The following is a 143,633-nucleotide window of genomic DNA, read 5'->3' as shown; positions in this document are numbered from 1 at the left end:
CTAAAATATTCAGGAGAGCATTTGCAACCCTTTGGCACCATTTTTGAGTGAATTGCAGAAAGTAGATTTTTGATGAAATTGTGACCCCAGGGCTTAGGGATTTTTTTAAAAAAATCTTTTTCTGCCAGTTAAGTTGTCGATGGCTTGTTTCTTGTCCTGTGATAAAAAGCCTTCTGTTTCAACCGCCAAACTTTTCAGGGGATCATTTGCAACCCTTTGGCACCATTTTTGAGTGAATTGCAGAAAGTCAGATTTTTGATGAAATTGTGACCCCGGGGCTTAGGGATTTTTTCAAAAAAATCTTTTTCTGCCAGTTAAGTTGTCGAGGGCTTGTTTCTTGTCCTGTGATAAAAAGCCTTCTGTTTCAACCGCCAAACTTTTCAGGGGATCATTTGCAACCCTTTGGCACCATTTTTGAGTGAATTGCAGAAAGTCAGATTTTTGATGAAATTGTGACCCCGGGGCTTAGGGATTTTTTCAAAAAATCTTTTTCTGCCGGTCAAGTTGTCGAGGGTTGATTTCTTGTCCTGTGATAAAAAGCCTTCTGTTTCGACCGCCAAAGCTTTGAAGGCAGCATTTGCAACCCTTTGGCACCATTTTTGAGTGAATTGCAGAAAGTCAGATTTTTGATTAAATTGTGACCCCGGGGCTTAGGGATTTTTTCAAAAAATCTTTTTCTGCCGGTTAAGTTGTCGAGGGCTTATTTCTTGTCCTGTGATAAAAAGCCTTCTGTTTCGACCGCTAAAGCATTCAGGGGAGCATTTGCAACCCTTTGGCACCATTTTTGAGTGAATTGCAGAAAGTCAGATTTTTGATGAAATTGTGACCCCGGGGCTTAGGGATTTTTTCAAAAAATCTTTTTCTGCCGGTTAAGTTGTCGAGGGCTTATTTCTTGTCCTGTGATAAAAAGCTTTTTGTTTCAACCGCTAAAGCATTCAGGGGAGCATTTGCAACCCTTTAGCACCATTTTTGAGTGAATTGCAGAAAGTCAGATTTTTGATGAAATTGTGACCCCGGGACTTGGGGATTTTTTCAAAATATCTTTTTCTGCCAGTTAAGTTCTCGAGAGCTGATTTCTTGTCCTGTGATAAAAAGCCTTCTGTTTCAACCGCCAAAGCTTTGAAGGCAGCATTTGCAACCGTTTGGCACCATTTTTGAGTGAATTGCAGAAAGTCAGATTTTTGATGAAATTGTGACCCCGGGGCTTAGGGATTTTTTCAAAAAATCTTTTTCTGCCGGTTAAATTGTCGAGGGCTTATTTCTTGTCCCATGATAAAAAGCCTTCTGTTTCGACCGCTAAAGCATTCAGGGGAGCATTTGCAACCCTTTGGCACCATTTTTGAGTGAATTGGAGAACGTCAGACATTTGATGAAATTGTGACCCCGGGGCTTAGGGATTTTTTTGAAAAAATCTTTTTCTGCCCGTTAAGTTGTCGAGGGCTTATTTCTTGTCCTGTGATAAAAAGCCTTCTGTTTCAACCGCCAAACTTTTCAGGGGATCATTTGCAACCCTTTGGCACCATTTTTGAGTGAATTGCAGAAAGTCAGATTTTTGATGAAATTGTGATCCCGGGGCTTAGGGATTTTTTCAAAAAATGTTTTTCTGCCGTTCAAGTTGTCGAGGGTTGATTTCTTGTCCTGTGATAAAAAGCCTTCTGTTTTGAACGCCAAACCTCTCACGGGAATATTTGGAACCGATTGGCACCATTTTTGAGTGAATTGGAGAACGTCAGACTTTTGATGAAATTGTGACCCCGGGGCTTAGGGATTTTTTTAAAAAAATCTTTTTCTGCCCGTTAAGTTGTCGAGGGCTTATTTCTTGTCCTGTGATAAAAAGCCTTCTGTTTTGAACGCCAAACCTCTCACGGGAATATTTGGAACAGTTTGGCACCATTTTTGAGTGAATTGGAGAACGTCAGACTTTTGATGAAATTGTGACCCCGGGGCTTAGGGATTTTTTCAAAAAAATCTTTTTCTGCCGGTTAAGTTGTCGAGGGCTTATTTCTTGTCCTGTGATAAAAAGCCTTCTGTTTCGACCGCTAAAATATTCAGGGGAGCATTTGCAACCCTTTGGCACCATTTTTGAGTGAATTGCAGAAAGTAGATTTTTGATGAAATTGTGACCCCGGGGCTTAGGGATTTTTTCAAAAAAATCTTTTTCTGCCAGTTAAGTTGTCGAGGGCTTGTTTCTTGTCCTGTGATAAAAAGCCTTCTGTTTCGACCGCTAAAATATTCAGGGGAGCATTTGCAACCGTTTGGCACCATTTTTGAGTGAATTGCAGAAAGTCAGATTTTTGATGAAATTGTGACCCCGGGGCTTAGGGATTTTTTCATAAAATCTTTTTCTGCCGGTTAAGTTGTCGAGGGCTGATTTCTTTTCCTGTGATAAAAAGCCTTCTGTTTCGACCGCCAAAGCTTTGAAGGCAGCATTTGCAACCGTTTGGCACCATTTTTGAGTGAATTGCAGAAAGTCAGATTTTTGATGAAATTGTGACCCCGGGGCTTAGGGATTTTTTCAAAAAATGTTTTTCTGCCGTTTAAGTTGTCGAGGGTTGATTTCTTGTCCTGTGATAAAAAGCCTTCTGTTTCGACCGCTAAACCATTCAGGGGAGCATTTGCAACCGTTTGGCATCATTTTTGAGTGAATTGCAGAAAGTCAGATTTTTGATGAAATTGTGACCCCGGGGCTTAGGGATTTTTTCAAAAAAATCTTTTTTTGCCAGTTAAGTTGTTGCGGGCATGTTTCTTGTCCTGTGATAAAAAGCCTTCTGTTTCGACCGCTAAAATATTCAGGGGAGCATTTGCAACCCTTTGGCACCATTTTTGAGTGAATTGCAGAAAGTCAGATTTTTGATGAAATTGTGATCCCTGGGCGTATGGATTTTTTCAAAAAATATTTTTCTGCCGTTTAAGTTGTCGAGGGCTTATTTCTTGTCCTGTGATAAAAAGCCTTCTGTTTCGACCGCTAAAATATTCAGGGGAGCATTTGCAACCCTTTGGCACCATTTTTGAGTGAATTGCAGAAAGTCAGATTTTTGATGAAATTGTGATCCCTGGGCGTATGGATTTTTTCAAAAAATATTTTTCTGCCGTTTAAGTTGTCGAGGGCTTATTTCTTGTCCTGTGATAAAAAGCCTTCTGTTTCGACCGCTAAAATATTCAGGGGAGCATTTGCAACCCTTTGGCACCATTTTTGAGTGAATAGCAGAAAGTCAGATTTTTGATGAAATTGTGACCCCGGGGCTTAGGGATTTTTTCAAAAAAAAAATTTTCTGCCCGTTAAGTTGTCGAGGGCTTATTTCTTGTCCTGTGATAAAAAGCCTTCTGTTTCGACCGCTAAAATATTCAGGGGAGCATTTGCAACCCTTTGGCACCATTTTTGAGTGAATTGCAGAAAGTCAGATTTTTGATGAAATTGTGACCCCGGGGCGTATGGATTTTTTCAAAAAATATTTTTCTGCCGTTTAAGTTGTCGAGGGTTGATTTCTTGTCCTGTGATAAAAAGCCTTCTGTTTTGAACGCCAAACCTCTCACGGGAATATTTGGAACCGTTTGGCACCATTTTTGAGTGAATTGGAGAACGTCAGACTTTTGATGAAATTGTGACCCCGGGGCTTAGGGATTTTTTCAAAAAAATCTTTTTCTGCCGGTTAAGTTGTCGAGGGCTTATTTCTTGTCCTGTGATAAAAAGCCTTCTGTTTCGCCCGCTAAAATATTCAGGGGAGCATTTGCAACCCTTTGGCACCATTTTTGAGTGAATTGCAGAAAGTAGATTTTTGATGAAATTGTGACCCCGGGGCTTAGGGATTTTTTCAAAAAAATCTTTTTCTGCCAGTTAAGTTGTCGAGGGCTTGTTTCTTGTCCTGTGATAAAAAGCCTTCTGTTTTGACCGCTAAAATATTCAGGGGAGCATTTGCAACCGTTTGGCACCATTTTTGAGTGAATTGCAGAAAGTCAGATTTTTGATGAAATTGTGACCCCGGGGCTTAGGGATTTTTTCATAAAATCTTTTTCTGCCGGTTAAGTTGTCGAGGGCTGATTTCTTTTCCTGTGATAAAAAGCCTTCTGTTTCGACCGCCAAAGCTTTGAAGGCAGCATTTGCAACCGTTTGGCACCATTTTTGAGTGAATTGCAGAAAGTCAGATTTTTGATGAAATTGTGACCCCGGGGCTTAGGGATTTTTTCAAAAAATGTTTTTCTGCCGTTTAAGTTGTCGAGGGTTGATTTCTTGTCCTGTGATAAAAAGCCTTCTGTTTCGACCGCTAAACCATTCAGGGGAGCATTTCCAACCGTTTGGCATCATTTTTGAGTGAATTGCAGAAAGTCAGATTTTTGATGAAATTGTGACCCCGGGGCTTAGGGATTTTTTCAAAAAAATCTTTTTTTGCCAGTTAAGTTGTTGCGGGCTTGTTTCTTGTCCTGTGATAAAAAGCCTTCTGTTTCGACCGCTAAAATATTCAGGGGAGCATTTGCAACCCTTTGGCACCATTTTTGAGTGAATTGCAGAAAGTCAGATTTTTGATGAAATTGTGATCCCTGGGCGTATGGATTTTTTCAAAAAATATTTTTCTGCCGTTTAAGTTGTCGAGGGCTTATTTCTTGTCCTGTGATAAAAAGCCTTCTGTTTCGACCGCTAAAATATTCAGGGGAGCATTTGCAACCCTTTGGCACCATTTTTGAGTGAATTGCAGAAAGTCAGATTTTTGATGAAATTGTGATCCCTGGGCGTATGGATTTTTTCAAAAAATATTTTTCTGCCGTTTAAGTTGTCGAGGGCTTATTTCTTGTCCTGTGATAAAAAGCCTTCTGTTTCGACCGCTAAAATATTCAGGGGAGCATTTGCAACCCTTTGGCACCATTTTTGAGTGAATTGCAGAAAGTCAGATTTTTGATGAAATTGTGACCCCGGGGCTTAGGGATTTTTTCAAAAAAAAAATTTTCTGCCCGTTAAGTTGTCGAGGGCTTATTTCTTGTCCTGTGATAAAAAGCCTTCTGTTTCGACCGCTAAAATATTCAGGGGAGCATTTGCAACCCTTTGGCACCATTTTTGAGTGAATTGCAGAAAGTCAGATTTTTGATGAAATTGTGACCCCGGGGCGTATGGATTTTTTCAAAAAATATTTTTCTGCCGTTTAAGTTGTCGAGGGTTGATTTCTTGTCCTGTGATAAAAAGCCTTCTGTTTTGAACGCCAAACCTCTCACGGGAATATTTGGAACCGTTTGGCACCATTTTTGAGTGAATTGGAGAACGTCAGACTTTTGATGAAATTGTGACCCCGGGGCTTAGGGATTTTTTCAAAAAAATCTTTTTCTGCCGGTTAAGTTGTCGAGGGCTTATTTCTTGTCCTGTGATAAAAAGCCTTCTGTTTCGACCGCTAAAATATTCAGGGGAGCATTTGCAACCCTTTGGCACCATTTTTGAGTGAATTGCAGAAAGTAGATTTTTGATGAAATTGTGACCCCGGGGCTTAGGGATTTTTTCAAAAAAATCTTTTTCTGCCAGTTAAGTTGTCGAGGGCTTGTTTCTTGTCCTGTGATAAAAAGCCTTCTGTTTCGACCGCTAAAATATTCAGGGGAGCATTTGCAACCGTTTGGCACCATTTTTGAGTGAATTGCAGAAAGTCAGATTTTTGATGAAATTGTGACCCCGGGGCTTAGGGATTTTTTCATAAAATCTTTTTCTGCCGGTTAAGTTGTCGAGGGCTGATTTCTTTTCCTGTGATAAAAAGCCTTCTGTTTCGACCGCCAAAGCTTTGAAGGCAGCATTTGCAACCGTTTGGCACCATTTTTGAGTGAATTGCAGAAAGTCAGATTTTTGATGAAATTGTGACCCCGGGGCTTAGGGATTTTTTCAAAAAATGTTTTTCTGCCGTTTAAGTTGTCGAGGGTTGATTTCTTGTCCTGTGATAAAAAGCCTTCTGTTTCGACCGCTAAACCATTCAGGGGAGCATTTGCAACCGTTTGGCATCATTTTTGAGTGAATTGCAGAAAGTCAGATTTTTGATGAAATTGTGACCCCGGGGCTTAGGGATTTTTTCAAAAAAATCTTTTTTTGCCAGTTAAGTTGTTGCGGGCTTGTTTCTTGTCCTGTGATAAAAAGCCTTCTGTTTCGACCGCTAAAATATTCAGGGGAGCATTTGCAACCCTTTGGCACCATTTTTGAGTGAATTGCAGAAAGTCAGATTTTTGATGAAATTGTGATCCCTGGGCGTATGGATTTTTTCAAAAAATATTTTTCTGCCGTTTAAGTTGTCGAGGGCTTATTTCTTGTCCTGTGATAAAAAGCCTTCTGTTTCGACCGCTAAAATATTCAGGGGAGCATTTGCAACCCTTTGGCACCATTTTTGAGTGAATTGCAGAAAGTCAGATTTTTGATGAAATTGTGACCCCGGGTCTTAGGGATTTTTTCAAAAAAAAAATTTTCTGCCCGTTAAGTTGTCGAGGGCTTATTTCTTGTCCTGTGATAAAAAGCCTTCTGTTTCGACCGCTAAAATATTCAGGGGAGCATTTGCAACCCTTTGGCACCATTTTTGAGTGAATTGCAGAAAGTCAGATTTTTGATGAAATTGTGACCCCGGGGCGTATGGATTTTTTCAAAAAATATTTTTCTGCCGTTTAAGTTGTCGAGGGTTGATTTCTTGTCCTGTGATAAAAAGCCTTCTGTTTTGAACGCCAAACCTCTCACGGGAATATTTGGAACCGTTTGGCACCATTTTTGAGTGAATTGGAGAACGTCAGACTTTTGATGAAATTGTGACCCCGGGGCTTAGGGATTTTTTCAAAAAAATCTTTTTCTGCCGGTTAAGTTGTCGAGGGCTTATTTCTTGTCCTGTGATAAAAAGCCTTCTGTTTCGACCGCTAAAATATTCAGGGGAGCATTTGCAACCCTTTGGCACCATTTTTGAGTGAAATGCAGAAAGTAGATTTTTGATGAAATTGTGACCCCGGGGCTTAGGGATTTTTTTAAAAAAATCTTTTTCTGCCAGTTAAGTTGTCGATGGCTTGTTTCTTGTCCTGTGATAAAAAGCCTTCTGTTTCAACCGCCAAACTTTTCAGGGGATCATTTGCAACCGTTTGGTACCATTTTTGAGTGAATTGCAGAAAGTCAGATTTTTGATGAAATTGTGACCCCGGGGCTTAGGGATTTTTTCAAAAAATGTTTTTCTGCCGGTTAAGTTGTCGAGGGCTTATTTCTTGTCCTGTGATAAAAAGCCTTCTGTTTCGACCGCCAAAGCTTTGAAGGCAGCATTTGCAACCCTTTGGCACCATTTTTGAGTGAATTGCAGAAAGTCAGATTTTTGAAAAAATTGTGACCCCAGGGCTTAGGGATTTTTTCACAAAATCTTTTTCTGCCGTTTAAGTTGTTGAGGGCTTATTTCTTGTCCTGTGATAAAAAGCCTTCTGTTTCGACCGCTAAAGCATTCAGGGGAGCATTTGGAACCGTTTGGCACCATTTTTGAGTGAATTGGAGAACGTCAGACATTTGATGAAATTGTGACCCCGGGGCTTAGGGATTTTTTTGAAAAAATCTTTTTCTGCCGGTTAAGTTATCAAGGGCTTATTTCTTGTCCTGTGATAAAAAGCCTTCTGTTTCGACCGCTAAAATATTCAGGGGAGCATTTGCAACCCTTTGGCACCATTTTTGAGTGAATTGCAGAAAGTAGATTTTTGATGAAATTGTGACCCCGGGGCTTAGGGATTTTTTTAAAAAAATCTTTTTCTGCCAGTTAAGTTGTCGAGGGCTTGTTTCTTGTCCTGTGATAAAAAGCCTTCTGCTTCAACCGCCAAACTTTTCAGGGGATCATTTGCAACCCTTTGGCACCATTTTTGAGTGAATTGCAGAAAGTCAGATTTTTGATGAAATTGTGACCCCGGGGCTTAGGGATTTTTTCAAAAAATCTTTTTCTGCCGGTTAAGTTGTCGAGGGCTTATTTCTTGTCCTGTGATAAAAAGCCTTCTGTTTCGACCGCTAAAGCATTCAGGGGAGCATTTGCAACCCTTTGGCTCCATTTTTGAGTGAATTGCAGAAAGTCAGGTTTTTGATGAAATTGTGACCCCGGGGCTTAGGGATTTTTTCACAAAATCTTTTTCTGCCGGTTAAGTTGTCGAGGGCTTATTTCTTGTCCTACGATAAAAAGCTTTTTGTTTCAACCGCTAAAGCATTCAGGGGAGCATTTGCAACCCTTTAGCACCATTTTTGAGTGAATTGCAGAAAGTCAGATTTTTGATGAAATTGTGACCCCGGGGCTTGGGGATTTTTTCAAAATATCTTTTTCTGCCGGTTAAGTTCTCGAGAGCTGATTTCTTGTCCTGTGATAAAAAGCCTTCTGTTTCGACCGCCAAAGCTTTGAAGGCAGCATTTGCAACCGTTTGGCACCATTTTTGAGTGAATTGCAGAAAGTCAGATTTTTGATGAAATTGTGACCCCGGGGCTTAGGGATTTTTTCAAAAAATCTTTTTCTGCCGGTTAAGTTGTCGAGGGCTGATTTCTTTTCCTGTGATAAAAAGCCTTCTGTTTCGACCGCCAAAGCTTTGAAGGCAGCATTTGCCACCGTTTGGCACCATTTTTGAGTGAATTGCAGAAAGTCAGACTTTTGATGAAATTGTGACCCCGGGGCTTAGGGATATTTTCAAAAAAAAAATTTTCTGCCCGTTAACTTGTCGAGGGCTTATTTCTTGTCCTGTGATAAAAAGCCTTCTGTTTCGACCGCTAAAATATTCAGGGGAGCATTTGCAACCCTTTGGCACCATTTTTGAGTGAATTGTTGAAAGTCAGATTTATGATGAAATTGTGACACCGGGGCTTGGGGATTTTTTCAAAATATCTTTCTCTGCCGGTTAAGTTCTCGAGAGCTGATTTCTTGTCCTGTGATAAAAAGCCTTCTGTTTCGACCACCAAAGCTTTGAAGGCAGCATTTGAAACCGTTTGGCACCATTTTTGAGTGAATTGCAGAAAGTAGATTTTTGATGAAATTGTGACCCCCCGGGGCTTAGGGATTTTTTCAAAAAAATCTTTTTCTGCCAGTTAAGTTGTCGAGGGCAGATTTCTTTTCCTGTGATAAAAAGCCTTCTGTTTTGAACGCCAAACCTCTCACGGGAATATTTGGAACCGTTTGGCACCATTTTTGAGTGAATTGAAGAACGTCAGACTTTTGATGAAATTGTGACCCCGGGGCTTAGGGATTTTTTCAAAAAAATCTTTTTCTGCCCGTTAAGTTGTCGAGGGCTTATTTCTTGTCCTGTGATAAAAAGCCTTCTGTTTCGACCGCTAAAATATTCAGGGGAGCATTTGCAACCCTTTGGCACCATGTTTGAGTGAATTGCAGAAAGTCAGATGTTTGATGAAATTGTGACCCCGGGGCGTTTGGATTTTTTCAAAAAATATTTTTCTGCCGTTTAAGTTGTCGAGGGTTGATTTCTTGTCCTGTGATAAAAAGCCTTCTGTTTTGAACGCCAAACCTCTCACGGGAATATTTGGAACCGTTTGGCTCCATTTTTGAGTGAATTGCAGAAAGTCAGGTTTTTGATGAAATTGTGACCCCGGGGCTTAGGGATTTTTTCGAAAAAATCTTTTTCTGCCGGTTAAGTTGTCGAGGGCTTATTTCTTGTCCTGTGATAAAAAGCCTTCTGTTTCGACCGCTAAAATATTCAGGGGAGCATTTGCAACCCTTTGGCACCATTTTTGAGTGAATTGCAGAAAGTAGATTTTTGATGAAATTGTGACCCCGGGGCTTAGGGATTTTTTTAAAAAAATCTTTTTCTGCCAGTTAAGTTGTCGATGGCTTGTTTCTTGTCCTGTGATAAAAAGCCTTCTGTTTCAACCGCCAAACTTTTCAGGGGATCATTTGCAACCGTGTGGCACCATTTTTGAGTGAATTGCAGAAAGTCAGATTTTTGATGAAATTGTGACCCCGGGGCTTAGGGATTTTTTCAAAAAATGTTTTTCTGCCGGTTAAGTTATCGAGGGCTTATTTCTTGTCCTGTGATAAAAAGCCTTCTGTTTCGACCGCCAAAGCTTTGAAGGCAGCATTTGCAACCCTTTGGCACCATTTTTGAGTGAATTGCAGAAAGTCAGATTTTTGAAAAAATTGTGACCCCGGGGCTTAGGGATTTTTTCAAAAAATCTTTTTCTGCCGTTTAAGTTGTTGAGGGCTTATTTCTTGTCCTGTGATAAAAAGCCTTCTGTTTCGACCGCTAAAGCATTCAGGGGAGCATTTGGAACCGTTTGGCACCATTTTTGAGTGAATTGGAGAACGTCAGACATTTGATGAAATTGTGACCCCGGGGCTTAGGGATTTTTTTGAAAAAATCTTTTTCTGCCCGTTAAGTTGTCGAGGGCTTATTTCTTGTCCTGTGATAAAAAGCCTTCTGTTTCGACCGCTAAAATATTCAGGGGAGCATTTGCAACCCTTTGGCACCATTTTTGAGTGAATTGGAGAACGTCAGATTTTTGATGAAATTGTGACCCCGGGGCGTATGGATTTTTTCAAAAAATATTTTTCTGCCGTTTAAGTTGTCGAGGGCTGATTTCTTTTCCTGTGATAAAAAGCCTTCTGTTTCGACCGCCAAAGCTTTGAAGGCAGCATTTGAAACCGTTTGGCACCATTTTTGAGTGAATTGCAGAAAGTAGATTTTTGATGAAATTGTGACCCCCCGGGGCTTAGGGATTTTTTCAAAAAATGTTTTTCTGCCGTTTAAGTTGTCGAGGGTTGATTTCTTGTCCTGTGATAAAAAGCCTTCTGTTTTGAACGCCAAACCTCTCACGGGAATATTTGGAACCGTTTGGCACCATTTTTGAGTGAATTGAAGAACGTCAGACTTTTGATGAAATTGTGACCCCGGGGCTTAGGGATTTTTTCAAAAAAATCTTTTTCTGCCCGTTAAGTTGTTGAGGGCTTATTTCTTGTCCTGTGATAAAAAGCCTTCTGTTTCGACCGATAAATATTCAGGGGAGCATTTGCAACCCTTTGGCACCATTTTTGAGTGAATTGCAGAAAGTCAGATTTTTGATGAAATTGTGACCCCGGGGCTTAGGGATTTTTTCATAAAATCTTTTTCTGCCGGTTAAGTTGTCGAGGGTTGATTTCTTGTCCTGTGATAAAAAGCCTTCTGTTTTGAACGCCAAACCTCTCACGGGAATATTTGGAACCCTTTGGCACCATTTTTGAGTGAATTGGAGAACGTCAGACTTTTGATGAAATTGTGACCCCGGGGCTTAGGGATTTTTTCAAAAAAATCTTTTTCTGCCGGTTAAGTTGTCGAGGGCTTATTTCTTGTCCTGTGATAAAAAGCCTTCTGTTTCGACCGCTAAAATCTTCAGGGGAGCATTTGCAACCCTTTGGCACCATTTTTGAGTGAATTGCAGAAAGTAGATTTTTGATGAAATTGTGACCCCGGGGCTTAGGGATTTTTTCATAAAATCTTTTTCTGCCGGTTAAGTTGTCGAGGTCTGATTTCTTTTCCTGTGATAAAAAGCCTTCTGTTTCGACCGACAAAGCTTTGAAGGCAGCATTTGCAACCGTTTGGCACCATTTTTGAGTGAATTGCAGAAAGTCAGATTTTTTATGAAATTGTGACCCCGGGGCTTAGGGATTTTTTCAAAAAATGTTTTTCTGCCGTTCAAGTTGTCGAGGGTTGATTTCTTGTCCTGTGATAAAAAGCCTTCTGTTTTGAACGCCAAACCTCTCACGGGAATATTTGGAACCGATTGGCACCATTTTTGAGTGAATTGGAGAACGTCAGACTTTTGATGAAATTGTGACCCCGGGGCTTAGGGATTTTTTCAAAAAAATCTTTTTTTGCCAGTTAAGTTGTCGCTGGCTTGTTTCTTGTCCTGTGATAAAAAGCCTTCTGTTTCGACCGCTAAAATATTCAGGGGAGCATTTGCAACCATTTGGCACCGTTTTTGAGTGAATTGTTGAAAGTCAGATTTTTGATGAAATTGTGACACCGGGGCTTGGGGATTTTTTCAAAATATCTTTCTCTGCCGGTTAAGTTCTCGAGAGCTGATTTCTTGTCCTGTGATAAAAAGCCTTCTGTTTCGACCACCAAAGCTTTGAAGGCAGCATTTGAAACCGGTTGGCACCATTTTTGAGTGAATTGCAGAAAGTAGATTTTTGATGAAATTGTGACCCCCCGGGGCTTAGGGATTTTTTCAAAAAATGTTTTTCTGCCGTTTAAGTTGTCGAGGGTTGATTTCTTGTCCTGTGATAAAAAGCCTTCTGTTTTGAACGCCAAACCTCTCACGGGAATATTTGGAACCGTTTGGCACCATTTTTGAGTGAATTGAAGAACGTCAGACTTTTGATGAAATTGTGACCCCGGGGCTTAGGGATTTTTTCAAAAAAATCTTTTTCTGCCCGTTAAGTTGTCGAGGGCTTATTTCTTGTCCTGTGATAAAAAGCCTTCTGTTTCGACCGCTAAAATATTCAGGGGAGCATTTGCAACCCTTTGGCACCATTTTTGAGTGAATTGCAGAAAGTCAGATTTTTGATGAAATTGTGACCCCGGGGCGTATGGATTTTTTCAAAAAATATTTTTCTGCCATTTAAGTTGTCGAGGGTTGATTTCTTGTCCTGTGATAAAAAGCCTTCTGTTTTGAACGCCAAACCTCTCACGGGAATATTTGGAACCGATTGGCACCATTTTTGAGTGAATTGGAGAACGTCAGACTTTTGATGAAATTGTGACCCCGGGGCTTAGGGATTTTTTCAAAAAAATCTTTTTCTGCCGGTTAAGTTGTCGAGGGCTTATTTCTTGTCCTGTGATAAAAAGCCTTCTGTTTCGACCGCTAAAATATTCAGGGGAGCATTTGCAACCCTTTGGCACCATTTTTGAGTGAATTGCAGAAAGTCAGATTTTTGATGAAATTGTGACCCCGGGGCTTAGGGATTTTTTCAAAAAAAAAAATTTCTGCCCGTTAAGTTGTCGAGGGCTTATTTCTTGTCCTGTGATAAAAAGCCTTCTGTTTCGACCGCTAAAATATTCAGGGGAGCATTTGCAACCCTTTGGCACCATTTTTGAGTGAATTGCAGAAAGTCAGATTTTTGATGAAATTGTGACCCCGGGGCGTATGGATTTTTTCAAAAAATATTTTTCTGCCATTTAAGTTGTCGAGGGTTGATTTCTTGTCCTGTGATAAAAAGCCTTCTGTTTTGAACGCCAAACCTCTCACGGGAATATTTGGAACCGTTTGGCACCATTTTTGAGTGAATTGGAGAACGTCAGACTTTTGATGAAATTGTGACCCCGGGGCTTAGGGATTTTTTCAAAAAAATCTTTTTCTGCCGGTTAAGTTGTCGAAGGCTTATTTCTTGTCCTGTGATAAAAAGCCTTCTGTTTCGACCGCTAAAATATTCAGGGGAGCATTTGCAACCCTTTGGCACCATTTTTGAGTGAATTTCAGAAAGTAGATTTTTGATGAAATTGTGACCCCGGGGCTTAGGGATTTTTTTAAAAAAATCTTTTTCTGCCAGTTAAGTTGTCGATGGCTTGTTTCTTGTCCTGTGATAAAAAGCCTTCTGTTTCAACCGCCAAACTTTTCAGGGGATCATTTGCAACCGTTTGGCACCATTTTTGAGTGAATTGCAGAAAGTCAGATTTTAGATGAAATTGTGACCCCGGGGCTTAGGGATTTTTTCAAAAAATGTTTTTCTGCCGGTTAAGTTGTCGAGGGCTTATTTCTTGTCCTGTGATAAAAAGCCTTCTGTTTCGACCGCCAAAGCTTTGAAGGCAGCATTTGCAACCCTTTGGCACCATTTTTGAGTGAATTGCAGAAAGTCAGATTTTTGTAAAAAATGTGACCCCGGGGCTTAGGGATTTTTTCAAAAAATCTTTTTCTGCCGTTTAAGTTGTTGAGGGCTTATTTCTTGTCCTGTGATAAAAAGCCTTCTGTTTCGACCGCTAAAGCATTCAGGGGAGCATTTGGAACCGTTTGGCACCATTTTTGAGTGAATTGGAGAACGTCAGACATTTGATGAAATTGTGACCCCGGGGCTTAGGGATTTTTTTGAAAAAATCTTTTTCTGCCAGTTAAGTTGTCGAGGGCTTGTTTCTTGTCCTGTGATAAAAAGCCTTCTGTTTCAACCACCAAACTTTTCAGGGGATCATTTGCAACCCTTTGGCACCATTTTTGAGTGAATTGCAGAAAGTCAGATTTTTGATGAAATTGTGACCCCGGGGCTTAGGGATTTTTTCAAAAAATCTTTTTCTGCCGGTTAAGTTGTCGAGGGCTTATTTCTTGTCCTGTGATAAAAAGCCTTCTGTTTCGACCGCTAAAGCATTCAGGGGAGCATTTGCAACCCTTTGGCTCCATTTTTGAGTGAATTGCAGAAAGTCAGATTTTTGATGAAATTGTGACCCCGGGGCTTAGGGATTTTTTCAAAAAATCTTTTTCTGCCGGTTAAGTTCTCGAGAGCTGATTTCTTGTCCTGTGATAAAAAGCTTTTTGTTTCCACCGCTAAAGCATTCAGGGGAGCATTTGCAACCCTTTAGCACCATTTTTGAGTGAATTGCAGAAAGTCAGATTTTTGATGAAATTGTGACCCCGGGGCTTGGGGATTTTTTCAAAATATCTTTTTCTGCCGGTTAAGTTCTCGAGAGCTGATTTCTTGTCCTGTGATAAAAAGCCTTCTGTTTCGACCGCCAAAGCTTTGAAGGCAGCATTTGCAACCGTTTGGCACCATTTTTGAGTGAATTGCAGAAAGTCAGACTTTTGATGAAATTGTGACCCCGGGGCTTAGGGATTTTTTCAAAAAATCTTTTTCTGCCGGTTAAATTGTCAAGGGCTTATTTCTTGTCCTGTGATAAAAAGCCTTCTGTTTCGATCGCTAAAGCATTCAGGGGAGCATTTGTAACCGTTTGGCACCATTTTTGAGTGAAATGCCGAAAGTCAAATATTTGATGAAATTGTGACCCCGGGGCTTTGGGAATTTTTCAAAAAAATATTTGCTTGTGGGTTAAGTTGTCGAGGGCTTATTTCTTGTCCTGTGATAAAAAGCCTTCTGTTTCGACCGCCAAACCTTTCAGGGGAGCCTTTGCAACCGTTTGGCACCATTTTTGAGTGAATTGCAGAAAGTCAGATTTTTGATGAAATTGTGACCCCGGGGCTTAGGGATTTTTTCAAAAAATCTTTTTCTGCCCGTTAAGTTGTCGAGGGCTTATTTCTTGTCCTGTGATAAAAAGCCTTCTGTTTCGACCGCTAAAGCATTCAGGGGAGCATTTGCAACCCTTTGGCACCATTTTTGAATGAATTGGAGAACGTCAGACTTTTGATGAAATTGTGACCCCGGGGCTTTTTTCAAAAAAATCTTTTTCTGCCAGTTAAGTTGTCGAGGGATTGTTTCTTGTCCTGTGATAAAAAGCCTTCTGTTTCGAACGCTAAAATATTCAGGGGCTATTTGCAACCCTTTGGCACCATTTTTGAGTGAAATGCCGAAAGTCAGATTTTTGATGAAATTGTGACCCCGGGGCTTAGGGATTTTTTCAAAAAATCTTTTTCTGCCCGTTAAGTTGTCAAGGGCTTATTTCTTGTCCTGTGATAAAAAGCCTTCTGTTTCGACCGCTAAAGCATTCAGGGGAGCATTTGCAACCCTTTGGCACCATTTTTGAGTGAATTGGAGAACGTCAGACTTTTGATGAAATTGTGACCCCGGGGCTTTTTTCAAAAAAATCTTTTTCTGCCAGTTAAGTTGTCGAGGGATTGTTTCTTGTCCTTTGAAAAAAAAGCCTTCTGTTCCGACCGCTAAAGCATTCAGGGGAGCATTTGCAACCCTTTGGCACCATTTTTGAGTGAATTGCAGAAAGTCATATTTTTGATGAAATTGTGACCCCGGGGCTTAGGGATTTTTTCAAAAAATCTTTTTCTGCCGGTTAAGTTGTCGAGGGCTGATTTCTGGTCCTGTGATAAAAAGCCTTCTGTTTCGACCGCTAAAGCATACAGGGGAGCATTTGCAACCGTTTGGCATCATTTTTGAGTGAATTGGAGAACGTCAGACTTTTGATGAAATTGTGACCCCGGGGCTTAGGGATTTTTTTGAAAAAATCTTTTTCTGCCCGTTAAGTTGTCGAGGGCTTATTTCTTGTCCTGTGATAAAAAGCCTTCTGTTTCGACCGCTAAAATATTCAGGAGAGCATTTGCAACCCTTTGGCACCATTTTTGAGTGAATTGCAGAAAGTAGATTTTTGATGAAATTGTGACCCCAGGGCTTAGGGATTTTTTTAAAAAAATCTTTTTCTGCCAGTTAAGTTGTCGATGGCTTGTTTCTTGTCCTGTGATAAAAAGCCTTCTGTTTCAACCGCCAAACTTTTCAGGGGATCATTTGCGACCGTTTGGCACCATTTTTGAGTGAATTGCAGAAAGTCAGATTTTTGATGAAATTGTGACCCCGGGGCTTAGGGATTTTTTCAAAAAAATCTTTTTCTGCCAGTTAAGTTGTCGAGGGCTTGTTTCTTGTCCTGTGATAAAAAGCCTTCTGTTTCAACCGCCAAACTTTTCAGGGGATCATTTGCAACCCTTTGGCACCATTTTTGAGTGAATTGCAGAAAGTCAGATTTTTGATGAAATTGTGACCCCGGGGCTTAGGGATTTTTTCAAAAAATCTTTTTCTGCCGGTTAAGTTGTCGAGGGCTGATTTCTTGTCCTGTGATAAAAAGCCTTCTGTTTCGACCGCCAAAGCTTTGAAGGCAGCATTTGCAACCCTTTGGCACCATTTTTGAGTGAATTGCAGAAAGTCAGATTTTTGATGAAATTGTGACCCCGGGGCTTAGGGATTTTTTCAAAAAATCTTTTTCTGCCGGTTAAGTTGTCGAGGGCTTATTTCTTGTCCTGTGATAAAAAGCCTTCTGTTTCGACCGCTAAAGCATTCAGGGGAGCATTTGCAACCCTTTGGCACCATTTTTGAGTGAATTGCAGAAAGTCAGATTTTTGATGAAATTGTGACCCCGGGGCTTAGGGATTTTTTCAAAAAATCTTTTTCTGCCGGTTAAGTTGTCGAGGGCTTATTTCTTGTCCTGTGATAAAAAGCTTTTTGTTTCAACCGCTAAAGCATTCAGGGGAGCATTTGCAACCCTTTAGCACCATTTTTGAGTGAATTGCAGAAAGTCAGATTTTTGATGAAATTGTGACCCCGGGGCTTAGGGATTTTTTCAAAAAATCTTTTTCTGCCGGTTAAGTTGTCGAGGGCTTATTTCTTGTCCTGTGATAAAAAGCCTTCTGTTTCAACCGCCAAAGCTTTGAAGGCAGCATTTGCAACCGTTTGGCACCATTTTTGAGTGAATTGCAGAAAGTCAGATTTTTGATGAAATTGTGACCCCGGGGCTTAGGGATTTTTTCAAAAAATCTTTTTCTGCCGGTTAAATTGTCGAGGGCTTATTTCTTGTCCCATGATAAAAAGCCTTCTGTTTCGACCGCTAAAGCATTCAGGGGAGCATTTGCAACCCTTTGGCACCATTTTTGAGTGAATTGGAGAACGTCAGACATTTGATGAAATTGTGACCCCGGGGCTTAGGGATTTTTTAAAAAAAATCTTTTTCTGCCAGTTAAGTTGTCGAGGGCTTGTTTCTTGTCCTGTGATAAAAAGCCTTCTGTTTCGACCGCTAAAATATTCAGGGGAGCATTTGCAACCGTTTGGCACCATTTTTGAGTGAATTGCAGAAAGTCAGATTTTTGATGAAATTGTGACCCCGGGGCTTAGGGATTTTTTCAAAAAAATCTTTTTCTGCCAGTTAAGTTGTCGAGGGCTTGTTTCTTGTCCTGTGATAAAAAGCCTTCTGTTTCGACCGCTAAAATATTCAGGGGAGCATTTGCAACCGTTTGGCACCATTTTTGAGTGAATTGCAGAAAGTCAGATTTTTGATGAAATTGTGACCCCGGGGCTTAGGGATTTTTTCATAAAATCTTTTTCTGCCGGTTAAGTTGTCGAGGGCTGATTTCTTGTCCTGTGATAAAAAGCCTTCTGTTTCGACCGCCAAAGCTTTGAAGGCAGCATTTGCAACCCTTTGGCACCATTTTTGAGTGAATTGCAGAAAGTCAGATTTTTGATGAAATTGTGACCCCGGGGCTTAGGGATTTTTTCAAAAAATCTTTTTCTGCCGTTTAAGTTGTCGAGGGTTGATTTCTTGTCCTGTGATAAAAAGCCTTCTGTTTCGACCGCTAAACCATTCAGGGGAGCATTTGCAACCGTTTGGCATCATTTTTGAGTGAATTGCAGAAAGTCAGATTTTTGATGAAATTGTGACCCCGGGGCTTAGGGATTTTTTCAAAAAAATCTTTTTTTGCCAGTTAAGTTGTTGCGGGCTTGTTTCTTGTCCTGTGATAAAAAGCCTTCTGTTTCGACCGCTAAAATATTCAGGGGAGCATTTGCAACCCTTTGGCACCATTTTTGAGTGAATTGCAGAAAGTCAGATTTTTGATGAAATTGTGATCCCTGGGCGTATGGATTTTTTCAAAAAATATTTTTCTGCCGTTTAAGTTGTCGAGGGTTGATTTCTTGTCCTGTGATAAAAAGCCTTCTGTTTCGACCGCCAAAGCTTTGAAGGCAGCATTTGCAACCCTTTGGCACCATTTTTGAGTGAATTGCAGAAAGTCAGATTTTTGATTAAATTGTGACCCCGGGGCTTAGGGATTTTTTCAAAAAATCTTTTTCTGCCGGTTAAGTTGTCGAGGGCTTATTTCTTGTCCTGTGATAAAAAGCCTTCTGTTTCGACCGCTAAAGCATTCAGGGGAGCATTTGCAACCCTTTGGCACCATTTTTGAGTGAATTGCAGAAAGTCAGATTTTTGATGAAATTGTGACCCCGGGGCTTAGGGATTTTTTCAAAAAATCTTTTTCTGCCGGTTAAGTTGTCGAGGGCTTATTTCTTGTCCTGTGATAAAAAGCTTTTTGTTTCAACCGCTAAAGCATTCAGGGGAGCATTTGCAACCCTTTAGCACCATTTTTGAGTGAATTGCAGAAAGTCAGATTTTTGATGAAATTGTGACCCCGGGACTTGGGGATTTTTTCAAAATATCTTTTTCTGCCAGTTAAGTTCTCGAGAGCTGATTTCTTGTCCTGTGATAAAAAGCCTTCTGTTTCAACCGCCAAAGCTTTGAAGGCAGCATTTGCAACCGTTTGGCACCATTTTTGAGTGAATTGCAGAAAGTCAGATTTTTGATGAAATTGTGACCCCGGGGCTTAGGGATTTTTTCAAAAAATCTTTTTCTGCCGGTTAAATTGTCGAGGGCTTATTTCTTGTCCCATGATAAAAAGCCTTCTGTTTCGACCGCTAAAGCATTCAGGGGAGCATTTGCAACCCTTTGGCACCATTTTTGAGTGAATTGGAGAACGTCAGACATTTGATGAAATTGTGACCCCGGGGCTTAGGGATTTTTTTGAAAAAATCTTTTTCTGCCCGTTAAGTTGTCGAGGGCTTATTTCTTGTCCTGTGATAAAAAGCCTTCTGTTTCAACCGCCAAACTTTTCAGGGGATCATTTGCAACCCTTTGGCACCATTTTTGAGTGAATTGCAGAAAGTCAGATTTTTGATGAAATTGTGATCCCGGGGCTTAGGGATTTTTTCAAAAAATGTTTTTCTGCCGTTCAAGTTGTCGAGGGTTGATTTCTTGTCCTGTGATAAAAAGCCTTCTGTTTTGAACGCCAAACCTCTCACCGGAATATTTGGAACCGATTGGCACCATTTTTGAGTGAATTGGAGAACGTCAGACTTTTGATGAAATTGTGACCCCGGGGCTTAGGGATTTTTTTAAAAAAATCTTTTTCTGCCCGTTAAGTTGTCGAGGGCTTATTTCTTGTCCTGTGATAAAAAGCCTTCTGTTTCGAACGCTAAAATATTCAAGGGAGGATTTGCAACCCTTTGGCACCATTTTTGAGTGAATTGCAGAAAGTAGATTTTTGATGAAATTGTGACCCCGGGGCTTAGGGATTTTTTCAAAAAAATCTTTTTCTGCCGGTTAAGTTGTCGAGGGCTTATTTCTTGTCCTGTGATAAAAAGCCTTCTGTTTCGACCGCTAAAATATTCAGGGGAGCATTTGCAACCCTTTGGCACCATTTTTGAGTGAATTGCAGAAAGTAGATTTTAGATGAAATTGTGAACCCCGGGGCTTAGGGATTTTTTCAAAAAAATCTTTTTCTGCCAGTTAAGTTGTCGAGGGCTTGTTTCTTGTCCTGTGATAAAAAGCCTTCTGTTTCGACCGCTAAAATATTCAGGGGAGCATTTGCAACCGTTTGGCACCATTTTTGAGTGAATTGCAGAAAGTCAGATTTTTGATGAAATTGTGACCCCGGGGCTTAGGGAATTTTTCATAAAATCTTTTTCTGCCGGTTAAGTTGTCGAGGGCTGATTTCTTTTCCTGTGATAAAAAGCCTTCTGTTTCGACCGCCAAAGCTTTGAAGGCAGCATTTGCAACCGTTTGGCACCATTTTTGAGTGAATTGCAGAAAGTCAGATTTTTGATGAAATTGTGACCCCGGGGCTTAGGGATTTTTTCAAAAAATGTTTTTCTGCCGTTTAAGTTGTCGAGGGTTGATTTCTTGTCCTGTGATAAAAAGCCTTCTGTTTCGACCGCTAAAATATTCAGGGGAGCATTTGCAACCATTCGGCACCATTTTTGAGTGAATTGTTGAAAGTCAGATTTTTGATGAAATTGTGACACCGGGGCTTGGGGATTTTTTCAAAATATCTTTCTCTGCCGGTTAAGTTCTCGAGAGCTGATTTCTTGTCCTGTGATAAAAAGCCTTCTGTTTCGACCTCCAAAGCTTTGAAGGCAGCATTTGAAACCGTTTGGCACCATTTTTGAGTGAATTACAGAAAGTAGATTTTTGATGAAATTGTGACCCCCCGGGGCTTAGGGATTTTTTCAAAAAATGTTTTTCTGCCGTTTAAGTTGTCGAGGGCTTATTTCTTGTCCTGTGATAAAAAGCCTTCTGTTTCGACCGCTAAAATATTCAGGGGAGCATTTGCAACCCTTTGGCACCATTTTTGAGTGAATTGCAGAAAGTCAGATTTTTGATGAAATTGTGACCCCGGGGCTTAGGGATTTTTTCAAAAAAAAAATTTTCTGCCCGTTAAGTTGTCGAGGGCTTATTTCTTGTCCTGTGATAAAAAGCCTTCTGTTTCGACCGCTAAAATATTCAGGGGAGCATTTGCAACCCTTTGGCACCATTTTTGAGTGAATTGCAGAAAGTCAGATTTTTGATGAAATTGTGACCCCGGGGCGTATGGATTTTTTCAAAAAATATTTTTCTGCCGTTTAAGTTGTCGAGGGTTGATTTCTTGTCCTGTGATAAAAAGCCTTCTGTTTCAACCGCCAAAGCTTTGAAGGCAGCATTTGCAACCGTTTGGCACCATTTTTGAGTGAATTGCAGAAAGTCAGATTTTTGATGAAATTGTGACCCCGGGGCTTAGGGATTTTTTCAAAAAATCTTTTTCTGCTGGTTAAATTGTCGAGGGCTTATTTCTTGTCCCATGATAAAAAGCCTTCTGTTTCGACCGCTAAAGCATTCAGGGGAGCATTTGCAACCCTTTGGCACCATTTTTGAGTGAATTGGAGAACGTCAGACATTTGATGAAATTGTGACCCCGGGGCTTAGGGATTTTTTTGAAAAAATCTTTTTCTGCCCGTTAAGTTGTTGAGGGCTTATTTCTTGTCCTGTGATAAAAAGCCTTCTGTTTCAACCGCCAAACTTTTCAGGGGATCATTTGCAACCCTTTGGCACCATTTTTGAGTGAATTGCAGAAAGTCAGATTTTTGATGAAATTGTGATCCCGGGGCTTAGGGATTTTTTCAAAAAATGTTTTTCTGCCGTTCAAGTTGTCGAGGGTTGATTTCTTGTCCTGTGATAAAAAGCCTTCTGTTTTGAACGCCAAACCTCTCACGGGAATATTTGGAACCGATTGGCACCATTTTTGAGTGAATTGGAGAACGTCAGACTTTTGATGAAATTGTGACCCCGGGGCTTAGGGATTTTTTTAAAAAAATCTTTTTCTGCCCGTTAAGTTGTCGAGGGCTTATTTCTTGTCCTGTGATAAAAAGCCTTCTGTTTCGAACGCTAAAATATTCAGGGGAGCATTTGCAACCCTTTGGCACCATTTTTGAGTGAATTGCAGAAAGTAGATTTTTGATGAAATTGTGACCCCGGGGCTTAGGGATTTTTTCAAAAAAATCTTTTTCTGCCGGTTAAGTTGTCGAGGGCTTATTTCTTGTCCTGTGATAAAAAGCCTTCTGTTTCGACCGCTAAAATATTCAGGGGAGCATTTGCAACCCTTTGGCACCATTTTTGAGTGAATTGCAGAAAGTAGATTTTTGATGAAATTGTGACCCCGGGGCTTAGGGATTTTTTCAAAAAAATCTTTTTCTGCCAGTTAAGTTGTCGAGGGCTTGTTTCTTGTCCTGTGATAAAAAGCCTTCTGTTTCGACCGCTAAAATATTCAGGGGAGCATTTGCAACCGTTTGGCACCATTTTTGAGTGAATTGCAGAAAGTCAGATTTTTGATGAAATTGTGACCCCGGGGCTTAGGGATTTTTTCATAAAATCTTTTTCTGCCGGTTAAGTTGTCGAGGGCTGATTTCTTTTCCTGTGATAAAAAGCCTTCTGTTTCGACCGCCAAAGCTTTGAAGGCAGCATTTGCAACCGTTTGGCACCATTTTTGAGTGAATTGCAGAAAGTCAGATTTTTGATGAAATTGTGACCCCGGGGCTTTGGGATTTTTTCAAAAAATGTTTTTCTGCCGTTTAAGTTGTCGAGGGTTGATTTCTTGTCCTGTGATAAAAAGCCTTCTGTTTCGACCGCTAAACCATTCAGGGGAGCATTTGCAACCGTTTGGCATCATTTTTGAGTGAATTGCAGAAAGTCAGATTTTTGATGAAATTGTGACCCCGGGGCTTAGGGATTTTTTCAAAAAAATCTTTTTTTGCCAGTTAAGTTGTTGCGGGATTGTTTCTTGTCCTGTGATAAAAAGCCTTCTGTTTCGACCGCTAAAATATTCAGGGGAGCATTTGCAACCATTCGGCACCATTTTTGAGTGAATTGTTGAAAGTCAGATTTTTGATGAAATTGTGACACCGGGGCTTGGGGATTTTTTCAAAATATCTTTCTCTGCCGGTTAAGTTCTCGAGAGCTGATTTCTTGTCCTGTGATAAAAAGCCTTCTGTTTCGACCGCCAAAGCTTTGAAGGCAGCATTTGCAACCGTTTGGCACCATTTTTGAGTGAATTGCAGAAAGTCAGACTTTTGATGAAATTGTGACCCCGGGGCTTAGGGATTTTTTCAAAAAATGTTTTTCTGCCGTTTAAGTTGTCGAGGGCTTATTTCTTGTCCTGTGATAAAAAGCCTTCTGTTTCGACCGCTAAAATATTCAGGGGAGCATTTGCAACCCTTTGGCACCATTTTTGAGTGAATTGCAGAAAGTCAGATTTTTGATGAAATTGTGACCCCGGGGCTTAGGGATTTTTTCAAAAAAAAAATTTTCTGCCCGTTAAGTTGTCGAGGGCTTATTTCTTGTCCTGTGATAAAAAGCCTTCTGTTTCGACCGCCAAAGCTTTGAAGGCAGCATTTGCAACCCTTTGGCACCATTTTTGAGTGAATTGCAGAAAGTCAGATTTTTGAAAAAATTGTGACCCCGGGGCTTAGGGATTTTTTCAAAAAATCTTTTTCTGCCGTTTAAGTTGTTGAGGGCTTATTTCTTGTCCTGTGATAAAAAGCCTTCTGTTTCGACCGCTAAAGCATTCAGGGGAGCATTTGGAACCGTTTGGCACCATTTTTGAGTGAATTGGAGAACGTCAGACATTTGATGAAATTGTGACCCCGGGGCTTAGGGATTTTTTTGAAAAAATCTTTTTCTGCCGGTTAAGTTATCAAGAGCTTATTTCTTGTCCTGTGATAAAAAGCCTTCTGTTTCGACCGCTAAAATATTCAGGGGAGCATTTGCAACCCTTTGGCACCATTTTTGAGTGAATTGCAGAAAGTAGATTTTTGATGAAATTGTGACCCCGGGGCTTAGGGATTTTTTTAAAAAAATCTTTTTCTGCCAGTTAAGTTGTCGAGGGCTTGTTTCTTGTCCTGTGATAAAAAGCCTTCTGTTTCAACCGCCAAACTTTTCAGGGGATCATTTGCAACCCTTTGGCACCATTTTTGAGTGAATTGCAGAAAGTCAGATTTTTGATGAAATTGTGACCCCGGGGCTTAGGGATTTTTTCAAAAAATCTTTTTCTGCCGGTTAAGTTGTCGAGGGCTTATTTCTTGTCCTGTGATAAAAAGCCTTCTGTTTCGACCGCTAAAGCATTCAGGGGAGCATTTGCAACCCTTTGGCTCCATTTTTGAGTGAATTGCAGAAAGTCAGATTTTTGATGAAATTGTGACCCCGGGGCTTGGGGATTTTTTCAAAATATCTTTGTCTGCCGGTTAAGTTCTCGAGAGCTGATTTCTTGTCCTGTGATAAAAAGCCTTCTGTTTCGACCGCCAAAGCTTTGAAGGCAGCATTTGCAACCGTTTGGCACCATTTTTGAGTGAATTGCAGAAAGTCAGATTTTTGATGAAATTGTGACCCCGGGGCTTAGGGATTTTTTCAAAAAATCTTTTTCTGCCGGTTAAGTTGTCGAGGGCTGATTTCTTTTCCTGTGATAAAAAGCCTTCTGTTTCGACCGCCAAAGCTTTGAAGGCAGCATTTGCAACCGTTTGGCACCATTTTTGAGTGAATTGCAGAAAGTCAGATTTTTTATGAAATTGTGACCCCGGGGCTTAGGGATTTTTTCAAAAAATGTTTTTCTGCCGTTTAAGTTGTCGAGGGTTGATTTCTTGTCCTGTGATAAAAAGCCTTCTGTTTTGAACGCCAAACCTCTCACGGGAATATTTGGAACCGATTGGCACCATTTTTGAGTGAATTGGAGAACGTCAGACTTTTGATGAAATTGTGACCCCGGGGCTTAGGGATTTTTTTAAAAAAATCTTTTTCTGCCCGTTAAGTTGTCGAGGGCTTATTTCTTGTCCTGTGATAAAAAGCCTTCTGTTTCGACCGCTAAAATATTCAGGGGAGCATTTGCAACCCTTTGGCACCATTTTTGAGTGAATTGCAGAAAGTCAGATTTTTGATGAAATTGTGACCCCGGGGCGTTTGGATTTTTTCAAAAAATATTTTTCTGCCGTTTAAGTTGTCGAGGGTTGATTTCTTGTCCTGTGATAAAAAGCCTTCTGTTTTGAACGCCAAACCTCTCACGGGAATATTTGGAACCGTTTGGCACCATTTTTGAGTGAATTGGAGAACGTCAGACTTTTGATGAAATTGTGACCCCGGGGCTTAGGGATTTTTTCAAAAAAATCTTTTTCTGCCGGTTAAGTTGTCGAGGGCTTATTTCTTGTCCTGTGATAAAAAGCCTTCTGTTTCGACCGCTAAAATATTCAGGGGAGCATTTGCAACCCTTTGGCACCATTTTTGAGTGAATTGCAGAAAGTAGATTTTTGATGAAATTGTGACCCCGGGGCTTAGGGATTTTTTTAAAAAAATCTTTTTCTGCCAGTTAAGTTGTCGATGGCTTGTTTCTTGTCCTGTGATAAAAAGCCTTCTGTTTCAACCGCCAAACTTTTCAGGGGATCATTTGCAACCGTGTGGCACCATTTTTGAGTGAATTGCAGAAAGTCAGATTTTTGATGAAATTGTGACCCCGGGGCTTAGGGATTTTTTCAAAAAATGTTTTTCTGCCGGTTAAGTTGTCGAGGGCTTATTTCTTGTCCTGTGATAAAAAGCCTTCTGTTTCGACCGCCAAAGCTTTGAAGGCAGCATTTGCAACCCTTTGGCACCATTTTTGAGTGAATTGCAGAAAGTCAGATTTTTGAAAAAATTGTGACCCCGGGGCTTAGGGATTTTTTCAAAAAATCTTTTTCTGCCGTTTAAGTTGTTGAGGGCTTATTTCTTGTCCTGTGATAAAAAGCCTTCTGTTTCGACCGCTAAAGCATTCAGGGGAGCATTTGGAACCGTTTGGCACCATTTTTGAGTGAATTGGAGAACGTCAGACATTTGATGAAATTGTGACCCCGGGGCTTAGGGATTTTTTTGAAAAAATCTTTTTCTGCCCGTTAAGTTGTCGAGGGCTTATTTCTTGTCCTGTGATAAAAAGCCTTCTGTTTCGACCGCTAAAATATTCAGGGGAGCATTTGCAACCCTTTGGCACCATTTTTGAGTGAATTGCAGAAAGTAGATTTTTGATGAAATTGTGACCCCGGGGCTTAGGGATTTTTTTAAAAAAATCTTTTTCTGCCAGTTAAGTTGTCGAGGGCTTGTTTCTTGTCCTGTGATAAAAAGCCTTCTGTTTCAACCGCCAAACATTTCAGGGGATCATTTGCAACCCTTTGGCACCATTTTTGAGTGAATTGCAGAAAGTCAGATTTTTGATGAAATTGTGACCCCGGGGCTTAGGGATTTTTTCAAAAAATCTTTTTCTGCCGGTTAAGTTGTCGAGGGCTTATTTCTTGTGCTGTGATAAAAAGCCTTCTGTTTCGACCGCTAAAGCATTCAGGGGAGCATTTGCAACCCTTTGGCTCCATTTTTGAGTGAATTGCAGAAAGTCAGGTTTTTGATGAAATTGTGACCCCGGGGCTTAGGGATTTTTTCAAAAAATCTTTTTCTGCCGGTTAAGTTGTCGAGGGCTTATTTCTTGTCCTGTGATAAAAAGCTTTTTGTTTCAACCGCTAAAGCATTCAGGGGAGCATTTGCAACCCTTTAGCACCATTTTTGAGTGACTTGCAGAAAGTCAGATTTTTGATGAAATTGTGACCCCGGGGATTGGGGATTTTTTCAAAATATCTTTTTCTGCCGGTTAAGTTCTCGAGAGCTGATTTCTTGTCCTGTGATAAAAAGCCTTCTGTTTCGACCGCCAAAGCTTTGAAGGCAGCATTTGCAACCGTTTGGCACCATTTTTGAGTGAATTGCAGAAAGTCAGACTTTTGAAGAAATTGTGACCCCGGGGCTTAGGGATTTTTTCAAAAAATCTTTTTCTGCCGGTTAAATTGTCAAGGGCTTATTTCTTGTCCTGTGATAAAAAGCCTTCTGTTTCGACCGCCAAAGCTTTGAAGGCAGCATTTGCAACCGTTTGGCACCATTTTTGAGTGAATTGCAGAAAGTCAGACTTTTGATGAAATTGTGACCCCGGGGCTTAGGGATTTTTTCAAAAAATGTTTTTCTGCCGTTCAAGTTGTCGAGGGTTGATTTCTTGTCCTGTGATAAAAAGCCTTCTGTTTTGAACGCCAAACCTCTCACGGGAATATTTGGAACCGATTGGCACCATTTTTGAGTGAATTGGAGAACGTCAGACTTTTGATGAAATTGTGACCCCGGGGCTTAGGGATTTTTTTAAAAAAATCTTTTTCTGCCCGTTAAGTTGTCGAGGGCTTATTTCTTGTCCTGTGATAAAAAGCCTTCTGTTTCGAACGCTAAAATATTCAGGGGAGCATTTGCAACCCTTTGGCACCATTTTTGAGTGAATTGCAGAAAGTAGATTTTTGATGAAATTGTGACCCCGGGGCTTAGGGATTTTTTCAAAAAAATCTTTTTCTGCCGGTTAAGTTGTCGAGGGCTTATTTCTTGTCCTGTGATAAAAAGCCTTCTGTTTCGACCGCTAAAATATTCAGGGGAGCATTTGCAACCCTTTGGCACCATTTTTGAGTGAATTGCAGAAAGTAGATTTTTGATGAAATTGTGACCCCGGGGCTTAGGGATTTTTTCAAAAAAATCTTTTTCTGCCAGTTAAGTTGTCGAGGGCTTGTTTCTTGTCCTGTGATAAAAAGCCTTCTGTTTCGACCGCTAAAATATTCAGGGGAGCATTTGCAACCGTTTGGCACCATTTTTGAGTGAATTGCAGAAAGTCAGATTTTTGATGAAATTGTGACCCCGGGGCTTAGGGATTTTTTCAAAAAATCTTTTTCTGCCGGTTAAGTTGTCGAGGGCTGATTTCTTTTCCTGTGATAAAAAGCCTTCTGTTTCGACCGCCAAAGCTTTGAAGGCAGCATTTGCAACCGTTTGGCACCATTTTTGAGTGAATTGCAGAAAGTCAGATTTTTGATGAAATTGTGACCCCGGGGCTTTGGGATTTTTTCAAAAAATGTTTTTCTGCCGTTTAAGTTGTCGAGGGTTGATTTCTTGTCCTGTGATAAAAAGCCTTCTGTTTCGACCGCTAAACCATTCAGGGGAGCATTTGCAACCGTTTGGCATCATTTTTGAGTGAATTGCAGAAAGTCAGATTTTTGATGAAATTGTGACCCCGGGGCTTAGGGATTTTTTCAAAAAAATCTTTTTTTGCCAGTTAAGTTGTTGCGGGATTGTTTCTTGTCCTGTGATAAAAAGCCTTCTGTTTCGACCGCTAAAATATTCAGGGGAGCATTTGCAACCATTCGGCACCATTTTTGAGTGAATTGTTGAAAGTCAGATTTTTGATGAAATTGTGACACCGGGGCTTGGGGATTTTTTCAAAATATCTTTCTCTGCCGGTTAAGTTCTCGAGAGCTGATTTCTTGTCCTGTGATAAAAAGCCTTCTGTTTCGACCGCCAAAGCTTTGAAGGCAGCATTTGCAACCGTTTGGCACCATTTTTGAGTGAATTGCAGAAAGTCAGACTTTTGATGAAATTGTGACCCCGGGGCTTAGGGATTTTTTCAAAAAATGTTTTTCTGCCGTTTAAGTTGTCGAGGGCTTATTTCTTGTCCTGTGATAAAAAGCCTTCTGTTTCGACCGCTAAAATATTCAGGGGAGCATTTGCAACCCTTTGGCACCATTTTTGAGTGAATTGCAGAAAGTCAGATTTTTGATGAAATTGTGACCCCGGGGCTTAGGGATTTTTTCAAAAAATCTTTTTCTGCCGTTTAAGTTGTTGAGGGCTTATTTCTTGTCCTGTGATAAAAAGCCTTCTGTTTCGACCGCCAAAGCTTTGAAGGCAGCATTTGCAACCCTTTGGCACCATTTTTGAGTGAATTGCAGAAAGTCAGATTTTTGAAAAAATTGTGACCCCGGGGCTTAGGGATTTTTTCAAAAAATCTTTTTCTGCCGTTTAAGTTGTTGAGGGCTTATTTCTTGTCCTGTGATAAAAAGCCTTCTGTTTCGACCGCTAAAGCATTCAGGGGAGCATTTGGAACCGTTTGGCACCATTTTTGAGTGAATTGGAGAACGTCAGACATTTGATGAAATTGTGACCCCGGGGCTTAGGGATTTTTTTGAAAAAATCTTTTTCTGCCGGTTAAGTTATCAAGAGCTTATTTCTTGTCCTGTGATAAAAAGCCTTCTGTTTCGACCGCTAAAATATTCAGGGGAGCATTTGCAACCCTTTGGCACCATTTTTGAGTGAATTGCAGAAAGTAGATTTTTGATGAAATTGTGACCCCGGGGCTTAGGGATTTTTTTAAAAAAATCTTTTTCTGCCAGTTAAGTTGTCGAGGGCTTGTTTCTTGTCCTGTGATAAAAAGCCTTCTGTTTCAACCGCCAAACTTTTCAGGGGATCATTTGCAACCGTTTGGCACCATTTTTGAGTGAATTGCAGAAAGTCAGATTTTTGATGAAATTGTGACCCCGGGGCTTAGGGATTTTTTCAAAAAATCTTTTTCTGCCGGTTAAGTTGTCGAGGGCTGATTTCTTTTCCTGTGATAAAAAGCCTTCTGTTTCGACCGCCAAAGCTTTGAAGGCAGCATTTGCAACCGTTTGGCACCATTTTTGAGTGAATTGCAGAAAGTCAGATTTTTTATGAAATTGTGACCCCGGGGCTTAGGGATTTTTTCAAAAAATGTTTTTCTGCCGTTTAAGTTGTCGAGGGTTGATTTCTTGTCCTGTGATAAAAAGCCTTCTGTTTTGAACGCCAAACCTCTCACGGGAATATTTGGAACCGATTGGCACCATTTTTGAGTGAATTGGAGAACGTCAGACTTTTGATGAAATTGTGACCCCGGGGCTTAGGGATTTTTTTAAAAAAATCTTTTTCTGCCCGTTAAGTTGTCGAGGGCTTATTTCTTGTCCTGTGATAAAAAGCCTTCTGTTTCGACCGCTAAAATATTCAGGGGAGCATTTGCAACCCTTTGGCACCATTTTTGAGTGAATTGCAGAAAGTCAGATTTTTGATGAAATTGTGACCCCGGGGCGTTTGGATTTTTTCAAAAAATATTTTTCTGCCGTTTAAGTTGTCGAGGGTTGATTTCTTGTCCTGTGATAAAAAGCCTTCTGTTTTGAACGCCAAACCTCTCACGGGAATATTTGGAACCGTTTGGCACCATTTTTGAGTGAATTGGAGAACGTCAGACTTTTGATGAAATTGTGACCCCGGGGCTTAGGGATTTTTTCAAAAAAATCTTTTTCTGCCGGTTAAGTTGTCGAGGGCTTATTTCTTGTCCTGTGATAAAAAGCCTTCTGTTTCGACCGCTAAAATATTCAGGGGAGCATTTGCAACCCTTTGGCACCATTTTTGAGTGAATTGCAGAAAGTAGATTTTTGATGAAATTGTGACCCCGGGGCTTAGGGATTTTTTAAAAAAAATCTTTTTCTGCCAGTTAAGTTGTCGATGGCTTGTTTCTTGTCCTGTGATAAAAAGCCTTCTGTTTCAACCGCCAAACTTTTCAGGGGATCATTTGCAACCGTGTGGCACCATTTTTGAGTGAATTGCAGAAAGTCAGATTTTTGATGAAATTGTGACCCCGGGGCTTAGGGATTTTTTCAAAAAATGTTTTTCTGCCGGTTAAGTTGTCGAGGGCTTATTTCTTGTCCTGTGATAAAAAGCCTTCTGTTTCGACCGCCAAAGCTTTGAAGGCAGCATTTGCAACCCTTTGGCACCATTTTTGAGTGAATTGCAGAAAGTCAGATTTTTGAAAAAATTGTGACCCCGGGGCTTAGGGATTTTTTCAAAAAATCTTTTTCTGCCGTTTAAGTTGTTGAGGGCTTATTTCTTGTCCTGTGATAAAAAGCCTTCTGTTTCGACCGCTAAAGCATTCAGGGGAGCATTTGGAACCGTTTGGCACCATTTTTGAGTGAATTGGAGAACGTCAGACATTTGATGAAATTGTGACCCCGGGGCTTAGGGATTTTTTTGAAAAAATCTTTTTCTGCCCGTTAAGTTGTCGAGGGCTTATTTCTTGTCCTGTGATAAAAAGCCTTCTGTTTCGACCGCTAAAATATTCAGGGGAGCATTTGCAACCCTTTGGCACCATTTTTGAGTGAATTGCAGAAAGTAGATTTTTGATGAAATTGTGACCCCGGGGCTTAGGGATTTTTTTAAAAAAATCTTTTTCTGCCAGTTAAGTTGTCGAGGGCTTGTTTCTTGTCCTGTGATAAAAAGCCTTCTGTTTCAACCGCCAAACATTTCAGGGGATCATTTGCAACCCTTTGGCACCATTTTTGAGTGAATTGCAGAAAGTCAGATTTTTGATGAAATTGTGACCCCGGGGCTTAGGGATTTTTTCAAAAAATCTTTTTCTGCCGGTTAAGTTGTCGAGGGCTTATTTCTTGTGCTGTGATAAAAAGCCTTCTGTTTCGACCGCTAAAGCATTCAGGGGAGCATTTGCAACCCTTTGGCTCCATTTTTGAGTGAATTGCAGAAAGTCAGGTTTTTGATGAAATTGTGACCCCGGGGCTTAGGGATTTTTTCAAAAAATCTTTTTCTGCCGGTTAAGTTGTCGAGGGCTTATTTCTTGTCCTGTGATAAAAAGCTTTTTGTTTCAACCGCTAAAGCATTCAGGGGAGCATTTGCAACCCTTTAGCACCATTTTTGAGTGACTTGCAGAAAGTCAGATTTTTGATGAAATTGTGACCCCGGGGATTGGGGATTTTTTCAAAATATCTTTTTCTGCCGGTTAAGTTCTCGAGAGCTGATTTCTTGTCCTGTGATAAAAAGCCTTCTGTTTCGACCGCCAAAGCTTTGAAGGCAGCATTTGCAACCGTTTGGCACCATTTTTGAGTGAATTGCAGAAAGTCAGACTTTTGAAGAAATTGTGACCCCGGGGCTTAGGGATTTTTTCAAAAAATCTTTTTCTGCCGGTTAAATTGTCAAGGGCTTATTTCTTGTCCTGTGATAAAAAGCCTTCTGTTTCGACCGCCAAAGCTTTGAAGGCAGCATTTGCAACCGTTTGGCACCATTTTTGAGTGAATTGCAGAAAGTCAGACTTTTGATGAAATTGTGACCCCGGGGCTTAGGGATTTTTTCAAAAAATGTTTTTCTGCCGTTCAAGTTGTCGAGGGTTGATTTCTTGTCCTGTGATAAAAAGCCTTCTGTTTTGAACGCCAAACCTCTCACGGGAATATTTGGAACCGATTGGCACCATTTTTGAGTGAATTGGAGAACGTCAGACTTTTGATGAAATTGTGACCCCGGGGCTTAGGGATTTTTTTAAAAAAATCTTTTTCTGCCCGTTAAGTTGTCGAGGGCTTATTTCTTGTCCTGTGATAAAAAGCCTTCTGTTTCGAACGCTAAAATATTCAGGGGAGCATTTGCAACCCTTTGGCACCATTTTTGAGTGAATTGCAGAAAGTAGATTTTTGATGAAATTGTGACCCCGGGGCTTAGGGATTTTTTCAAAAAAATCTTTTTCTGCCGGTTAAGTTGTCGAGGGCTTATTTCTTGTCCTGTGATAAAAAGCCTTCTGTTTCGACCGCTAAAATATTCAGGGGAGCATTTGCAACCCTTTGGCACCATTTTTGAGTGAATTGCAGAAAGTAGATTTTTGATGAAATTGTGACCCCGGGGCTTAGGGATTTTTTCAAAAAAATCTTTTTCTGCCAGTTAAGTTGTCGAGGGCTTGTTTCTTGTCCTGTGATAAAAAGCCTTCTGTTTCGACCGCTAAAATATTCAGGGGAGCATTTGCAACCGTTTGGCACCATTTTTGAGTGAATTGCAGAAAGTCAGATTTTTGATGAAATTGTGACCCCGGGGCTTAGGGATTTTTTCATAAAATCTTTTTCTGCCGGTTAAGTTGTCGAGGGCTGATTTCTTTTCCTGTGATAAAAAGCCTTCTGTTTCGACCGCCAAAGCTTTGAAGGCAGCATTTGCAACCGTTTGGCACCATTTTTGAGTGAATTGCAGAAAGTCAGATTTTTGATGAAATTGTGACCCCGGGGCTTTGGGATTTTTTCAAAAAATGTTTTTCTGCCGTTTAAGTTGTCGAGGGTTGATTTCTTGTCCTGTGATAAAAAGCCTTCTGTTTCGACCGCTAAACCATTCAGGGGAGCATTTGCAACCGTTTGGCATCATTTTTGAGTGAATTGCAGAAAGTCAGATTTTTGATGAAATTGTGACCCCGGGGCTTAGGGATTTTTTCAAAAAAATCTTTTTTTGCCAGTTAAGTTGTTGCGGGATTGTTTCTTGTCCTGTGATAAAAAGCCTTCTGTTTCGACCGCTAAAATATTCAGGGGAGCATTTGCAACCATTCGGCACCATTTTTGAGTGAATTGTTGAAAGTCAGATTTTTGATGAAATTGTGACACCGGGGCTTGGGGATTTTTTCAAAATATCTTTCTCTGCCGGTTAAGTTCTCGAGAGCTGATTTCTTGTCCTGTGATAAAAAGCCTTCTGTTTCGACCGCCAAAGCTTTGAAGGCAGCATTTGCAACCGTTTGGCACCATTTTTGAGTGAATTGCAGAAAGTCAGACTTTTGATGAAATTGTGACCCCGGGGCTTAGGGATTTTTTCAAAAAATGTTTTTCTGCCGTTTAAGTTGTCGAGGGCTTATTTCTTGTCCTGTGATAAAAAGCCTTCTGTTTCGACCGCTAAAATATTCAGGGGAGCATTTGCAACCCTTTGGCACCATTTTTGAGTGAATTGCAGAAAGTCAGATTTTTGATGAAATTGTGACCCCGGGGCTTAGGGATTTTTTCAAAAAAAAAATTTTCTGCCCGTTAAGTTGTCGAGGGCTTATTTCTTGTCCTGTGATAAAAAGCCTTCTGTTTCGACCGCCAAAGCTTTGAAGGCAGCATTTGCAACCCTTTGGCACCATTTTTGAGTGAATTGCAGAAAGTCAGATTTTTGAAAAAATTGTGACCCCGGGGCTTAGGGATTTTTTCAAAAAATCTTTTTGTGCCGTTTAAGTTGTTGAGGGCTTATTTCTTGTCCTGTGATAAAAAGCCTTCTGTTTCGACCGCTAAAGCATTCAGGGGAGCATTTGGAACCGTTTGGCACCATTTTTGAGTGAATTGGAGAACGTCAGACATTTGATGAAATTGTGACCCCGGGGCTTAGGGATTTTTTTGAAAAAATCTTTTTCTGCCGGTTAAGTTATCAAGAGCTTATTTCTTGTCCTGTGATAAAAAGCCTTCTGTTTCGACCGCTAAAATATTCAGGGGAGCATTTGCAACCCTTTGGCACCATTTTTGAGTGAATTGCAGAAAGTAGATTTTTGATGAAATTGTGACCCCGGGGCTTAGGGATTTTTTTAAAAAAATCTTTTTCTGCCAGTTAAGTTGTCGAGGGCTTGTTTCTTGTCCTGTGATAAAAAGCCTTCTGTTTCAACCGCCAAACTTTTCAGGGGATCATTTGCAACCCTTTGGCACCATTTTTGAGTGAATTGCAGAAAGTCAGATTTTTGATGAAATTGTGACCCCGGGGCTTAGGGATTTTTTCAAAAAATCTTTTTCTGCCGGTTAAGTTGTCGAGGGCTTATTTCTTGTCCTGTGATAAAAAGCCTTCTGTTTCGACCGCTAAAGCATTCAGGGGAGCATTTGCAACCCTTTGGCTCCATTTTTGAGTGAATTGCAGAAAGTCAGATTTTTGATGAAATTGTGACCCCGGGGCTTGGGGATTTTTTCAAAATATCTTTGTCTGCCGGTTAAGTTCTCGAGAGCTGATTTCTTGTCCTGTGATAAAAAGCCTTCTGTTTCGACCGCCAAAGCTTTGAAGGCAGCATTTGCAACCGTTTGGCACCATTTTTGAGTGAATTGCAGAAAGTCAGATTTTTGATGAAATTGTGACCCCGGGGCTTAGGGATTTTTTCAAAAAATCTTTTTCTGCCGGTTAAGTTGTCGAGGGCTGATTTCTTTTCCTGTGATAAAAAGCCTTCTGTTTCGACCGCCAAAGCTTTGAAGGCAGCATTTGCAACCGTTTGGCACCATTTTTGAGTGAATTGCAGAAAGTCAGATTTTTTATGAAATTGTGACCCCGGGGCTTAGGGATTTTTTCAAAAAATGTTTTTCTGCCGTTTAAGTTGTCGAGGGTTGATTTCTTGTCCTGTGATAAAAAGCCTTCTGTTTTGAACGCCAAACCTCTCACGGGAATATTTGGAACCGATTGGCACCATTTTTGAGTGAATTGGAGAACGTCAGACTTTTGATGAAATTGTGACCCCGGGGCTTAGGGATTTTTTTAAAAAAATCTTTTTCTGCCCGTTAAGTTGTCGAGGGCTTATTTCTTGTCCTGTGATAAAAAGCCTTCTGTTTCGACCGCTAAAATATTCAGGGGAGCATTTGCAACCCTTTGGCACCATTTTTGAGTGAATTGCAGAAAGTCAGATTTTTGATGAAATTGTGACCCCGGGGCGTTTGGATTTTTTCAAAAAATATTTTTCTGCCGTTTAAGTTGTCGAGGGTTGATTTCTTGTCCTGTGATAAAAAGCCTTCTGTTTTGAACGCCAAACCTCTCACGGGAATATTTGGAACCGTTTGGCACCATTTTTGAGTGAATTGGAGAACGTCAGACTTTTGATGAAATTGTGACCCCGGGGCTTAGGGATTTTTTCAAAAAAATCTTTTTCTGCCGGTTAAGTTGTCGAGGGCTTATTTCTTGTCCTGTGATAAAAAGCCTTCTGTTTCGACCGCTAAAATATTCAGGGGAGCATTTGCAACCCTTTGGCACCATTTTTGAGTGAATTGCAGAAAGTAGATTTTTGATGAAATTGTGACCCCGGGGCTTAGGGATTTTTTTAAAAAAATCTTTTTCTGCCAGTTAAGTTGTCGATGGCTTGTTTCTTGTCCTGTGATAAAAAGCCTTCTGTTTCAACCGCCAAACTTTTCAGGGGATCATTTGCAACCGTGTGGCACCATTTTTGAGTGAATTGCAGAAAGTCAGATTTTTGATGAAATTGTGACCCCGGGGCTTAGGGATTTTTTCAAAAAATGTTTTTCTGCCGGTTAAGTTGTCGAGGGCTTATTTCTTGTCCTGTGATAAAAAGCCTTCTGTTTCGACCGCCAAAGCTTTGAAGGCAGCATTTGCAACCCTTTGGCACCATTTTTGAGTGAATTGCAGAAAGTCAGATTTTTGAAAAAATTGTGACCCCGGGGCTTAGGGATTTTTTCAAAAAATCTTTTTCTGCCGTTTAAGTTGTTGAGGGCTTATTTCTTGTCCTGTGATAAAAAGCCTTCTGTTTCGACCGCTAAAGCATTCAGGGGAGCATTTGGAACCGTTTGGCACCATTTTTGAGTGAATTGGAGAACGTCAGACATTTGATGAAATTGTGACCCCGGGGCTTAGGGATTTTTTTGAAAAAATCTTTTTCTGCCCGTTAAGTTGTCGAGGGCTTATTTCTTGTCCTGTGATAAAAAGCCTTCTGTTTCGACCGCTAAAATATTCAGGGGAGCATTTGCAACCCTTTGGCACCATTTTTGAGTGAATTGCAGAAAGTAGATTTTTGATGAAATTGTGACCCCGGGGCTTAGGGATTTTTTTAAAAAAATCTTTTTCTGCCAGTTAAGTTGTCGAGGGCTTGTTTCTTGTCCTGTGATAAAAAGCCTTCTGTTTCAACCGCCAAACATTTCAGGGGATCATTTGCAACCCTTTGGCACCATTTTTGAGTGAATTGCAGAAAGTCAGATTTTTGATGAAATTGTGACCCCGGGGCTTAGGGATTTTTTCAAAAAATCTTTTTCTGCCGGTTAAGTTGTCGAGGGCTTATTTCTTGTGCTGTGATAAAAAGCCTTCTGTTTCGACCGCTAAAGCATTCAGGGGAGCATTTGCAACCCTTTGGCTCCATTTTTGAGTGAATTGCAGAAAGTCAGGTTTTTGATGAAATTGTGACCCCGGGGCTTAGGGATTTTTTCAAAAAATCTTTTTCTGCCGGTTAAGTTGTCGAGGGCTTATTTCTTGTCCTGTGATAAAAAGCTTTTTGTTTCAACCGCTAAAGCATTCAGGGGAGCATTTGCAACCCTTTAGCACCATTTTTGAGTGACTTGCAGAAAGTCAGATTTTTGATGAAATTGTGACCCCGGGGATTGGGGATTTTTTCAAAATATCTTTTTCTGCCGGTTAAGTTCTCGAGAGCTGATTTCTTGTCCTGTGATAAAAAGCCTTCTGTTTCGACCGCCAAAGCTTTGAAGGCAGCATTTGCAACCGTTTGGCACCATTTTTGAGTGAATTGCAGAAAGTCAGACTTTTGAAGAAATTGTGACCCCGGGGCTTAGGGATTTTTTCAAAAAATCTTTTTCTGCCGGTTAAATTGTCAAGGGCTTATTTCTTGTCCTGTGATAAAAAGCCTTCTGTTTCGACCGCCAAAGCTTTGAAGGCAGCATTTGCAACCGTTTGGCACCATTTTTGAGTGAATTGCAGAAAGTCAGACTTTTGATGAAATTGTGACCCCGGGGCTTAGGGATATTTTCAAAAAATCTTTTTCTGCCGGTTAAATTGTCAAGGGCTTATTTCTTGTCCTGTGATAAAAAGCCTTCTGTTTCGATCGCTAAAGCATTCAGGGGAGCATTTGTAACCGTTTGGCACCATTTTTGAGTGAAATGCCGAAAGTCAAATATTTGATGAAATTGTGACCCCGGGGCTTAGGGAATTTTTCAAAAAAATATTTTCTTGTGGGTTAAGTTGTCGAGGGCTTATTTCTTGTCCTGTGATAAAAAGCCTTCTGTTTCGACCGCCAAACCTTTCAGGGGAGCCTTTGCAACCGTTTGGCACCATTTTTGAGTGAATTGCAGAAAGTCAGATTTTTGATGAAATTGTGACCCCGGGGCTTAGGGATTTTTTCAAAAAATCTTTTTCTGCCCGTTAAGTTGTCGAGGGCTTATTTCTTGTCCTGTGATAAAAAGCCTTCTGTTTCGACCGCTAAAGCATTCAGGGGAGCATTTGCAACCCTTTGGCACCATTTTTGAATGAATTGGAGAACGTCAGACTTTTGATGAAATTGTGACCCCGGGGCTTTTTTCAAAAAAATCTTTTTCTGCCAGTTAAGTTGTCGAGGGATTGTTTCTTGTCCTGTGATAAAAAGCCTTCTGTTTCGAACGCTAAAATATTCAGGGGCTATTTGCAACCCTTTGGCACCATTTTTGAGTGAAATGCCGAAAGTCAGATTTTTGATGAAATTGTGACCCCGGGGCTTAGGGATTTTTTCAAAAAATCTTTTTCTGCCTGTTAAGTTGTCGAGGGCTTATTTCTTGTCCTGTGATAAAAAGCCTTCTGTTTCGACCGCCAAACCTCTCGTGGGAACATTTGGAACCGTTTGGCACCATTTTTGAGTGAATTGGAGAACGTCAGACTTTTGATGAAATTGTGACCCCGGGGCTTTTTTCAAAAAAATCTTTTTCTGCCAGTTAAGTTGTCGAGGGATTGTTTCTTGTCCTTTGAAAAAAAAGCCTTCTGTTCCGACCGCTAAAGCATTCAGGGGAGCATTTGCAACCCTTTGGCACCATTTTTGAGTGAATTGCAGAAAGTCAGATTTTTGATGAAATTGTGACCCCGGGGCTTAGGGATTTTTTCAAAAAATCTTTTTCTGCCGGTTAAGTTGTCGAGGGCTGATTTCTTGTCCTGTGATAAAAAGCCTTCTGTTTCGACCGCTAAAGCATTCAGGGGAGCATTTGCAACCGTTTAGCACCATTTTTGAGTGAATTGCAGAAAGTCAGATTTTTGATGAAATTGTGACCCCGGGACTTGGGGATTTTTTCAAAATATCTTTTTCTGCCAGTTAAGTTCTCGAGAGCTGATTTCTTGTCCTGTGATAAAAAGCCTTCTGTTTCGACCGCCAAAGCTTTGAAGGCAGCATTTGCAACCGTTTGGCACCATTTTTGAGTGAATTGCAGAAAGTCAGATTTTTGATGAAATTGTGACCCCGGGGCTTAGGGATTTTTTCAAAAAATCTTTTTCTGCCGGTTAAATTGTCGAGGGCTTATTTCTTGTCCCATGATAAAAAGCCTTCTGTTTCAACCGCTAAAGCATTCAGGGGAGCATTTGCAACCGTTTGGCACCATTTTTGAGTGAAATGCCGAAAGTCAGATTTTTGATGAAATTGTGACCCCGGGGCTTAGGGAATTTTTCAAAAAAATCTTTTTTTGTGGGTTAAGTTGTCGAGGGCTTATTTCTTGTCCTGTGATAAAAAGCCTTCTGTTTTGACCGCCAAACCTTTCAGGGGAGCCTTTGCAACCGTTTGGCACCATTTTTGAGTGAATTGCAGAAAGTCAGATTTTTGATGAAATTGTGACCCCAGATCTTAGGGATATTTTCAAAAAAATCTTTTTCTGCCCGTTAAGTTGTCGAGGGCTTATTTCTTGTCCTGTGATAAAAAGCCTTCTGTTTTGATCGCCAAAGCATTCAGGGGAGCATTTGCAACCGTTTGGCACCATTTTTGAGTGAATTGCGGAAAGTAGATTTTTGATGAAATTGTGACCCCGGGGCTTAGGGATTTTTTCAAAAAATGTTTTTCTGCCGTTTAAGTTATTGAGGGTTGATTTCTTGTCCTGTGATAAAAAGCCTTCTGTTTTGAACGCCAAACCTCTCACGGGAATATTTGGAATGGTTTGGCACCATTTTTGAGTGAATTGGAGAACGTCAGACTTTTGATGAAATTGTGACTCCCGGGGCTTAGGGATTTTTTTTAAAAAAAAAATTTCTGCCCGTTAAGTTGTCGAGCGCTTATTTCTTGTACTGTGATAAAAAGCCTTCTGTTTCGAACGCTAAAATATTCAGGGGAGCATTTGCAACCCTTTGGCACCATTTTTGAGTGAATTGCAGAAAGTAGATTTTTGATGAAATTGTGACCCCGGGGCTTAGGGATTTTTTTGAAAAAATCTTTTTCTGCCCGTTAAGTTGTCGAGGGCTTATTTCTTGTCCTGTGATAAAAAGCCTTCTGTTTCGACCGCTGTAATATTCAGGGGAGCATTTGCAACCCTTTGGCACCATTTTTGAGTGAATTGCAGAAAGTAGATTTTTGATGAAATTGTGACCCCGGGGCTCAGGGATTTTTTCAAAAAAATCTTTTTCTGCCAGTTAAGTTGTCGAGGGCTTGTTTCTTGTCCTGTGATAAAAAGCCTTCTGTTTCGACCGCTAAAATATTCAGGGGAGCATTTGCAACCGTTTGGCACCATTTTTGAGTGAATTGCAGAAAGTCAGATTTTTGATGAAATTGTGACCCCGGGGCTTAGGGATTTTTTCATAAAATCTTTTTCTGCCGGTTAAGTTGTCGAGGGCTGATTTCTTTTCCTGTGATAAAAAGCCTTCTGTTTCGACCGCCAAAGCTTTGAAGGCAGCATTTGCATCCGTTTGGCACCATTTTTGAGTGAATTGCAGAAAGTCAGATGTTTTATGAAATTGTGACCCCGGGGCTTAGGGATTTTTTTAAAAAATGTTTTTCTGCCGTTTAAGTTGTCGAGGGTTGATTTCTTGTCCTGTAATAAAAAGCCTTCTGTTTTGAACGCCAAACCTCTCACGGGAATATTTGGAACCGATTGGCACCATTTTTGAGTGAATCGGAGAACGTCAGACTTTTGATGAAATTGTGACCCCGGGGCTTAGGGATTTTTTTAAAAAAATCTTTTTCTGCCCGTTAAGTTGTCGAGGGCTTATTTCTTGTCCTGTGATAAAAAGCCTTCTGTTTCGACCGCTAAAATATTCAGGGGAGCATTTGCAACCCTTTGGCACCATTTTTGAGTGAATTGCAGAAAGTCAGATTTTTGATGAAATTGTGACCCCGGGGCTTAGGGATTTTTTCAAAAAAATCTTTTTTTGCCAGTTAAGTTGTCGCGGGCTTGTTTCTTGTCCTGTGATAAAAAGCCTTCTGTTTCGACCGCTAAAATATTCAGGGGAGCATTTGCAACCATTTGGCACCGTTTTTGAGTGAATTGTTGAAAGTCAGATTTTTGATGAAATTGTGACCCCCCGGGGCTTAGGGATTTTTTCAAAAAATGTTTTTCTGCCGTTTAAGTTGTCGAGGGTTGATTTCTTGTCCTGTGATAAAAAGCCTTCTGTTTTGAACGCCAAACCTCTCACGGGAATATTTGGAACCGATTGGCACCATTTTTGAGTGAATTGGAGAACGTCAGACTTTTGATGAAATTGTGACCCCGGGGCTTAGGGATTTTTTCAAAAAAATCTTTTTCTGCCCGTTAAGTTGTCGAGGGCTTATTTCTTGTCCTGTGATAAAAAGCCTTCTGTTTCGACCGCTAAAATATTCAGGGGAGCATTTGCAACCCTTTGGCACCATTTTTGAGTGAATTGCAGAAAGTCAGATTTTTGATGAAATTGTGACCCCGGGGCTTAGGGATTTTTTCAAAAAAATCTTTTTCTGCCAGTTAAGTTGTCGAGGGCTTGTTTCTTGTCCTGTGATAAAAAGCCTTCTGTTTTGACCGCCAAACCTTTCAGGGGAGCCTTTGCAACCGTTTGGCACCATTTTTGAGTGAATTGCAGAAAGTCAGATTTTTGATGAAATTGTGACCCCAGATCTTAGGGATATTTTCAAAAAAATCTTTTTCTGCCCGTTAAGTTGTCGAGGGCTTATTTCTTGTCCTGTGATAAAAAGCCTTCTGTTTTGATCGCCAAAGCATTCAGGGGAGCATTTGCAACCCTTTGGCACCATTTTTGAGTGAATTGCAGAAAGTAGATTTTTGATGAAATTGTGACCCCGGGGCTTAGGGATTTTTTCAAAAAATGTTTTTCTGCCGTTTAAGTTATTGAGGGTTGATTTCTTGTCCTGTGATAAAAAGCCTTCTGTTTTGAACGCCAAACCTCTCACGGGAATATTTGGAACGGTTTGGCACCATTTTTGAGTGAATTGGAGAACGTCAGACTTTTGATGAAATTGTGACCCCCGGGGCTTAGGGATTTTTTTAAAAAAAAAATTTTCTGCCCGTTAAGTTGTCGAGCGCTTATTTCTTGTACTGTGATAAAAAGCCTTCTGTTTCGAACGCTAAAATATTCAGGGGAGCATTTGCAACCCTTTGGCACCATTTTTGAGTGAATTGCAGAAAGTAGATTTTTGATGAAATTGTGACCCCGGGGCTTAGGGATTTTTTTGAAAAAATCTTTTTCTGCCCGTTAAGTTGTCGAGGGCTTATTTCTTGTCCTGTGATAAAAAGCCTTCTGTTTCGACCGCAAAAATATTCAGGGGATCATTTGCAACCCTTTGGCTCCATTTTTGAGTGAATTACAGAAAGTCAGATTTTTGATGAAACTGTGACCCCGGGGCTTAGGGATTTTTTCCGAAAAATCTTTTTCTGCCGGTTAAGTGGTCGAGGGCTTATTTCTTATCCTGTGATAAAAAGCCTTCTGTTCCGACCGCTAAAGCATTCAGGGGAGCATTTGCAACCCTTTGGCACCATTTTTGAGTGAATTGCAGAAAGTCAGATTTTTGATGAAATTGTGACCCCGGGGCTTAGGGATTTTTTCAAAAAAAAAATTTTCTGCCCGTTAAGTTGTCGAGGGCTTATTTCTTGTCCTGTGATAAAAAGCCTTCTGTTTCGACCGCTAAAATATTCAGGGGAGCATTTGCAACCCTTTGGCACCATTTTTGAGTGAATTGCAGAAAGTAGATTTTTGATGAAATTGTGACCCCGGGGCTTAGGGATTTTTTCAAAAAAATCTTTTTCTGCCAGTTAAGTTGTCGAGGGCTTGTTTCTTGTCCTGTGATAAAAAGCCTTCTGTTTCGACCGCTAAAATATTCAGGGGAGCATTTGCAACCGTTTGGCACCATTTTTGAGTGAATTGCAGAAAGTCAGATTTTTGATGAAATTGTGACCCCGGGGCTTAGGGATTTTTTCATAAAATCTTTTTCTGCCGGTTAAGTTGTCGAGGGCTGATTTCTTTTCCTGTGATAAAAAGCCTTCTGTTTCGACCGCCAAAGCTTTGAAGGCAGCATTTGCATCCGTTTGGCACCATTTTTGAGTGAATTGCAGAAAGTCAGATTTTTGATGAAATTGTGACCCCGGGGCGTATGGATTTTTTCAAAAAATGTTTTTCTGCCGTTTAAGTTGTCGAGGGTTGATTTCTTGTCCTGTGATAAAAAGCCTTCTGTTTTGAACGCCAAACCTCTCACGGGAATATTTGGAACCGTTTGGCACCATTTTTGAGTGAATTGGAGAACGTCAGACTTTTGATGAAATTGTGACCCCGGGGCTTAGGGATTTTTTCAAAAAAATCTTTTTCTGCCCGTTAAGTTGTCGAGGGCTTATTTCTTGTCCTGTGATAAAAAGCCTTCTGTTTTGACCGCTAAAATATTCAGGGGAGCATTTGCAACCCTTTGGCACCATTTTTGAGTGAATTGCAGAAAGTCAGATTTTTGATGAAATTGTGACCCCGGGGCTTAGGGATTTTTTCAAAAAAAAAATTTTCTGCCCGTTAAGTTGTCGAGGGCTTATTTCTTGTCCTGTGATAAAAAGCCTTCTGTTTCGACCGCTAAAATATTCAGGGGAGCATTTGCAACCCTTTGGCACCGTTTTTGTGTGAATTGCAGAAAGTCAGATTTTTGATGAAATTGTGACCCCGGGGCTTAGGGATTTTTTCAAAAAATGTTTTTCTGCCGGTTAAGTTGTCGAGGGCTTATTTCTTGTCCTGTGATAAAAAGCCTTCTGTTTCGACCGCCAAAGCTTTGAAGGCAGCATTTGCAACCCTTTGGCACCATTTTTGAGTGAATTGCAGAAAGTCAGATTTTTCAAAAAATTGTGACCCCGGGGCTTAGGGATTTTTTCAAAAAATCTTTTTCTGCCGTTTAAGTTGTTGAGGGCTTATTTCTTGTCCTGTGATAAAAAGCCTTCTGTTTCGACCGCCAAAGCTTTGAAGGCAGCATTTGCAACCCTTTGGCACCATTTTTGAGTGAATTGCAGAAAGTCAGATTTTTGATGAAATTGTGACCCCGGGGCTTAGGGATTTTTTCAAAAAATCTTTTTCTGCCGTTTAAGTTGTTGAGGGCTTATTTCTTGTCCTGTGATAAAAAGCCTTCTGTTTCGACCGCTAAAGCATTCAGGGGAGCCTTTGCAACCGTTTGGCACCATTTTTGAGTGAATTGGAGAACGTCAGACATTTGATGAAATTGTGACCCCGGGGCTTAGGGATTTTTTTGAAAAAATCTTTTTCTGCCCGTTAAGTTGTCGAGGGCTTATTTCTTGTCCTGTGATAAAAAGCCGTCTGTTTCTACCGCTAAAATATTCAGGGGAGCATTTGCAACCCTTTGGCACCATTTTTGAGTGAATTGCAGAAAGTAGATTTTTGATGAAATTGTGACCCCTGGGCTTAGGGATTTTTTAAAAAAAATCTTTTTCTGCCAGTTAAGTTGTCGAGGGCTTGTTTCTTGTCCTGTGATAAAAAGCCTTCTGTTTCAACCGCCAAACTTTTCAGGGGATCATTTGCAACCCTTTGGCACCATTTTTGAGTGAATTGCAGAAAGTCAGATTTTTGATGAAATTGTGACCCCGGGGCTTAGGGATTTTTTCAAAATATCTTTTTCTGCCGGTTAAGTTCTCGAGAGCTGATTTCTTGTCCTGTGATAAAAAGCCTTCTGTTTCGACCGCCAAAGCTTTGAAGGCAGCATTTGCAACCGTTTGGCACCATTTTTGAGTGAATTGCAGAAAGTCAGACTTTTGATGAAATTGTGACCCCGGGGCTTAGGGATATTTTCAAAAAATCTTTTTCTGCCGGTTAAATTGTCAAGGGCTTATTTCTTGTCCTGTGATAAAAAGCCTTCTGTTTCGATCGCTAAAGCATTCAGGGGAGCATTTGTAACCGTTTGGCACCATTTTTGAGTGAAATGCCGAAAGTCAAATATTTGATGAAATTGTGACCCCGGGGCTTAGGGAATTTTTCAAAAAAATATTTTCTTGTGGGTTAAGTTGTCGAGGGCTTATTTCTTGTCCTGTGATAAAAAGCCTTCTGTTTCGACCGCCAAACCTTTCAGGGGAGCCTTTGCAACCGTTTGGCACCATTTTTGAGTGAATTGCAGAAAGTCAGATTTTTGATGAAATTGTGACCCCGGGGCTTAGGGATTTTTTCAAAAAATCTTTTTCTGCCCGTTAAGTTGTCGAGGACTTATTTCTTGTCCTGTGATAAAAAGCCTTCTGTTTCGACCGCTAAAGCATTCAGGGGAGCATTTGCAACCCTTTGGCACCATTTTTGAATGAATTGGAGAACGTCAGACTTTTGATGAAATTGTGACCCCGGGGCTTTTTTCAAAAAAATCTTTTTCTGCCATTTAAGTTGTCGAGGGATTGTTTCTTGTCCTGTGATAAAAAGCCTTCTGTTTCGAACGCTAAAATATTCAGGGGCTATTTGCAACCGTTTGGCACCATTTTTGAATGAATTGCAGAAAGTCAGATTTTTGATGAAATTGTGACCCCGGGGCTTAGGGATTTTTTCAAAAAATCTTTTTCTGCCCGTTAAGTTGTCGAGGGCTTATTTCTTGTCCTGTGATAAAAAGCCTTCTGTTTCGACCGCCAAACCTCTCGTGGGAACATTTGGAACCGTTTGGCACCATTTTTGAGTGAATTGGAGAACGTCAGACTTTTGATGAAATTGTGACCCCGGGGCTTTTTTCAAAAAAATCTTTTTCTGCCGTTTAAGTTGTCGAGGGTTGATTTCTTGTCCTGTGATAAAAAGCCTTCTGTTTTGAACGCCAAACCTCTCACGGGAATATTTGGAACCGTTTGGCACCATTTTTGAGTGAATTGGAGAACGTCAGACTTTTGATGAAATTGTGACCCCGGGGCTTAGGGATTTTTTCAAAAAAATCTTTTTCTGCCGGTTAAGTTGTCGAGGGCTTATTTCTTGTCCTGTGATAAAAAGCCTTCTGTTTCGACCGCTAAAATATTCAGGGGAGCATTTGCAACCCTTTGGCACCATTTTTGAGTGAATTGCAGAAAGTAGATTTTTGATGAAATTGTGACCCCGGGGCTTAGGGATTTTTTTAAAAAAATCTTTTTCTGCCAGTTAAGTTGTCGATGGCTTGTTTCTTGTCCTGTGATAAAAAGCCTTCTGTTTCAACCGCCAAACTTTTCAGGGGATCATTTGCAACCGTTTGGCACCATTTTTGAGTGAAATGCAGAAAGTCAGATTTTTGATGAAATTGTGACCCCGGGGCTTAGGGATTTTTTCAAAAAATGTTTTTCTGCCGGTTAAGTTGTCGAGGGCTTATTTCTTGTCCTGTGATAAAAAGCCTTCTGTTTCGACCGCCAAAGCTTTGAAGGCAGCATTTGCAACCCTTTGGCACCATTTTTGAGTGAATTGCAGAAAGTCAGATTTTTGAAAAAATTGTGACCCCGGGGCTTAGGGATTTTTTCAAAAAATCTTTTTCTGCCGTTTAAGTTGTTGAGGGCTTATTTCTTGTCCTGTGATAAAAAGCCTTCTGTTTCGACCGCTAAAGCATTCAGGGGAGCCTTTGCAACCGTTTGGCACCATTTTTGAGTGAATTGGAGAACGTCAGACATTTGATGAAATTGTGACCCCGGGGCTTAGGGATTTTTTTGAAAAAATCTTTTTCTGCCCGTTAAGTTGTCGAGGGCTTATTTCTTGTCCTGTGATAAAAAGCCGTCTGTTTCTACCGCTAAAATATTCAGGGGAGCATTTGCAACCCTTTGGCACCATTTTTGAGTGAATTGCAGAAAGTAGATTTTTGATGAAATTGTGACCCCGGGGCTTAGGGATTTTTTTAAAAAAATCTTTTTCTGCCAGTTAAGTTGTCGAGGGCTTGTTTCTTGTCCTGTGATAAAAAGCCTTCTGTTTCAACCGCCAAACTTTTCAGGGGATCATTTGCAACCCTTTGGCACCATTTTTGAGTGAATTGCAGAAAGTCAGATTTTTGATGAAATTGTGACCCCGGGGCTTAGGTATTTTTTCAAAATATCTTTTTCTGCCGGTTAAGTTCTCGAGAGCTGATTTCTTGTCCTGTGATAAAAAGCCTTCTGTTTCGACCGCCAAAGCTTTGAAGGCAGCATTTGCAACCGTTTGGCACCATTTTTGAGTGAATTGCAGAAAGTCAGACTTTTGATGAAATTGTGACCCCGGGGCTTAGGGATATTTTCAAAAAATCTTTTTCTGCCGGTTAAATTGTCAAGGGCTTATTTCTTGTCCTGTGATAAAAAGCCTTCTGTTTCGATCGCTAAAGCATTCAGGGGAGCATTTGTAACCGTTTGGCACCATTTTTGAGTGAAATGCCGAAAGTCAAATATTTGATGAAATTGTGACCCCGGGGCTTAGGGAATTTTTCAAAAAAATATTTTCTTGTGGGTTAAGTTGTCGAGGGCTTATTTCTTGTCCTGTGATAAAAAGCCTTCTGTTTCGACCGCCAAACCTTTCAGGGGAGCCTTTGCAACCGTTTGGCACCATTTTTGAGTGAATTGCAGAAAGTCAGATTTTTGATGAAATTGTGACCCCGGGGCTTAGGGATTTTTTCAAAAAATCTTTTTCTGCCCGTTAAGTTGTCGAGGGCTTATTTCTTGTCCTGGAATAAAAAGCCTTCTGTTTCCACCGCCAAACCTCTCGTGGGAACATTTGGAACCGTTTGGCACCATTTTTGAGTGAATTGGAGAACGTCAGACTTTTGATGAAATTGTGACCCCGGGGCTTTTTTCAAAAAAATCTTTTTCTGCCAGTTAAGTTGTCGAGGGATTGTTTCTTGTCCTTTGAAAAAAAAGCCTTCTGTTCCGACCGCTAAAGCATTCAGGGGAGCATTTGCAACCCTTTGGCACCATTTTTGAGTGAATTGCAGAAAGTCAGATTTTTGATGAAATTGTGACCCTGGGGCTTAGGGATTTTTTCAAAAAATCTTTTTCTGCCCGTTAAGTTGTCGAGGGCTGATTTCTTGTCCTGTGATAAAAAGCCTTCTGTTTCGACCGCTAAAGCATTCAGGGGAGCATTTACAACCGTTTAGCACCATTTTTGAGTGAATTGCAGAAAGTCAGATTTTTGATGAAATTGTGACCCCGGGACTTGGGGATTTTTTCAAAATATCTTTTTCTGCCAGTTAAGTTCTCGAGAGCTGATTTCTTGTCCTGTGATAAAAAGCCTTCTGTTTCGACCGCCAAAGCTTTGAAGGCAGCATTTGCAACCGTTTGGCACCATTTTTGAGTGAATTGCAGAAAGTCAGATTTTTGATGAAATTGTGACCCCAGATCTTAGGGATATATTCAATAAAATCTTTTTCTGCCCGTTATGTTGTCGAGGGCTTATTTCTTGTCCTGTGATAAAAAGCCTTCTGTTTTGATCGCCAAAGCATTCAGGGGAGCATTTGCAACCCTTTGGCACCATTTTTGAGTGAATTGCAGAAAGTAGATTTTTGATGAAATTGTGACCCCGGGGCTTAGGGATTTTTTCAAAAAATGTTTTTCTGCCGTTTAAGTTATCGAGGGTTGATCCTTGTCCTGTGATAAAAAGCCTTCTGTTTTGAACGCCAAACCTCTCACGGGAATATTTGGAACGGTTTGGCACCATTTTTGAGTGAATTGGAGAACGTCAGACTTTTGATGAAATTGTGACCCCCGGGGCTTAGGGATTTTTTTTAAAAAAAATTTTTCTGCCCGTTAAGTTGTCGAGGGCTTATTTCTTGTACTGTGATAAAAAGCCTTCTGTTTCGAACGCTAAAATATTCAGGGGAGCATTTGCAACCCTTTGGCACCATTTTTGAGTGAATTGCAGAAAGTAGATTTTTGATGAAATTGTGACCCCGGGGCTTAGGGATTTTTTTGAAAAAATCTTTTTCTGCCCGTTAAGTTGTCGAGGGCTTATTTCTTGTCCTGTGATAAAAAGCCTTCTGTTTCGACCGCTAAAATATTCAGGGGAGCATTTGCAACCCTTTGGCTCCATTTTTGAGTGAATTGCAGAAAGTCAGATTTTTGATGAAACTGTGACCCCGGGGCTTAGGGATTTTTTCCGAAAAATCTTTTTCTGCCGGTTAAGTGGTCGAGGGCTTATTTCTTATCCTGTGATAAAAAGCCTTCTGTTCCGACCGCTAAAGCATTCAGGGGAGCATTTGCAACCCTTTGGCACCATTTTTGAGTGAATTGCAGAAAGTCAGATTTTTGATGAAATTGTGACCCCGGGGCTTAGGGATTTTTTGAAAAAATCTTTTTCTGCCCGTTAAGTTGTCGAGGGCTGATTTCTTGTCCTGTGATAAAAAGCCTTCTGTTTCGACCGCTAAAATATTCAGGGGAGCATTTGCAACCCTTTGGAACCATTTTTGAGTGAATTGCAGAAAGTAGATTTTTGATGAAATTGTGACCCCGGGGCTTAGGGATTTTTTAAAAAATATCTTTTTCTGCCAGTTAAGTTGTCGAGGGCTTGTTTCTTGTCCTGTGATAAAAAGCCTTCTGTTTCAACCGCCAAACTTTTCAGGGGATCATTTGCAACCCTTTGGCACCATTTTTGGGTGAATTGCAGAAAGTCAGATTTTTGATGAAATTGTGACCCCGGGGGGATTTTTTCAAAATATCTTTTTCTGCCGGTTAAGTTCTCGAGAGCTGATTTCTTGTCCTGTGATAAAAAGCCTTCTGTTTCGACCGCCAAAGCTTTGAAGGCAGCATTTGCAACCCTTTGGCACCATTTTTGAGTGAATTGCAGAAAGTCAGATTTTTGATGAAATTGTGACCCCGGGGCTTAGGGATTTTTTCAAAAAAATCTTTTTTTGCCGGTTAAGTTGTCGAGGGCTTATTTCTTGTCCTGTGATAAAAAGCCTTCTGTTTCGACCGCTAAAGCATTCAGGGGAGCATTTGCAACCCTTTGGCACCATTTTTGAGTGAATTGGAGAACGTCAGACTTTTGATGAAATTGTGACCCCGGGGATTTTTTCAAAAAAATATTTTTCTGCCGGTTAAGTTGTCGAGGGCTTGTTTCTTGTCCTGTGATAAAAAGCCTTCTGTTTCGACCGCTAAAATATTCAGGGGAGCATTTGCAACCCTTTGGCACCATTTTTGAGTGAATTGCAGAAAGTCAGATTTTTGATGAAATTGTGACCCCGGGGCTTAGGGATTTTTTCAAAAAATGTTTTTCCGCCGTTTAAGTTGTCGAGGGTTGATTTCTTGTCCTGTGATAAAAAGCCTTCTGTTTTGAACGCCAAACCTCTCACGGGAATATTTGGAACGGTTTGGCACCATTTTTTAGTGAATTGGAGAACGTCAGACTTTTGATGAAATTGTGACCCTGGGGCTTTTTTCAAAAAAATCTTTTTCTGCCCGTTAAGTTGTCGAGGGCTTATTTCTTGTCCTGTGATAAAAAGCCTTCTGTTCTGACCGCCAAACCTTTCAGGGGAGCATTTGCAACCCTTTGGCACCATTTTTTAGTGAATTGGAGAACGTGAGAATTTTGATGAAATTGTGACCCTGGGGCTTTTTTCAAAAAAATCTTTTTCTGCCGGTTAAGTTGTCGAGGGCTTATTTCTTGTCCTGTGATAAAAAGCCTTCTGTTTTGACAGCCAAACCTCTCATGGGAACATTTGGCAACATTTGGCATCATTTTTGAGTGAATTGGAGAACGTCAGATTTTGGATGACATTGTGAACCCGGGGCTTAGGGATTTTTTCAAAAAATCTTTTTCTGCCGGTTAAGTTGTCGAGGGTTGATTCCTTTTCCTGTGATAAAAAGCCTTTTATTTTGACCGCCAAACCTCTCATGGGAATATTTGGAACTGTTTGGTACCATTTTTGAGTGAATTGCAGAAAGTCAGATTTTTCATGAAATTGTGACCCCGGGGCTTAGGAATTTTTTCAAAAAATCTTTTTCTGCCCGTTAAGTTGTCAAGGGCTTATTTCTTGTCCTGTGATAAAAAGCCTTCTGTTTCGACCGCTAAAATATTCAGGGGAGCATTTGCAACCCTTTGGAACCATTTTTGAGTGAATTGCAGAAAGTCAGATTTTTGATGAAATTGTGACCCCGGGGCTTAGGGATTTTTTCAAAAAAATCTTTTTCTGCCCGTTAAGTTTCGAGGGCTTATTTCTTTCCCTGTGATAAAAAGCCTTCTGTTTCGATCGCCAAAGCATTCAGGGGAGCATTTGCAACCCTTTGGCACCATTTTTGAGTGAATTGCAGAAAGTAGATTTTTGATGAAACTGTGACCCCGGGGCTTAGGGATTTTTTCCGAAAAATCTTTTTCTGCCGGTTAAGTGTTCGAGGGCTTATTTCTTGTCCTGTGATAAAAAGCCTTCTGTTCCGACCGCTAAAGCATTCAGGGGAGCATTTGCAACCCTTTGGCACCATTTTTGAGTGAATTGCAGAAAGTCAGACTTTTGATGAAATTGTGACCCCGGGGCTTAGGGATTTTTTCAAAAAATCTTTTTCTGCCGGTTAAGTTGTCGAGGGCTTATTTCTTGTCCTGTGATAAAAAGCCTTCTGTTTCGACCGCCAAACCTTTCAGGGGAGCATTTGCAACCGTTTGGCACCATTTTTGAGTGAATTGCAGAAAGTAGATTTTTGATAAAATTGTGACCCCGGGGCTTAGGGATTTTTCAAAAAAAGCTTTTTCTGCCGGTTAAGTTGTCGAGGGCTGATTTATTGTACTGTGATAAAAAGCCTTCTGTTTCGATCGCTAAGGCATTCAGGGGAGCATTTGGAACCGTTTGGCACCATTTTTGAGTGAATTGCCGAAAGTCAGCTTTTTGATGAAATTGTGTAGCCGGGGCTTAGGGATTTTTCAAAAAAAGCTTTTTCTGCCGGTTAAGTTGTCGAGGGCTGATTTATTTTCCTTTGTTAAAAAGCCTTCTGTTTTGACCGCCAAACCTCTCAGGGGAACATTTGCAACCGTTTGGCACCACGTTTGAGTGACTTGGAGAACGTCAGACTTTTGATGAAACTGTGACCCTTAGGGATTTTTTCAAAAAAATCTTTTTCTGCCTGTAAAGTTGTCAAGGGCTGATTTCTTGTCCTATGATGAAAAGCATTCTGTTTCGACCGCCAAACCTCTCATGGGAACATTTGCAACCGTTTGGCACCATTTTTGAGTGAATTGCCATAAGTCAGATTTTTTATGAAATTGTGACCCCGGGTCTTAGGGATTTTTTTCAAAAAAATCTTTTTCTGCCGGTTAAGTTATCAAGGGCTGATTTCTTGTGCTGTGATGAAAAGTATTCTGTTTCGACCGCCAAACATTTCAGGGGAGCATTTGCAACCGTTTGGCACCATTTTTGAGTGAATTGCCGAAAGTCAGATTTTTGATGAAATTGTGACCCCGGGGCTTAGGGATTTTTTCAAAAAATCTTTTTCTGCCGGTTAAGTTGTCGAGGGGTGATTTCTTGTCCTGTGATAAAAAGCCTTCTGTTTCGATCGCTAAAGCATTCAGGGGAGCATTTGCAAATGTTTGGCACCATTTTTGAGTGAAATGCCGAAAGTCAGATTTTTAATGAAATTGTGACCCCGGGGCTTAGGGATTTTTTCAAAAAATCTTTTTCTGCCGGTTAAGTGTCGAGGGCTTATTTCTTGTCCTGTGATAAAAAGCCTTCTGTTTCGACCGCTAAAGCATTCAGGGGAGCATTTGCAACCGTTTGGCACCATTTTTGAGTGAATTGGAGAACGTCAGACTTTTGATGAAATTGTGACCCCGGGGCTTAGGGATTTTTTCAAAAAAATATTTTTCTGCCCGGTAAGTTGTCGAGGGCTTATTTCTTGTCCTGTGATAAAAAGCCTTCTGTTTCGACCGCCAAACCTTTCAGGGGAGCATTTGCAACCGTTTGGCACCATTTTTGAGTGAATTGCAGAAAGTCAGATTTCTGATGAAATTGTGACCCCGGGGCTTAGGGATTTTTTCAAAAAATCTTTTTCTGCCCGGTAAGTTGTCGAGGGCTTATTTCTTGTCCTGTGATAAAAAGCCTTCTGTTTCGACCGCTATAGCATTCAGGGGAGCATTTGCAACCGTTTGGCATCGTTTCTGAGTGAATTGCTGAAAGTCAGACTTTTAATGAAATTGTGACCCCGGGGCTTAGGGATTTTTTCAAAAAAATCTTTTTCTGCACGTTAAGTTGTCGAGGGCTTATTTCTTTCCCTGTGATAAAAAGCCTTCTGTTTCGATCGCTAAAGCATTCAGGAGAGCATTTGCAACCGTTTGGCATCATTTTTGAGTGAATTGCTGAAAGTCAGATTTTTGATGAAATTGTGACCCCGGGGCTTAGGGAATTTTTCAAAAAATCTTTTTCTGCCGGTTAAGTTGTCGAGGGCTGATATCTTTTCCTGTGATAAAAAGCCTTCTGTTTTGACCGCCAAACCTCTCCTGGGAACATTTGGAACCGTTTGGCACCATTTTTGAGTGAATTGGAGAACGTCAGACTTTTGATGAAATTGTGACCCCGGGGCTTAGGGATTTTTTCAAAAAAATCTTTTTCTGCCCGGTAAGTTGTCGAGGGCTTATTTCTTGTCCTGTGCTAAAAAGCCTTCTGTTTCGATCGCTAAATCATTCAGCGGAGCATTTGCAACCGTTCAGCACCATTTATGAGTGAATTGCAGAAAGTCAGATTTTTGATGAAATTGTGACCCTGGGGCTTAGGGATTTTTTCAAAAAAAATCTTTTTCTGCCGGTTAAGTTGTCGAGGGCTGATTTCTTTTCCTGTGATAAAAAGCCTTCTGTTTCGATCGCTAAAGCATTCAGGGGAGCATTTTCAAACGTTTGGCACCATTTTTGAGTGAATTGCAGAAAGTCAGATTTTTAATGAAATTGTGTAGCCGGGGCTTAGGGATTTTTCAAAAAAAGCTTTTTCTGCCGGTTAAGTTGTCGAGGGCTGATTTATTGTACTGTGATAAAAAGCCTTCTGTTTCTATCGCTAAAGCATTCAGGGGAGCATTTAGAACCGTTTGGCACCATTTTTGAGTGAATTGCCGAAAGTCAACTTTTTGATGAAATTGTGTAGCCGGGGCTTAGGGATTTTTCAAAAAAAGCTTTTTCTGCCGGTTAAGTTGTCGAGACTGATTTATTTTCCTTTGTTAAAAAGCCTTCTGTTTTGACCGCCAAACCTCTCAGGGGAACATTTGCAACCGTTTGGCACCACGTTTGAGTGACTTGGAGAACGTCAGACTTTTGATGAAACTGTGACCCTTAGGGATTTTTTCAAAAAAATCTTTTTCTGCCTGTAAAGTTGTCAAGGGCTGATTTCTTGTCCTATGATGAAAAGCATTCTGTTTCGACCGCCAAACCTCTCATGGGAACATTTGCAACCGTTTGGCACCATTTTTGAGTGAATTGCCATAAGTAAGATTTTTTATGAAATTGTGACCCCGGGTCTTAGGGATTTTTTTCAAAAAAATCTTTTTCTGCCGGTTAAGTTATCAAGGGCTGATTTCTTGTCCTGTGATGAAAAGTATTCTGTTTCGACCGCCAAACATTTCAGGGGAGCATTTGCAACCGTTTGGCACCATTTTTGAGTGAATTGCCGAAAGTCAGATTTTTAATGAAATTGTGACCCCGGGGCTAAGGGATTTTTTCAAAAAATCTTTTTCTGCCGGTTAAGTGTCGAGGGCTTATTTCTTGTCCTGTGATAAAAAGCCTTCTGTTTCGACCGCTATAGCATTCAGGGGAGCATTTGCAACCGTTTGGCACCATTTTTGAGTGAATTGGAGAACGTCAGACTTTTGATGAAATTGTGACCCCGGGGCTTAGGGATTTTTTCAAAAAAATATTTTTCTGCCCGGTAAGTTGTCGAGGGCTTATTTCTTGTCCTGTGATAAAAAGCCTTCTGTTTCGACCGCCAAACCTTTCAGGGGAGCATTTGCAACCGTTTGGCACCATTTTTGAGTGAATTGCAGAAAGTCAGATTTCTGATGAAATTGTGACCCCGGGGCTTAGGGATTTTTTCAAAAAATCTTTTTCTGCCCGGTAAGTTGTCGAGGGCTTATTTCTTGTCCTGTGATAAAAAGCCTTCTGTTTCGACCGCTATAGCATTCAGGGGAGCATTTGCAACCGTTTGGCATCGTTTGTGAGTGAATTGCTGAAAGTCAGACTTTTAATGAAATTGTGACCCCGGGGCTTAGGGATTTTTTCAAAAAAATCTTTTTCTGCCGGTTAAGTTGTCGAGGGCTTATTTCTTGTACTGTGATAAAAAGCCTTCTGTTTCGACCGCCAAAGCTTTCAAGGGAGCATTTGCAACCGTTTGGCACCATTTTTGAGTGAATTGCCGAAAGTCAGATTTTTGATGAAATTGTGACCCTGGGGCTTCGGGAATTTTTCAAAAAATCTTTTTCTGCCGGTTAAGTTGTCGAGGGCTGATTTCTTTTCCTGTGATAAAAAGCCTTCTGTTTTGACCACCAAACCTCTCCTGGGAACATTTGGAACCGTTTGGCACCATTTTTGAGTGAATTGGAGAACGTCAGACTTTTGATGAAATTGTGACCCCGGGGCTTAGGGATTTTTTCAAAAAAATATTTTTTTGCCGGTTAAGTTGTCGAGGGCTTATTTCTTGTACTGTGATAAAAAGCCTTCTGTTTCGAACGCCAAACCTTTCAGGGGAGCCTTTGCAACCGTTTGGCACCATTTTTGAGTGAATTGCAGAAAGTCAGATTTTTGATGAAATTGTGACCCCGGGGCTTAGGGATTTTTTCAAAAAATCTTTTTCTGCACGTTAAGTTGTCGAAGGCTTATTTCTTTCCCTGTGATAAAAAGCCTTCTGTTTCGATCGCTAAAGCATTCAGGAGAGCATTTGCAACCCTTTGGCACCATTTTTGAGTGAATTGCAGAAAGTAGATTTTTGATGAAACTGTGACCCCGGGGCTTAGGGATTTTTTCCGAAAAATCTTTTTCTGCCGGTTAAGTGGTCGAGGGCTTATTTCTTATCCTGTGATAAAAAGCCTTCTGTTCCGACCGCTAAAGCATTCAGGGGAGCATTTGCAACCCTTTGGCACCATTTTTGAGTGAATTGCAGAAAGTCAGATTTTTGATGAAATTGTGACCCCGGGGCTTAGGGATTTTTTGAAAAAATCTTTTTCTGCCCGTTAAGTTGTCGAGGGCTGATTTCTTGTCCTGTGATAAAAAGCCTTCTGTTTCGACCGCTAAAATATTCAGGGGAGCATTTGCAACCCTTTGGAACCATTTTTGAGTGAATTGCAGAAAGTAGATTTTTGATGAAATTGTGACCCCGGGGCTTAGGGATTTTTTAAAAAATATCTTTTTCTGCCAGTTAAGTTGTCGAGGGCTTGTTTCTTGTCCTGTGATAAAAAGCCTTCTGTTTCAACCGCCAAACTTTTCAGGGGATCATTTGCAACCCTTTGGCACCATTTTTGGGTGAATTGCAGAAAGTCAGATTTTTGATGAAATTGTGACCCCGGGGGGATTTTTTCAAAATATCTTTTTCTGCCGGTTAAGTTCTCGAGAGCTGATTTCTTGTCCTGTGATAAAAAGCCTTCTGTTTCGACCGCCAAAGCTTTGAAGGCAGCATTTGCAACCCTTTGGCACCATTTTTGAGTGAATTGCAGAAAGTCAGATTTTTGATGAAATTGTGACCCCGGGGCTTAGGGATTTTTTCAAAAAAATCTTTTTTTGCCGGTTAAGTTGTCGAGGGCTTATTTCTTGTCCTGTGATAAAAAGCCTTCTGTTTCGACCGCTAAAGCATTCAGGGGAGCATTTGCAACCCTTTGGCACCATTTTTGAGTGAATTGGAGAACGTCAGACTTTTGATGAAATTGTGACCCCGGGGATTTTTTCAAAAAAATATTTTTCTGCCGGTTAAGTTGTCGAGGGCTTGTTTCTTGTCCTGTGATAAAAAGCCTTCTGTTTCGACCGCTAAAATATTCAGGGGAGCATTTGCAACCCTTTGGCACCATTTTTGAGTGAATTGCAGAAAGTCAGATTTTTGATGAAATTGTGACCCCGGGGCTTAGGGATTTTTTCAAAAAATGTTTTTCCGCCGTTTAAGTTGTCGAGGGTTGATTTCTTGTCCTGTGATAAAAAGCCTTCTGTTTTGAACGCCAAACCTCTCACGGGAATATTTGGAACGGTTTGGCACCATTTTTTAGTGAATTGGAGAACGTCAGACTTTTGATGAAATTGTGACCCTGGGGCTTTTTTCAAAAAAATCTTTTTCTGCCCGTTAAGTTGTCGAGGGCTTATTTCTTGTCCTGTGATAAAAAGCCTTCTGTTCTGACCGCCAAACCTTTCAGGGGAGCATTTGCAACCCTTTGGCACCATTTTTTAGTGAATTGGAGAACGTGAGAATTTTGATGAAATTGTGACCCTGGGGCTTTTTTCAAAAAAATCTTTTTCTGCCGGTTAAGTTGTCGAGGGCTTATTTCTTGTCCTGTGATAAAAAGCCTTCTGTTTTGACAGCCAAACCTCTCATGGGAACATTTGGCAACATTTGGCATCATTTTTGAGTGAATTGGAGAACGTCAGATTTTGGATGACATTGTGAACCCGGGGCTTAGGGATTTTTTCAAAAAATCTTTTTCTGCCGGTTAAGTTGTCGAGGGTTGATTCCTTTTCCTGTGATAAAAAGCCTTTTATTTTGACCGCCAAACCTCTCATGGGAATATTTGGAACTGTTTGGTACCATTTTTGAGTGAATTGCAGAAAGTCAGATTTTTCATGAAATTGTGACCCCGGGGCTTAGGAATTTTTTCAAAAAATCTTTTTCTGCCCGTTAAGTTGTCAAGGGCTTATTTCTTGTCCTGTGATAAAAAGCCTTCTGTTTCGACCGCTAAAATATTCAGGGGAGCATTTGCAACCCTTTGGAACCATTTTTGAGTGAATTGCAGAAAGTCAGATTTTTGATGAAATTGTGACCCCGGGGCTTAGGGATTTTTTCAAAAAAATCTTTTTCTGCCCGTTAAGTTTCGAGGGCTTATTTCTTTCCCTGTGATAAAAAGCCTTCTGTTTCGATCGCCAAAGCATTCAGGGGAGCATTTGCAACCCTTTGGCACCATTTTTGAGTGAATTGCAGAAAGTAGATTTTTGATGAAACTGTGACCCCGGGGCTTAGGGATTTTTTCCGAAAAATCTTTTTCTGCCGGTTAAGTGTTCGAGGGCTTATTTCTTGTCCTGTGATAAAAAGCCTTCTGTTCCGACCGCTAAAGCATTCAGGGGAGCATTTGCAACCCTTTGGCACCATTTTTGAGTGAATTGCAGAAAGTCAGACTTTTGATGAAATTGTGACCCCGGGGCTTAGGGATTTTTTCAAAAAATCTTTTTCTGCCGGTTAAGTTGTCGAGGGCTTATTTCTTGTCCTGTGATAAAAAGCCTTCTGTTTCGATCGCTAAGGCATTCAGGGGAGCATTTGCAACCGTTTGGCACCATTTTTGAGTGAATTGCAGAAAGTAGATTTTTGATAAAATTGTGACCCCGGGGATTTTTTCAAAAAAATATTTTTCTGCCGGTTAAGTTGTCGAGGGCTTGTTTCTTGTCCTGTGATAAAAAGCCTTCTGTTTCGACCGCTAAAATATTCAGGGGAGCATTTGCAACCCTTTGGCACCATTTTTGAGTGAATTGCAGAAAGTCAGATTTTTGATGAAATTGTGACCCCGGGGCTTAGGGATTTTTTCAAAAAATGTTTTTCCGCCGTTTAAGTTGTCGAGGGTTGATTTCTTGTCCTGTGATAAAAAGCCTTCTGTTTTGAACGCCAAACCTCTCACGGGAATATTTGGAACGGTTTGGCACCATTTTTTAGTGAATTGGAGAACGTCAGACTTTTGATGAAATTGTGACCCTGGGGCTTTTTTCAAAAAAATCTTTTTCTGCCCGTTAAGTTGTCGAGGGCTTATTTCTTGTCCTGTGATAAAAAGCCTTCTGTTCTGACCGCCAAACCTTTCAGGGGAGCATTTGCAACCCTTTGGCACCATTTTTTAGTGAATTGGAGAACGTGAGAATTTTGATGAAATTGTGACCCTGGGGCTTTTTTCAAAAAAATCTTTTTCTGCCGGTTAAGTTGTCGAGGGCTTATTTCTTGTCCTGTGATAAAAAGCCTTCTGTTTTGACAGCCAAACCTCTCATGGGAACATTTGGCAACATTTGGCATCATTTTTGAGTGAATTGGAGAACGTCAGATTTTGGATGACATTGTGAACCCGGGGCTTAGGGATTTTTTCAAAAAATCTTTTTCTGCCGGTTAAGTTGTCGAGGGTTGATTCCTTTTCCTGTGATAAAAAGCCTTTTATTTTGACCGCCAAACCTCTCATGGGAATATTTGGAACTGTTTGGTACCATTTTTGAGTGAATTGCAGAAAGTCAGATTTTTCATGAAATTGTGACCCCGGGGCTTAGGAATTTTTTCAAAAAATCTTTTTCTGCCCGTTAAGTTGTCAAGGGCTTATTTCTTGTCCTGTGATAAAAAGCCTTCTGTTTCGACCGCTAAAATATTCAGGGGAGCATTTGCAACCCTTTGGAACCATTTTTGAGTGAATTGCAGAAAGTCAGATTTTTGATGAAATTGTGACCCCGGGGCTTAGGGATTTTTTCAAAAAAATCTTTTTCTGCCCGTTAAGTTTCGAGGGCTTATTTCTTTCCCTGTGATAAAAAGCCTTCTGTTTCGATCGCCAAAGCATTCAGGGGAGCATTTGCAACCCTTTGGCACCATTTTTGAGTGAATTGCAGAAAGTAGATTTTTGATGAAACTGTGACCCCGGGGCTTAGGGATTTTTTCCGAAAAATCTTTTTCTGCCGGTTAAGTGTTCGAGGGCTTATTTCTTGTCCTGTGATAAAAAGCCTTCTGTTCCGACCGCTAAAGCATTCAGGGGAGCATTTGCAACCCTTTGGCACCATTTTTGAGTGAATTGCAGAAAGTCAGACTTTTGATGAAATTGTGACCCCGGGGCTTAGGGATTTTTTCAAAAAATCTTTTTCTGCCGGTTAAGTTGTCGAGGGCTTATTTCTTGTCCTGTGATAAAAAGCCTTCTGTTTCGACCGCCAAACCTTTCAGGGGAGCATTTGCAACCGTTTGGCACCATTTTTGAGTGAATTGCAGAAAGTAGATTTTTGATAAAATTGTGACCCCGGGGCTTAGGGATTTTTCAAAAAAAGCTTTTTCTGCCGGTTAAGTTGTCGAGGGCTGATTTATTGTACTGTGATAAAAAGCCTTCTGTTTCGATCGCTAAGGCATTCAGGGGAGCATTTGGAACCGTTTGGCACCATTTTTGAGTGAATTGCCGAAAGTCAGCTTTTTGATGAAATTGTGTAGCCGGGGCTTAGGGATTTTTCAAAAAAAGCTTTTTCTGCCGGTTAAGTTGTCGAGGGCTGATTTATTTTCCTTTGTTAAAAAGCCTTCTGTTTTGACCGCCAAACCTCTCAGGGGAACATTTGCAACCGTTTGGCACCACGTTTGAGTGACTTGGAGAACGTCAGACTTTTGATGAAACTGTGACCCTTAGGGATTTTTTCAAAAAAATCTTTTTCTGCCTGTAAAGTTGTCAAGGGCTGATTTCTTGTCCTATGATGAAAAGCATTCTGTTTCGACCGCCAAACCTCTCATGGGAACATTTGCAACCGTTTGGCACCATTTTTGAGTGAATTGCCATAAGTCAGATTTTTTATGAAATTGTGACCCCGGGTCTTAGGGATTTTTTTCAAAAAAATCTTTTTCTGCCGGTTAAGTTATCAAGGGCTGATTTCTTGTGCTGTGATGAAAAGTATTCTGTTTCGACCGCCAAACATTTCAGGGGAGCATTTGCAACCGTTTGGCACCATTTTTGAGTGAATTGCCGAAAGTCAGATTTTTAATGAAATTGTGACCCCGGGGCTTAGGGATTTTTTCAAAAAATCTTTTTCTGCCGGTTAAGTGTCGAGGGCTTATTTCTTGTCCTGTGATAAAAAGCCTTCTGTTTCGACCGCTAAAGCATTCAGGGGAGCATTTGCAACCGTTTGGCACCATTTTTGAGTGAATTGGAGAACGTCAGACTTTTGATGAAATTGTGACCCCGGGGCTTAGGGATTTTTTCAAAAAAATATTTTTCTGCCCGGTAAGTTGTCGAGGGCTTATTTCTTGTCCTGTGATAAAAAGCCTTCTGTTTCGACCGCCAAACCTTTCAGGGGAGCATTTGCAACCGTTTGGCACCATTTTTGAGTGAATTGCAGAAAGTCAGATTTCTGATGAAATTGTGACCCCGGGGCTTAGGGATTTTTTCAAAAAATCTTTTTCTGCCCGGTAAGTTGTCGAGGGCTTATTTCTTGTCCTGTGATAAAAAGCCTTCTGTTTCGACCGCTATAGCATTCAGGGGAGCATTTGCAACCGTTTGGCATCGTTTCTGAGTGAATTGCTGAAAGTCAGACTTTTAATGAAATTGTGACCCCGGGGCTTAGGGATTTTTTCAAAAAAATCTTTTTCTGCACGTTAAGTTGTCGAGGGCTTATTTCTTTCCCTGTGATAAAAAGCCTTCTGTTTCGATCGCTAAAGCATTCAGGAGAGCATTTGCAACCGTTTGGCATCATTTTTGAGTGAATTGCTGAAAGTCAGATTTTTGATGAAATTGTGACCCCGGGGCTTAGGGAATTTTTCAAAAAATCTTTTTCTGCCGGTTAAGTTGTCGAGGGCTGATATCTTTTCCTGTGATAAAAAGCCTTCTGTTTTGACCGCCAAACCTCTCCTGGGAACATTTGGAACCGTTTGGCACCATTTTTGAGTGAATTGGAGAACGTCAGACTTTTGATGAAATTGTGACCCCGGGGCTTAGGGATTTTTTCAAAAAAATCTTTTTCTGCCCGGTAAGTTGTCGAGGGCTTATTTCTTGTCCTGTGCTAAAAAGCCTTCTGTTTCGATCGCTAAATCATTCAGCGGAGCATTTGCAACCGTTCAGCACCATTTATGAGTGAATTGCAGAAAGTCAGATTTTTGATGAAATTGTGACCCTGGGGCTTAGGGATTTTTTCAAAAAAAATCTTTTTCTGCCGGTTAAGTTGTCGAGGGCTGATTTCTTTTCCTGTGATAAAAAGCCTTCTGTTTCGATCGCTAAAGCATTCAGGGGAGCATTTTCAAACGTTTGGCACCATTTTTGAGTGAATTGCAGAAAGTCAGATTTTTAATGAAATTGTGTAGCCGGGGCTTAGGGATTTTTCAAAAAAAGCTTTTTCTGCCGGTTAAGTTGTCGAGGGCTGATTTATTGTGCTGTGATAAAAAGCCTTCTGTTTTGACCGCCAAACCTCTCCTGGGAACATTTGGAACCGTTTGGCACCATTTTTGAGTGAATTGGAGAACGTCAGACTTTTGATGAAATTGTGACCCCGGGGCTTAGGGATTTTTTCAAAAAAAAATTTTCTGCCCGGTAAGTTGTCGAGGGCTGATTTATTGTACTGTGCTAAAAAGCCTTCTGTTTCGATCGCTAAATCATTCAGCGGAGCATTTGCAACCGTTCAGCACCATTTATGAGTGAATTGCAGAAAGTCAGATTTTTGATGAAATTGTGACCCTGGGGCTTAGGGATTTTTTCAAAAAAAATCTTTTCCTGCCGGTTAAGTTGTCGAGGGCTGATTTCTTTTCCTGTGATAAAAAGCCTTCTGTTTCGATCGCTAAAGCATTCAGGGGAGCATTTTCAAACGTTTGGCACCATTTTTGAGTGAATTGCAGAAAGTCAGATTTTTAATGAAATTGTGTAGCCGGGGCTTAGGGATTTTTCAAAAAAAGCTTTTTCTGCCGGTTAAGTTGTCGAGGGCTGATTTATTGTACTGTGATAAAAAGCCTTCTGTTTCGATCGCTAAAGCATTCAGGGGAGCATTTGGAACCGTTTGGCACCATTTTTGAGTGAATTGCCGAAAGTCAGCTTTTTGATGAAATTGTGTAGCCGGGGCTTAGGGATTTTTCAAAAAAAGCTTTTTCTGCCGGTTAAGTTGTCGAGGGCTGATTTATTTTCCTTTGTTAAAAAGCCTTCTGTTTTGACCGCCAAACCTCTCAGGGGAACATTTGCAACCGTTTGGCACCACGTTTGAGTGACTTGGAGAACGTCAGACTTTTGATGAAACTGTGACCCTTAGGGATTTTTTCAAAAAAATCTTTTTCTGCCTGTAAAGTTGTAAAGGGCTATTTTCTTGTCCTATGATGAAAAGCATTCTGTTTCGACCGCCAAACCTCTCATGGGAACATTTGCAACCGTTTGGCACCATTTTTGAGTGAATTGCCATAAGTCAGATTTTTTATGAAATTGTGACCCCGGGTCTTAGGGATTTTTTTCAAAAAAATCTTTTTCTGCCGGTTAAGTTATCAAGGGCTGATTTCTTGTCCTGTGATGAAAAGTATTCTGTTTCGACCGCCAAACATTTCAGGGGAGCATTTGCAACCGTTTGGCACCATTTTTGAGTGAATTGCCGAAAGTCAGATTTTTGATGAAATTGTGACCCCGGGGCTTAGGGATTTTTTCAAAAAATCTTTTTCTGCCGGTTAAGTTGTCGAGGGGTGATTTCTTGTCCTGTGATAAAAAGCCTTCTGTTTCGACCGCCAAACCTCTCAGGGGAGCATTTTCAACCGTTTGGCACCATTTTTGAGTGAATTGCCGAAAGTCAGATTTTTTATGAAATTGTGTAGCCGGGGCTTAGGGATTTTTTCAAAAAAATCTTTTTCTACCGGTTAAGTTGTCGAGGGCTTATTTCTTGTCCTGTGATAAAAAGCCTTCTGTTTCGACCGCCAAACCTTTCAGGGGAGCATTTGCAACCGTTTGGCACCATTTTTGAGTGAATTGCCGAAAGTCGGATTTTTGATGAAATTGTGACCCCGGGGCTTAGGGATTTTTTCAAAAAATCTTTTTCTGCCGGTTAAGTTGTCGAGGGCTTATTTCTTGTCCTGTGATAAAAAGCCTTCTGTTTCGACCGCCAAACCTTTCAGGGGAGCATTTGCAACCGTTTGGCACCATTTTTGAGTGAATTGCCGAAAGTCAGATTTTTGATGAAATTTTGACCCCGGGGCTTAAGAATTTTTTCAAAAAAATCTTTTTCTGCTGGTTAAGTTGTCAAGGGCTGATTTCTTTTCCTGTGATAAAAAGCCTTCTGTTTTGACCACCAAACCTCTCATGGGAACATTTGCAACCGTTTGGCAGCATTTTTGAGTGAATTGGAGAACGTCAGACTTTTGATGAGATTGTGACCCCGGGGCTTAGGGATTTTTTCAAAAAAATCTTTTTCTGCCGGTTAAGTTGTCGAGGGCTTATTTCTTGTCCTGTGATAAAAAGCCTTCTGTTCCACCGCCAAACCTTTTAGGGGAGCTGTAATGGGAATTGGGGTTGCTCGGGCGTAAGTGGCCGCTGCTCTAGGCAATGTTGTCTGGGTAAACCTTTCCCTGGCTGGACAGCCCTTACTCCTTGGCTGTCAGTCGCTGGCAGAATCCTTCAGTGGCCGTTTCCTTAACTTCTTCCAGCATAAAACTCTTTGACACCAAGTCTCCGCCTAGCCTCCCTGCGCGGAAGTTTTCTGCGCAGAGTGGGCGTGGCCAGCAGAGGTCCTGTGCTCTCCCCACTGGTCTCTGTGGAAGAGTCTTGGAGCCCTCTCTCCGAAGTCCTTCCAGGCTCCCCTTTCTTCCTGGTGTCACACTGATTTCCTTCCTCAGAGGAAGTGTTCCCTCTCTCCCTGCTGGGCCCTTCTCCTGCATCGCTGGGGCGCCTTACCTCCACTCCTGGCTCCGATGGCAGTTCCCTGACATCCACCTCCCCCCCCAGGACCCCCCTCACCCCCGGCCCGTTCCCTTGGCCCAAGTTCCTCCCTTTCCTTTGACGGTGATGCGGGGAATCCCCGGAAAGAGCTATCCCCATCCTTTGATGATTCAAACATTGCTCTCCACCTGCTGCTATCTCTTCCCCCTGGGTAATCTTCCCAGTCCAATTCCTCTCCCTCTGATACCTCTCATCCCTCCTCTTCGGAGGCCGGATACCCCATAAAATCTTCTTCATCATCTGTGGTCCCAAATTGCTCCTCCCTGAACCTCGCTAGTGGTTTGGGCTTCCTTGGGAACTTGCTGTGAAACTCCTCCCGGAGATACTCATCCCTGATTGTTTCCGCAGGAACCCACGTGTTTTCCGACTCGGGCTCCCTCTCCCAAGCCACCAAATACTCCACCTGTCTCCCTCGCCATCTTGAATCGAGTATTTCCGTGGCTTGACTGCTAAGTTCCCTCTCCTCCACCTGTGGGTGTGTGGGGACCTCTCTCTCTCGCCCTGGAAATTCCTGTCCCTCCTGGTATGGTGAGAGTAAAGACCTATGGAACACCAGGTGTAGTTTCATGCTGGTCGGCAACTTAAGCCTAAAGGCCACGGGGTTCACCTGCTGTGTTACCTCAAAAGGTCCCAGTCGCCTTGGCCGCAACTTCTTGCAACCTCCCTTGAACGGTAACCCTTGGGTTGACAACCACACCCGGTCCCCAACCCTTATGGTTTCCCCTTCCCTATGGTGCTTGTCTGCCTGCCTCTTGTACACTTCCTTGGCCCGTTCCAAGTTCATCTTAAGTTGTTGGTGTAAGGCCTCCATTTCTTCCACAAACTGCTCTGCCGCCGGTACACTCCACCTCTCCTCCCCTTCCCCCGGGAAGGCCCTGGGGTGACACCCATAACTGGCCATGAACGGGCTCATTCCCATGGACACATGTTCAGCGTTATTGTAAGCAAATTCGGCCAGCGCTAGTTTCTCCACCCAATCGTTCTCCCTCTCGCTGACATAGCAGCGTAGGTATTGTTGGAGTATACTGTTCGCTCTTTCCGCTTGCCCGTTGGTCTCCGGGTGTCTGGCCGTCAAGAAGCTCACCTCGACTTGCAGCAAGCTCATGAGCTTCCTCCAGAACCTGGAAGTAAATTGCTTTCCTCTGTTGGACAAAACCCTCAAGGGGGTGCCATGCAACCTGAAGATGTGATCCACAAACAGCCTGGCTGTTTCCTCTGCCGTCACCGCATGCGAGCAAGCGATGAAATGGCACATTTTTGTTAACAGGTCGACTACCACCATTACAGCCGTTTTGCCCCTTGACTTGGGCAAATCGGTCATAAAATGTATGGATACCACCTCCCATGGTCTTTCTGGTGTGGGTAAGGGTTCCAGTAACCCCGCGGGTGCTGCCCTCTCCCCCTTTGCTCGCTGGCAGCGGTCGCACCCCTGTACGTATTCGCGTACATCTTCCCCTCACTCTTGGCCACCAAAACTGCCTGGTGACAAGCAACATGGTTTTGTGTTGACCGAAATGCCCTGCTGTCGGGTTGTCATGGAGTTGTTTGAGTACCCTTCTCCTCAAGGCATCCCCTGGTACATACAGTGCTCCCCGGTAATACAGTACCCCTTCCTTCTCCTCAAAACCCCCATGGTTTTCCCCTGCGTCCCTGAGTTCCCTGATTTTGGTTTGGGCGAACTCGTCGTCCCTCGTCAACCCGGCTAGTTCTCGCCTCCCTACCAACACTCCCCCCCACCCATCGGTTCTCGGGGATCACATGTCGAGCTTCTGGCGGTCCCTCTCCTTCCATGTACTCCGGCTTCCGGGAGAGGGCATCTGCTCTGACGTTTTCCTCTCCCGGCACGTACCGAATCTCGAAGAAAAACTTGGAGAACTCCTGAGCCCATCGCACCTGTCTCTGGTTGAGTACCCGTGCAGTCCTCCAGTATTCCAGGTTCTTATGGTCCGTGCACACCTGGATCTTGTGCTGTGCACCTATTAACAAATGTCTCCAGCGTCGAAACGCTTCATAAATTGCAAGCAGTTCCCGGTCATACACCGTGTAGTTTTGCTCCGACTTGCTCAGCTTCCTCGAGAAAAAGGCACACGGCCTCCAGCTGGACTGGTCTCCAAGCTGTAGCAGTACCGCCCCTACGGCTCGGTCTGACGCGTCTGTCTCTAGCCTCATTGGCTTCTGCAGATCCACGTGCAAGAGCTGCTCTTCCAAAGCGAACGCCCTCTTTAGCCTTTCAAAAGATTGCTGTGCCTCTTCTGTCCAGACGAACTTCTTTTTGCTACTGAGACAATCTGTGATGGGTGCGGTTAAGTGGGCGAAGTTCTTGATGAACTTCCGATAGAAGTTCCCAAACCCCAGGAACCTTTGCATGTCCTTCCGGGTCTTGGGGGTCTTCCATTCCAGCACCGCCTGCACCTTGCCTGGGTCCATAGCTAGGCCCTTGTCCGACAACCTGTATCCCAGGAACTCGACCTCTCAAGTGTGGAATTGGCACTTCTCCAGTTTGACCCACAATTGGTACTCCTGTAGCCTCTTTAGCACTTCCTGGACGTCTCTGACATGCTGCTCCTCGTTCTCCGAATAGATTAACACGTCATCTAAAAAGGCCACGCAATTCTTGTACAGCAGGGATCCCAACACGTGGTGCATGAAAGATTGAAAACAGGCGGAGCCTGATTGTAATCCAAAAGGCATAACTAGCTACTCAAAGGCCCCCAGAGGGGTGAACATGGTGGTTTTCCATTCATCCCCCTCCCTCATCCTAATCAAATTGTACGCTCCCCGAAGGTCCAGCTTGGTAAAAAAATTTCCCCTTCCTCACCCTGGTTAAAATATCGTCAATCCTGGGCATTGGGAAGGTCACTGGTTCTGATACCAGGTTCAAGGCCCTGAAGTCTACGACTAATCTGGGCTGTTTGGGGTCTTTTTTGACAACAAAGAACACTGCCTCCCACCGCCCTTGATTCTCTTATGAAACCTCTCTTCAGGTTCTTTTCAATAAACGCCCGCAACTCCTGCATCTCCCTATCTGACATGGCATACAGTTTGCCCACTGGCAGCTGAGCTCCTGGGAGTAGGTTGATTTGACAGTCAAAGGGGGGTAGTCTATCCGCTTCCCTCTCACTGAAGACATCCTGCAGGTCAGCGTATTGTGCTGGTACCTTCCCTTTTTCCCCCACCGCCATCCCTGCCACCCTGGCTACGGCCATCCTCGGGGTTTCCCCCCCCCGTGACAGTGTTCCAAGCAGTGAGCTGACCCAAAAGTGACTGTCCACTGGTGCCATGCCACTACTGGATCATGTAGTGCCAGCCAGCTCATCCCCAGTATGATTGGTGGTCCTGCCAGTGTGGCTACGTGAAAGGCAATGGTTTCTGTGTGTTTGGAAACCCTCATTCTCATGGGGGGAGTCTGGTGCGTCACTTCCCCTCCCAGAAGTTCTCTGCCATCAATGGTCGTGACTTGCAAGGGACACTCTGGAGGCAGGATGTGGAGCTGGTGCTCTAGCGCGAAATCCTTGCTGAAAAAATTGCAAGAACTGCCTGAATCCAGCAGCGCCTTCACCTTGATTGGGTGTCCGTTAGGGAGTTCTAGTACCACCTCTATGGCTATGGCTGCTTGGGGGGGGGGTCTGGCTTGGGCACTTTTACTGGTTGCTGGCCTGGCTGCTGTGCCCGTTGATCGGCAGCCAAGCGTTGGCTTTTCCCTGCTCCTTATTCCCCTCCTCCTCACAACCAGCAGCCCCCACCATTCCTTGCCATGCCTTTCTTTGAGGGCAGACCCTGGCAAAATGTCCTGGCTGTTGGCAAAGGAAACACTTCTTGGCTGTTTTCCCCTCCTTTCCCTCTTTCTTGCAAACTTCGCTGGAGTTTGAAACCCCGCGCGCGCCCCCCCCCCCCAATCTCCACTGGCTCCACTGGCTGGGAAGGTTGCTCCGGTATTTCAGGAATGCGGTTGTCATGCCAACGCTCTCCTCTCCCTTCCCGCTTCTCGAGAGCGCGCGCCTCTTGCCGTACTCCAATTGCAAGTACAGCCTTAGTCAGCTGATCCATCGATTGTGGGCGGGGCGCGCGGGAAAGTTCGTCCTTTACCGAGGGGGCTAAGCCTTCCTCAAATAGCATTTGCACTGGTTCCGACTCCAGTTCCCACCCAAGTCTATGGATCAGCATCGCAAAACGTGACCAGTACTCTCTAACTGATTGGCTCCCCTGCTTGCACACCACCAGTTCCCTGCGAGTCACACTCTGCTCCACTTGACTGGAGAACATGGTATCCATGGCGCCAAAAAATTTCCTAAGGTCCTTTAAGGCAGCATTCTGCGTTGCCATTAAGGGCCGGACCCATTCTCTGGCTGTGTCTTGAAGATGCCTGACAACATAAGCCACCCTCTCCCCATCGTCAGCAAAGTCATCATACTGCAGTTCCAACGCGTACTGTACCTCCATTCTGAATGCATTATAATCTTTGGGGTTTTCCCCAAACTTGTGCACCAGTCCCGGTACCTTCCTTGCGATGGGGGTGGGCTTCCCCTGGGCATCCTGAGTCCGCCTTTCATCTAGCCGCGCCGCTAACAGAGCGACCTGCCGTTCCAAATCTCTGTTTCTCTCCTCCAGATTTGGCACTGCCGCTGCTCCCTCCCCGGCGCATGCTCCTCTGGTTAGACTCATGGTGCTGCCTGTCCTGGCGTTGTGCACAAGCAACGTCAAGGACTGACGGATTGCTGTAATGGGAATTGGGGTTGCTCGTGCGTAAGTGACGTGTGGATCCAGAATTGGCCTCCATGCTCACTTCTGAACACGTCATTAAGACCATATTCATGGAAGAGAATCTTACTCGGCTACAAGTGATCGCCAGTGAAGAAGATGCTTACACCACAATGATGTGTGTGTTTTTGTGTGTAGAGATTGGTGGGTGATACCTGACTAAGTCATACACAAGAGTACACCCGTTGAAAGCAATGGACTTATGTGACTGGAGCCTGAACTCACTCTGTATTCCAGGGATGGCCAGCCCTGTAGGGGTTGTTGGACTACAGAATCCATTATGCCTGTCTGTGGACCATGCCGCATGGGGCTGATGGGAGTTGTAGTCTGATGATATCCTGAGGGTGACACATCGACTACCCCTGCAGTATTTGATCTGTGGTCAGTCCATATCTCGGAGAGGAGTGGAGGTTCAAGGGACAGCTCTTACTCAGGTGTGGTTCCCTCTGGAAGGAAACAAAACTGGGAACTGCCCTTTGTTATGGGTCCTGAGAATTGCTGGAAGACTTCTATTCCCCTCACAAAGCTACAATTCCCAGCCAGTCCTACTTCTCAGTGACTCCTAACAACTCTCGGCTCATCCCTATTTTATGGCCAAGGGAGCCAGCATTTGTCCACAGACAGCTTTCCGGGTCATTTGGCCAGCATGACTAAATCACTTCTGGCGCAATGGGACATCATGATAGAAACTAGACCGCACGGAAATACTGTTTACCTTCCCGCCACAGCGGTACCTATTTATCTACTTGCAGTGGCGTGCTTTCTAACTGCTAGGTTGGCAGGAGTTGGGACAGAGCCACGGGAGCTCACCCCGTCATGGGGATTCAAATTGCCAACCTTCTGATCGATCGGCAAGCCAAAGAGGCTCAGTGGTTTAGACCACAGCAGCACCCCTGCGCCCCCAGCCCTGTCCTGCACAGTGGATGGGGAGGCAGATAACTGTACCAGTGTAGAGTTGGCATGATCAGGCCCAATGCTGTCAAATGACAGCAACTGGGCTGGCTGAAGATCCAATGGATCTTGGGACCAGCTCAATTCCACCCCTGGACAGAACTACTTCCCCTCCTCCCTGCCCCCAATTGAGTGGCTATAAGGAAGAGCTTCACACCTGTTGAATGATCTCTCATGCTGCTGGAGAGAGATGTCTGCCCAATTCGACCAGCAGCCAATAATAATAATAATAATAATAATAATAATAATAATAATAATAATAATAATATATTTCTACCCCGCCCATCTGGCTGGGTTTCCCCAGCCACTCTGGGCGGCTTCCAACAAAAGATTAAAAATACATTAAAACATCAGTCACAGAAGGGACTTGGATTGCTCTCTTAAAGGCAAAGGTACCCCTGACCATTAGGTCCAGTCGTGGCCGACTCTGGGGTTGCGGCACTGATCTCGCTTTATTGGTCAAGCAAGCTGGTGTACAGCTTCCGGGTCATGTGGCCAGCATGACTAAGTCGCTTCTGGCAAACCAGAGCAGCACACAGAAACGCTGTTTACCTTCCTGCCGGAGCAGTACCGATTTATCTACTTGGACTTTGATGTGCTTTTGAACTCCTAGGTTGGCAGGAGCAGGGACTGAGCAATGGGAGCTCACTTCGTCGCAGGGATTCAAACCGCCGACCTTCTGATCAGCAAGACCTAGGCTCTGTAGTTTAACCCACAGCGCCACCTGCGTCCCTCTGGATTGCTCTCTTAACATGCTTTAATTACTACTTTGGCAGCAGGAAAACACTTTTAAAAATAGCTATTATTCACGGTAGGCAGGCAGAACATATCACATCTACTCACGATGGTTAAATGAACTGCCTATTTTGAAGAAAACCAGTTTGAAAAGCTGATGGCAAAATCACATTGCGGGCACAACTGACAGAAACGATGGCTTTTTACTATCCTATCCAGGTATTGTCTCATGTCTATGAACCATTTATAAGAAATATTTTCAACGCGTTCCCTTTTTTTTTTTTAATGCACATTAATAGGAAAATAACAGAAAAAGCCATCACTGATAAGTGGGGAAATGATTTTAAACTTCCGTGCCCCAGTCCTCAAGAGGCAGCTGAACCCTGGTACTCTGCTAAGCACAAAAAGTGGAGAGAGATTAAATTTTAGTAAAAATTGATGGGAAAGCTGCCATTGTAAATGGAAATTCCGACTCTCTCCTGTAGGGATTTTTATATTATTATTCTTATTATTCTTATTATTCTTATTTATTGTCTTAGCATCCAAGTCGGTCTTTTCCTGTGCGCAGAATGTGTACGTTTATTGTGTTAAAAGTTCACTAAGCAGACTGTAAAAATGATCCACTGCCAAACCCCTTGTTTCATCATGTCAAAAAGTAGTAACGCTCTTATTTCCCCCCAACCATTTTTTCCTTTTTCCTTTTTGAGCTTCTGCTGTTTTAGACCAAGGGATTAATCAAGCGACAGCATTAAATTAGCATAATGGTCTTTAAGGGGTTTTAGCACTTCACATTGATGGATTATGTGTTCATTTAGTGCAAATACCCAGATGCCTAAGGAGAATTATGACAGGTTTATTTTCTTGCAGGGGGAAAAAACCTTCCCCTTTTTAGCAGCTCAGCTGTCCAGTGCAAAGCGTGTTGTTGGCTTTTTTTTAAAAAAAGGATATCCAACGTAAAGAACTACCTTTTACTGTGGCAGAATGACATTAAATGGATGTAAAACCTTGAAGTTAAAAGGCTTAGATTTACTTCGGAAGCATTACAGTAGGTGAATATTTTGCTTTAGAAAGTAGAATTCATGGGAGACCCCAGTTCTGTAGTGCTAGCCTTCCTTTTGGTGGGGAGAAAGGAGGGCGAGTCCTGGCTACAAGATAATAGCTAGGGACTGAGAATAATGTAGGATTGTCTGCATCCCCATTCAACTTTCAAATCCATTGTCCGAGCGCATCTCTGATCTTTTGCCTTATGTCGTAAAGCAGATTGTGTCTGGGTGTGTACGCACATGAACAAAACATATAGGTGTTAAAATTTTCAAGCTGCTGGATCTCAGCAAGTAGGATGTTCCTTACACTTCTAGTCTACCCCCCTCACCCCCTGGTTTATCAAGCATGGTATTCTCACCCCTATCAAATTAAGTAACAAGCAATGTTTGGGTAGCCTGGTTCCTTTTTTAAAAAATTAAGTTTTTATTAAATTTTCTATTTTACCATTTAGAGTATTCATTTATACAACCTTAAAATATCCATGACTTCCTGTCTTCTCTTTCCATGGTTCTTTTTACATAGCGTAAATCCCTGCATATTTTATATAAACTAAACCATTCAGTAAACCGTTATTGCTTCCACCAAAACTTACACTGTTGAATTTATCTTAATGATGCCCACGTTTTCAAGTGTACACAATTTCCCTCCATATATTCAGTGAACATTTTCCAATCTTCTTTACACGTATGTTCTTCATGTTCTCTTATTCTATACGTTAGATCCGCAAGCTGTGTATATTCCATGTTTAAGCTGCCATTCTTTTTTGGTTGGGACCTCACTCGTTTTCCATTTTTGGGCTAACAAAACATGGGCCGCCGTAGTGGCATACATAAATAACCTTTTTTGACACCTGGGAATTTCCGTCTGAATTATCCCCAACAAAAAGGACTCTGGGTTTTTTGGGGGAAAGGTGCTTTTAAACATTTTTTTCCAATTCATTATACATTATTTCCCAATACAGTGGTACCTTGGGTTACATACGCTTCAGGTTACAGACTCCGCTAACCCAGAAATAGTACCTCGGGTTAAGAACTTTGCTTCAGGATGAGAACAAAAATTGTGCAGCGGCGGCGCAGCGGCAGGCCCCATTAGCTAAAGTGGTGCTTCAGGTTAAGAAGAGTTTCAGTTTAAGAACGCACCTCCAGAACGAATTAAGTACTTAACCTGAGGTACCACTGTACTCTTTTACCCTTTTTCAGGTCCACCACATATGAAAGAGCATACCCTCAACCTCATTGCATCTCCAGCACTTATCTGATCCAGTCTTATATTAATAAGCTTGAATGGGTAGTCTGTTCCCAGTGAAGCAATGGAGTCTTGTATAGTGGTACCTTTAGTTGCGGACACGATCCGTTCCGGGGTGCCGTTCGCACCCTGAAAAGTCTGCAACTAGAGTGGCGCTTCTGCGCATGTGCGAAGCATGCAGAACGCTTCTGCGCATACAACACAACCCGGAAGTATACACTTTGCCGCGTCCACAACCCAAAAGGCTTCAATGTAAACCAAATGCAACAAGAGCTATGACTGTACTCTCTTAGCTATGGTCCCAAAATTTCCATCTGTGTGACCTTTCAGATCAGGCATCCCCAAACTCAGCCCTCGAGATGTTTTGGGACTACATTTCCCATCACCCCTGACCACTGGACCTGTTAGCTAGGGATGATGGGAGTTGTGGTCCCAAAACATCTGGAGGGCTGAGTTTGGGGATGCCTGCTTCAGATGGTTCTTGGACTCCAGCTTCCCTCAATCCCAGCCAATCTGCCTAATGGAGTTGAAGTCCTCACGTAGAATTGCAACCATATTTTCACCATGACACTGTGCCCACCCTCAGCCGCATGGCCTTTCAACTACAGTGGTGCCCTGCAAGATGAATGCCTCGCAAGACGAAAAACCCGCTAGACGAAAGGGTTTTCCGTTTTGGAGGCGCTTCGCAAAACGAATTTCCTATGGGCTTGCTTCACAAGACGGAAATGTCTTGCGAGTTCCTGCGGGTTTTTTCCCCTTTCCCCCCCTTTTTCTAAGCCGCTTATCTGCTTATCCGCTAAGCCGCTAATAGCGCTAATCCGCTAAGCCGTCAATGGGCTTGCTTCGCAAGACGGAAAAACCGCTAGACGAAGAGAATCGCGGAACGGATTTTTTTCGTCTTGCGAGGCACCACTGTAATCCCCTCCATACTTATGTGCTTGCAGATGCATAATTATGAGATATCTCAAGGTTTGGTGCCACGTTGGGAGCCTCAAAGAGTAGACCAGGCTCCCTCCTTTAGACAAACGTCCTCCAATGAGTGGAGAGAAGAGCTACTGTGCTCCTCCCTGCCTGTGTGCCCTCTTTAGGTACACAAGTAAAGGTAAAGGGACCCCTGACCATTAGGTCCTGTCCTGACCGATTCAGGGGTTGCGGCACTCATCTCGTTTTATTGGCCGAGGGAGCCGGCGTACAGCTTCCGGGTCATGTGGCCAGCATGACTAAGCCGCTTCTGGTGAACCAGAGCAGCGCACAGAAACGCCGTTTACCTTCCCGTCGGAGCGGTACCTATGTATCTACTTGCACTTTGACGTGCTTTCAAACTGCTAGGTTGGCAGGAGCAGGGACCGAGCAACGGGAGCTCACCCCGTCGCGGGGATTTGAACCGCCGACCTTCTGATTGGCAAGTCCTAGGCTCTGTGGTTTAACCCACAGCGCCACCCGCATCCCATCAGGTACACAAGGATCTCCTTAATTTCTTGAGATTTTTATGAACCAAGACAAGGTGCATCTCATATGAAGCCTTTGCCCTGCATTTATACCAGGGGTCAGCAAACTTTTTCAGCAAGGGGCTGGTCCACTGTCCCTCAGTTCTTGTGTAGGGCCAGACTAGATTTGGAAAAAAATAAATAATGAACGAATTTCTATGCCCCACAAATAACCCAGAGATGCATTTTAAATAAAAGCACACATTCTACTCATGTAGAAACACCAGGCAGGCCCCACAAATAACCCAGAGATGCATTTTAAATAGAAGACATTCTACTCATATAAAAACATGCTGATTCCTGGACCGTCCATGGGCTGGATTTAGAAGGCGATTGGGCCGCATCCGACCCCCGGGCCTTAGTTTGCATCCCCATGATTTATACCCTGCCTTTCTCCAATGGAGCTTACAGAGCTCATGTCCACAGAACTTCCCAGTAAGCCTTAACCTTACTGCAAGACCACCACATATGATAAAAGGAACCTTCTTTCTCTTTACATTTCGAACCCTTATTTGATTTGGATTTATACATTTTTGCCAGTTTACTCGGTGTTCAGAGAAAGCACCCTAACTTTCTAGCAGGTCTTGTAGAAGCTTAAGGAGCTCAAAGCACACATTCACTTGCTCGCTTCCTTTCCGAGAAAACAAGAACAGAGTCACGCAGGCCAGAAGTCACTGAACTGTACAACTTCTCTTTCTTGAGAAAGGTCAAAGGGATCAACTCTCACCTTTGTGACCGATGTTTCTGTTCCTTAAGCCACATTCCATCATCTCCAGCACTTTCAACAAACTCTCAAATGTTCCAATCTTATTGGAACTCCTGCAAATGGCAACCCAAAAATTATACAAGGTATTTACAGATCTAGAAGATGCACATTGAATGAACTATTGATGTGAAGATAAATTTCCAATGCTTTTGGATATGTGACCTGCCCTATGCCTACTGCTGTTTATAGCATGCCTAGTGAAAAATCAACTGGGCAAAAGCACAGGAGCTGTTTTTTCAATCAGCCCCAAATGCACATCCTTTTGTCCAGAGTTTACATACTTTTGCAATCCTCACATTTAAGCTACCGCAGCTTCAATTTTCTTTGGGCTGCTCAGACATTACGCAGAGTTCTTCTTGTAACGCAAACACAGAGAAGTTAAACTTTCGAGATCCTAGAAGTGTTCCTTAGCGACCACAAATATTGCTGCATATGAGATCTGTGAGCGGTTAGGTGGCTCAAAATGCAAGCTCGGTGCAAAACTGGATCCTTTGTATAGCATTTGTAGTGATCTCAGTTATGAGAAAGTGGTTAGGCGATTCTGGCTCTCATGTAGACATCCTAAGGGGCCAAATGCATGACAAAAGTATCACTTGAGAAAGGAAGTTTATTTCAAGCTTCTAAGGGGGTATTACAAACCATAGATAATAAAAAACATTAGAAACTATTCCAAAATTGGTTGTAGCTTTAAAATAAAAATCCAAGCAGGTTTTACAATGAAGAACGCTATTCAATGAAATTGTTTAAAAAGACTTTAAAAGTATTGGCTTTGCCATCTTTGCTAACCCATTTTAAAAAAAAGAAGCTGGGCATAAATATTTCGTGCATTCATATGCATTATTTGGTGTTGCATATTATATATCTCGGTACAGCATTTAAGTTATCACTGAAGAGTCCACTGCAGTGCACTTATAAATAGTGTAGTCATTATAAATCACATTGAAAACATACTTGCCATTTCCATTGTTACAAATTCAGTATTCCAGTGAACATAGAAATAAAGTAGCTACAACAATCAATAGTTTTACTTTATTTTTTAATATAAAAGTTATTACTCGAAACCCACCCTATCATTTTCCTTCCCTAAATGTAATGCTTTAATTCTTCGAAATAAAAATAAAGTACTAATTCTATATACATCACATGTACCATACAAAAATGTATCCAAAGTTTCTATTGCTACCAAAGTGTTCTAAAATTAAAAGTTACATAAATCCCCTTTGAAAGAAAGATTACAAGTTACAAAAAAAGGTCAAATGACACACAACCCATCAAGTTATTTTGTACAACCATTTCCAAGACAGCTTTTTCTCCCAAAGCAAATTGTCTTATGTGCCTATATAAAAATGTATATCAATATACTTTCTCATTTATTTCTCTTTATAAAGCAAAGTAATACATTTTCTACAATAAATATAACACAGGGAGGCACATAAAATCCAGGGGAGATAGATGAGATATGGTTTGCAAGAAATAATATACTCACAGGCTTTAAGCCGGTTGTGTGTAAAACACAAATAATTTCTAAAGTGATATTTTGGGCAACAATGGAGTGTTTTTGGTGATTTTTCAAGTGATGTACATAGCATAATTTTTTTTACTTCTGTTGTCTTTCTCACAAAGTACCCTCCAAAATAATGTAATTTCTTCTCTTAAAATACACATTTGCTGTTGTAAATTTACATCTTAACTATGTGGTACTTTGTGCAAAGATTAATTGATTTATGCAAAATCAAACATTCAGAGGTCTTGTTAAAAAGCTACAGATCACATACAAGTTTCATAAGCAGCACCATATCATAATATATGATTTAGCCAAATCTATCTGATGTTATTTACTTCAAGAAACACCTAGCACCTTAAGCTGGAAGGTGGCGCTGAAGTATTTTTTTTTAATTAAAAAAAAATGCGGAAAGAAATGGAAATGACAATCTATCCCTTTCCCAGCCAAAATAAAAGAAATAAAAAGGTACATCTAAAATCAGAATAAGTTAAGAGTTGAATATACATATATGTACACTTTATGAACACTATGAACAAGATATTTTAGTGGAAAAATCCTCCAAACAGCAACACAATGATAAAAAAAAATCTTTAAATCAATATGGCAATGGTGATTCAGAGGATCTGCTGCAGAACCCTGCCACTGGATCAATGATTACGAAGTTGTATCTTCAATACATTCTTGTAGACGAAGAAGTTAATTTGTAGATCTCTATACAGGGTGGTTTTTTGTGTGCCTTGGCTGCACCTATGTTAGTCAATATCACTGAAGTCACTGACTGGTTCTCCATGGACTCTACTGAGATGGTTCATAGCCCGATCAAAAGCAACCCTTACGGCTTTGCGAATACTTGAGTTCCGACCTTCCATCATTTTTAACTTGTCTATTGTTTCATCAATCCCAAGTGGAATCATTTTGGATTTTGGAAGCCATTGCCTGGAAGAGGATAAGTCAACATCTCAGATACTTATCACCATTTTGGAAAATTAAAAAATACCCTGGTTCTCATGCAATTTTTGTTTTGTTTTAAGTCCTCCTTTCCACTCGAAATAATGCTCACAGCCGTCTACAACAGACAATTAAAACCAACTTCCATTAAAAATTGCAAGGATAACTGTTGGAAATAAAAGAAACCTACACTTACAGATTACCGGTAATCGGAATAATGAAAAGCTAAAAACGCATGGTGGAACAAAAATGTTTGAGTCCAATGTTTAAAACCATACATTACCACCAGCCCCAAGTGGTCTTCAAACAGGGAAGTAAACCAAAATTTCATACAAATCTCATAATGGACAAATTCTCTAAGGAAGTGGTTTTAAAACTGTGGTCCATGGAAAAGATGTGCAGCAGTCAAGAACATCAGTATTAGGCCTGCACTTTATTTTTCAGACAACCAAGGCCATTTCAATGAGGACCATATTATCAAGCAGGCTAACAAGATTACTTTTTAAAAACATGGCATTGGTATGAGATGGCAGATTCATCATTTCTCAGCTGAAGGTCTAAATACACAATCAAGATGGATACTGAACAGGATCAGAGGCTAACAATGACAAACATTACAACAGAATCTGCAGAGGATAAATTCATATGCAACGTTAAGCCAAGTTATGGCTACATGTGAATGATAGAGGCAGCTTTGCTACTCCTGCCACATGGTTGTTAATAATAATAATAATAATAATAATAATTTATACCCCACCCATCTGGCTAGGTTTCCCCAGCCACTCTGGGTGGCTCCCAACAGGATATTAAAAACACAATAAAACATCAAACATTAAAAACTTCCCTAAACAGGGCTGCCTTCAGATGTCTTCTAAAAGTCAGTTGTTTATTTCCTTGACATCTGGTGGAAGGGCGTTCCACACGGCAGGCACCACTACCGAGAAGGTTCCCTGTAACCTCACTTCTCGCAGTGAGGGAACCACCAGAAAGCCCTCGGAGCTGGACCTCAGTGTCCAGGCTGAACGATGGGGGTGGAGACACTCCTTCAGGTATACTGGACCGAGGCTGTTTTGGGCTTTAAAGGTCAGCACCAACACTTTGAATTGTGCTTGGAAACGTACTGGGAGGCAATATAGATTTTTCAAGACCGGTGTTATACGGTCTTGGTGGCCACTCCCAGTCACCAGTCTAGCTGCTGCATTCTGGATTAGTTGTAGTTTCCAGGTCACCTTCAAAGGTACCCCCATGTAGAGTGCATTGCAGCAGTCCAAGCGGGAGATAACCAGAGCATGCACCACTCTGGCAAGACAGTTTGTGGGGAGGTAGGGTCTCAGCTTGCATACCAGATGTACTGTTACATCTGAACCAGAGCTTGTGGTTTATCTGTCCCAGATATGCCATGACTGGTAAAGCAATGAAATGAACCTTGGCCACAGGACATGCTTTGCTTGGAGGGACAAAAGCCCAGATAACACTAAGTCAAACTATGGCTTTAACTCACAGCATGACCAGAGCAAAATGGTTCCAATTTTCACTCAATGCACTCAGTGTGTAGTTGTTCAAACGTGGCTTGGCATTGTGGTATGTACAAATAAGGCCTTTGATTACGACTGGACGTCACAATAAATCATAGTTCATCATGGCAGGAACGTGCCTGCACAAATCTTGTGCTTGCATGCTCCCAATTTTCCTCTGGTGTTGCTATTGAGAAGTTCTGAAGCTTTCAATTCAGTTTCTGGTTCACTGTAGCTGATCATTACATCTGAACCTGAAAAAACCATGGTTACTCTTAAGTATGGTTTAAAACAAGCCAACTTCAAACCATGAATCATGAAGGTGGCTCGTTTCAAATAAAGTTCAAGTTAAGCTTCGCTTTTGCGCTGGAAGAGAGAAAGGGGAAGCCTTTAAGCCCAAGGCTAGCACAGCCTTATTCCTTTCAAAATAAACTATGGTTTATCATGATGTCTAAACACAGTTACTACAGGAGGAATTAGGTTTTTCAGAAGCTGGAGCTTTTATGCTTCCTAAAATTATTTGGATCACGCAAGTAACATTTTTATCTCCTCCTGCAAAATTCCATTTCTGAGCAAATAAGGAGTTGTGGAACCCAATTTATCACATTTTCAGCTGCCCTTACAGTTAAAATATACAGGACTTTTTCATTTGAGAAAGAAGTTTACATACCAGCTCCTTTTATTGTCAAAAAATAAAACCAAGAAAAGCTTCTCATCCGATTTGGTCTGCATTTGTTCTCCAATTTTCAACACATCAAGGGGTGGCACTGGTATTGTAACACCATTGTGATGACCAGCAACACGAGGCATTTTAGGGTCAATTATCTATAAAATGGAGGCGAAAGGATAATAATTTAGTAACTGTTCTTAAAGATTTTATTGTATATTAGGCAGCTATCTACTAACATAAATCTCAAACCAATGTACACAACATTAAACTCAATTCACAGGAGTCACGCTCTTAATAATGTGGTAACTTCGCATTCAGTTCCCACATGATGAAGCCCCAGGCTGCTACAGCAAGAATAACTAACTCGTGGTCCTCCAGCGGTTGCTCAATTCCAGCCAGCCTAATCAACCATCAGGGATGATGCGAGTTTGAATCCAGCTATCTCTGAAGGACCACAGGCGAGCCAGCCCTGTGCGACAGTAACCTCTTTGAAATAACCTACTATTTACCCATTAAGTACACTTTGGTATCCAATGCTTAAGACTTTAATTTGTTAGACATTGTGGTTATTATGGTTATTTATTAAATTCATATACCACCCTTTAACCAAAGATCACAGGCCATTTCATAGCATAACACTACAGAATGGAAACACAAAATACATACAACAACCACCATCACCAATAACTGCCTCTCATAAACAAAACTGAAAGTCCAGATTGTTTAATTAGTCAAAGGCCTGGTTATAGAGGAACATTTTTGCCTGGAGCCTAAAGATATGTAGCGAAGGCACCAGGAGAGCCTCTCTGGAGACAGCATTCCACAGAGAGCCATGGCAGAAAAGGCCCGTTTCCGTGTTGCCACCCTCTAGACCTCTTGTGGAGGAAGCACATGAAGGACCTTGGATGATGATTTGAAGGCCTGGTTCAGACCTTCAGGTAAAAAATAAAAAGGTAAAGGACCCCTGGTCCAGTCAAAGGCGACTATGGGGTGTGGCGCTCATCTTGCTTTTCAGGCCGAGGTAGCGGGCGTTTGTCCACAGACAGCTTTCCAGGTCATGTGGCCAGCATGACTAAACCGCTTCTGGCACAACGGAACACCATGACGGAAACCAGAGTGCATGGAAACACCGTTTACCTTCCTGCCACAGGGGTACCTACTTATCTACTTGCACTGGTGTGCTTTTGAACTGCGAGGTTGGCAGAAGCTGGGACAGAGCAACGGGAGCTCACCCCTTTGTGCAGATTCAAACCACCAACCTTCTGATCGGCAACCCAAGAGGCTCAGTGGTTTGGACCACAGAGCAGTACTGAGCCATTTAAGGCTTTATAGATCCAAACCAGCACTTTGAATTGGGCCTGGCAGCTAATTGAGCAATGTGGCCGCCATTTTCTACACCAGGTGAAGTTTCCAAACCACCTTCAGAAGCAGCCACATGTTCAATGCATTGTATTAATCTACACTGGAGATTGCCAAAGCACAGGCAGCAGAAGCGAAGCTATCCCTGGCCAGATAGGGGCACAGCTGGGCCACCAGTCAAAGCTGAGGGAAGGAACTATGCACCACCGAGGCCACCTGAGCCTCAAGTGACAGCAATGGATCCAGGAATATCCCCAAGCTATGTACCCACTCCTTCAGAGGGAATGTGACCCCGTCAAGAGCAGGCAACTTCCCATTCATTCACTCTAGGGAACAACCCACTAACAGTGGCTTAGTCTTATCTGGATTGGGCTCTCATCCAGCCCCATTACCAGGCAAGACACTGGTCCAGCACTTCAACTGCCTCACCTGCAGATGCAAAGGAGAAGTAGAGCTGTGTGTCATCAGCATATTGCTGACAACATAGTCCCAAATTGTGGATAGCCCAACTCGGTGGTTTCATGTCAATACTAAACAGCATGAGGGATAAAACTGAACCCACATTGACGACTCCACGGAGCTGAAGCGCACTCCCCAAGCATCATTCTCTTGGAAACGGCTAAGGAAGACCAAGAAGTGATGCCCACCCCTAACTCGGACAGCCACTCCAGAAGGATACCGTGATCGATAGTATCAAAAGCCGCTGAGAAGTCAAGGAGAAGTAACTGGAATGCATTTCCCCACTCTCCCTACAAGGGTCATCATAAAAGGAGACCAAAACCATTTCTGTACCAAAACCAGGCATAAACTGTTATTGAAATGGATCTATTAATATTTCCAGTATCAATTTATTCCAACTTGGTACAGAAAACCAGGTTTGCTTGTTGTTGTTGTTGTTTAAGAACGTATTGGAGAGTTGACATCTCCAAACATGGATATGAAGGGACATATATATATACAAGTTGGAATAAATTAATGGGAAACTAATTATTGGGTATACTTCCAAAATTGGGCTAACATGACACTTACATGGAAACTGACTCTGAAAGCATCAGAATATGACAACTACCACTTGCCATTTCATGAACTCAGATGCACGCATAATAAATTGTGCAACTGGAATAAAAAAAGGTACCGTATTTTTCACCCTATAGGACACACTTTTTCCCCTCCAAAAATGAAGGGGAAATGTGTGTGCGTCCTATGGGGCGAATGCAGGCTTTCGCTGAAGCTTGGAGAGTGAAAGGGGTTGGTGTGCACCGACCCCTCTTGCTCTCCAGGCTTCAGGAAGCTGTCCGCAAGCCGTGGGAGAGCTGCCTGCACCCCGGAGCTCTCCCACCTCTTGCGGAGACCTGCTTTGGAGGCTGGCGATGGGGAGAAGCACACTTCTCCCCATCGCCAGCCCCACAAGCTCGGGGGACAGCGGGGAGGCGGAGGGGCTGCCATCCCGCTATTCCCCGACTTGCTTTGGAGGCTGGCGGTGGGGAGAAGGGCACTTCTCCCTATCGCCAGGCCCACAAGCTCGGGGGACAGCGGGGAGGCGGAGCGCGTCTTCTCGCTGTTCCCCGACCTGGTTCTTCCAGCCCCTGGGGGGGGGGAATGTATTTTTTTTTCTTTATTTCCCCCCAAAAAACTAGGTGCGTCCTATGGGCCAGTGCGTCCTATGGGGCGAAAAATATGGTATCTTACTTCTAGTCACCTCTAATATAAATGACAAATAACTCACCAGTGCTGGATAGGAAGGATACCCACTGCATTTGGCCCACACAACTTTTAGAGGCTCAAGGACAGAATTGGAAGCATCTGTTGAAATCCACATGCTGCTGTGCCCAACTTCTAAAGGGGGAAAAAAGAGAGAGAGAGAAAATCAATAACAGCTACAGTTGATGCAATGGTTGACACACTGAAAAGGTAAACTTTGTGTGTGCCCTTTGAGTAGGGCATTAGCATGAAGCAGCTCCTATGTTGTTTAGGCAATTTTAACCAGCTGTTAATCTTTGCTCTTCTACTTGCTCGTCTTTGGTGTGGTGAAAAACAGTCCATACCACATGGGTTTCAGAACAAAACATTCCATGCAGAAATGCGGCTACATCAAGGTTGGAGGTGGCTCAATATATTGTTACACATAGTTCACTGGCTGACTGGGAGAACAGAGTAACATATTGACCAGTTTAACCAGTTAATATTATGCATGCAAGAACCACATATATGTTGAGCTAAGAGAATTTGTTGGCTGTGGCCTTTTAAGACTCTTGAGTGATCATTTCCACAAATTGAAACTGGCAGTCCTGTGATTCTGTTCTCCTGTTGTTTAGTGTAGATTTGCAGAAGGAAAATCAAACACTAAGTCAACTAACTTTTAGTCACAGTAGACCCACTGAAATTAAGTTTGAGCCATGAACTTCAGTGGGTCAACTTTGAGTAAAAGTTAGTTGAATAATGATGATGCTTATGACTAGGAAACTCCTATAGCCTGTTCACAAGAATCAGCATTCCTGCAAAGGATAGTAATTAGTTTTACATGGCATGGAAACAAGTAGGACTGAAATAATTGATCACATTAGTTATAAGGCCACAGTCATGATCCCACGTTAAGCCCTATAATAAGGAATCTGGAAGTGGGGATGCAAGTTCTATGGCTTGATTTGGAACTTGACAGGGTAGAAGAGTTAGGTCCATACTGAATTTGAGGTAGAAATGCTATAAAATGACTTGTTTTGAATGAGAAAAATGTTTGATGAGCGACTAGCACTTTTAAACCATTTTTTTCCCTTCCCAAAGACATTGATGGTTTGGTTTTATTTATGTATGTATGGCATTTATTCCCCAACCCTTTTGCCAAAAAGACTCTTAAGAGCAGCTTACAAAAAATTATAATTAGATGGTCCTTGCCCTCAGACTTGCAATTAAGAAAAAGGAGAGTGGGAGTGGGTGGACTTTTTGGAAAGATTTTTGTTTTTACTGCATCTTTTGCAAAACTTTTTACTGCAATAGATCAAGGGGAATGTCTAACTCGTGCCATTACCCAGGAGTTTTTTTGTTTTTTTTTTAATAAATTTTTTTTTTTTTTAAAAAAAGCATTTTCTGGTCCAAAGTTTGCCTAAGCTCCCATGAATGAGGAAATTTATGCACGTGCTCAGTATGAACCGGCGTTGCCCAGCAACAGTTTGAAAGGCAGCCCATTTTACGAGTCAGAGAAGTTTGCAGGTAAGAAAGGTCCTTCTACCACCCTGCCATTCTGTGCACACAGCAAACCCAATGTTCAAGAGAAAATCAAGACGAAGTGCGAGTGAAATTTGGTCAAATCATACCCTACCTCAGTTACATTCTGTATGCCAGATTCCACATTGACACAACACATGGTTTTAATTTTTCCAAAAGAATAGTTTATAAAGTGAACCAATGTAGGGTAAGAGTTAGTTTGGTGGATAAGGAATCCTCATCAGCCGTGACGGTTAAGGTACCATAGGGTTTTTGCGAGGATGAAATGGAAGAGGCAGAATTATGTACACTACCTCGAGCTCCTTAGAGGAAAGGAAGCATAGAAAATTATTTCAAGTTTATACGATGGAACCTTGGTTCTCAAACGCCTTGGTACTCAAACATTTCAGCTCCCAAACGCCAAAAACCCAGAAGTAAGTGTTCCAGTTTTAAAATGCTTTTCGGAAGCCAAACATCCGATGCAGCTTTCAGCTATTGTTTCTGGGGTGCCAGTGCCAATCAGAAGCCGTGCCTTGGCTTTCAAACTTTTCGGAAGTCGAAAGGACTTCCAGAATAGATTATGTTCAAGAACCAAGGTACCACTGTAATTTTAAATTACCAATACACAGTTCCGCTTTCCACTGCTATAACTAGAAATAGAGGCAGATGTGTGTTGTGTTTTAATCGTATCAAATGACTAGACTTCTCGACAACTCAGTTTCCCACAGGCTCTTCAGGAGCATCTCAGCTAAGTCTAACAGACTTGAGGCACTTACAGACTGAACTCCAGAAAAGCTGAAACATGGTTCAGGTTTAATGATGGTATAAGTTTATGCCCAGGATCTCATTCCACACAGTGTTCTGAATTATACATACAGTTTCTGAGCAGGTAATTTATTAAGAGGCCCCAGCACTCAAATACAGTACCATACCTATAAACAGAAGTGTAATGGTGGAAGGCAAACCCTGGTTGTGTGTGTCTGTGTGCGTGTCAACTCCTCCTCCTCCCCTCTTAAAACAGTCCCTTCCAACTCTTTTCATTTGTGCCAGTTGTGTAGTTGCAACATGGAAGGGTAACTTCAGTTGCATGTTAGCTTCAGCTGCATAGACTATTCCAGTGAAGAGACAAATCTGGGAGTTAGGCTGATCCCTCGGCAACGGAAAGCCTTTGAAGAGAGAGGTTATTACCCCTCAAATGCTATCTATATCAGGTCGCTCAACCTTTGCTACTGTGTCCTTTCTTCTAGCAGATCAAGATAATCAGGCAACAGCAAAAACTGCAGAAAATTTAGCAGGGGCAATTAGAATAAGATCTATTATTTGATCATTGATGTAAACCTCCAGAATGTATTTTGTATAGTTAAGTTTTTACCTCTATCTTCAGTACACTGTATTTTATTTTATTGCTACGGCTAGTGGCTGGTGCAAATAAAGGTTCTTCTGATTCTGAACTGCAAGCCATTCTGCTCCAAGGTGGCGGCGAAGCTTGAACTAACCACAGCATGGATCCCGTACCATACTGCCTCAATTATGTGTCTTGTTCTCAGCTGCGATTTCCTGGCATTTTGGAGCAGAGTCAACATGGAAAGCCCTGAACACAACATGCAAACTAAGAGTTCTTTGTTAATTGAAATTTATTTGCTTAGTGACACCAGTGTGTTAAGGCAATATATAGAACAGGGAAAATATAGTGCTCAAAGGGCTTACAGTTTATATTAGATGGACAAAAGAAGTAACGAGGGCGTGAACAAGAGACAACAGCTGAGGGAAAGCAGATGAAGTGAAGCGAGGCTGGTGCAGGAAAGGCAATGCTAACAAGGCCTCGAGGTGGAGATGTGCTAAAGGGAATGGTTAAATAGTCATAAGGGACCAACTGCTATAATCACAAAGAGCAGAACACAAGGCAAGGAAAGAGTTTAAAGGTGTAACGGGTGTTCAAAGCAGATCAATTTTAACGATGAATTTAGAAAAGGGTGCATAGGAGGGAAATATGGGTGGGAGAAGGTTTGTGTTTGTTATGTTCAACCTCAAAATGTCTGAGGAAGAGGAAATAAGAGATCGATTAGAAGGAGACACATCGGGGGCAAGTTGGAAAACCTAACGGGTATCTTCAAGAGGTAGACACAAATAGGCAGTCTCACATTCATCTGGCCACAGAGTAAGATGTCCTGGGAAGGCATCACCCTTCATTTCTAGAGAGCAGGCAGGAAGAAACGCCAGATATTTTTTATAAATACATAGCGTAAATATATCAGTTACCAGCCGCAATTCTTGCTGCTTTTGCGTAGTTTCCATTTTCAATGCATGATATCAACTCACTTCGGTCTTCTAACGTGTGTCTTCGTATAAGCGCTGGTTTGCCTTTCCCACATTTTGGCAGGCTAAAACTAGAAACATTTGAAGTGTCAGAAAACATAATAACAATAACAATAGCTTGCAGAAACACGTGGATTGTTATACTTCTTTATAAGGTTTCATGAGCATGACCATTTATATGCCAGAAGTCTCTCACCCCAGTAACTAATATTACTGTTGGGCTGCCCACTTCTGAAATCCAGTGAAGATTCTTGCTTGAGGAAGGGAAATGGGGATTTTTACCACTTCCCTCAGTGTTCCAGAGGGTCCTGCAACCCTCCAGAGAATATTTTCAAGAGGCACAGGGCAAATGACAAAACTGCAGTACCTCTGCTTATAGGAAGACTAGATCCAAATAATTATATTTTGAACATACTTTGGGCTAATAACACCACATTTTTTACCTTGAATTACACAACAGGCTGTTACTTGAGGATATACTAGACTCTGATGCACAACGGCGACGAGGTTCAACTTTTCTCCCTGGAGTATCATTTAACTCCGACTCTTTACTGCCATCTCCAAAACCATTCGAAAGACCTGGCAGGTTAACAAGAGAAAAATACACATAATGTGGAAGTGGATTGTATTTTCATACATGTTTCAATATATACTTATGTGCATGTTTTAGTACCTCTGTTAATAGAGCTGTAACATGTGCAAGAGGAATGAGATTAAACGTTAAATAGTTAAGTGAAACATGCAGAATGTGTAGACATCAGTGAAGACAGAGGAGGGACTGATCAAAGGACTGATACTTGTTGCAAGATATATCCAACTGTGCCGCTCCTAAAGCAATGCATGCAGAACGAAGTCTAGGCAAACATACAAAAGACAGGTCTACATTTTCATTAAATATCTAGAAATTAAAAGAATGTGAGTTAATACAGTACTTAACGCATCTGAGTTGCAAGTGACAGCAAATTCATTCTATTTCTCAAATCGTCAGAAGAAAATGGAGAATGGCTATCTCCAAACGCCCAGCATCGCAAGGACCAGTTTGGTATCAAATAGGTGACTGCTAACTTTCAATAGAGCTCTAGAAAATGCTAACACTGTCTGCACATATTCAGTTTAGGATTCAGAACCTGTGTACAGAAACCTAATACAGCACTAAACTAGTATAAAAGTCCACAACCCAAACAGCTTATCTGCCAACTTTGAAATTTGATCTTCTCTTATTTTAGAAACAGGAATGATAGTGTCTCATATTGTAATAATAAATAAAACTGAAAGATGCTTCAATTGACCATGAATGAAAATTGTACATAAGATTCAACAGATGTATAAAATACGTTGAAAACACGGTGACTCGCAACTTAGGTACATTTTTACACTGCTGAAAACTGATTGGTTGACATGCCATAAATTAAGAGCATGGAAGGCAGAGAGCTTTTTGGGCAGGGTTTTCCCGGGGCAAAAAGAGGTTTTAAGCTCTCTGCCTGGCTCTGGGAGCCTCTTGCGAGATCTCAGAAGACCCCCGTGAGTCCAGTAAGCAAGTCTGAGAGCTTAAAAGCTCTCTGCCTTGCTTGGGGGGGGGGGGTAAGATCTGCTTGGCACATCAGCTGCAGAAGGTAAGATGGCTTATATGGAGGCATGGTTCCGCCAGTATACAAACACTTGTGGGGAACATAGCAACACTAAAATTATGTTTCCTTGGAGTTTTTTAAATAACATGTTTCCAATCTTTCATTTTTCAAAAAAAGAAACCTGCTCTAAGAAATAACTTTTCCTAAAACTGGTACCGTGTGATGAACAAGTCAGACACTAGTTGATCCAACAAGATATGAACCTGTGGCAATACAAGCTGAAGACAACCAACTGCAATACAGAATGCAGGCAAACTGAGATTACAATTTCCCTATACCCACATACGCTCCTTCTTGTCATTCAGTTAGTCACTCTGCATTTTTACACCAGAATATACAGGGTACAGAGAAATCAAAATGAGAAGCAGTCAGCAATAGCTTGTGTCGTATCAGCTTTGAAGGTTTCATGAAGCTTCCTTGTTTCATAGTTGTTTTATATACTCATTTTACAAGGTGGTGGTGCATAGGGAAAGATTACTGAATTACTGACATTGTGCACAAATCTTACTGAAAAACTACTGTTAGAAAGAGCAGTTATAGGGCTGAAGCCCCACGCAGGTAAGATCTTCATCCTCCTCCAAAACAGGACAACATGAATTGGGGGGGAGGAATGCTTGGCTTGAAAGAGCCAGCATCATTATTTCTAAGAGACCAGAGGATCAAATGCTTAGAATTGAAACCAGTGTAATACTGCGTGCTGATCTGTTGTGTGAGCCAAACAGCAAAATATTTCAGGCAAACTGGAAAGACAATTTAAAACTTTTGTACACACACTTCTATATGAGCAGTTAAAGCACAGAAGTTCAAATACCATATCCAACCGAAGTCCATTCCTTACATCCCCACACTATTCCACAACGAGTGCTAATAAATTGCAGAAATATGTGTAAAACATACAGGGCTGGTTCAAGCATGACACAAAAATGTAGTCTAGCATTACAAAAATGAGCTGCATCATGTCCTGCAGCTGTAAGCTAAACTATAGTTAATATTATTATTTTTTAAAAAGCTTCCAGACTTCTCTTAGCCACTCTAGTAGAGAAAGGCAAGGGGGAAGCACTCCAAGGTTTGTTTGTGTAATGCTAAACCATAATTCACCATTAAATCCAAACACAGCCATAGAAGTATACAAAAAACATAAATGATCATTTTAGCAAGAACAGGGTGGAATCTACACATATATAAAATTGCTATGAAAATGCTTTTTCTTTAAAAAAAAAAAGTTTTAAAAAAATATATTGAATTTGCCATAGCTCACCATTGTCATCTAGTGCCACATTTGTATGTTTCACTTTACAACACACACAAAACCTTTTATTTGCAGCAGTATAGCTGAGTCCCAGGTGTTGCCAGAAACAGATACAGTTGCATAAAACGTTTTGGCTTGACCTAACACAAACAATTTACTAAAAATAGAGAGTAAGGAGGAAGAAGCACTTGGTAGCCGGATACTATCAATATCTCAAGCAATTTTAGAGACTCTGTTGGAGCAATGGTAAAATAGCTGAATCTGTTTTCATTTTCTTCTGCATTTGAGATGCTCTGTCAGATCCACACTGAAGTTTTCTGGAACCATTAGTACTCCACGGGAAGTTAACAGACCTTTACAATGATCTTTCTGTGTTTCTAAGTTTTCATTAGTTGCCCAAGCAACTTTTTCCTAACACACCATTCTTTGCTACGGCTATTTTGAGTACATTCAGAAGAAAAGCCATGTTAGTCTGTTTCAACAAGGAAGAGTGTGGCATTCTAAATGTTAAACGCCTATGAAATTTCATTTTTCATAGCCCATTTCAGATCCTTTGCGCTTCTGATGAACAAGCTCTTGCCTACACAAGCTCATGCTGCAAGAAGCTAGTTAAGGGACAACAGAACACTTTCTAAGTAGTAAAGAACTCTTTGACTACTATTGATGAAGATATTCTATGTAACAACATGTACTTAAGATTTTCATACTGTGGAAAGAATATTATTTTTAATAGGTGAAGAGAGAGCGAGCCTAGGGCTTGCCGATCAGAAGGTCGGCGGTTCGAATCTCCGCAACGGGGTGAGCTCCTGTTGCTTGGTCCCAGCTCCTGCCCACCTAGCAGTTCGAAAGCATGCAGTGCAAGTAAATAGGTACCACTCCAGCAGGAAGGTAAACAGTGTTTCCGTGCGCTGCTCTGGTTCACCAGAAGCGGCTTAGTCATGCTGGTCACATGACCCGGAAGTTGTACTCCGGCTCCCTCGGCCAGTAAAGAGAGATGAGCGCAGCAACCCCAGAGTTGTCCGCAAATGGACCTAACGGTCAGAGGTCCCTTTACCTTTACCTTGAGTGTAAGTTGAAGCAGATATGCAACTGTCACAATAGAAGCTACAACTACAACTACTCCTTGCTGTAACACAACTAACCATTTCATGGAAACACAGGATACACAAAACAATTAAAAAAATCTATTTCATTATTTTGGAACTGAAGTTATACCCAATCTGTAAATATGGAGTCAAACTTATTGTGTCAAGAGTGTTTAAAATTTATGTAAAAAAGAAGTAGCCCCGTGTCTACCAGATAAGAATTCTCGACTGGACTCTGAAAAAAGTCAATGCAGTAGAAAGCAATCAGTTATGAAGAAATAGAAGAAAAAGGGAAGGATTTTTTTTTTAAAAAAAATGAGGAAAACTAAGTTTGGAAAGTAAACATAAGATACTGCATTTAGGAATTCAAAATCCCTTTGGCTTAGGAAGTTACAAAACCCTTGCCTAATTCCCTCTCTGTATAACGCAGGATTGGGTTTTCTGATCTAGGCAGTAATTGAGGGTGTCGGCTGGCAAGTATTTTCAATAATCAATGAATGGCACCACTATATAGACCCTTTTTGCTGCCCAGTGCTAGTGCAAAATCATGTTCAATTCCTATAGAGCCCTGTATTTTCTGCAACAAAATAAAGATGGAGAGAAATGTAGTTATTATATTTGGTGAATGTATTATGGAGTCTATATCCTGGCCAAGGGAAGATTAGATTGGCTTGCAGAGGAATGGCGATGGAAAGGAACATTCTTAACCAATCAACCCACAAGGAGCACGTTTGAGGTAAGACTTCTGGGGATTGGTAAAACTGCGACCAATTTATGTCACATAAGATTGCAACATACAACTTCATAACTTACGGAGATGGGGAAATATACTGAATGAAGAGCATAGGTTCATATATATCAAAGACTTCCTCCAACAGGGTTCAAGATATTGATTTTGTTTTAAGGATGGCTGGTGTCTCCAACATGATCCAAAATAATTACTTGAAATGTAATTGTCTTTCTGCGTTCCAAAATGATCATTACATTGAATTCCAGTCCGTGTTCAGGATAATAGAAAATAATTAGGATCCAAATAGATAAATACTCAGCATATTAGTTAATATGAGAACCTGGAAGACAGTGAAAAAGCCATTTAGTCTCACTGAAAGGGAAAAGAGCTTTAATTAAATAAGCCCTCCTCCCAGCAGTATCCAGAGCAAGAATAGCAAAAAACTATGCAAACTATCAATGTCTTCTACTAGTCATATTTAATGTAATATCTGAAAGTGGAAGACTGAAATATTCTCCACTTTGAATCAACTGCTCATTACTGAAAGATGTAGCAGCAGAGAGCTTAGGGGCATTTTTCATACGAGATACCATGAACAGGGGCTGCATTTTTGCAGAAATTCATTCCAATGAAAGAAGATGACAGATTAATTTATCCACCTATTTCTATATTTAGAGCATCAGTACCTCTAAAGATGCTTCAGCAGTACAGTAAGACATTAGCAGACGAAGCCCAAGGAAGTACCTTGCACATGTGAATTTAGAAGGTGTATTGTGAGTTAGCAGAAGCATGTGCTAAGGGTCACAAGATGCTACTGAACTGGTTTTCAGCACACAGAATTTTTTAAAAAGGAAATTGTAGGATTAGGGTGAAGGAACTACTAAATTGTTTATTCCAAATTTTGCTTTTACCATGTACAATAGTTAAGTAGTTCAAAGAAAACAATATACGCTGCAGTTAATTGATGCATCGTAAGATTTCTATGCAGCGTTTTAGAAATGTTTCCAGCTACTGTCAATTGCTCCACAAATAAGAAAACAGACTAGAGGGCATCAAGTTCCACAATTTCAGAAGTAAACTGAGCTTATTCTTTCCAAAACACTCTCACAGCATTTCCTTAATAATTACATAACACACACACAATTAAAGAAAGGATCTTACTTTTCCACATTAGAGATATAGCTATAGAATTGTCCTGCTTACATTTTCAGTAAAGTACTGGAAACATTATCATTTCAATATTTCTAACAAAAACCGGGTAAGATATTCTAGTATAGTTGATAGTCTATTAGTTTTTCCCTGCCAATTTTATACTTAAGTTAAACTTGAGTTTTGATCAACACTCATGAGAACACTTAGAAAGAGCTTTTTTTCTGCTAACAGATATCAAAGATTGCATGAACACTAGGGATCTAGAAAAACAGCTTTATGGAAGTTTTCTTAATAAGGCCAGCAGCAAGTCATCTGCATCCGCAATATACATTAGAAGAGTCTTGTAAGATGATTAATTGAAATAGTGTCGACACTCTGAAACAGCTTTATTCAACAACAAAATACTGCACTATGCCATCCTTCTACTCAAAGCACAACAGTATTTACAAAAGATCTATTTAAGTGCAAAGAAGAAACATTTGCCAATTAACTAATACTGCCTGAATATTTTATGGGCTTAAAAAGTTCTATATAAGAGAGATGGGACAGAAACACAAATAATAAAAAAAAGCTTTACAGCATTTTCTTCTTCTTTCCCTCAGAAGGGAATATTCAGTTGATACCACCAGGGAAAAACTTATTTCTGGGTTAGGATTATAAACTCACCCCGCTTTCTAGATTTTGCAACTATTTAAAATAGGTGATATAAAACATTTGCCAAGAAAAATATATTTAACATTTACCTATACAGTCATACCTCAGTTTACAGACACTTCAGTTTGCACGATTTTGGGTTGTGTACCGTGCCGAACCCGAAAGTACCAGAATGGGTTACTTCTGGGTTACAGCGCTTGCGCAAAAGCGCCAAATTGCAACCCGAGCGTGTGCAGACGCAGCAATGCGGGTTGCAAACGTGTTTCTCGCACAGATCACGTTTGCAACCCGAGTGTCCACTGTACATTTTTTTAATTAAAAAAAAAAATCAACAGTAAAAATTGGAGTTCTGAAAAAAAGGGGACACCAACACTTCTCTCTCCCTGCTGCTTCTCAACTTTAGGGGCACTTTTGCTCTTTCACGTGTAGTAGTGAGGCAGGCAGCGGGGAGGAGAGAAAAGAAACAGCACTATGTGTCATCACGTGTTCACTGTGAAACTGGAACGGCACAATTGGAACTTCTCAGGAAAGCGTGAGGAGGCTGGGCCAAGAAGAGGAAGGAAGAGAGAAACACACCGTTCCAATGGTAGGAAGGAAAGGGCATGATTCCTCGGATGTTGTCCTCGCAACCCAAGTTCCAGGCAACTGATCAAAAAGGGATCAAAAGGGATCAACAAGGCCACTCACCAGCAAGCAGCAAGAGCCTCAAGAGAACAGGACACCGATTGCTACTCGCAAGTCTAATTTCCATTGCAGTTTTTGAGCAGGTAAGAAATAGCAGAAGTTCCTACCAAGCAAATGGTGACACTTCCAATATTTCTTACTGCCGGCCCCCTTACCTCCACACAAATGCCTACCCTCCCAGGTATTCTGTGAATGCCAGATGACGCAGGAGAGGGGACTGGTAGCAATTACATGATAGCTGGCAAGTAAGCCAAGGAACGCTTGTGAACCACTGGTTCTTGTGAGCTTCTGGACCTTTGCTATAACCTCAGTAAAAAAGAGAAAACGTGTTCAGTAGGAAGATTCTGGACAAATATAGAGAAGGGGGGGCTCTGCTATGAGTTCATAATGAGCTGCAAGAAACAAACTAGCAAGTGGCATACTCTTGCGTTAGAGGTTCCTTAGGCATGTAGGCAGGCATAATGCAACACAATGAGAACAGACACACACAGGTAAACTTTGTTCAGATGGCATTCTAGACACAAGGAAAAATGAGTTCCACTTGTAAAATACTGACTTTAAAGCTAAGTCAAGCAGCTACTAGATCAGGCTTCCTCAACCTCGGCCCTCCACAAGTCCCATGATCCCTAGCTAGCAGGACCAGTGGTCAGGGATGCTGGGAATTGTAGGCTCAAAACATCTGGAGGGCTGAGGTTGAGGAAGCCTATACTAGATGCTACTATTTGCTAAAACAAGTCAGGCTAAGAACATGCTTCTGGTGGATATTCAGGTAAATGGGGTTTGTATCTATGTATGTGTGTGTGTATATAAATGAAAAAATGACTAAGTAAATAAACACACATGGAAACATACAGAGGCACCAACTACAAAAGACATTTCTCTCTCTGCACCAAATGCTAGTCAACACAGTTTGATCTGACATTTCTAGAAACTGCAATGAGAAATGGTGGGGGTGGAAACTCAAATATAGACTTTGTGGGTAAAAACATTCTATAGTGTGTGATAGTTGGGGCAGCCCATTAAACAGTTGTTCCTGTGACACATTCCCCATCGAGATGCAGAACACAATTGTATGCAGGGAGAACTAGTTAGCTGCACGTAAGTTGCACCGAGTTCAATGGGATCTAAGTTCCATTTCCTTCAACTGGACCCAAGTAAGACTAACTTGCTCTGGATTTAAACCCATATTTGATACCTGCAATATTCTCTGAACAATTAATACTTGAAAACGTATGCCAATCACAGCCTCTTCAACTGAACTCCTGGCCACAGAAAAGAAAAACATGGAAGCAGAACAGTAGAGAGGAAAGCAATCTTGTTAGCTAATTTAAAGAGATAATTAGCTGAAGTCAACAAGTTTACTGAATAGGCATCTTGAAGGGTAACATCCTGAAAATCTGGTTTGCTACTGTTGCTGGTTTGCTCAATTACTGGTTTGTTCAACAGAACAGCTCTTTGCTGTGAATCAGGTCTGATGGCTTGAACCACTAAAACGAACACCGTTCACCAAGCTACTTTCTGCTTTTGCCGTTTCACACAAAAGTAAAAGTGTAAATCACCACTATTTTCTACATTGCAAACAAATAAATCTGCTGAACACAACAAGTATATGAAAGATGAATGTCAGACCATTATGCTTAAAACAAGCTGCTCAAATGCTTGAAAAGCTGACATTAACAGCAGCACATCATAATCAAGTGTGTGTATTTTGTATCGCCAAACTGATCCTTTAAAAATGTTACACGTTTTCAATGACACAATGCAGATATAACATTCCCTCTTGTCTGACCACGGTTAAGAGACCAGCTGTGTGTTACGGACTCAAAATCTCCTTTCCTGCTCCCACACAATCTTCGTCACAGGAAGAAAGGAGATGGACAGGAAAACCTTATGGTTTGTTACGCCAGGCTGGCACAGCAAACAGGTCCAGATCGCAACTTACCACCAGCACGGCCACCTTTTTAATTCAGTTAACCTGTTGCTGGTCCAGCTCCACCTCTGCCTTCCCAGACACCCCTTGGGGGGGGGGGCTTTATACTAGATACCACCAGCAACAGCTTCCATATAACCACCGTTCAGGCAGGTGAATAAAGGAGAGCTCCACGGGGGCTCCGCTTCCTGCCAGCAAAGCCCAGGCACAGTTGAGTTGGGGGGGCACCACTTCTTCATCCAAGCCCTGGCCAGAGTAGGGATTTGGTTTGCTTTGTAAGAACCTATCACTCAAAAAAATAATAATTCATAACACTAATAAAACTTTCCCCCCAGATTAATCTCATTCATAGCTTTGAGGGTTTTCTTTGAAACACATACACACACCCACACACACCCACACACACAGAGTGTAATATAGGATTGGATCCAAAGGGGCACTCCCAGTGCTAGAGCACTAAAGGGAAAACCATGACGCTTAATCCCGGCAAGCAACGTACACAGCTGCTTGGATCCAACACATAAAACTTAGGGGGGGGGGGACACTACATTTTATACTCAAGAGAGGGCTGCTTCTGGGAATGGCACAACAGAACTGGTCCAAACCTTTTGGGGTTCGAATGTAAATCCTAAAGTTGACCTTTAACAGAATCCATGTATATTCTTCTCATGATTAGACACAAAGGTAGCCATATAAAAGATAGCTAACTAGGCTGCAAGCATTCAGATTCATTAGTGGAGGAGGTTTGAAGAAAGATCTAACATTCAATTTAATTTAAAAGAAGAGCAGATCACAGCAGCAAAGAAAAGAAAAGAAAAACATCCCGGAATATAAAGTTAGACAACATGGATAAAACAAATTAATCAGATGTCAGAAGATATCAGGCTTCTACATATATAAAGCTGTACATTTATATTGTCAATTTAATGTGGGCTTTTTTTTTTAAAAAAGGATTAAATTATTATTTATCCATGTTATCTTTAAAAAGAATATGGAAGCAAATGTTTACCTGTATCCAAACGCTTTACAGGGGACTCATCATCCACCTCAGAATCTCCACAAGCACTCCTTGATCTTTTCCTGGGCTGCAGTAGTGTCTCCAACCTTGGAAGGACTACAGACAAAAAGGTTTTGGTCCCTAGCTGTGGAGAAGTTGGCTGGGTTTCAGTGTTCTTTGCAGACTTTGGGGGGCTTACACTTTTCGATTTGCAGAAGAGAACAGAAGTACGTCTGTTTACATCAGTTGATGACTCAGCTACAGCAGAAACGGTCGACTCACTGAGATTACTGTCAAGTAAGTGTTCTGGAGTGTGTCCATTTATTTCTTTCTGAATGGAAGTACTATACAATTCATTGTCAAATTTTACTCTTTTGTAAAGTTTATTCTGCTCTGGATTGAGTTCTACAGGTTTGAGGGTTGGTGGCTCTGAATTAGTCTCCGAGTTTGAAGGAAGAGGTAATGCATCTGATGGTTCAAGTTTAGGGGGAGATTTATCTCCTGAAAAAATTAATAAAGTTGGGTTTTTGAAAACTGATAGTTATAAGAGCTACTACATAAAACTTAGTATCAAATATGTAGCCCGCAATAATTATTGTTGTTTGATACAAAGTATAACACATAAACTTTAAACCAACTGTCCTAGTTAGTGCCTGGATTTAGGGGGAAATGGTAAGTGTGGAAAAGATTGGCTCTAATCTTCAATGTATTTATTTCATGGCGAGTCCCACAGGAACCAAAGGACTCACTCTTGCATTGTGGACTGAATCTTAAGAATTCCAATTTGTGCCAAAGTTTTAAGCCTCTAAAATACTATTAGCTTTCAAATTGCATAGCGTTTCATGACGTAAGCTGTTTATAAAAGTACTTAAAATACAGTAAGCTGAGTAATATATCCACCTTACCTGTTTAAACTTTTTCAGTTAGTTGTTTTTTTAAAAAACACTTTTGGAGCCTGAAACTGTTGAGAATTAATAGTGGGCTTTGAGAGCTTTGTTAAATTAATATATTATTAAGAATTTCAAAACAGCTTAGAGTTATGGTTACCAGTTTCAATTCAGTAAAACTTGCACTGCTATCTTAAAGGCAAAAACCCGAAAGGAAATATCATAGGTTGGCTCCAGACTTAAGTCATGCTTACAATAAACCCAACCCTAAGGATGACATTCTGTAGTGTACCTGACTGATCAGTGGACTGTTTAAACGACATTGAATTTCACCCACTGACTATTTGGAGGATTTTCTTTTTTTAAAAAAAATCATTCCTTCTACCAAGTCATCTTTCCCCCTACTATTTAGTTTAGTATTGTTCTAACATTCTTTACAGGAATTATTTACCTGGGAGAATGCCTGCTCTTTGGGTCAATAAAGTCTACCACCTTTGTTTTCAAGCACAAGAGCTTCTCTCACTTAACAATCCATACACATTATCTACAAACTCCATGCAGAATGAAAGAGGACATAGAAAAAAAACAGCTATTTCTACCGAAATATTTTGTCAGTATCTTACACCAACAGTACTGAGTGGATGCTTTTGTGACTTTGAGGATACTTAACACTTCCCACAGGTTTCTCCTCTCGTGCAATTTGCTGCTACACACAATGAAAATACTAAGCAGCTCCCCATTTAAACTTGCTTTGGATTTTAACCTTTTCCATATTTTTGACTTAAAAAAAGGATTCACATATTCTTTATTCACATCTCAACCTTTTAATTTTTCCGTTTTTTCCCTTCTTCTTTTTTGCAGTTCACCTATAAAACTTGCATGGCCATGACTGTGAAGGCAGTAGACATAGCAAACATGTGCACCTGAGCTATAAACAACTGCCTTATCAGGTATATTGGGAACAATTTCCAATGCGACAGCAGGGAAAGAAACTAGCCGCTAATGAAAATATGAAGGCCCACCGCAACAAATGCAACTTTCTATGTAATGTAAAAACTGGATAATCACTTGGAAACAGATAGGTGCAACAGTAAGCTTCTTTAGGCACATTAGATTATTCTCACCTCTTCAATCTACTCTTATTTTTTCCATTCCTACATGCTCCCTTTTAAACTGGATTATAGCGATTTCTAGCTTATCTGGAAAACAACTTATTTTACTGCTGCAAGAAACTGAACAAGGATGCACAAATATGGATTTTCTGAAATCTCTTAATCCCTGTGCAATCCTGCCAGCCTCACTCTGATATTATACATGTTTACTCAGAAGCAATTATTTGTAATTCATTCATTGTAGGATTAAGGTACTCTTGGAATCTGGGCAGGGAACATAAGATAATAAAACCTTTTTTAAAAATACCCACCTCTGATTATATACTAAACAAATTAAGTTTAGATTCCTAAATTTGTATTTAGAACCTACAAAAGTATACAGAAGTGCAGGGCTTTTGATAACACTAAGTAATTTCTTATCCCCTTCCACTCAAGGATTGTGGCAATTTCTATCAACTTTTTATTAATACTTGCTTAAATTAACAGATCTTACCTTCTTCGCCTTCTTGTTCTAATACTGCATTTTCTTCTTCAAAACTTCCAATACCTGATTCAATCTGAGAGGGCTGATGCTGTTGCTGGCTTATCTTGATGCGAATCAAGTTAATTTCTTTCTTTAAAAGCTTTGCTCGCTTACTCCTAGAACCACTGGATTTCATTGCACAGGTGAGATCAAGTTTTTCTAGTAACTCTTTCAGCTGTTCTTCCAAAGACATGTGCACTCGGTTAGCAGGATTCAGTAACCTATCCACTGAAGTTAAAAACATAGGCATTTGAACAATGTTTTTCACCCTATAGCATTAAGAGCACAGCTAAAACAGTGTGACACGGGTGCAGCAAGAAACACTTGATAAATTGTAGGATTCTGTTCTCCCACTGCAGCTGGTATTGTCCCAACAGCAGTTTTCACTAAAATCATTAAAACATACCTAGGAAATCTCTAGGATTTCAGACAGCGGTCTCTTGTGCAGTGGACGTTCCTCATGCAAAGCAGATGTTCCAAAGTACAGTCGAACCTTGGTTCTTGAACAGATTCTGGAAGTCCGTTCAACTTCGAAAACCAAGGGGCGGCTTCCGATTGGGCTGCAGGAGCTTCCTGCACTCAATTGGAAGCCGCAGAAGCAGCAGTCGGATGTTCGGGTTCCAAAGAACGTTCGCAAACCGGAACACTCACTTCCTGGTTTGCGACGTTCGGGTGCCAAAACGTACGAGTACCAAGGCGTTCAACAACCAAGGAGCGACTGTACTAACTTTGCATGCCAAAGGACCCAGGTTTAATCACTGGCATCTCCACTTGAAAGGACCCTCAATAGCAGGGCTGGGCAAAACCAATGCCTGAAACCCGAGAGCTACATCTAATCACAACACTGAGCAAAATGAGCCAATGGTATGATTCAATTTCAAATATTCAATGCTAAGACTGTCCTGGCAGCTCCACAAGCTCTATTGATGATCTCATTCACTTCCCTCTGCAACATGAACTGAACATGAATTTTATGTCCTGAAGGGCACAAAAATGCCTTTATGAGTTATTGTATCAAAGCTACTAATGTATTTGGCCATCCAATCTGAAATGAATTCTATGTGTAAGCCTGTATGCAGAATTTCCCTCCCTGTGAATTTCTCCACAGATTTAGCGACTCAAATTTACCTTGCACAGGTCATGAAACAGCACTGATACATTTGCTTTCTGCTATTCTTCCACTCTACATTCCAGGGATTTGTAACGACTTCTTCACTGGGAGTATGTGTTTTTGAATTGCTATAAAAACTCCTTTGCCATCCCCGAAATCTCACATGAATGTATGAGAAGTGCTTTTTCTCAAATCTCAAGGCATAATAACAAATGGATTACTATTGCACTACTGCTAGTTTACATGCATGCTTTTGAAGGAAGAAAGCCTACCACAGGTTTAATTAACTCTCTCGACATATACATTAAAAATTGCTTCTGTATGTGCAGAAGCTGAAATCAAGATTCCTTTCTTTTCCTAGGAGGCCAGAAAGATAATTATGATACAGGCAGGAATATAAATCATATCGGGGTAAGAGTGAGTAGATGGGGAAATTATGCAAATAAATGGTAGAAACAGGAAGCTGTGGCAAAAGCAAATAGTACATGTTCTAGAAATTCACTATAAACTGGAAGACAAACATAACAGGCACTGTCAGTTAATCTGTGGAAGGAATCCAGAATGAAATGAGGAAAGTCCATTCACCCCTAGTTTAACCTCCCATGTTAAAATATCTTGCCATCTTTCTTAAAAAAGTGATTTTTTTGTTTTGCTTTATTATGTTCTTATAAGTTTTTTTTTTACTGTCCAACACTTTTTTCCTATTGCAACACCTACATTCCAGAAGCAGAGTCCATAAAACATGCAAATAAACAATAGGATTTCAGTATTTACTTTCCTAAGAGCAGTCTTCCTGCTTCATATCACAAAATGATCTTTAATCACAGAGATACAAAAAAATTGTGATAAGGCTTTCTACATTACAGCAGTCCCACGATGCCACAAGTGCAGGAAACCCTTGCCATATCCCTAAAGCGCCACACTTTGGTACCAACTGCATATACTGCTAAGCCATGAATCTTCATTTATCAAACCACACTGCATACGCTGCCTAACTTCACTCCTTTGTTCCTGGGAATGAAGCGGCTAACCAAATCACAAAGGTCCTAGCTTTTGTGTTTTGAACTTGAGATCATGTTTGGGTTTTTTTTTTAAATGGCTAAGCCAACAACCATCATTTAAAGCTGGCTATAAATTGTGGCTTGTACTTAACATTACATGCTGGGTTTGGATATAACATTAAACTTTCCACTTCATAGTTTCTTTCCACTTGTGAAAGAAGAGGAGTGACATAGGAATGCTTGGGTTGCACACAGCTCATGCACAGTAGATTTTAATAAACCACGTTTCACGGCTTAGTGCTATAGGCAAAGATGAGCTTTGTGTGAGAAACACACCTTGTTTAAAAGGCTTCAAGAAATCTGAACAAGAATTGACCCACTCAATAACCTGAAAATATTATATCAACACTCATTCTGATGCGTCCTTACCATCTTCCCAGGTGAAAGGTGGAGGAGATTCAAGTTTAGGCCGTTCAGGTAAGTGCATTCCAGTTTCGTTATTATACCCAATTGCCTCCGCATCTCGTCTAGCTTGTCGCAGAACAATACCTCCTTGATCTCTTAACCGCACAGCAGCTCTATAGAATATTGTATCTTTTGCATTGTATTTCATACAGTTTTCAATGATAAGGTTAAAATCTTCTTCAAACTCGTTGAGATTTTTATAAGCTTGGGCATCCAACCGTTTTCTCATAGTAGAAAAATCCATGGGATGTTTAATATGATCCAAATAATCCGGAACCTGCAAGTACATTATTTTTTTTAAAAAAATATATATATTTAATTCTTTCCTCTTTGATTGAAGCAGAAATATAAATATACTATACACTATACCACATTAACAGAAGGCAAAAATTACTTAGTTTCTTCCTAAAAATATTGAATCAATGAGATACATAGAAATGTATAAATGTGTATGTTTGTGACCTTGATAATTTGAAGCTTTGCACTTTCCAAACCTCTGTTCCCTTAATCTACTTTTAAAGGCAACCTTTATTTTAAAGTGACCTGGGCACAGACAAATTAATTTTAATAGTTATGCTAGAAAATAATCTAAAGTACTCTTCTGAGATTTGTATGATTAAATGCTATCATCTGGTTGAAGAATCAAATATTAGGGCTGGATTGAACTAAACAGTTGCACTAGCAGGAGCAGAAATCCTTGCATGAACAGATATTGGATTCCTCCTTTAATGTTTAATTTTAACAAAATAATTATTTTTATATTTATGCTTTCACAAAGTCTAGAAAATGAAGGTATTAACATTTAATGTTTGCAAATTAAAGCATTTTATCCTTCATGTGCAAGTCTGGTGGTGCCAATTCTTTTTTTACCAGGTTTCACATCCTGCAGTATATTTCCATGCTGTTGGCAGAGGGGGACTTTCCTCCTCTGGCAACTCCCTCAATCTCTATGCTGAGTGCAGATGAGGAATGGAGTGATCTGTCCATCCTCAGCCAGGTTACTCACTCACCTGCATGAAATTCCATGACACCTATGGCTACCAAGCTAGCGCTTCAATACAAAACTGATCAACTGTATCAGAAATATTAAAGTTTCACCTCTTTAAGATTCACTGGTTGAGCAAATATGCGAGCAGAATCCTTTTCCTGTAGTTGGTCTAGAACTGACCGCAGTAGTACAGTAAATGGAGTTAGCTGAAGTTCCATGGCAACCTGTTCCACTTTGATCTATGCAATGGAAGACAAACAGAGCCCATTTCATTCATGGATACGATTGCAGACTGTAAGTATGAAAAATTGAATTTATCAATCCTAAGCAACTGTATTCAGAAATAAATTCCAACAAGTTTAATGGTGCTTACTCACAAAGTACTGCAGCTTAAATGTTATATGTGATGTATGTTCAATGTGCAGTAACAAGGAAACATTGATTTGCCTGTATTTGGCAATGTTTACAGCTTAATTACAAAACCCCGTGTGCTTTTGGCAATACAACTAACGTAGAGCCATAGGTAACATTCAAGAGGAGAGTATACCAATGAAAACACGACACATAATCATGGTGCTCTTTCAAAGCTTGGAGCCTTCCCAGTTACGCCACACTTCCAAGGTGCTCTAAGGCTGTTCCAAGTTGCCCTGAAACATGCACAAACACCTACAGAGAAAGTTAGGGATCTTGAGACTAAGGCCTATTAGGAAAGGTTGAAGGAGTTGGGTATGTTTAGCTTGGAGAAAAGGCTTTTAAAAAAATGACACGATAGCCGTAGTCAAATATCTGAAGATGGCCATCACATAAGTAACAGCAAATTTGTTTTTTGTTGCTCCAGAAGGCAGGACCCAAAAACATTCGGCTCAAATGACAAAGCGGGGAGAAGGGACAGAATTAAACTAAACATTAGGAAACAACTGACAATGCAAGCTGCTTATTCATTAAAGTGTTTTAATTCTTATTAGGATTCATGCACATTCACTTTGTGGGCGTCCAAAGTGTTTCAGAAATGGAGCATGACACACGCTTAAAAAACCCCTGGAGATTAGAATTTGAGAAAGGGGTTCTTCCTGACAGTTCACTATGCTTCAGAAATGTCCTCCACATAGTATGTGGTATGATCCCAACCCTCCCTCATTATGTGAAGAGCAGGTTTCTGGTAACTATAAATTGTGGCAGCTACCAAGGCCATGCAAGATTTGTGGGTCCCCGAGTGTGTATCCTTTGAATCAATCCTGACTCGGCAACGTTTCCCTTCAAAATCCTAATAAATAAAATTACTCATATACCTGTTCTCTTTTTAACTTTTCTCGTTTTCGTATAAGTTCTATCAGCAGCCGTGCTCTCTCCAGATCATGACGGAGCCTTTGCCAGTACTTCAACTTCTCCTTTAAGGCTTGTGTTTCTTCATCATCTTCCCTCTTACGAAAGAAAAGTAGTAGTTTCTATGTTATTCTGCTCTTAACTCTACAGCTAACAGAAGCTTCTAGCAAGCATTTCAAGAATAATTTTGAGTCCAGCTAGCCTGTGAAGTTACTTACGATTCCAGGTATACTATTTTTCTCTGATAGAACAAAGATAGGAATTAAAATCTCATATTCATTTTCACTTAATACACAATTATACTGTTCCTAGCAACCTATGGCATATATTATCAACTCAAATCACATGAGCAGTTTAATTATGCTGGAAATTACGGAAGATACATACCTGTTGTGTGTTTCTTTGTGACTGCAAACTAGACTGCAGTCTTCTCAATAAAGGGACACCATTTCTGGACAACCTTTTAAGTAACCAGTAACTATGTACTCTTTCAACAAATTGCTTCTTTCGCTGAATAGCCACCTGATTCATAATTTTATTTAATCTAAAGCATAGGGGGGAAACAAACATATTAATTTTTGTAACTCAGTGCTGCATATATTAATTAAGAAAGAAAATGGAATACTTCTGAATTGGAAATGTTGTTTTGAAATGATACCAACATTTACATGGGCTGGTGTAAAAAGAACTCCAGGAAAGCCAGGTGCCCCCCCCCTTTTATTTTGGATGACACACCTATGTTACATCGCAAACTTGTTTTGGAATTCCCCTTGATTTCAAAAGTTTTACCATGTACTGGGGGTAAGGGACTGCTCTCTAAGAAACACTAACTGAAAATTCTTTTAGGTACTTGGGAGCTAGTCACACTTTTAGAACCAGGGTATTATAAACAGTTCCATAAATCTTACAAATCTGATATAGCTAGAATGTTATTTTCACCTGTTATTTCCTAGTGGAATGTTTCACAATAAAGACCAAAAAAGAAAAGAACCCAAACTACATAATACCCTAAGACCTTTGACAAATCAATACATATTCATTGAATTTCTTTCTTTGATTAAATTATTTAACGGTTTTGCTACTGAAGTTATGTAGTGAAGCCTGGGAAGCAAGTTTACAAGACTTATAGTATCACATGTCCAAACACATACCTGTTAAGTCACATTTGACTGTGTAATACTAAAAAAAGAATCAACTCTCTTTCAATTAACCTGGTTGCCTAGAGATAATTCTCAACTGATATAAGATCCAGGCAAGTTGCCATTTACAAGTTTGATGTATCAGACTGCTATATTTCTATTACTATGCCAGCTGTGTTTGCTTCATCTAAGTACCAACAGGTGCATCTTATTTCCACTAGTTTTTTCTTCTTCATGGCATGCCAATCGGGATAATAGGGGATTGCATTAGGAATGTTGAGACAGAAATAACCTTCTAGTAATTAGCCAAAATATTTTTTGGGGAAAACAAATTTACAGATGAGTGCTAAAACTGTTATTAGAAACAATTCTCCTTACACTTCTGCATGTAACTTCACTAATTTTATTCAAGGGATATACGAAGTCATTAGAACCGCATATAGCATCCAAAGAACTGCACATGCACATATACAAGGGGTTTTTTTGGCCACCCATCCTAATGTAACCCTCACTCTCTCTCTCCAAATGCCTATTCCACTGCTCCTGAAGGTTGGGAACCATCAAGAGTAAATTTAAATTCAGAATTAGGAGCTATAAATCAAAAGCAAGATTGGCAACCCTCCCAACCTCCCTGAGTACAATCGGACTTGGATCTGGGCCATTGGTCTGTATGTGTAATTATTTCATAGGCAGTAGTACACTATTAAAAGCACAGGGGAAAGGGAAATATTTAACACTTCCTAATATCAGATAAAATACCAAGATTAGACCAAATAGTCTGCCCAGTAGTTTTCTGGGTTGAGGCAAATATGTCCCAAGATATTACACCTGTTAGGGTTGCCTTTAAGAATCAATTTCTCAAAATAAACAAATTCAATATATGAAATAGCAGAAGTATGCAGCACCCAACCTTCCATTTCCAGTGTGGGTATCACATCACACACAGTAAGTACCCTGGGCTCCTCTGGGGATGAAGGCAGGATATAATTTTAAAATATAAAGAAGCAATATGTAGCCAATAAGGATACTTTCTAAAATTAATGAGTTCCATGAAATTATTTAAATATATACATGATGTTTTGTGTTTAACCCCTCTGAATGTTTAGAGGTTGACACCATCATACAAACAGGAAGTCACTCTTGAATAGCCCCCCTATTCACAAACCCAACTCCACTAACACAGCATAGCTGGGGGGGAAACAGGGAACCCCATAAAATAAAATAAATTCTAACTGCTAATTGAGGATGTAGGCAACCCCTTTTTCAGGGCTGCATTTCAGTGGAGGACAGAAACAGAAACGATGATGGGTAGAACTAGAAACATTCACTAGATGAATGTGAGAATCAAGACCATTCTGCGCAAGTCTACTCAGAAGAAAGTCTCATGGGACTGTGACAGGGTTGCTCTCAAATAAGCATACAGGGGTTTTTTTTTTAGAACAACAGATTAATAGCTGTTGTTTTCGAAAGCAAGTAAAAGTAATTCTTTCGATGGGTCACACAAGCAGCAAAAGCCTATCCATTTGTTCTCAGACATCCATTTCCTCAAGCCATACAAGCAGGGGAATTTATTTTCTTTAGAGAAACAAACATAAATTTAAATTAAGTGAAATACTGCCACTTGCAGTTGCTCCGAAGCTACATAAGGAGGGGAAGAACACTTTGAAAAACAAAGAAGAGTAAGTAGGAAATGTATGAGCAGAGAAGAAATCTTGATGGGATGGGGAAAGGTGACAGCTTCAAGAAACACTGAAGGCTGAATAAAATGAGGTCAAAGGCTACAGACCGTCCACCTGTGATCTAGGCAAATAATTTAAAGGTTTCCTGTTCAATTTACCGTATTTTTCACCCTATAGGACACACTTTTTCCCCTCCAAAAATGAAGGGGAAATGTGTGTGCGTCCTATGGGGCGAATGCAGGCTTCACGCAGCTCTCCACAAGCCGTGGGAGACCGCGCCGGAGAGTTGCCTGCATGCTGAAGCCTGGGCGCGCTGAGCTCAGCATGTCCAGACTTCGCACAGCTCTCCGCAAGGTGCGGGAGCCCAGCGCTGGGCTCCCGTGGCTTGCGGAGAGTTGCCTGTTCAGGGGGCTGGGGTCGGGGGAAGCTCGGGCTTCCCCTGCCCCAGCCCCGCACCTGGGGGGGAAATAATTTTTCCCCCTTTATTCCCCCCCCCAAAAAAACTAGGTGCGCTTTTGGGGGCGGTGCGTCCTATAGGGCGAAAAATACGGTAAGTGAACTCAAACCACAGCAACGATGACTCTGAAAGCTATCCTCACTCTTCTACAAAAATATTAAGTTACTGAGTAAGAAGATTAAAAAAAATCTATTAACTTGTTTGTCAAATAGTGCCATAAAGTATTGCAGGTTTCATTCCCTATCAATAAGCTGACAACTAAAAGAAAATTAACATAAAGCAAATTTATCTTTAACGTACCATTAAGGTAAATAAAGCATTGACTTTTAATGTTTTTCTTACCTCTGAGGAGGGATACACGGAGCAGATACTGCAGGCATAACTGTACAGGGTTCAGCCGGTGTCTTCTTTGACTTTTTAGCCTTTTTTCTGACTTTTGATGTGGACCTTGTTTTGGCAGAGCCCTCTTTTCTATAGAGGCCATTTTTCATTTCAGCTTCTCCATAAATGTTCAGAGGTCTCCGAATGGAACCTGGTGGTGTATGTACATCACAATATGCAGTCTTTTTTACTGAGAATGTCGTGCCACTACCAGTTAATTCTTTCACTGGTTCCATTTTCATATACAAACCAGCTTTTTGAGCACATGTAACATGGAATGCTGTGTAGCAGTTTGCTTTGTGGCACTGAATACAGGCACCAACACCTTTCTGTTTACAGAGGTAGCATGTTAACTTCCATCGGGCAGGGGGAATGTTCTTAACTCCATCTATTGGCTCAATAAAAACTGTATTGGCAAATCCAACTTCCGGAATCCAAAGAGCACAAACAACATGTCCCCATCGATCATCATCTGTCTTTTTAAAGGCACCTCCTTTGTTTGGACACAGTACACAGTCTACAGGCCGTGAACGGGACTGTAGACACTGTCTGCAGAGCCACTGGCCCTCAGGTATATATGGCACCCCATAACACTCCTGATGCACTGCTAAGTTACACATATCACAAAAAAGAATTACATTGCTGTTCTGACACTCTCCATCCATGCAAATACAACAAACTGCATCTTCATCAATTAAAGACTGATGCTCACCCTGTTTTTGAGTCTCACAATAAGATTCTTTCTCAAAACGGTCCATAAGAAATTCAAACATGTTTTGCGATACAACCGAGAATCCATCACTCTTTCGCTTTTCATTGATTATTTCTAGCCATGCATAATCTTCTTCATCCATATCATACTCCACTTCATTATCAAGTTCTTCCGAAGACTTTTCAATAAATTTATAGTACGATGGAGGCCTCCGGGGTGCAGAAGGTGGACTGTACTCAACAATATGCACTTTGGGTTCTGGAAGAGTACTTGCTGTAGACGGGATGCCATGCGCACTCGGAGAAGTTTCATTTTTCTTTTTAACTTTGTTGTTTCTATGCCTCTTTGTTCTCAGAAAGATTGGTGGCCTTTCACTATTTTCTTTATTGCTGTTGCATTCACTTAATTCTTGGGCTGTAAGATCATCTTCTAATATAATTTCCAGGGGTTCAAAGATACTGATCCTGTGCAATCGCCCTTCAATTTCTATTTCTACCATCCTTTGAGCCTGGGCATAGGTCAAAGTTTCTCTAGTAGGGGAGTGTTTAATACTGCATGGAGAAGAAGAGTGCCTTGCTGAAGATACTCGATGACATCTTCCTTTCCTCCTCATTTGGTACTGATTACCTAAAATTAGAAGCATGATTGTAAGATGAAATTGTATATTTTAATATGAAAACAGGAAAGACAAAAGAAGAAACATTTTTTTACCTACTAGGTGGTTTCTATGATAAAAATTAAATGTAGTATCTTGAAGGCATTTAAAAACTATGAAACAAAAGACTTTCATAAGACCACAGTAAGAACTCCACACATTTTTGTAACTTAAGAAAACTCTTAACAATTCATTTTATAAAGCATCCCTGCAGTTAAACAGATGTGTGTGCTGTCATTAAGTCAGTCTTCCCCAACCTTAGCTACCCAGATGTTGTTGTACTACAACTCCCATCATCCCTAACTACTGGCCACAATGGCTAGAAGTGATGAAGATCGTAGTTTAACAATATCTGAAGAAACAGAATTATAGCATGATCTAGTAGCATGATATATTTACTGGTTTGCTGGTCACTGGTATTCAAAATGAGTTGGATCCAGAGAACTGTCATTGAAAATCTACTTGCACAATAGGGCTTTCCTGACTACAACCACCCCGAAGCTGCTACTGGGGGTTGAGAGCCCATGTCTAATGGCTTGGGAGAAACAGGGAGTTGCAGCAGGGCAGGTATATTCAGAATAATTCAGCAAGGTTTCAGAAGCATTTTTCTACTCACACAAGAAACAAACAAGCCCATTTCTTAAAAATAAATAGTAGTTTTTCCACATTATTATTATTCCATTTATCTGTTGCATTTTTTTGCCTCAGGCAGGAAGTCATTTTTTAAAAACACATAAAACGTTAAAACCAGAAATGAAAAGAAAAATGTTAAAATATGCCATCCCCTCTAAAAGGCTCTATACTGTTAAAGGTCAAAGGCCTGGTTGAAGAGGAATGTTTTCACCTGAAACCTGAAGCTATTTAGTGATGGCAACAGAAGAGCCTCCCTGGTGACAGCATTGCTTAAATCCTATGCACACTTACTTGGGAGTAAGAGACATTGAAGTCGATGTAAATATTGTGCTGTTAAAAATGCATGCATAACACATTTTGCCTGATATTAAATAAAAGGGGGAAAAAGACTAACAGCATGTGATATGCAGTACGTTCAGTAGTAACTTGAACACATGATCGGTGAGCCTGTCTACGGTCCAGTTCACATGTCATTTTAAAACATAGTTTAAAATAAACTATGGTATAAAGCAGGCATGTCCAACAGGTAGATCATGATCTACCGGTAGATCATGGGTAGATCACCGTCTCCCCCCAAAGAAACTCAACAATTTTGACTCCCCTAAAAAAGCTCATCATTTTCGCCCTGCTCCCCCCCAAAAAAAGGCCTTCTCCCTTCCTAAAAAAAAAGCTCAGCAACTTTGACCTGAACCCCAAAAAAGGGGGTAGATCACTGACAGTTTTTAATTCTGTGAGTAGATCGCAGTCTCTTGGGAGTTGACCACCCCTGGTATAAAGTGATCAAACAGTGTGTTGGAGCAGGTTGATCGAAAGACTGTGCTTTGTTTTTGCCTTCAGCAGGCTGGAGAAGAAATTGGAGGGTGGCTTCAAGTTACTTACAAACCAGTGGTTGTCATTTGCCCGAACTCACAAACACACCACACAGTGTAAGCAAAAAACAAATATTTGCATACTGCTCATTAAGGCTGGCCTTTCAACACTGTGATATATCACCAGCTAAACAATGCAATGTACTGATCTATCACAATGTCTGAAATAAGGATGGAGCTATGTAGAGGCATTGGGTGGCTTCACGGTTTTTCCTACATTGTGATTTTTGCACATCACACAAACACACACATCACAATTTGTAAAATATTGCAAGGTAAAAAATTATGAAACTGGTATAACAATATGGACTTCAAACAGGTTTTGGACAATATATCGCCCAGCCCTAACACACATCATAATTCATGATATATTGCCCAGTTAAAAATTATGAAACCAGTATCATTATATGGACTTTAAAACTGTTTTGGACAATATATCACCCAGCCATATTGCTCATGGCTTGTGTGGGAGGAAGGAACAAACCATTACTTCTGGTTCATGCATGATGGAAAGCTAGCTTCTGGTTTTTTTACTATAGAATCATAGAGTTGGAAGAGACCACAAGCGCCATCGAGTCCAACCCCCTGCCAAGCAGGAAACACCATCAGCACTCCTGACATATGGTTGTCAAGCCTCTGCTTAAAGACCTCCAAAGTAGGAGACTCCACCACACTCCTTGGCAGCAAATTCCACTGTCGAACAGCTCTTACTAAAGGTTTGCTTTCCTGTAGCTAAGGACTGGCAGAAGCAAAGGGAGAACAAAGCACCTGTGCTTTCAGAAGTGTGCAGAATGTGAACCAGTCCTTCAAGCAATAGCAAGCTTTGATTGCAGATTTGTTTACTGGAGAGATTAATGATTCATTGGGCATGCCACTTCCTACTTTCACTATATATATTTGAAATAGTGAGCCACTCCTTAATTCGCGTTCAAACAACTATCCATCATTCACAGGTGTAACATAGCATAGCATAAACTAAAACAGGTACACTTCACTGACACCAGAGTCCTATGCACAGGCAGAAAAAACCCATCTGCTTGTAAGTACTGGGGCTGCCAATTTTTGCAGCATTTCACAGCATGAAGAATCCTGAAGGGTCCTGTGACTTCCAAAAGCAAGGAGGCATAATGGAGAAAAGTTAAGTGTGAGTGAGTGTGTGTGTGTGTGTGTGTGTGTGTGTGTTTGAATGACAAAATGAGAGATAGTACACCTGCAATGAAAGGAGCTAGAAAGCTCCAACGCATTTGCAGAATACTGTGCATAGCCTTTTGGATCAAACACTTTACATTATTTGGAAAGTTTATTTTGCACTTATTTGTTTTATTTAGATGGGTTATCCTTGACAGATATTGAATTATACCAGAGCTTGAAATTTTGGTGCAAGGATTGGAATGGTGCCAGTAAATGAAGGCATCTAAGGCTATCATTGGAGAGGTGATAGCTATACAAGACAATGTTCCATCAGGTAATTCCCTGGGGCCTCCCACCACCACCAGTGCAAAAGAAAGAAAATAAAAATCCATCACCTTGTTTCTAATACAGGATGTCTTGAAATATTTTTTAAATGGACCTCTGCAAAAATGGCTCAAAGAAATGTGAAGTGAGCATCAGATGCTGATTTCTATGAAGGATTTGTTATAGCAACTAACTGACAGATGTCAACAAATACTTAACACTTTTTTATTCTCCTTAGCTCCACAGTATTGAGGATTGCATTCTGCTCTTCTATCAAGCAAAATGGGCCTCTAATTATGAAAAATGACTTGCACAAGGTCTTTCATGCAGTGGTTCCTCACCGACTCCTTCTGACTGAAACCCACAGAGCTCTCCAAAGCTAAGGAACATGGGATTGCACATGGAGGGCTACAGTGAGAAAGGGGTCTCTCCCCACACCAACTGTGACAAACAGATTTTAGGGGTAAAGAAACAACTCTGTTGCACAAGTAGCCTAATTTTTCTCATGGTCTGGATCTAAGCCAGCACGTGAAATCCACAGAATTAAATCCAATGTTGAATTTGTAGATATTTTTGTTCAACTACAATATATACATAATTCATGTTTGTGACCTATATTACTATCAACAAAGATTGTTTCCATAACGTTCTTATTTTTCTTAGGTAGAATAGAAACCATTTTACCTGATGTTATAGGATTTCGCTTGTGTTTATGGTTGTGTAGCTTTTAATACATACTGTCTGGAAATTATACAGAGGATGGTATATTTTGTGTACATATCTCTTTTACTTGCCTCTGAGAAAGGACAGTTTTCATAATGAGATATAGCAACACTTTCAGGTTCTGGGTTAAAGCAGACACTGACACAATTTGTAGTTATGAACCAACAAATGTTGTGATGCAGTGTAAATGAGCCCATAAAAAAATCATTTGGAGAAAACTTGGAGGAACATAATTATGACTGATATGCTTGAGAAGAAGTGGGACATTGGTTCCTTCCCCTTTAGTGTATTGCTTGACTTGCTCATCAGTAGAAAAATGATATTTGAATGGCTCTGTCTTGTAATAGGGTCAGAAAATTGCTGGGAAATGCTGGTGTTTAATACAGTACAGTACACAAATGCAAGTACGAGGCAGCACCTGTGAGGGATGCAATGTGCTTCTAATGGGGACCAGGGCAAGAGAGAAAAAGAAGAGTTATGTTGTGAAAATTCACATGCCAAAATGTGAAAGAAAGGAAATACAGTGAGTTGATCTCAAAAACGAAAGGAGCAAAATCACACCTTGGCCATTTCTGTAAACTGTCCTGTTTACAAACAATGTAGGCAAATTTTATTGTTCTGTTTACAGCAATTATTTTTCATTCAATAAATAAACTCTGTCAAACTATCTGCTGAACAAGTATTCACTTAAGGCAGATTTTCCAGACGTTTTGATTACAACTCCCATCAGACCCAGCCAGCATGGCCAATGGTCCAAACTATCTGGAGGACAAAAGGTTGGAGAAGACTGTCTCACAGCATCAGATTCTCTCCCCAAGGCACCAACCTTCACTGCCACAGGATCAATTTTACTCTAACAGGAACAAAACAAGACTATGACTACTAGACAACAAAACAAAGTATTATCTGGATAGCCTCAGTGCTATTTTCCAGACTAAACTACAGCACAATCAACAACGAATTAGCTTCTTAGAACATGGACCACAATAAGTGGTCAACTTGATATAATCAGTAAAAAACTGTGGCTAGCCTTGATCATTTGGAGCCATACAACCATTCAACGTTACTAAGGAAAGCTTTGCCCCACGAGGATTAGAATAATTTCATGCAGTTAGTAAAAGCATATTAAATTAAATATAATTTTTTCAACCATTATCTAAGCTCACTCAATTCCTCTGGGAGGTTTGATAAAAAGCTAATTATTTCATTTCAGTAAGTGCACAAGAGGGTGTGCATCAAGTGCGCTGGGCCTATGCCACCTACACAAGATCACATATGCCTACTCCAGACTGTCTTTAATTTTAAGTGCCCATGTCACCGATAGCTCATGTGCATTCATGTATTCACCTTAAAAAGCACGGGAGGTAAAAATCCTTTGTATGTACACGTACACAGAATCCCCCAAATGAACAGGGCAATGGTCCTGTATTTCCATGTCCTCCAGCTCAGTATATGAACACTCAGTGAACTAGGCTGTTATAGGAAATATTGGTCTGTGTACAACTCTCATATCCACAATATAGTCAAGGAAAATGAGTTCGTGGTTTGGGAAGCACTCATCTGTGAGTGGGGTGTAAGAGGACAGAAATACTATGGGTATCCCTTGCATTTGCGGATGCTACAACCACAACAGGAAGGTCCATGCACCCAGATGACAAGTATGCCAATGGAGTTAAAGTTGTTAAGGGTTACTAGTATTTGGTAATCTTGAGCAAAGCACCCTATCTCCCTTCCTCCCACTGTTCCCCCATGGACTACAAAGCTATAACAGACACTTAAAGGAATGCATGCCTAAAAAAAACTTGCTCAAACATTTTATGGACACAGGGCCCAAGTCCTGCACGCCTTCACATGCAGAAGTTATTACCCAATAACTGGTTGTGTTTGTGGTTTATTTGAGTTTGACTGTCATAATTTCTAAAGCTTCTTATACAGCCTTATAAAAAGAACTGAAGCACAAAACAAAATAGTATTTATAAAGTTATCACTGCAAAACTTAGATTTGATATATTACTTTAAAAAACTGTGCAGACTGCAAAACATGTATCAGAAAGCAATTCAACAGGCAACAGCTGCTTCTTAAAAAAGTGGTAATAGAAGACTACTGGATAGTAATCATCATTTTCTCTTCCAGTAACCGCAGCTGTTAGTAAGAAAAGAATAGGGTAGCTGTGCAATGACATCTGAAGACATAAAACAAGCAACACTCAACAAATGTCTGCACTGGGGAAAACATTTTACACATATTCATGGCACCAACTTTATTTGAAACATTTGTGTCAATGCCCTCCCTTCAAATGACAGTTCTCCCACTTCCCCATGTTACAGAGGATGAATATTCCTTATATTCAAATTGTGTTGACATTTCCCCCCACAATAAGCACTTTTGGGAAGTGCAAATATTCCCACTAAATCTTTAATCACAAATACTGAGGGGTAAGAAAGAGGAGCAGAAGCTACATGAACTTTGTGACATTGTAGTGTTTTAATAGCTAGTTCATCGAGTGAACACCCAAATGCAAGGCATCTATACAAACCTTCATCAAAATTGGCACTCTCATGAAACAGCCACTCAGACCTGTTCTGGTAGCTTGCAACTCATCTCCCACCTCCCCCGCTTTTTTTTACTGGTTCCAGACTGAACTGCATCAAATCCAATGTCACATTTCAATTTTTGTAACAGAAAGAGGGCTATGTTTGTGTGTGTACACAATGGGGAGCATTTCTAAGCTTTTTATGGAGCGCTATTACAACATAATCCTATGGCTTTCCAATTCAATGGGATTTACCCATCACATTGAATCAGATTGAATCCTTGGAGAACCAACTGACTTAACAACCTTGTGAGGTAGGCCACTACTTCTCTCATTTTATAATTGGTGAACTGATGAGAAAGACAGAAATGGATCTCGCATTCAGACATTTTTAGATCCAAGCAAACTTTTAAAATACCCAAACTGTGTTTACAGTACTATTTGACAGCCATAATTCATTTCAAAATCTCAGACATTATATAAATGAAAACTAAACTAAAACTGTGGAAGAAATTATTATGCTAAACTACAACTATTTCCCCATGGATTTTAAAAAGAAGAAAAACCATGGGAAAAGGAAGAACCATGCAAGTTATTCTGAGAGAGTATTCCTCTATCATAAACTAGATAAAATCTAGTTCAGAGAGAGAGAATGAATTCCACATCTAGAAGAATGACAGAAATAAATGCTTATGTGCAAACAACTAAATGCTTATGTGCAAACAATCTGACTTTTATTATAAGACATCTGAAGGCAGCCCTGTTCAGAGAAGTTTTTAATGTTTGATATTTTACCGTGTTTTTAATATTCTGTTGGGAGCTGCCCAGAGTGGCTGGGGAAACCCAGATAGATGGGTGGGGTATAAATCATCATCATCATCATCATTTCTCGAAGTTCAGCAACAGCCAAAGCGTCTTAAAAGTGACATTTTATCGCCAGGCCACATTGCCAAAATAAAGCCTTCCTCAAGAAGCATACCGTTTGCGAGGCTTGTACTATAGTCAGGGTTTACCCTATCTGCAGTTCCCTTGGGAACGCAAAATAATAAATCACACGTCCATTTGCATCTTACATCATCTCTTGTTACAGAAAGGAAGATGAAAGCCTCTTCCAACTGCATGCCGCCGAGTTAAAAGGCCCCGGTCCCTGGGAGGTAACGCTCCTCTTACAAACTGCGGAACCCGGTGCACTGAATCCGGCCGGGCCAGCTCCCAGCTGGGAGTTACAACAGAAAGGCGAGGGGGAAGGTGGGGGGGGTGGGGAAACTCGCGCTTCGCCCCGAAAGCGAAAGCGAACTCCCCAGGAAGTAACCCTTTCCTCCCCGACGGGAACCAGGCGAAACAGGAAGACTCGATCGGTTTGGCGGGAGGCGCGGGCCACCCTGCCTCTCCCCCATCCTCCCCGCCCCCTCCTCGCTTGCGCGGAATGGTTGCGCCCTGCACGAGATTCCCGTGCAACCCCCCCCCCGCCCCCTTCCCCGAACGTCGCCTTCCCCCCGTCCGCCCGCGACATCAACAACAGCGGGCGCCCCTCCCGCTGGCGCGCCGATGGTTCCTTCCCCTCCCCCACCGCCCCTCCCCTCTGGCCGAGTGGTTCCTCCCACGCCAGGCCCGGCGCCTTACCCTTTGCGAGGCCCGCCTCGCTTTTCCTTCCCCCACCCGGGACAATGCTCGGGCCGCAAACATGGCGCCCGCCCGCCTGCCCGTGAGGTGGGGGGTGGCGCGCGGGGGAGGGGGGTGGCGGTTTGACGGGGCTCACCTGAGGGAGCTGGCCGACCCCTCCCTTGGCTGCGAGACTCCGGGGCTAATGGCGGCTCCCTCAGCTTGCTAACGCCGAGCGGCTGTGAGGAGACTGAGGGAGGGGCCTGGTCGTCCGCGCTGTCCCGGCCGCCTTGGGGCTCCCGGTGGCGGCGGCGGCGGCGGTTGCTGTCTCCGGCTGCCGCGACGCATTCGGGGGCGGAGGGCCGGCTGCGGGTTGGTCGCCGAGGCTCCCGTGGCCGAGAACCTTCCCCTCCTCCTCCTCCTCCTCCTCCTCCTCCCCCCTTCGGCACAAACAATGCGGCGGCTTCACCACAGCGCTCGCGCCGGCGGGGGAGGGAGGGAGGGAGGGAGGCGGGGGAGGAGCAGCAGCAGCAGCGGGACGCGAGGGCGCCAGGCACCTCCCAGCCCCGCGGACGACGTCGACGCGCGTTCTGGGGGCGGGGCCGCGGAGGCTCCGCCCATCGCCGTCTTCGTCATCCGCCCGCCGCCAACCAATCCTCGCGAGGTGGGCGGGGCCGAGAGCGCGTCGGGTTTTGTCAAGACCGCAGGCTGCTGCCGGGTTCAGGGATGGACGAGGCGGACGGGAAAGGGAGCACGAGGCCCTTTCTTGGGCGATCTTCCGCGCGGCGTGGCGTTTTCTCCTTGCGGAGCCAGGTGCGAGCAGAAGCTTTCGTAGGATCGGCCGGGGAGTCCTGACGCGTCAGGTTCTTTGCCACTCCAGATCCCACTGTATTTGGGAAGATTAAACGGATCCAGCCCCTTATATCTTCATCTTCTTTGATGCAAGAGGGCTTTAAAGCCTGGATTCGGTCCCCAACTTGGAGCCCGCCTTCACTGACTCCCGTGAAAGTTTTCATGGATGAAATAATGGAATACTGAATGGTTAAAGGGCAGGCATGTCCAACTCCCAAGAGACTGTGATCTACTCCCAGTATAAAAAAACTGGCAGTGATCTACCCATTGTCATTGGAGGGAGGAGGACCGAGCCTGGGATGGCTTTCCCCCATAACTTTCTGTACCTGATAAGGATCCCGTGATCTACCAGGATCAGCTGGGGATCTACCGGTAGATCGTGATCTACTGCTTGGACATCCTTGGTATAGGTTTTTATATATATATAAAATATGCAGGGATTTGTGATACGTGAAATGAACCATGGAAAGAGAAGGGAAGTCATTGATATCTGAAGGACATAACTCTCTGACTTTTAGAAGACATCTGAAGGCAGTCCTGTAGCTTGTAGATCATGGTGAAAGTACATGAAACTATTATATTTCACTGGATGGTAAAAAGTGCTTCTAATTATATGATTAATAATAATAATAATAATGACATACTATTTATACTCTACCCATCTAGCTGGGTTTCCCCAGCCACTCTGGGAGGCTTCCAACAGAATATTAAAAAGTTAAGTAAAAAAAATAGTTTACTATATTGAGTCTGTCAATGGAGGGGGAACATTTTTAATGGTATGCATTGCCACATGTTCTGTTAGTAACATAAACATTTGTATTCTTTATGTTACTAAGGATATTTTCTGTTTCCACAGGCAACAACTCTATAGTATTAGGATTTAATACTGATACATTGTTATTGGAATATGGCCCTTTGGCTCCTTAGAAGTTGGACTCCCAATTTCCATCAGTCTCGACCAATATTGTCAAGGATGGTTAGAGCTGTAGTACAATAATACTCTGCAGGGCTCAAGGTTCCCGTATCCCTATACTGCAAACTTTATGGCAATAGTATGTGAGCACCCCTGTTTATCTGCCATGTGACAAGTATCTGCATGGAACCAGGTCTCAAACTGAATTAAGTAATGCTCAGGACTGTCACACAATAAAAGAATAAAAGTGGGAGAAGTAAAACTTTAGAACCCACAGTAAGATGCAATTCCAACATGTGACGCAAACACCCATATCAATCAACATCTTAAATAAGAGTTTGGAAACAAATGGCCTGAAGTTAGTTTGTAGCAAAGATGCCCAACATATTCATATGGCGATAGTACAAATAAAAAAGAAGCTGAATTCTGTCTATATTATGTTAATCTTAGGGAATGGCCAGCTGTCCTTGTTCTCAAGGGATTCTTGCAAAAATACTAAACTATTTCATTCCCTTATCTGTAATTACAACATTCTAGTACTTTCAGTTATACTTCTTAAGAATTACTTTCTGTATAAAGGGTAACATTCATTAAAAGATAACCAAGTATTCAAAATACAGCTCATACTACATATTTCAGGCCTACATGACACAATGCATTACAACAGCCTTTAATTACAAGCCTTTTTTATAAGTCCTCAGCTAGTGATAAAATTATTTAAGTTAAATAAATGATTCAAATCTGTCATCCCCGTTGTTTTTTAATCTTCCTCTGACCTTCTCAAGTTCCTCCATATCACTGCATTTTAAGCCAGTTTCCTTCTGCTGGAGAACTAAAAACAAAGCGTTCCTATTATCAGCTTTATTAGCAACTTCAAGCTGCATCCACACACTTCTTTACTATGAGCCAAGTATGTTGCTGAATGCTGTACTTAACAATCAACTCTCCTTTTATTTTTTCATTGAAAGGGTTAGATATAACTTCATTTAGATACAGCAGGGGGAAATCAAGTGTAGGACCAGTGCTCCCTTCCCCAGGGCATACTCAAGGGTACTCAGTATGGCACCTTTTTGTTGTTAAAAATGTGCTACCTACTGTAACAACTTCATTGTGAGTACTGGCACCTATTTTTCTAGAGAAAAAACTGCAGAACTAAAACATAAAGGTAAAATCTAAAGCAAACGGCAGGGTCTTCAATAAGGCCAGCTACTATGTAACAAAATAGTGAGCACATTTTATAAGAACTGTTAATTTAACACACACACACACACACACACACACACACACACGATGAAAAAAAAAGTTACAGGGCATTACAGAAGCCCCAGTGTTTCATATCCCAAACAATGTTTTTTCTTGATTCAGGTAGGTAACCATGTTGGTCTGACACAGTCGAAATATATAAAAAAATAAAAGAAATTGTCCAGTAGCACCTTAGAGACCAACTAAGTTTGCTCTTGGTATAAGCTTTCATGTGCATGCACACTTCTTAAGATACCTGAAGAAGTGTGCATGCACATGAAAGCTTATACCACACAAAAGCCTATACCAATAAAAAACTTAGTTGGTCTCTAGGTTGCTACTGGACATTTAAAAAAAATAATCCTGTTTTTTCTTCGCACTCCCCATTTTGTGTGTGTATAATAACTAGCCCGAGGGTTCTAGTTTTGCCTTATTTATCCTTTGGGAGAGAAAGGGAATTTTTTTCCCTCCCTTGACACAGAAAGGCTTACTATTAACAGTTTGAAAAACTCTGCAATACAAATGATGGAAAATAGAGTAGAGCCTAGCCACATCAGTTAAGACTCATTTCATAATGTGCTTGTTTAATTTGTTAGTTCAGGTGGTGGGCTTTACATAGTTACAGAAAATCACTGTAAAACCAAATTGAATATATATATACAGAAGCTGTTGTATGAGTCATCTTGCCAAGTGTTCCCATCACAGCTTTATCTCCCTAATTTACAAACGTTTATTACAATTTCTTTCAGAAACGGCACCCAATTTCCACAGACTATCTGGACCTAATTAATCAACATCTTTTAAGACTTGAGACAGACAAAACTGCACCACACATACAACTTTGTATCCTAAAGAGATCTTTCTCACACAAAAGAACTGTGTGATATTTTCTCTTGGTGTAGGTCCAAAGTCATACAACTGGTCTAGCAACTAAGGTAAATTTCTGTTATGTAAGATTTTAAAAGTACAACAGCAGGGAAAAGTTTGGACTGAGAGTGGTGGTACTGGTAAACCTCTTACAAAATCTTTTGCATGCTAAACAGACAAATGTTGAGTAAACACAACCCATAATCTGGTAATTGCATGGGTGAATCCAGTCTGATGGTGTGTGTATTTAGCCAGCATACAAATGTCTCTTCAGGATGCTAAATATAAACAGGTATTGGTTAGTGTCAGAACATGTGGTCTTGCCTGCGAGACAAATTCTCAGATTTAACTGGTATCTCTAGCTAAAAGTTTTCAGCTATTAAAACTAGGAAAAAACCGCTCTGCTGAATAGCTGCTGTCTGTCAATAAGTGCTATGCTAAATGGATCAAATCTAATTTGCTTTAAGGGTACACTTTCCCCACCACCACCACCACCACCATTGATAGTTTGATTATCAAAATTAAACTCCTATCCCCTTACACAAAGAAAACATAATGCTATAAGGGTACTCTTATGCTCATACAATAAATTCTGGAACAATACCAGTCTTTGTGCAAATCTTAACAAATTCTACTGTACATCACGTCTCCACACACATTCACAGGCTGAAGTCACACATGCAGACTAATATCCTGGAGTAAGCAAGTACAGGCATACATGTGCATAGGACTGTAGTCTTATATGGAACATCTGTGAAAGTGAATCACCTTTATATGATTAATTGTAATTTTTAAGATCCAAAGAGTTTCATTTCATTCTGGGTTGAAAGTATAAATTATGTATTAAACTTGATATACCTCCATGTCAGCTCACAGAACAAGCATTGTCAAGGAGAGGGCACACCTAATACTTATGGTGCTGAGATGCGCCTTTAATAATTGGATAGCAGCAAGAGTTTGGGCAGATGTAGGCTGCAAGGTTATAGCACCACAGGGCTTGAAATATCTGCATCTGCAAGAACATCTTTCCATGAATTCAAGATGCCCCACCTTCTATTGCATCCAGTCCTCCTTCACCACTTCTGCCTTATACAGCTCTAACAGTGCCATAACACCTCAACTTACAGTGAAATTATATGAATGTCTACTCAGAAGTGAACCCAGCAAACAGCCTTTACAGAGTTTTATTTAGTTCCTTCCAGGAAAGTGTGCACAGGGCTGAAAGCGTTCACAACATGCACCAAGTGACCAAGAAGCACAACCTACACCTTTTCAGCCCCACAACTGCCATTCAGCTGTCATGAGTCACAGACTATGAATAAAAGCGAGAGAAAAAATCAAGCCGATGGATTCCCTCAGGAAATTTCCCTTTTTTGGATTTAACAACGTTAGCATAACAAGTTAACCTAAACGACTGTAGGAAGGGCTCAGCAGACGACTTCGGGGCGGGGGGGGGGGGGGGCTGTTCAAAAGAAGAAATCCTGGCGCTCATGTACCTTCCAAGACTCCGATATCTACGCAGCTGTCAAGGCTGCAATCGTATGCAAAAATTACTCGAGCAGCGAGATCTACGGTGCTGGTCGAAAGTTTCAAGTTATAAAATAAAATAAACCCCACCCTTCCGCCTTCGTACATAAAAGAGCTTAATGCGTTGGGAGTTTCTCGCGGCACAGGAGATCCGAATTACCACTGGGGGGAAGCGAGCGACAGAGACCAGCCGCGAAGCGTGAAGAAACCTAGCCAGATGTGCAGGGCAAAAAAATATTACTATTATTATATACCCTCCAAGTCGAGCGGCATTTCCTCCCGGGTGAAAACATGCCTACCGGGAGCCCAGGCCGCCGACGAAACGCTTCTTTTCCGCCCTACCCCGTCTGTGTGTCTCAGGCTGGGGAGCGCAGAACCCGCACTCAGGCCCCTTCGGTTGGCCTCCTCACCCTCACGGCAGAGAGAGAGAGAGAGAGAGAGAGAGAGAGAGAGGAAAACCAACCCCCCCCCGGCAACATTCACAACTGGGCCTGGATACATTAGTCTATTATTAATTATTATTATTATTATTTATACCCCACTCTGGACGGCTTCCCACAGAATATTAAAAACACAATAAAGCATCAAACATTATAAACTTCCGATCTGACTGTTCTCCCCCCCCCCCCCGCCCCGCAACATCCACCGTTGCCGGCCATTTTGTCCGCCTCGGCGAGGCGCGCGTCGCTCTCCCGATGACGCGCCACGTCGCGCGCGGCGGCGACGACGCGACACTCCCCTCCGGCTTCGCCCGCCTCCCCTTTCCCTCCCCCACCGGCCGCGCGTGGCACATGCGCAGTGCGCGGCGTGGTCGGCCGAGCCGGGTGTATATGTGTGTGTGTGTGGAGGGAGGGAAGGAGGGAAGGAAGGAGGGGAGTCGGCGTCGCGGCGGCAGCGGGCGAGGCGAGACAAAGCGGCCGGGGAGGCGGGCCCGCGTCGAGCCGCTCCGCGCGGGAGAAAGACGAGGTGAGCGAAGAGGAAGGGTCCGGCGCTCCGTGTATGTGTGTATCTAGGTAGACATAGATGTGTGTGCTGTGTGAGGGAAAGCGAAGCGCCTGTCTCCTCAGCCTCCCCACCCCCAACCCCGCGCGGACTCCTTTCGGCCGGCGAGGGGCGCCTCCTGGCCCGTCGGAATCCTTCCGCTGGGACCAGGCCCACCACCTCAGGAGAGAGAGAGAGAGAGACGCGGCGCGAGGAGGGGGGGGGGCGCCTTTCAGAGGCCGACAACCCCCCTCCCAAATAAGCGTGCGCCGGCCTTATTGTCTGTGAGGAGAGCCTGAGGGCGAAGAGAGAGAGAAACTCCATTCAGACACTTAATTCATTCCTGGGCTGTGAGGAACAACCCCCCCCCCTCCCAGCAGCAACGCCTTATGTCCTCCCACTCTTCTTCCCCCCCCCCCTCCAGTGCCGGATGAGGAAGGGCTTCTCTCTCCACCCCACCCCCCCTCCAGAAGGTGCTGGGCCGCCGCGCGTCCCTTCCTGGAGCGTGGCTTTGTCTGCCCCTCGGTTCGGTTCCTCTCTCAAACCTTTCCCTCGCCCCCCCCCCCCGCTCAGCAACAACCACCACCACCACCCGCTTTGAGTTCTCCTTCCCCTGGGAAACGCCCGTGGGGTATGTCACCCCCCACACCCCAAATTTTATCAATTTGATCCATAGGGGTCTTCGGCCTCCCCACGATAAAATATTTCAGCCATACACACAAACACATCCCAAGTTGATGGGCATTGCCATTCAAATTGATCCATAGGGATCTTCGGTTTCCCCACAAGAAAATCCTTCAGACACACACCCACACCCAAGTTGATGGGCATTGCCATTCAGATTGATCCATGGAATCAATTCATTTTTGTAATGCTTTTCAGGTTTACACATTTCCCTAATTTTACCGTCATTTTAACATTTCAAAGCTTGGCTTCCCTCCCCCTCTTTCTGCTGTTGCTTAAATTTATTTTTTAATGTCTTCTGCATATCCAAATGAACTTAATTTGCTCATTTGTTCATCTATTTTAAATATATACTCTTAAAAAGCTGCAGGCTATTGCAATTATCCTGCCAGATCCATGGGATCAATTACTTGAGGTGGGGCTTACCTGGCTGCCCCCCCTCCCCCAATATTTTATTCAAGTTGGCGCACCCACACTCTGAACCAATGCAATAGTCCTCTTTGCTGCTATGTTTTTTTTTCCTTTTTTGGGGTGTGTGTGTGTCCCAGACACACACTTCGTGGGTGGTACCAGAGTGCTTTTCTTCCATCCTCCACTTGCTGGTATAGGAGGTAGGTGGGCTGACAACACACCTTTTCTGACAGCAAGCTTCCCCCCCCCCCACTTTGCAAGCAGTTTCTCCCCCCCCCCCCCAGTGACAAATGAGGGACCCTTGTGCAGAGTCTAACAGCAAAAGGTGCTAAGCTCTATTGGGCTAATCCTCTTAACTTCCCAGGCAGAGGGGGAGGCACTTCCAGGGATTGTTTCTACCATAGGGATGGGAAATTTAAGGCCACTTCCAGCTCTCCAGCAAATATATGTGCATCTTTGCAGTTATCACAGACCTAGAGCACTCAGCCTGTGAGGTTGTGGTTTGAGACTGGTTTCTTAAGGTCTAAGCACTTCTTCACAAGTGTTGGTTAAGGGACCCTGTAATTCATTAAATCACCCTGATGCAGAGTAATCAGAGTGTTAATAGCCATTCTGACCTTACAATTCAATCCATGGCATCTCTAGTTACAAGTATCTCAGGTATCAGGGGTGGGAGAGACCTCTGCTTGAGACCTTGGAGAGTGGCTGCTTGTCAGCATAGGCAGTGGATCAATGGACTGAATTAGGGATCAATGATCTGGCAGCATTACACAAGTTTTTAATGCATGCACATGCATACTAAGGGACAATTCAACCCCCACTTCAGCCCCCACATGGAGGTTGTCATAGACCACTTCCCAATGGCAGCTCCATTGTTTAAACTTTTCTTATATGTCATCCCAAATGTGTGAGGTTTCTTTATGCAACATCTTGCATCCCATACAACCAACTAACAATTGCTTGGAGTTGTGTATGTTTCAGCCAGATTGTGGACTAGGGAACATTTTAAATATTTGTTTGCTGTTTGGAGAGTCATAACAAGAAAGCATTTTTTGCAGCCTTCATGTTTCATTTAAACTTGCCCTAGGAGAAATTGAGTAGGTGAGGGAATCTTATCGATCCAACTTGTGTTAAAAAACAACAACAACAACACTGCTGGAAGAAAAAATTCTTTGCTTACTAATTTCTTTCTTACTAAAGTTGTTGGTCTTAGGGATTCAAAACAAAAATCTATAACAATAGCAGTTGTGTTTGGTTTGGTTTTCATCTACTGGCAGAGTGTAGCCTCGTAATAAGCCTCCCAGACTTGAGTCTATGGTCTAGAAGTCAGGTTCAACTTGTTTCCTGATCAAGCTGTGGAACTGCTTAATGATTTGGCTTGATAAATAGAGACTAGTATAAACTGTCCCTCAAACTGAATTATTTACTGTGGTGGGAGGACCTTGGTATTTTGAACTACAAACCCTTTTCCGTTTTAATCATAAATTAAAATAAAGGAGGAATAACCTGATTGTTCTCCTTTTCCTTACTTATATGCCATATCATTGCACTTTTGCACAGGATGCAAAGTTTGCAAGGTTGAAATGCTTTGGGTGAAGCATTAAAGTCTCGTTTCTTTCCATCTCATAAGTGATACTTAAATGCCTGTGTTTCTAATGTCTGTATTATGCAGATACCGTGCTTTTGAATGCATATATAATGTGCAAGTATTACAGCTCTTTTAAGTGATTTAGAAAGATGTCCAGTGCTATTTGTTAATGGGAAAAGTATAATGGCTCATATACTGGGACCTACAGCTGTTGGATTCCAACTCCCATCAATCCCAGCTAGCATCAGTGATTGGCCGGGGAGATGGAAGCTGTAGTCCAACAGCATCTGGTCGCTCTTTCTTCTAATATCATAAGCAGAACCATAGAAGTCTGAAAAGCTGTCTTATGTAGGCAAACTAAGGCCCGGGGGCTGGATTCGGCCCAAACGCCTTCTAAATTCGGCCCACAGACTGTCTGGGAATTGCCGTGTTTTTACATGAGTAGAATGTGTGCTTTTATTTAAAACGCATCTCTGGGTTATTTGTGGGGCATAGGAATGTGTTCATTCCCCCCCCAATAGGCCTGAGGGGTAGTCGACCGGCCCCCTGTAGTAGGAGCTGCAATTGAAATATGGCTTCCTTGCGAGTAGTCTTGGTGAGAAGCTGGAATTCTGTCCTGTGGCTCATCAATGTATATGCATCCTGTGTGAATGCTTTCTTGAATTTTTTAGCTTTTGTAATACATGAAATATAAAAATACAAGTATAAAAATAATTATTATATTCTTTGCTTCCATTTAAGAGTTTGTATAATTGTAGCCTAAATTTGAAACGTGAAATTAGTTAATTGTAACTAAATCAAGTCCCATTTTTAGCATCCCCCCCCCCCCGAAGTAAGTCTCATTTTGTTCAATGGAGCTTCCTTGCAAATAACTGTGAAAAGGATTGTAATCTTAGCTTGACTGGTAGAGCATAAGAGCCCTTAATCTCAGGGGTCGTGGGTTCGAACCCCACATTGTGGGAAAGATTCCTGCTTTGCAGGGGGATAGACCACATGACCCATTTGCCCCTTCCAGCTCTATAGTTTTATGATTCTGTGACTCCAGCTGGATGGAGTCCATGTTAGCAATCTCAGAATAATCACCACTACTGCCTCAGGTTTTCGATTCGGAATAACCAAAACAGACCCCTTTTCCACCCTGAGTAACAGCATACTAGGGTGTTGAGGAGTAACCACCCAGATTAGTGTTGCATATAGTTAGCAATTTGTTAACATTTTCGAAATAGGAACTTCAGCGGATTATCCATGTACTTAGGTCAGCCTTGTATGTAACAACTTGTCTTGTAGCCCTAGATGACCAGGAATTCAGTGCAAACAAGTTCATGTGGGCTGACAGAGGAGGAACGGATCACTTCATCCCCTTTTCACCTTCCTTCTAAACCAACATGGAAATGCAGCTGGCTGGAGAGGACAGCTGGATCATTGTCCTTTTTTTCACCAGTTCCCTTGGCAGAAGGCTTTTTTTGCTAATCGGCTAAGAGGCTAGTGTTTCCATATTGGTTGCTGCTTTGTAGCCAGCATAGAAACACAGGTTAGTCATTTAATATTTATTAATTAATTTGCAGGTTAGTAGCACAATCCTGTGCATGTCTAGTCAGAAAGAAGTCACTTTTGAGTTCAATAGGCCTTACTTCTAGGTAAACTTACATAGGATTGCACCCTAACATTTGTGTACTAATTTGCAAGGCTGACATATGTTGATAGAAAAAGTCACAGTTGTAAACGACTAAAAGCTCCTTCATCCATTGCCTCATGAACTTATACTAAAACCCTGGGTAATGTTATATCTGTGGTGGGCTTAGACACTCCTTTAATTTACAGAGACCACAGACTGAAAAAAGTGTTGATTAAAAATAATAATTTTGCATTGTTATATTTTACACCTATTTTAGTACCAGCATCTCATCTACTCAAATTTCATTATTTTAATCTTCCAGTAGTTTTTAGATTTTGCATGTTAAAAGAAGAACATTTATTTACATCCCTGCAGAACGGGATAGTGTAGGCCACTTCTTCTTTGGTGATCACTCACAGCTGAGTAAGATTGTCTTCCATAAACACAGTTTGAACAGTGAGTCCTTAAGTGACTATAGAGGCCAATTCTGGATCCACACATCCTTCCACAGTTGGGACATAGGTTTCTGGGTGGGAGTTGATCATGGTGAGGGTTTGCCAAGCATGCCTTCCTCTTAGCACATTTCTCCCTTGTGTCCTGAGTTCAAGCGTTCTCAAAGTCCATGACACCTTTGGTAAAGGCTGTTCTGCAATTGGAGTGCTTGCAGGCCAGTGCTTCCCAGTTGTCGGTGTTTGTACTACATTTTTAAAGATTTGCCTTGAGAGAGTCTTTGAACCACACCCAAAGTAGTTATATGTGTTGCTTTTCAGATAGGCTTTGGATATACTTGTGCTTGAAATTTGGAAGTGCAATATTTGTTGATAACAAAAATATCCTGACCAGTTTAGAAACTATGAACTATGGGATGACATATAGCCTCCTATATATATGCTCTTTTCCTGTCCATCTCTACAATCAATCAATCAATCAGTCAATGCGGGAATAATCTCTGGTTTCCAGTTGTGTACCTGTTTCCATTCTGGATCTATGCAGCTTCATGCTTCATTGTGTTAATTTATAAATGATCTTTTAAATTTCATATTGTCACAAAACAGGACAGTTGTTGTGTGCTGTTCTAAGATCTTGCTCACATACTATATTTGTCTGATATACAACATTAGTTATATTTGGAGTAATCTCATTTGACTGAAAACATTTTAAGTAACTTAACATGGCAGTGGTGAAGGATGCATATTAAAAGTTACAAAAAATAAGATTTGAGTAAGGTTTGATGCATTAGAAGTGACTATATGCAGAAAAGTGGGTATCTTTTATACACTTAGGTCAAAAACAAAGGGCATGGATTTAGGTCTCTCTTCTTTTCTTTCTCCCTCTGTCCTTCCCCTCCAGATCTGGAGATTGTCTCTGAAATGAAGCCAGGGGAAGACAATAGGCCAAATAGGTGAGTCCCCTGTCAAAAATATTTATTTTCATTGACTTGCTACATTTTCCATGTGAAATTATTATTTTTAAAAAATGTATCCAGTCTTCCCATATGTGCAGCTCTCAAAGTGGATAATGCTGATAAAAACAAGTGATAATACATAGTATCACTAGAAATAAAACTTCTAACAGCATCATTCAAATACAAAAGCAGCAAAACCAGAAACAAATCCCAATAAGAGAACCAATCTGCCTATCACCACAGAGGACAAAGGCATGTGGAAATAAGTGTCTAGTCTGGTTTCTAAAGACAGGGAGGAAGAACAGTGGCTGGATATTCTGAGGCGAAGAATTTCATAAACTAGGTGTCATCACTGTGGGTGCTTTTCTTATGTATCCACCTGATGTTCTTCAAGCAATAGTGGGAAATAGAGCAGGGGCTCTAAAGAATGTGGGTGGATTCATAGGGGAGAGATGATCTTAAAATATCCAGTGCCTAAAGTATTTTTAAAAATCAAAGCCATCATTTTAAAATGGACTTGAGCAGATTGACATCAAGTGAAGAATGATGTAACCAAAGCATTGAGTTGCTAGCAGGCTGCTTTAAATCCTTTTGTCAAATTTTCCATGAAAGTTAATTATCTGAATAAGTAGCAATGGAAGTGAAGCTGCTGTGCTACTAATAATTCAGCATGGTTCTTAAAGAATTTTTGGTGTGCCAGTGTTGCAGTGATACTTTGACGTCCAACTATATTAGGTGGTTTCTAAATGCTTCGCCATTTCAGTTGGAGCTTGCTCCAATTGCTCAGTTTTTGAATTCAAATAATTGCTAATAATCTGAGTGATACATAGTTCAGACACTGCAATCAACCATGGCTTGTTGTGAGGAGAGTGCATTACAATAGACCTCTGTGTTCCCTTCTTCCTTTACCTGTACCGGGGGGTGGGGTATTTTAATACTTCAGGTGCAGTTTACAAAACAAACCACATTTTCATGTTTTGTTCAATTATGGGAAATTAGTTTGTGCTCAGATGAAACTGGAAGTTTCAAAGTTTTGAACCTCATTCAATGCACATGAAGGAGGAGGTTTGTCATTAGGTCTTAATTGGATCATACTATCATTACTAAGAGAATGATGCCTGGATTTTAAAAAAATCATTAAACAAACTCAAAAGTAGTTAACGCAGAATAACGAGGAAAATATAAAATGAGTGTTATTTGTCTTTGTACAGGGTTTCAGAGAATGCGGACATCTTTCTTCAATAAATCAAAGAAACTGAAAAATTCCAAGTTTGTCTATCCACATGGGCTTAATGAGAAGGATGAAGCCTATAAGGTAGGTGAAAAATTACATAATGCACCAAACATTTTCAGATTACTCCAAATTACTACAAATTTGGGAGGTAAATTGAAACTTTTGTTTCAAATAAAAAGGGATGCATTTAGGAAATTGCAATTTAGAGGTTTTTATTGGTCTTATCTTAGCCTCTTGCTTGTAGAGGGGAAGGAATTCTGCAGTTTCCTCCTTTAGTAGTGAGTACCTGCCTGCTCTGAGCCACCACTCTTTACCCTCCATGCATGCTAAATTCTATGGGAGTCACCATTGTGAGAAAGTAGATGAAATGAAATCTAAGAAGCTAGGGATTTTGGCTTAAATGTAACATGATTTATGCTAGAAAGCAGACTGACTTAGCAAAAAATCTTGAAGGTGGAGACTGCTCAGTTGCAATGTAAACCATGTCATGGGCAGTCTGGCATTTTCGTGTGCTCCTGTCTCTAAATTGTCCTCTAGGGTAATTATGGATAGCTCTCCTGATTGCACTTTTCTCAATAATAAGTGAAATGTAGACTTTACAAATATCCTTGTTTGAAGTGGTTGAGAGTGGAATTGAACAACTCCCGGATTTATCACAACAATTAAGTATTGGAACCTTCTTTAAAGAACATGCATATTTTACCAATTCTGCTATTCAGAACTTCAAACTATGTATGAAGAAAAGGGGAATATCAAGGGGAAACAGCCCTCTTAATTAAATATGTTCATTCTTAGCTGTTATCTCAATGAAAACAAACTTAAAAGAGGGAAGATTTGATAGGAACATATCTGTCTTGCCAATTTAGCCTCACAGACAAATGATGAATGTTTTGTGGCTAATAAAAACATCATTAAATGTTGTTATTAAGTATTTTTATTATAAGATCTAACACCTCATTTCAGTTAATACTGAAATTAACAGTTGAGTCAGCATGAATGTCATTCCTTTTTGATAGTTACTATGGACTAGTAGAAATGGAATATACTCCTATGAGTGATAGTTTCGGCATGGAAATTAGACTGTTTTCATATTAAATGGATAGAAATTCTGGAATCTTTGAGAGATGCAGTTTAAAAAAACCCCACAGAGTAGACCATAGTCCAAAGACATATCCCACAGCTTTAGGGTTAAGTTTGTGGAACTAGACTAAAATACAGTACATGAAAAGTCCGTCCCCCCTTCCTGTGGAGTTTATCTTTTGTTTCCTGTCTGTTTGCCTTATTTTATTAGATTAAACCAAGTTGCTATGTTAGTGTCCATGTCTCTGCTTAGATAGGGAGAATCCTATTATAGCAGGGAAACTAGGGAAACTGTAAACGAGATGGCCAGTGTAGTCTCGGCACCAAATTAACATGCCATGTCCATTCGCACACATGCCTCCTTCAAAAACTTACTAAAGGGGAAGCAAGAGTTGGGGCTGTTTCCATCACCTTAAATTATGGAGTGAGAGCAATGGCGGAATTAATGAAAGTGGGAATGGTAGCATAACTTAGCAGCCAGCTTTCTATGACTTAGACTGATCAATTTTTAACTCCTAGGCCTGTACAAAGGCAAATTTACTGAATCTAAAATGATCTGGGCCTGAATGGGAGAATGCTTGGAAATCCTATGTATTCTTCCTTGTGCCCTACTGAAGAAGGGGAAGATATATGTAACAAATAATAAACAAATTTTGGATGGGAGAGAATAGGGAAATAGATGGATTATCTGTACAGCAACCACAAAGTGGCTCCACCTATTTCTCCATTCTTTCCCACAGACAAAAAAATAAGATAACAGTGTAAGTAATAAAACGTACAACAATCGCCTGGTTCATTCCCTTTGTTCAGCTGACATGTAGATTTTTCAAAGTGTTTATCTGACATCAGTATGTCATAAGCCTATTCTGCTTCTCACTCATCATGGTTTTGATTATTTGTCGAATAAGTTCTCGTTTATTTTTTCTACAACATTTAAGCTTAGATAGTTTTAAGTAGAGACTGTTAATTGGGTGACAGACAAATAATGGCTGGGACCAAAAAATTTTTTGACTAAGGTGTTTTTCACCTTTCTTTCTCAAAGTAACCATATATAATGTATGCCAAAATGCTTTTGAACAGGACTGTACCTGCAGAGACAGCTTGTGAAATGTTAAAGAGTGCTCACCAAAAAGGCAGGGTTGATAACGGTTCATATCTGACATGATTAAGCTCTTGGATACATCTGAACTAATTGTTTTGGTTCTGGCTGTTACATATACTTTCTGCAAATTTATTTTCAGATATACTCTGAATACAGAGATTTTGTGGAATTAAGTTTCTTCTGAAATGTGTGTGTTCTCTTTTCTCTTAATTTATAAGAGCAGTGATGTTTAATGGCAAAACATGGAGGTAAATATGTAATCATTCATTTTAAGCATATGAAGTAAGCTCAGTTGAATTGATGGAGTTACACATTTTCTATTTTCTTTTTTTCTAGATGATGTGAGAGGACTGAAATTTGAAAAGAATATATGAATTTTTAGAGGAAGAAACTCAACATGATTCTAATGATCCTCTCATTAGGTTTTTTCCCATAACATGAAACATTTTGCAGCATCGCTCATCAAAAATAATACATGACCTGGAAATCTCATGATCCCGGGGGAGAAATGAGATTATGTGCATTAAACCACATGCTCTTTCATAAGTTTGTGTAGTAAACATTTCTTATCAAACTACAAATACAAACTTATGTTCCACATCCTTCCTCTTGTATGACTTAAGAGATACAATTTAAACCCAATTCTAAGAATTCACTAAGTTATGAAGAAGCAGCAGAAATAACTGAGGTCAATCATGGATACAAATAGGTCAGATTCTCCACAAATTGATGATAATTTTATGATGGATAAAATCAACAGTTTAAAAGTGGAACCAGAAGATGATAGTAATTTTGCTTTAGAAACAATAGATATAAAAACTGAGCAAGAGGACTTGAGACAGACAGATAGCAGTGATGAACAAGACGATAGAGAAAAGAATTTCATCCATAACAATTCAGGCAAATACATCTCTGCAGAAAATGAAGATGATTATGGATCTCTGTTTTCCCAGTACAGCAGCACCCTTTATGATGTAGCAATGGAAGCTGTCACACAGAGCCTTCTTTCAAGCAGAAATATAAGTTCCCGAAAAAAGTCTCCTGCTTGGAACCATTTCTTCATATCTCCTAGAGACAGCACTAAAGCAATATGTATGTACTGTATGAAAGAATTTAGCAGGGGCAAAAATGAAAAAGACCTAAGTACAAGTTGTCTCATGAGGCATGTGAGGAGAGCTCATCCCACTGTGCTCATTCAGGAAAATGGAAATATGGCGTCTATCTCTTCCTTTTCTTCACCTACATTATTAATCCCGCCACAGCCTGCCGATGTTGGAGATTTAACTAGTGTGCTTGCCCCCATAAAATTAGTTAAGAAAACCGTTTCCAAGATTCCATCCCCAGATCAAATAACTGAGGAGTCTGTTCCCGTGGTTTCTACTGAAGAGATGCCTTCAGACATGTTACATCCTGAAAAGAGCAATAAAGAAGGCAGTGGTGGATTGTGTCAACCCTTTCCCAACAACCAATGTGAAGAAACGGTGGAAAATGTAGCAGAGAAAACGGTCCAGGTTCCTAAGAGTACATCTGGGTCCAGAAGGAGGTCTGCCGTCTGGAAACATTTCTATTTGTCTCCTTTAGATAATTCAAAAGCTGTTTGCATCCACTGTATGAATGAATTCAGTAGAGGAAAGAATGGGAAAGATCTTGGAACCAGTTGCTTAATACGACACATGTGGAGAGCTCATCGTTCTATTGTTCTACAAGAGAATGGAGGTGGTTCAAGCATACCCCCTCTGTACTCTGCTTCTCCAACTTTGTTGCAACCCATACTGCCTTCAGATGGCGATCCAAACTCTGGGTCATCTCCTGCAAAAGTAGCTAAAGAACCAACATCTATATGTTCTTCTCCGGACAGAATGGCAGAAGAAAACAATTCTTCTCTTCCTTTGGGGGATACACTTATGGAGGACTCCTCGTTGTTGTCGTCATCTGAAGATATAGGTGAAGCTTCTTTAGTTTCTTCCCCTGAAAAAAGCCCTTTGATATTTGAACACGGCTCTGTTTTTCATCAAAATAAACGAATGATGCGAAAGCTGAAGTCGGAGGTATGGCATCATTTTTCTTTGTCTCCAGGCGACAGTCTGAAAGTTGTGTGTAGACACTGCAATTGCATTATAAATCGCGGGAAAAAGGGTGATGTAGGCACAAGTTGTTTGACGAGACATTTATACAGACGTCACCCTGAAGTCGTCGGGATCCAGAAGAGCTTTATAGATGTGAGTTTAGCAAATTCTCCTTATGCTACCTTGGCTTCTGCAGAATGTTCATCGTCAAAATTGACTGACTTACCCACAATGGTTTCTAATGAGAGACAAGTCATATTTCCTGTCAGTAGCAAAAAGACCTCAAAACTGTGGAATCATTTTTCAATTTGTTCTGCTGATTCAACTAAAGTAATATGTATGCACTGTGGACGTACAATAAGTCGAGGGAAAAAGCCAACCAATCTAGGTACAAGTTGCCTTTTAAGACATTTACAACGGTTTCATAACAATGTCCTCAAACCAGATGCCTCCGAGCCAGTATTGTCCTCTTCTGCAAATAGTCACGTGCCACTGAGCACAGATCTGTTGGGGTCATCATCTTTCGATGAAACCACTGACAAGTTTTCTGACACTCACCCTGTTGCCAAAAAAATTACCAGTCTTGTAGCAGAAATGATTGCACTTGACCTTCAGCCATATTCTTTTGTAGACAATATTGGCTTTAATCGATTGCTTGAATTCTTGCAGCCTCAGTATTCTTTGCCTTCGCCATCTTATTTTTCTCGTACTGCAATTCCTGATATGTATGATAGCGTAAAAGAAATAATTGTTTCACATCTGAAAGAAGCTGAAAGCGGAGTAGTCCATTTTACATCAGGAATATGGATGAGCAACCAAACTCGAGAATATCTTACCCTTACTGCTCACTGGGTAACGTTTGAGTCTAGGGTTCGACCACAGTGTGAAGATTACCATTGCTCCGCTCTTTTAAATGTTTCGCAGATTGATTGTGACTACAACGGCATCAGCATTCAGAAGCAGCTAGAATATTGGTGGGAAGCCTGGATCGCATCGATTGGGCTTCAGGTTGGGATTACTGTTACAGATAATCAGACGATTGGAAAGACTTTAAATGAAGGGGAGCATTCAAGTGTGCAGTGCTTTGGTCACACGGTTAACCTCATAGTAACCGAAGCTATTAAAAGCCAGAGAATGGTTCAGAACCTGCTTAGTATTGCAAGAAAGATCTGTGAACGGGTTCATCGGTCAGCAAAAGCAAGGGAGAAACTGGCAGATCTGCAGAAGGAGTATCACTTGCCACAGCACCAGCTGATCCAAGACGTTCCATCAAAGTGGAACACGTCCTTCCATATGCTTGAACGCCTAATTGAACAGAAAAGAGCAATTGATGAAATGTCCGTAGAGTGCAGCTTCAGGGAGTTAATAAGCTGTGATCAGTGGAAAGTAATGCAGTCTGTCTGTCACGCACTTAAACCGTTTGAAGTGGCAAGCCGAGAGATGAGTACACACATGTCCACTCTAAGTCAAGTAATTCCAATGATTCATATACTCAACCGGAAAATTGAGCTGCTGTTTGAAGAAACGATGGGCATCGATACCATGCTAAAGTCCTTAAAGGAAGCTATGGTGAGTAGACTGTCCTCCACACTTCATGATCCACGGTATATTTTTGCTACACTTTTGGACCCTCGTTATAAAGCTTCCTTATTCACCGAAGAGGAGGCGGAGCAGTATAAACAGGACTTAATCAGGGAGCTGGAAATACTAAACGCTACCTCAGATGATGAGAAACCTGTTTCCAATGGCTGTGGTACAGGTTCATCATCTAAAAACTCTTACGGGGACAATAATCTTTGGTCACTTATGGAAGACATGAAAAAAGCAAAAGCTCCAAAAGAAAAGGCCAAGTTGCCAGAAGAGATGGTGCTTTTGTACTTGGAGGAAGAAGTACTTGAGCATAACTGTGATCCCCTAACTTACTGGAACTTTAAGAAATCATCTTGGCCAGTACTGTCGAAGTTAGCAGTTCGATTCCTCGGTTGTCCTCCAAGCATTGTCCCATCCGAGAGATTGTTCAGTACATCCAATGAAAACATCAGCTTTAGTCAGTCAAGGCTAGCAATGGAACACTTTGAGAAACTTATATTTTTGAAAGTAAATCTTCCTTTGATATACTTCCAGTATTGAACAAGCTGCCAGTCTAAAAAAATTGTTGCTCACTGGGTAATTACTGTATTTGTAACTTGGATTGTTAAATTGCTCCAGAAGGGGCCATGTATGACATCTTAATCAGTGACTGTAGTTCCAAATTCTAGTTTTATTTTTAAGCTTTCTATATGTCTACATGTGCCTTATTAATAGTCCTTCAGGCCAGATATTGTATATATGTTGGGGTTTTTTTTTAAGTTCACATTAGAATTTAGACATGTCTTTGTCCTGATAATACAAAATCATGTTGGTTTTAATTGAGAATTGTAAATGAAGTTTTAAAACAGTTTGAATAGAATGGCAAAGAAAAAGATGTAAACAGTTCTATTATGTAGTTTTTTATTCAATTATGTAAAAACCATAAACCAGGTACTGTATATTAGTTGAAATTTGCTTTAATTACACAAAACATTTTGTAGCTGTCAGAAGAAAGCTGTACATAAAGGTGGAATTGAAGCCATCTTTCTATTTAGCAGGTTTTAACTGCAGGCCTAATGTACTTAAAGGGTAATGATGATATTCAAGTGTGATGTATGTGTACTAAGGGTGGCTATTGAATTAGTATTTGACTAAATTAAATTTAGAGGTATTACGGAACATCGGTTATACAGTAATCTATAATCTTGCCATTCAGTGGTCCCTATTCAGGTTTTTTTTACACTGTAACTGAATTAGAGCTTGAGTATTTATAAGGTCTTTGGGATGTTTATTTCCAATTTTTTCCAATTAATGTTTGTTATTTAATACAGTTTATTGAAAGGTAAAATATAAAGAGTAGGTATTATGCTAAAGCCTTTAAAAATTGAGTGCAACAAGACATCCGATACTTCTTGGTGTAAAAATTAAGTCTTGGTTTCCCATGTAATTGAAAAATGTGCATGACATCCTCTTGCATTCCTGTTAAAAGAATATGATTCTCTATGAATATAACCCTGACAGTTTGGTGCCCTGCCTAGAATATTATATAGTAGATCTGACCCATAATTGACAGTGTCCACCAGGCAAATAAAATATTGTAGAACCCTTTAAACCTCGAACTGAGGTAAGAATAGCCAGCATTTTAATTGTAAACAGTATGGTCTCAACTTTTTTTTAATATTAAGATTTGTCTCCCCATTTTTTTGTGCATTGATGAAATTCTTTAGGGGAAATGAATTGACTATGACCTTTAGAAAAGATGTAGTTTTGTTAAAATACTGTACCTCTGCCTAATTTTTGCATTTACTATGTTTTAGTGTATTTATAAATGGTGAACTCAGTTTCTGAAATTAAACCTCTTATTTGCAATTTTTAGAGTGAGTTGAATTACCCTATTTTCTCTTTAGAGTGCAGTGAGGATTTTCTGGTGGAAAAGTACTTTGAGGAATGTGCAGAAGTATAGCAAGTGCACGGGGTTGCATTAAACAAGAATTGGGGAGGGCACTTCTGCAATCTTTCCTTCAAATTTTTCTTACTTTCTTGTATTTTTTTTGGTCTCAGTTGGATTCTATTACTTAAACTACCAGTTGCAGAAAATGATGTATGTGACCTAGCAGTTGCATTAAGAACATACAGTGATAAGTACTGGTTAGAGATGTCAGTCTGCAATCACACATTAGAACATAATGCTGAAGAGCTGTTTACTCAAAAAACAATGCCAAAACATTTTGCCATACGATATTCTGTTTATTCCATTCTATTCTAAATGCACAATATTTAGAAACACTATACAGTGGTACTTCGGGTTACATACGCTTCAGGTTACAGACTCCGCTAACCCAGAAATAGTAACTCGGGTTAAGAACTTTGCTTCAGGATGAGAACAGAAATCGTGCTTCGGCGGCATGGCGGCAGCAGGAGGCCCCATTAGCTAAAGTGGTGCTTCAGGTTAAGAACAGTTTCAGGTTAAGAACGGACCTCCAGAACGAATTAAGTACGTAACCAGAGGTACCACTGTATAGAGTAGAATGGAATCAATTTATGAAAAAAAAAATTAAGAAAATGCATTGAAAACACTTTACTAACAGATGCAGGACAACACCTAAGGAGGATGAGGGTTTCATTTTCATATAGGTCTAAATTATGGCTGGTTTTGCCTAACCACAGGTTGTTTAAATGTATGAGCCCAGCCCAGCAACCATGGTTTGTTTTCTCCCAACGAATTTGTTATTCTAATATGTTCAAGTTCTTACCTGCCCTTCACTTCAAAGTCCCAGGGTGGTTTACAACAATATGAAAATACTAGATTGTAAATTGTTTTTCCTTGATTTTTAATCAGAAGAATACAATGGGTCCTAAAAATAACACTCTAGAGTCAAAGGCCAGGGTAAAGAGGTGTTTTCTTCAGCATATGATAAGGTACCAGATACATGACTCTTGGAGAGGGAATTTCACCATGAATATCCTCTTCCGGGCTGCCACAAAAATAACTTCCCCCAGATTGCCATCCCCAAACTTGAGAATAGTGGAACCACAAAGAGGGGCTCCTCTGCAAATGTTAACACCATAGGGTCTGTACTCTTTTAATGTGAAGTCATGGTTTGTTGTTGGCTTAGCTTATGGACCATGACTTGTTTTAATGATGATTTGGCATTATGTCTGAATCCTGTAACCTTCCTTAACTGGTTTGTTTGAGTGCCCCACCCCAGACGTCCACCAGGCTCCTAAGACATGAGCAGCTAGAAAACCAACCAAGATTTGGAGAAACAAGCCAACACTTCTTTGACCTGTGGTTTGTTGAATAAACCATGGCTAACCATGGCTTTCAGGGGGTAAAGTTATTGCAGCCATAGGGAAAGCGTCAAACTGCCGGTGACCCAACATCAACTTGAAGTGAGCTCAATGGCTTGCACATTTCTGCTGGTATTTCTGACTCTGAACACTTAGCATATGGTATTGGGAAGGCTGCTGTTTCAACAACAAAAATTGAGAACACGCAGTCTTTATCCTGGCCTTGATGCTGTTCTGTCATAATTATTGAGGTATAACCTCTGTATTTAAAGTACTGTTTATTGAAAATTAGAGTGGGGTACAGAAATGCACGTTGGGGAGTAAATCCATCAAAGGTAAGCAGTTGTGGATCCACATTTAACCAGTGACATGTTTTGTTTGGATTTGGGCTAACAAGGTTGCAAAAAACCTTTCCCCCTAGACTCTGATGTTGGGCAGATACCTTTCAACTGACTTCTTAAGAAAAGGGCATTTGGAGTTGCTGGGGCAAATAGTGGTGGTAGGGGATGAACTGCTGGACCTTATTGGCAAATGGAAGACATAGCAGATACCTGGGGCCAAATGGGATCCGTCCAAAAGTTAATTAAGATCCATGGGGGGATCCAGGATATCAGGATAGCTTAACATCTGTTATGGATGGATTATGGGGTTTTCAGGAGCAGTCGGGAACACTGACTCTCAAAATTGGGACAAAGATGGCAGTATTAGCAGCCAGGGCTTTAACCATATTGATGGTCCTACATGGAGACGTGTCGGATAGCATCAGATGCATCCATTGAGAGAAGGCAAGTGATATTTACAGAATCCTCTACCATTTTCCATTGGGACTCAGCCCTGGGAATCATTTAACGTTCCTAACTTTGGTGTGTGTGGGGGGGAGTACCTGTCCGTACATCTCATGGACTCAACAGCTGTTTGAATGCAAGCCAAATCTATGTGGCCATTAAGCTCTTATCCAGGGGTCAATAAACACATGAGATGTAACTGGTTGTGTTCTTAGATAAATAGGATATACTATTCATAGTATCAAATTGTAAATTTCAACAAAAGTAACTCATAAAGTTCAATAAACGAACAAAGCAGAAGACCCAGTGGATCAGATCATTCTATAGTCAAGTTCATGCATAAGATCCATCTGTGTAATGGTGTCCATTCCACCTGTCTGTTCATAAAGTCCAAACCATCCACATGAAAGGTTGTTACAGTTCCACAAAATCCTTTTACAAAGTCTGAGACAAGGATTTCCAGAGTATTGGCCTTGTTTCGCTGTCCTGGGCTTCATCAGTAGTTAAAGCTCATATGTGATATTACAGGACAGTGGATCTTATGGCATAGTAGTAGCTGCGTAGTTACGTCTCATGTGTTTATTGAGTATGCTTTACGTGACCATAGGTTTGTTGTTGCTTATCCAGGGGTCAGCAACCTAAGGCCCATGGGCCAGAAGCGGCCCGTGGAAGTTGTTTGACTGGCCCACGAGTCACCCCTGAACCGCGTCGCCCGCTCGCTGTGCTTGGACTCGCTTCCGTGGCGCCGGAAATCACATCTGTGCAGCCGCCAGAAATCGTGGGCACGCGCACGACTGATCTGGCCCAGGCACCCCCCCTCAGCGGGGGTGTGTGTGTGTGTTTAAAAGGAGTTATTCCAATTGGTGTTTAAAAGGAGTTAATTCAATAGGTGTGTCTTCTTAGCAAGGTCTGGTACAGTCAGCAAGACTACAGTACCTGATATTCATGTTACAGTGCTGGCTGAAACAGCATTATGATAGCACATAATGCTGCTTCAATCTGGGTTACTACCGCACCTGCCCTTAGTGAAACCAGCTGTTGCTGAATACCTGAATAAATCACACACCAAGGAAAAACTATTGCACTCTTCTCTTTGACGCAGAATAAAATTGATCACATGTGTGGCAGAGGGAGAAGGGAACTGCAGGACAGTAGGTGAACTGGTTTTGCAGGTTGACATTTGATGCATTGAGATAAATTTTCACACTGCTCATGCTGTACTAAGGCTACGCCCAAAATTATGAACCTGGGTGCTTAGCTCTCTTTGAATGAAAATAAAGTTTGTATACATAATTTTAAGAAGCATCTTAAAGAATGCTTAAAGAATACAGAAATGCCTTTTCCTCAAAGGGGCAGCTCAGTGTCCCTGCCAGCTGGTTTCAGGCTATTGGCACAATTGTTAAGTTGACTCTAAACCTATTTCTTTCCACGAGGTGCCGTACTGTGGTCACACTGAAAATGTGCTGCAATCGCTAATCTGCCTCGGTTGAAAGTTCCTACTGTATTTCTCTACCACTTGAAAAGCACCACATTTTAAAAAATTAAAACAAGCAAGGAAATGTTGGCTTTATTAAAAGGTGGCTTCGCCGCGACGACGGATTAATGAGGCTTTGCATTTCGCAGCTGGAATTCCCAAAATGGGTTGCGACGATTAAAACACACACAAAAAATTATCCCCAGCTTAGTTGGGGAGAGCATGGTGCCAATAACGCCAAGGTTGCAGGTTCGATCTCTGTATGGGGTCAGACCAGATGATCCTCAGGGTCCCTACCAACTCTTTTGATTTGATGCTTCTGTGAAATGGGGTATGGTATTTTACTCCTAATTTACATCTGGATAGCTCTCATTAGCACCTTGAAGGTGTTAGCTTGATTTTTTCCTTTTCTGAGGAGGTCATCCATTGTGATATATTAATTAAACTGTCGCCTGCTTGCAAAAAGACTAGGGAGCTAGTTCAGAAATGTTACAGGTAACAGGATACAGTGGTGCCCCGCAAGACGAATGCCTCGCAAGACGAAAAACCCGCTAGACGAAAGGGTTTTCCGTTTTTCGAGGCGCTTCGCAAGACGAATTTCCCTATGGGCTTGCTTCGCAAGACGAAAACGTCTTGCGAGTCTTGCGATTTTTTTCGCTTCCCTCCCCTTTTTCTAAGCTGCTAATAGCCTCTTTGCGGCTAAGCCGCTAAGCCTTTAATAGCCGCTAAGCCGCTAATAGCACTAAGCCGCTAATAGGGTTGCTTCACAAGACGAAAAAAACGCTAGACGAAGAGACTCGCGGAACGGATTATTTTCGTCTTGCTAGGCACCACTGTACAGGGAATGTGCTTGCACCAAATGTTAAAACTCCTGTACTTGGGCCCAGCACATATGGCTGTCATGTTTCAATTGTGCCTTTGCACCTTCAGTAGATACAAGCATCAATCACAGTCACATCACAGATTTTATTACACAAGCTTTGGCCTCTGCATGTTGGATTTCTTGCATGCAGAGGCTATTCAAATGTGACACCAAGACGTGTCCACCCAGAAAAAACAGGCACTTTGGGCAATCCTGCTTTCCCACACCATGTAGCCAATCAGATTGTCGGAGCAAGCCCAGAACAAATTTAAATTTTAGATGCCGTAGTCCCTAACAACAAGATGTGGAGGATTCCCTGGTCCTGAAAGGGGGAACTGTGCCCCTGAAGGACCAGGAGCGCAGCCTGGGAGTCATTTTGGACTCACAGCTGTCCATGGAGGCACAGATCAAATCTGTGCCCAGGGCAGCTGTCTACCAGCTCCATCTGGTACGCAGGCTGAGACCCTATCTGCCTGCGGACTGCCTCGCCAGAGTGGTGCATGCTCTGGTTATCTCCCGCTTGGACTACTGCAATGCGCTCCACGTGGGGTACCTTTGAAGGTGACTCGGAAACTACAGTGGTGCCTCGCAAGAC

General features: G+C 41.3%; 2 protein-coding genes across 8 annotated transcripts; one reads left to right on the top strand and one right to left on the bottom strand.

Moving 5' to 3' along the window:
* Positions 1-76,209: 76,209 nt before the first annotated feature.
* BRD1 (bromodomain containing 1) lies at positions 76,210-118,019 on the bottom strand. 5 transcript variants are annotated; one of them, XM_081877830.1, is made up of 13 exons: positions 117,648-118,019; positions 108,269-109,646; positions 105,039-105,195; positions 104,618-104,749; positions 103,439-103,567; positions 102,305-102,617; positions 99,734-99,991; positions 97,254-97,742; positions 87,576-87,711; positions 87,076-87,203; positions 83,342-83,451; positions 80,257-80,411; positions 76,210-78,060 (listed from the first exon to the last, which is right to left on the bottom strand). In XM_081877830.1, the coding sequence occupies exons 2-13, from the start codon at positions 109,630-109,632 to the stop codon at positions 77,877-77,879; spliced, it is 3,555 nt and encodes a 1,184-aa protein (XP_081733956.1). In that variant the 5' UTR covers positions 109,633-109,646; positions 117,648-118,019; the 3' UTR covers positions 76,210-77,876. The 5 variants fall into 5 exon arrangements, 4 of the variants coding, with proteins under 4 accessions (XP_081733956.1, XP_081733955.1, XP_081733957.1 ...); XM_081877829.1 differs by having other exon boundaries at positions 87,136-87,203; positions 117,648-117,781; XM_081877831.1 differs by having other exon boundaries at positions 97,254-97,358; positions 117,648-117,781.
* A 2,849-nt stretch (positions 118,020-120,868) lies between these two features.
* Positions 120,869-138,499, top strand: ZBED4 (zinc finger BED-type containing 4). Of its 3 annotated transcripts, none has more exons than XM_081879403.1 (4): positions 120,869-123,117; positions 129,521-129,572; positions 130,787-130,890; positions 133,328-138,499. In XM_081879403.1, the coding sequence occupies exon 4, from the start codon at positions 133,687-133,689 to the stop codon at positions 137,185-137,187; it is 3,501 nt and encodes a 1,166-aa protein (XP_081735529.1). In that variant the 5' UTR covers positions 120,869-123,117; positions 129,521-129,572; positions 130,787-130,890; positions 133,328-133,686; the 3' UTR covers positions 137,188-138,499. The 3 variants fall into 3 exon arrangements, with proteins under 3 accessions (XP_081735529.1, XP_081735528.1, XP_081735530.1); XM_081879402.1 differs by lacking the exon at positions 120,869-123,117 and adding an exon at positions 123,708-123,857; XM_081879404.1 differs by lacking the exon at positions 120,869-123,117 and adding an exon at positions 127,603-128,086.
* The last annotated feature ends 5,134 nt before the right edge of the window (positions 138,500-143,633 follow it).

The sequence above is a fragment of the Podarcis erhardii genome (genome assembly GCF_964252035.2).
Source record: "Podarcis erhardii genome assembly, chromosome: 10".
NCBI lineage: Eukaryota > Metazoa > Chordata > Lepidosauria > Squamata > Lacertidae > Podarcis > Podarcis erhardii.
This window is presented reverse-complemented; position numbering and strand designations above follow the sequence as displayed.

Excerpts from the sequence above, each read along its gene's own strand:
- BRD1 (XM_081877830.1), bottom strand. The coding sequence starts at position 109,632 with ATGAGGAGGAAAGGAAGATGTCATCGAGTATCTTCAGCAAGGCACTCT. Across the intron at positions 87,712-97,253 it reads TGTAAAGCGTTTGGATACAG|GTCTTTCGAATGGTTTTGGA; the intron begins GTAAACATTTGC and ends TTAACCTGCCAG. Across the intron at positions 83,452-87,075 it reads AGCAGCAAGAATTGCGGCTG|AAGTTGGGCACAGCAGCATG; the intron begins GTAACTGATATA and ends TTCCCCCTTTAG.
- ZBED4 (XM_081879403.1), top strand. The coding sequence starts at position 133,687 with ATGGATACAAATAGGTCAGATTCTCCACAAATTGATGATAATTTTATG.